At 42.1% G+C, this 121,896-nt stretch overlaps 2 protein-coding genes and 1 pseudogene across 9 annotated transcripts; 1 reads left to right on the top strand and 2 right to left on the bottom strand.

The window, feature by feature from the left end:
• Positions 1–395: 395 nt before the first annotated feature.
• Epb41l5 (erythrocyte membrane protein band 4.1 like 5) lies at positions 396–92,674 on the top strand. 8 transcript variants are annotated; one of them, XM_021633239.2, is made up of 25 exons: positions 396–614; positions 4,650–4,831; positions 13,149–13,253; positions 23,456–23,498; positions 25,388–25,466; positions 26,763–26,807; positions 27,267–27,319; positions 31,621–31,741; positions 31,879–31,966; positions 32,596–32,684; positions 33,655–33,724; positions 37,825–37,994; positions 38,973–39,079; positions 40,208–40,235; positions 44,335–44,374; positions 44,730–44,845; positions 68,017–68,177; positions 72,532–72,629; positions 75,549–75,677; positions 77,999–78,063; positions 81,901–81,991; positions 84,272–84,346; positions 87,805–87,846; positions 88,291–88,421; positions 89,160–92,674. In XM_021633239.2, exons 2-25 carry the CDS (start codon positions 4,652–4,654, stop codon positions 89,224–89,226), a joined length of 2,193 nt encoding a protein of 730 aa, XP_021488914.1. In that variant the 5' UTR covers positions 396–614; positions 4,650–4,651; the 3' UTR covers positions 89,227–92,674. The 8 variants fall into 8 exon arrangements, with proteins under 8 accessions (XP_021488914.1, XP_021488915.1, XP_021488919.1 ...); XM_021633240.2 differs by having other exon boundaries at positions 427–614; positions 4,646–4,831; XM_021633244.2 differs by having other exon boundaries at positions 427–614; positions 4,624–4,831.
• On the bottom strand, positions 50,930–51,438 carry LOC110546413 (large ribosomal subunit protein eL37-like; annotated as a pseudogene).
• Positions 92,675–109,198: 16,524 nt separating the features above from the next.
• On the bottom strand, positions 109,199–111,250 carry Tmem185b (transmembrane protein 185B). Its single transcript, XM_021633219.2, has one exon. It carries the CDS (start codon positions 110,873–110,875, stop codon positions 109,823–109,825), a length of 1,053 nt encoding a protein of 350 aa, XP_021488894.1. The 5' UTR covers positions 110,876–111,250; the 3' UTR covers positions 109,199–109,822.
• Positions 111,251–121,896: the final 10,646 nt, after the last annotated feature.

The following is a 121,896-nucleotide window of genomic DNA, read 5'->3' as shown; positions in this document are numbered from 1 at the left end:
CGTGCCAGCTGCCCTCTGTTGTCTTATAAATGAATCAGGATGGCAGTCACGTTTCCACGCACATACCTTTGGGATAGGACTAAATTTTAGACAAGCGCAGCAGGTACCCTCTTAGACTACAGGTTTTGTGTTTGTTTTGTGTCTCCCCATACCCCAGACAGGTTTTTAGCTCTGCCTGTCTAGGAACTCGCCCTGTAGACCAAGCTGGCCTCGATCTCTTAGATTCATCTGCCTCTGCCTCCCAAGTGCTGGCGTGCCACCAACTCCAGGTTTTAGATGCCAGTTTCTTATTCCTGTTGGTCCCACCTGGCGTTGCCAGCCTAAATTCAGCCTCTGGAGGCCGATTTCCGGGGCGGCGCCATTGCCCCTTTAAGAGCAGAGCACCCCGCCCCTCGGGGGCGGAGCTTGGCTGGGGCTTTAAGGGGCGTGCCCGCGGGCGGCCGGGGTCCTCGGGAGATTAGCGCAGGGTGGGCTCGCGCCTCCCGCCGCCATTTCTCGGCGTCTCTGGAGACCCGTCCTCGCGCCGGGCCGCCTCGGCGTCTTTCTCCAAGAGCCGCGCGCGCCAGTCTTCGCGGTCTCCGCTGGCGCACGGTCCTCACCGCCCCCCAGTCCAGGTGAGAGTGTGGCCGCGGGTGTCCAGGCGGCTCCGCGCCGCGGGCGGGACGCTCGGCCGCGCCGGGTGGGCGGCCCGGCTCCCGAGGCGACGCCGCGGGCTGGGAGAGGAGGGGAGTGGCGGCGGCGGCCAATCGGGCCGCCAGCTGAGTTTCGGTCGAGACCGCGCGGCGGCCGCCGAGGGCCGGGCGCGTCGCCGGGGTCCCGCGCGGCGTGCAGAAACCCGTCGCCGCGGACCTCCGTGGAGCCGTGAGGGTAGGCGAGGTCCCCAGTGTCACCTGGCGGGGTCGCGGGCACACACCCGCTGGGACGAGCTCGCGCGCGGCCCCGGGAAACTTGGGATCGGGTGAGGCAGGTGCGTCCCGGGGAAGAGCCGCGGCCCGGGCGCTCCCCGCCCCCGCGCGTGGCGCGCGGCCGTGACGGTGGGTCCTCGGGTGGGTAGGAGATAATTGTGTCGCTCTCCGTGGCGACTGTAGTGTCCCGGGTCCTGCTGTTAGAGCGAGAAGACTCCAGGCTCCGAAGTTGTTTGGCAGTAAAGTTACTAGTTTTTGTTTTTGTTTTTCTCAATAATTAGAGATAAGTTCACCAATACGTTATTAATGTAACTCACAACTGCGCTAACCCCAGTTGAGCTTAAACTCAACGCTGAGCACCACGCACTGCCGCGGGTTATTTGTATGTGTCTTGCTGAACGCTTCAGGATCGTTTTTTTTTTTTCCCCTCCCCAAATCCACTCCCACTTCGTTCTTTTTTTTTTTTTTTTTTTCCCCTTTCGATACTGGGAACCTAACCCGAGTTCTGGAACGCCCTAGACTGAGCTGAATCCTCAAAGATGGGGTTTTCTTTTGTTTTGTTCTGGTAGCACACTGTGTTTGGGAATAGATGTGCGTAAAAAGTTACATTTTCTTTTGCGGGAGTAACTGGGATGAATGAAAGATACTGATAACTTTAGGAGGTTTTCTATAGTTTTCAGTATTTCTGTTTTAAAAAATCAGTGCCTTAGTTGAAAAGCCCGTACATCGAGTTTGATGCCCTGGGTTTAATTTCCAGCACTGCAACAAGAAGAACCAAACGGGGAGGAGGTGCAGTTGGTCTTCAGTAATGCGTGCACTTGGGGTGGGGGTTAAAGCAGCTATCGGTTAAGTAGGAAATGGATTACTTCAGTTTGCATTTCTGTGATTGAAGAGAAACCTTGTTGAAAACTCAGAACATTTATTTATTTGAAAACTGTAACTCCCAACCCTCATATTTTCAGTTGTTTTTAGAGACAGTCTTTCCCTATGCAGTCCAAGCTAGCTTGGGAATTTGCTATACAGTATATAGGCTTGGATTCTAGGCTTGGAACCTAGAATTCTGCTTCTGCCTTCCAGGGGCTGAGGTTATTTTTCAAGTCTCTTTTAGTATTTGCTTCTTTAGTGCCAGTTTTTAATGTAACATTTACTTTATCGGGTTAATTTTTTATTGATTGTCTAATATGTAGTATGTATTGCGGCAACCCTGCCATAGTAGCAGTTTGATCATTCATCACAGTAAGCAAGTCAGGCTAGGTCCTTGTCCTTGGGGTTGGGATGGGAGGGAGGCTAGCCATAAAAAAAAAAAAAAAAAAAAAAAAGGTCAATTAAATATTTAATTACAGTTTCTTTCCATGTCATAAAGAAAAGCCTGTGTACTGACAGGGACATCTAATCCAGCCTCAGGATCTGAGGGTGCTTTTCTGAAGAAGTAACATTTTATGTGTAAATATAGAGCTAACTATCTGACAAGAAGAATGGGAGATAGAGCCACTAATGAAGAAAGTTCTGGAACCAGAAAGACACTTAAGTGGAGCAAAGCGCTGGAGCAGAGAGAGCAGGCTGCTAGACAGAGAGGCCCAGGAGGAGGAGCCATGGCAGTTAAAGATTTAAAAAGGAATCAGATTTGTGGAGGCCAGTAATCCACTGATCCCTAGCTGTAGCACCCAGAGTGGGATTGAGGGCAGGTGGGATGAGGGAACAGAGGTAGGGCAGGGCACACTTTTTAAATTTCTTTGTCTGATCCTCAATTTTTATTTTTTATTTTTTTTAGTATTTAAAAACTTAAACAATACATATTCTTACGACCTCTGGATTAACTCTCTACAGAGAGAACCTCCCTTAAACCATCTGCACTTTGTAGTTTATATGTACTTGTATATGTATATGGATTATATTTCAAAGTGGAATATTATTTTCAATTTTCTATTTGATTTTTTTTCACTTATTTTTTTATTTAATTTTCACTGTAAGACAGGTTTGGTTTGTTTAAGACAAGGTATCACTATGCAGCATGGCTGACCTGGAACTGTGTGTGTGTACATATACAGCTGATTTATGTGAGTACGTAGGTGTGAGCGTGTCAGAGACAACCCATAGGAGCTGGTTCTCTCGCCACAGTTCAGCCTTTCACGCACTACCGAACAGGCAGACAGGGAGGAGCCACTTTTCTGGACTTTGTGCAGTGCTAGAGGTCTGATGTAAATCTTTGAAACTGTTTGGTGCATCTCACGTATCTATCTTTTTGTTTTTGCTTCTTTTGGAGGTTTATTTGTTTGTGACAGTGTCTCATGTTACCTGGCTTGGCCTACAACTTGCTGTGTGGCCAGGAATGATCTTGATGTTCTGCTTCCATTTCCCCAGTGCTGGGATTACTGGGTGTGTTGCCATGCCTGGCTTTTATCTTATTTTTTAGGTTAGATTTCCTTGGCTGCTATTGGACTCTGTTTCAGTCATGGTGCGGGGTGGGTACACTTGCATGCCAATTGCAGAGTTCTCTCCTTCTGCCTTTATGTGGGTTCTGGGATCAAGTTAGGCTTTGCATCAAGGACCTTTACTCACTAATCCATCTTATCTTTTTTGTGTTTTTGTTGTTATTTGGTTTTGAGACAGGACTTCCATATGTAGCTCACCCTAGCATGCAACTGGCACATTTATAGACCAGGTTAGTCTAGAACTCAGAACTCTCCTGTTTTGGCCTTCTAACTAGAATAACTAGAATTTTTTATGAGGCGTCCTTATTATTCTCACTTGGGATGTCCTTTTCCATGTCACCCATTTTCTTCTATTTGGCTGTTTATCTCTCTGCTGGAATTCTGCTGCCTCCTCTCCCAGGCAGTGCCTTCCTGTGTTCTTAATGCTGCTTTTCACTCTAAGCTGTTTGATAAACTGCTGTGTGGTGATTGAGAACCGCTCTCTTCCGCACTTGTCCTGTCTCTGGCGTAGGTACTGTAGAACTGTGCTGGAGTCTGAGGACAACTTGAGTTATTTGCTGCGGAGCCCGTGTATGCTGTGGCTGTTTTTCATTTTCTACACTTTTTTTCCTGGAATTAATAATTGTCTTTATGTGTACCTCGTTGATGTTTACTTTTCTTGGAGTCTCTTAGTTGTGAAACTAAGGTTTATGAGGGAACCCGGTGTAGCTTTTGCATTGTTTCCATTCTTGTATTTAGTGTTTTTAATCAGAATGTACAATATTTTAAATAACTAGTAGCTATTTTAACTTTAATGTTCTTGGTAGAACATTAAGCAGTAAAACAGTTCAATTGTATTTGTACTTTGCTGAAATAGTAGTTATTTTTATTTTGAATGCTCAGTTTAGAAAAAAAAACAAAGCTCAGAGTCGACCTCAGTGGTGTCTGGCACTGTTATGTAATATGTGTAGGATATCAGCTTCCTTAGGTACCACTTACTGATTCAGAACACTTGGGGAACAGCATGAATTGTTGCTTTCTCCTGCCAGATCAGCTCCTTATAAAATAAGACAGTAAGTTTAACATATTGCAAGCCGTGCTCTATTTTAATGTGTTTTAAATTTTTATGTTAAAAATCTAGCTTTAAAGATGATTTTTGAAATGAAAATTGAATGTATATGCACCATTTTGAATTATGTATAAAAAGCAGTATTTCAGCTTTTTCAAATTAACATCTATAAGCCTTTACTAAATACTACCATTAATTTGACTACAAGTTGTTGGGAGTTTCTTTTCCTTGCTCTCAGTTTCACCACTGGTTTTGTAAAGGCAGAAATGCTGAGTTTCCTGCGGAGAACGCTTGGCCGCCGGTCTATGCGCAAACATGCTGAGAGGGAGCGACTCCGAGAGGCACAACGTGCTGCCACACACATTCCTGCAGCTGGGGATGCCAAGTCCGTTATCACATGCAGGGTGTCCCTTCTGGATGGCACAGACGTTAGTGTGGATTTGCCGGTAAGTACGCCTTCTTCAGCTGCCAGTCTGTACTTCCTGGGCTCAGTGAGGTAGGTGAGTATGGATCACGCACTAGCGTATTTATGAGCATGGACGGGTACGTGTAGGCTGAGCAGACCTGGAATTGATGGCAGCTGCAGGACACGTTGAATGATAGGGCAGTTATTAGTGTGAATTAACTCTGTGTCTTTGCATGTAGACACCAGTGTGTTTGTAGAGGATCACACTGAAGCTTAGGTTGGCCTTGTATTTGTAGTCATCCTGCTTTGACTACAGAGTGTGTGTATGTGCGTGTGTGTGAGTGCGTGCGTGCTGCCATGCCAGGTTTGAGTTTCAGAACATTTTATAGATACCAAAGCTCTTACGTCTTTGTTCTTTTTTAGAAACTTCACAAAACTCTAAATTATGTGATTTTTAACATAAGTTTCATTGGATATTTCTTGATAGCTGCTGTTCCTATAGACATTTTTTATTTTTTATATTAATTAGTTTATTTACTTTATATCCCAGCTATAGCCCCTTCCTTCATTCCCTCCCAATCCCACCCTCCCTCCCTCATCTCCTCCCTGCCCCTCTCTAAGTCCACTTATAGAGCAGGTCCTCCTCCCCTTCCATCTAACCCTAGTTTATCGGGTCTCATCAGAACTGGCTACAATGTCCTCCTCTGTGGCCTACCAAGGCTGCTCATCCCTCAGGGGTTTGGGGAAGCTCAAAGAGCCCGCCACTGAGTTCATGTCAGAGACAGTCTCTGTTCCCCTTACTAGGGAATCCACTTGGATGCTGAGCTGCCATGGGCTACTTCTGAGCAGAGGTTCTAGGTTATATCCATGCATGGTCTTTGGTTGGAGAATCAGTCTCAGAAAAGACCCTTGTGCCCATATTTGGTCCTTGTGGCACTCCCTGTCCTCTCCAGGTCTTACTAACTCCCCCTTCTTTCATGTGATTCCCTGCACTCTGCCTAAGATGTCCCTCAATGGAGGAATGGATACAGAAACTGTGGTACATTTACACAATGGAATACTACTCAGCAATTAAAAACAAGGAAATCATGAAATTTGCAGGCAAATGGTGGGATCTAGAACAGAACATCCTGAGTGAGGTATCCCAGGAGCAGAAAGACACACATGGTATATACTCACTTATAAGTGGGTACTAGACCTATAAGATAGGATAAACATACTAAAATCTGTACACCTAAAGAAGCTAAACAAGAAGGAGGGTAAGATGATCAACCCTCAGTTAGAAAGACAAATGGGATGGACATTGGAAGTAGAAGAAAACAAGAAACAGGATAGGAGTCTACCATAGAGGGCCTCTGAAAGACTCTACATAGCAGTGTATCAAAGCAGATACTAAGACTCCTATAGACATTTTACTAAAATTCAGTTTGAAAAGTATGACAGATTGATAGCTATATGTGATATATAGTTGAATAAATTCTGAAAGGCCTCAAATATATAAGTTTACTCTGAAGAATTGCATGGTTTGTTCAGGCTCAAGTTTTCTTGGTATTTATTGTTGTTGGTGTTTTTTTGTTTGTTTGTTTATTGGTTTTTTTCAAGACAGAGTTTCTCTATCTTTGGCTGTCCTGGAACTCACATTGTAGACCAGGCTGGCCTCATAAAGATTTGCCTGCCTCTGCCTCCCAAATGCTGAGATTAAAGGCCTTCATCACCACCTCCCAGCTTTGTTTTATTATTATTATTTGTTTATTTTTTTGTTTTTTCAAGACAAGGTTTCTTTCTGTAGCCTTGGCTGTCCTGGACTCGCTTTGTAGGCCAGGCTGGCCTCAAACTCACAGCAATCCACCTGCCTCTGTCTCCTCAAGTGCTGGTATTACAGGCTTGCACCACCATGCTCAGCTTTTGTTTTATCTATCTATGTATTTATCTATTTTGAGGTAAAGTCTCAGTATGCATTCCAGGCTTTCATGAAATTTCTGCCTCAACCTCCTGAGTACTGGATAACAGCTGTGTACACCACACCCAACTCTCTAGAAGTGTTTGCAAGTCCTTATTGTGTGTGCTTGTTGTCAGCATGTACATTGGACTGCACATTTTTAGAGTTTTTGATTTTGTAAACTTTAAGGCATCTAGATTTTCTGTAAGGGCTTGTTGAGGGCTTGTAGCTGTTCCAACATGAGATCCTTAGTAAGGATAATTTTCATTTTTATTTTTATTTGATAAGAATCTTGAAGAGTTTTGTGTATTAGTCCAATTAAAATATTATTAGATATGTAGTGAAAAGCATGAGATTTGCTGTTTGAGAGCCTGGAAAATTTTATTACCTAATGTTTGAAGTATGACATCTTAGGTTGTTGATGGGTAGGCTATACTGAGTTTGTAGAGAAGCGCATTTAAAGGGCAGTGTGATATGGAGGAGAAAGGTGTCAGGCGCTGAAACAAGAATAGCAACAAGTATTTAGTGACTGTTCAAAATGGTGCTGCTTTGATCAGGTTCTACATATGTTAGGAAACAGTGCAATAACACAGCACAGTTTTAGATTAACTTTTTGAAACAAAAACTGTGGCCTTTAAAAATGTTTTTTTTTAGATTTATTTATTTTTGTATGGTTGGGTGTTTTGCCTACATTTGTGATCCAGTTGACTCTTGCTAAGGATACCAAGACTATTCAACAGAGAATAGGGTTTTGGTTTTTTTTTTTTTTTTTCCTCTAACACATACCTACATGCAGAAGAATAAATTGGGAGGGGAGTGGAGAAATGGCTCAGAGGTTAAGAGCACTGGCTGCTCTACTAAAGGTCCTGAGTTCAATTTCCAGCAACCACATGGTGGCTCACAACCATCTGTAATATGATCTGATACCATCTTCTGGAGCACTCATGTACATAAAATAAAGAACTTAAAAAAAAAAAAAGAATGAACTTGAGACCTTTCCTCATACTGCATATAAAAATTAAATATAAATAAAATAAATAAATAAAAAATATAAATCAAAGATATAAACATAAGAACTAAAACTATAAAATCTTTAGAAGAAAATGTAGGAATATTTTCTAGGATAATGACATCAATATAATGAACAACAACAAAAAAGAAAAATCAGATAAACTAATCAGAATTAAAAGTGTGTGCCCTTCAAAGGGGACCACTTAGAAAGGTAAAACACTGTACAATATCATAACAAAAAATACTTCAAAATTCTATATCTAATGAAGAATTGTATCTAGAATATATAAAGAACTGTTGCAAACCATAAAAAGACAGCTTGATTTAAAAATAAGCAAAAGATCCAAGTACAAATTGTTTAGTTAGGACATACAAAATAGATGAGGACAAATACATGAGAATTCAGAGTCAGGTTGGTCATAGGTCAAGTGTGTGCCTACATGTGTGAGGCCCTGGCTTTAAAATCCAGCACATACACACACACACACACACACACACACACACCACAATAAAGTATTCCTTCACACTCGTGTAAGAAGGCTGAAAAGTCAGATAATAGCAAGTATTGGAGAGAATGTAGAGAAATCAGGATCATATTAACACTGAGATTGGAATGTAAAACAGCTACTTTGGAAAACAATCTTAGTTATTCAAAGGATAGAACACTGTTAGCTTGTGACTAAGTGTTTCCACTTTTCAAGATTTATCCAAGAAAAACAAAAATATGCTTGCATAAAATGTTCACAGCAGCATTGTTTATAATAGCAGGAAGGTGGGAATGACTGAGGACATCAGGATGTATAGGGAAAGTCAAGTTACTACCCATAAAATAAATTAAACACTGATACCTGTAACACAGATGATGTTAAATATGCTAGTGAAAGAAACCAGTCACTGGGCTGGAGAGATGGCTCAGTGGTTAAGAGCACTGACTGTTCTTCCAGAGAACCCTGCCTGGTTCAATTCCCAGCACCCACATGGTGGCTCATAACTGTCTTAACTTCATTTCTAGGGGATCTCACACCCTCACACAGACATACATGCAGGGAGAACACCAATGCACATTTAAAAAGTAATAAATAAGAAAAAAGAAACCAGTCACAAAGAACCACACATTTTGTTTTGTGAGAGCCTAGAACAAGAAGAGCTGTAGAAATGAAAAATAGATTAGTGATTGCTTAGGGCAGATGCCTGGGAACCTGCAGAGAGGTGGTAAAAAGTAATAGCTAAAGGATACAGAATTTCTTTCAGAGGTAATGAAAATATTCTGAAATCAACTAATGGTTATATATATCTGTTGTGTGCTAGAACCCCTTGAGTTACATTTTTGTGTTGATTTTGAGGCAGTCTCTCACTCTGTAATGCTAGCTGGCTTGAAACCTAGCCTTGAACAGACACTTAATGGGTGAATGGGGTATGAGTTACATTTCAACTGAGCTTTTCTGGTTTGGTTTTGTTTTGTTTTGTTTTTATTTCCACCCCTTAAAAAATGAGCAGAACATTTTTTGTGTGTATATGTCACTTTTGGGGGTTTGTTGTTGGTTGGTTTTGTTTTTGTAGCCAGGGAATATGTTTAAAATGACACTTAGTTGTAGTTATAGATGGCAGACTTGATTTGGAGAAGGGAAAAACCTAAAGCAATGCAGGTGCAAGGGCACGTGAGCGTGCAGAGAAAAATGGCTAGCACCCATGTGGTGAGGGGAAGGAGCAAGGGTGAGTAATGAGCATATAGGCCTAGACTGGGCCATATCATGCTGTGGAACATTATGAAAGAAGAGTTAGCTGTCACAGAGAGGGTAAATAGTGGAAATGGAGGAAGGCATTGTGCTAGGCAAGTATGTTTGGTAGCCAGGTTTTAGAAAGTAAAAGTAATTTTCAGCAGTAGTTAGGTTTTTCTGAATTTTCTGTAGTCCCTTGGACATAGTAGCTGCTTTTAGCATACTAGTTGTCTGAGCAAGTAGGGAAAATGAAAGGTTACCGTGAAGTTTAGAAGAGAAGAAATACCACAACAGCCAGAAAATGGCTGTATAGGGAAACTCTTGAGTTTGTTTCAAGGGGTAGGAAAAATGTTCTTTGGGGATTGGCTCTACATACATAGGCAGAGGAAGAACATTCTGGGAGAGATGCGTTCTGTGAAAAAGAGGGCTTCTTAATCTTCTGGAGTAGAATGTGAAGGAAGGACTGGTCCCACTGAGAGAGTCATCTGGGCTCATTTGTTGGGGGAAAGAAACTAAGTAGTAGGTTAAGGCTTCTGGCAGCTCACATGGGATTTGCCCTGGCTAGAACTGTGGGGGCCTGCGCTTCCTGCCCTTTCTACTTGGTGCTAGCTTAGGTTTCCTATTGCTCTGATAAAACAGCATGACCAAAAGCAGCTTGGAGAGGAAAGGAATTATTTGCCATACACCTTAGAGTCCTTCATCAGGGAAATTCAAGGCCGGAACCTGGAGGCAGAAACTGAAGCAGAGGCCTGCTTACTACTTGCTCCTCCCGGCTTTCTCAGCTTCCTTTCTTACACAAATACAACATACCTGCCCCCAGTATTAACTGGGCCTCCCATATTAACATTAATCTGGAGGATCAGTGCCTTGTTCAGTCCTCATCAGAGAAGCTTCTTTTTTGCAGTAGATAGAAATTAATACAGAGAATCACAACTGGACAGTGTATAGAGAGTGAAACTTTGCAGCCCTCAGTCCTACATGGGATGCCTTCCCCAGACCCCTTCCCCCCACGGCTCAGGGATCTATGCAGGAAAGAGGAGGCGGTGGAAAGAGGGGTAGTAGATGACTCCAAGTAAACAGTATATTCCAGACACACAGGATTGATAGGGATGCATATATGAACTCAGACTGTGGCAGCATGCGTAAGACCTGCACTGGTTCTAGCCAGTCAGGCTCCCAGCGTTGAGAACGGCCAGTGGACATGAGGGCACACCCCTAATCAAAAAGCTATTTGAAACTGGAGACAGCTGACAAAGAGAAAATAAGGTTTTCCAATGGAATGTCATTGGGCATATTCACTACCCTCCAGAGCATATCCTGCGTCCAGGCATAGGGAGCCAACACCAAACAAACTCCACAGGGTTTTGTTTCATTCTGCCTTTTTTTCCCTCCTTGTTTGTTTGTTGACTCAGAGAGAGCTGGGTGAGGAGGGAATATTTTGGTTGGTTGGTTTTGTTTTTTGCAACATGGTTTCTCTGTATAACCCTGGCTGTCCTGGAGCTTACTCTTTAGTGTTAGCCTATCTCTAACTCACAGAGATCAGTCTATCTCCACTCTTCCCCCAATCCTCCCACCAGTGCTGGGATCAAAGGCTTGTGCCATCACTGCCTAGCCATCAAAATATATTGTATGAAAGTTTAAAAAAATAAATAAAATGGAATTAAGGGATTTAAAAGAAAGTCCTGCAGACTTGCCTATAGGGAACATTTTCTCAATCAAGATTCCTCTTCCCAGGTATGTCTAGGTTTGTGTCAGGTTGACAGAAACCAACAGCCAGCATGAATGTATTCATTTCTGAGTAGCCAGAACCAAGAATTGATGAGGTGCAAATAAGACATTGTAAGGAGAAAGAAAGGCATGCTCTGATGTCTCAGTGTTACAGCATACAGGTCAAATTACAGACAACACTTTCTGACAAAGAGACAGTTTTAAGAGTGAGCGAGGTGTACTTAGGAAAGATTTTTTTAATAGAAATTATTTTTATTTGTGTGTGTGTCTGTGTGTACCTGCTTGTCCATGTGTGTATCAAGTTCCCATTGGGGCCAGAAGAGGGTATTGGATCCCTGGAGCTGGAATTTGCCCTGTGAGTGGCCTGATGTGGGTGCTGGAAACCAAGTCCATGACCTCTGCAAGAGTAGCAGGGCTCTTAACCGCTAGGCCATCTCACCAGCCCATGAAAGATTTTTTAAATTCCAGTTTGTACTCTAACCTTAAATAATGACTAGTAAGGTATTTTGAAGAATGCTGATAATTCTATTTAGTAAGTTACATTCCATGGGCAGCTTTGTCACTCGATCTTCTGACTCTTGCTTGTCTCCAGTCTCTTTCTTTCCTCCATACCACCAAAGACTATTATGACCTTCCTCCTATCTTCATTTTGTTTTTACCTAGGCTAGCAGGGCTGCATTTATTCTTTGAGGCTCAAGTTGAAACATAAAGCCAGCTTGTTGGTACTTTCAGGCAGAACTAACAAACTGTAGTCATTTCCTTTATTGCAAAAATAACACTTTGTGGCACATTTATTCTGTTTAAACTAGTGTTCTTGGCTAAGAATCTGATTATTCTTATGAATGAAAGTTTTTAGAATGTCTGTGTTGTTCCAGCAGCCGGATTGTTTTAATAAAGTCTCTTTTAGATGTAGAGATTTAGTTTGGGCATCACTAACTTAAAGAATTTGAAAATGCCATGTGTTCACTTTTGGATGGCTTAGATTGACTTCTTATTAAAGAAGGTAAAATACAATACTTTGAAAAGACTTTTGTTCTATCCATCTTGCAGAAGCCCATTTTCTTCTCTAGAACACAGCTACTATATTTCAGAAGGCTGGGAATGATGCATAGGCAGGAGAAAGTGAATTTCATTGTTAAAAGGCCATGTTTGATTTTGTTTGTTTGTTTGTTTCTGGAACAAATATAGAATGTTGATGGAATGTGAAATTAAATCTAGAAGTGTACTTTAGAATTAATGTAATAGAAGTTGGATACTGGTGCGTTGAAAAGTAGGGAGGGTAATCAGGATGAGTAGTCTGTGTTCCCTTTTTGATGATGACACTTAGCGGAATTATTACTTACCTAGCTAGATTTCCTTCCCTACCGAGCTGGGTGAGTTATAGCTAAAGCAGTATATCCTCTGGGGAGTGAGTATTAATTTCTGTCCTTAGGAATTGTTCAAAGTATTAACTGGTTTTTGGTTCTTGGGCCTCTCTTCTCTAGGATCCTACCCAGCCCCCATGAAGCAGTCATAGACTTTAGAGTTAATTTTTTTCTTGTTATATTTAATCTAGAAAGAGTAACTTACATTCCTAAAATACAAAGACAGAATACAGAAGTATCTCAGAAGTCAAAGTTAATTACAGAGAATACTTGGGCAATGGCAGATGAAATAAAAAATCGGGAAGGTTAACAGTATGAAATGAGAATGATAGCTTGCTTGAAAGGGCCCAGTGGAAACAGGAGGTAGGGAGAGTACAATTAAATAAAAATACAGTGGATAACACTGGGATCACTTAACATCAAGAAGAAATTGGTGAGGACATATTTGGGAATCTTCCCATTGGAGGAAAACAAGCATTAAAGCAAATTTAGAAATGAGCAGAAAACTAAAAGAAATAACTTTTTCTCCCTAAGATCAGAAATTAGAACAGTGACGCTGGTCAAGCCACTTACTAATTCATCTTACTGCTATTTCAGAAAAAAGCCAAAGGACAAGAGCTGTTTGATCAAATTATGTATCACCTGGACTTGATTGAAAGTGACTACTTTGGTCTGAGGTTCATGGATTCAGCCCAAGTTGCAGTGAGTATCTTTTGGAGGTTCTATTATGACTACAGAAATGGCAATGTTCAGATCATGGACTAAGTGAAGGCTAAAATATTCTTAATGCATTCTTTATTTTTTGTCATTTCTTGTGGCCTGAAACACTCCTTATCTTATTTCGCTTGTTGTGGGTTAAAATAGGGTCTGGCTGTAAGCCTGGACTGGCCTGGAGCTGCCAATGTTACCTTCCCTAAACCTTAGGATTGTAGTTGGGTATCACAGTAGTTGGCTGCTCTTTGCTTTACAGTCACCTGAAATACTTTTTAAAAAAATACCCGCTCTTAACCTGAATTACAAAAGTAGCATTTTTAAAAATGGGGTTTGGAAATATGTTTTTAACAAATACTATCTAGGGTATTATGAACCACTGTGTAACAGAAAGAATGCTAATACTAGAGTTTTATGTGCTGTTAGATAAATGATGTTAATTTCTAAAACAAACACTGCCCTTGATCTATCATGCTTATTATTCATTAAATATCAATTTATTTTATTCTGGAACTGAATGTGTCAGCTAAGCAAGTAACTGAAAGTAACTATGCTTACTGTGCTATAAAATCAAATGGAATAAAATTTAAGTTTTAAAGTATTATCTAGAGACATGAAGAGTTCTGGGGTGTGTGTATGTGCGCATGTGTCAGAGGGGGGCCCTCAAGATACAAGGCTTTCTCGCTCTCTGTCTTCTCTCTCTCTCTCTCTCTCTCTCTCTCTCTCTCTCTCTCTCTCTCGCACGTACACATGCACACCCCAGAACTCTTCATGTATACATATTGAGATTTTCCAAAAAATAGAAAAATTATACTGAACTCTAGATAATACTTTAAAGCTTAAATTTTAACCCATGATTTCCTTATGTCCTTGTCATACTTACTGTTTTGACACATCATAATCCAAAGTAGAAGGACAAAATATAAAGGATCCAAGGTATTAACATATTATAGTTCAGTCTTGAAAGTGTGCCATGCACGTATATCTAAAATTAATGTACCAAAGTTTAATTCATTGATCATTATCAAGCAGTTCAAAATGTGTATGATGCTTGTATTTTGTACTCATTATGGAAATAACCAAAATTAATAAGAAAATCAATTAAAATTTTATTTTTCTGTCATATGTACAGATCTTAGTTTGGTCTTACTATTTTTGAGGCAAAGGTTCACCTTGTATCCCTGTCTGTCTTGGAACTCTATGTAGACCAGGCTGGCCTTGAATTCACAGAGATCTACCTACCTCTGCCTCCTGCATGTCAGGATTAAAGGCTTATGTTTTGTATTTCATTCAGTCTTTTTATAGTTGCATACATATGTAGCAATTTCATAGTTGAAACAATCTCATAAGCAAAGAACAGCCATAAGAATGGTACAAATACCTTTCTGAGAGTTAAGATGTCTCATCACTCTTAAACTCTTCAGTGTATGCTTTCTGTAAATAAGCATGGTTCACAATTTTATGCAACCAGCAAACCAGCAAATTAACATTTAGAAATCATCATCATCTAATCTACACACTACTGAAGTCATTTTGACTAGAGTGTCCCTAGAATGCCCTCTATAGCCACCAAGGTCCAGTTCACAATCCTGTTTTACTTAGTTGTCTTGTTTCTTTAGTTGCTTTAATCTGAGACATTGTGGTTCTGTGGTGATTTTATTTTCATGACTTTGAAACTTTTGAAGAAACAGGCCAGTTACTTCGTATGCTGTCCCTTTCTGTGATTTACTGTTACCTCCTGAAATGGCATTTTAAAAAGTAATCCTGTGTTCCATTCTGTTCTACTAGCTGTCAATGTAACTTCATTGTGCCCCTAATTAGCGACACCAACTCTATCACTTAATGACAGTGTGACTTCCAATCCTCATTTCTAAGTTCTCTTTCCCTTTTGTATGTCTTTATATATCCAAACTTACTATGTAGCTGAGCCACCCTTGAATTGGTGATATTGTTGCCTCCACCTCTTAAGTAACCTGCTTTTTACTTTTCCTTATGTAGTTGTTAAGTTTTTCTGAGACTGTTCCCTATCCAGCCATGTATAAATAAATTGGTTCCTGTGTTACTCAGTATGCTGTTACTCTCATTTATTTTGATGCTCACATTTTCCCAAGTTTGGCCAAATGGTAGCTGCTTCAAAATGCTTTCATGTTCATTTAACATGAGTGTATCATTCTTTGTGCTAACTTACTTTCTGCCCAAGTAAATGTTCCAGGTTTGTCTGGTATTTCCATCTTAGTCCTGGAATTAACAAGTTGTTTAGTAAGCTTTGTGATAAGATTTGAGAACTTAAGCTCACAGTTATTTCTATGTATAGATATATAGTAGATGCCATATAACTCCTGTGAAGTTTAATTTGAGTCTGATACTGCAAAGGTTATTATAATGTTTTCAGCCTACCATATTTGTGGTAATAGTTCTCATCCATGGATGTGCCTATCTATTCCTTGACTTTAAGATGTAGTGTATCTGAATAAATTTGTTGTGAATTGTAAATGCTGTGAGTTCAGAATGCATCTATCTCAGCATATCATAGCCGAGCACTACAGTTAATAGTAGAGTCTTGGTTGTTTATCACACAATGAACAATTCTGGGTCTTAATGGAATCCGTGACTCACTGCCACTGTCTCTCATCACAAAAGATAATTATACTTGTATATTAGTTTGAGGAAAAATAAAAATAGAATGATTTCTGTTAAATGTGTGTTGCTTTCACAGTATTATAAACCTAAAACATTGTGGAGATCTAACTATACCTAACCAATCACTCCATTCCTCCTGGGCAAATGCTGACTGTATTTAAGCCACTGAATTATTCTTGGACTTTTTTGGGGGAGGAGGTAGGGCTTATAAACTGTAGTGTTTGATTACCTTATATAGTATACCACAATGTATAGAGAACTCCTTTGAAGTTGTGTAGTCTGCATTATGTGTTCTGACAAGGAGGATTATAGAGCAAAGAGAAGGCATGCTTAAGGAAAACAGTTGACTTCAGCTAGCCTAGCCATAGCATTTTTATTTCTTTGAAAAAAAACCTTTATTTTATTTTCATATGTGTGGGTTCTTTTTGTTTTTTTTAATATTCTTTTAATATAATTTTTTTATTCACTTTGTATCCCAGCTGTAGTCCTCCCTCCCTCCCTCATCTCCTCCCCTGCCCCTTTACCAATCTCCTCCCCTTCATCTGACCCTAGCGTATGCATTTTTATTTCAAAAAGAGACCACTTTGAAAAATCAAGATACATTTTTTTGTACTATAAAATTTGCCATTTTAGATTATGTAATTTGTTTTAGTACATTCGGGATTTTCTAAGTATTTTCACTAATTTCAGAATACTCCATCATTCCTTAAAGAAACCCTGGATATATTACCACTCGGTCCTCATTAACCCTCTCCAACATTATACTCTGACAAGTACTATATTTCTATCCATATTGATTTGCTTATTTTGAAAGTTTTATATAAATGATAATCTAATTACAGCCTTTCTTGTCAGTGTTTTCAAACTTAATATTTATTGTACGTGAATTTTTCAGTATTTGATTCCTTCCTGTGGCTGAATGTGACTGCCACGTTTTGCTTATTCAGCAATTGGTGGGCATTTTGTTTAGTTTTATTTGACTGTTCTTTTTATATAATTAAATTTTTATTTTATTTGACTGTTCTTGATGGTGCTCTGAACATCTTTGAACTTAAGAAAGTTTCAGATCTGGGAGTACCTAGAAAGAGAACAGGGTGATGTAGTGACTGATGAAATTTTGCAGAATGCACAAACTTTTCTATAGCAGATACAGTATCCTCCACCTCACTAGCAGTTCATGAGATTGCAGTGTTCCGTAGTGGCCAGAGTATATCACATTCCCACAACAATGTACAAGGGTTTCTTTCTCCCCCACATTTTCCTCAGCATTTGTTGCTTTTTGTTTTCTTGCTGATAGCCATTCTAAATGGGATGAGACGGTTTCAGTGGTAGCTTTGATGTGTCTTTTCCTGATGAGCCTAAAGAGGGTGGCTTTTCAGTTAATTACTGGCAAGCTGTACTTCATTTGAAAAGTGCATTTTCAGTTTATTTGCTTGTTTACTGTGTAGTCTGTATTCTCTCAGGAGTTCAATCTTTTATGTCCTACATACTGATCCTCTTTAAAATGGATAGTTAGCAAGATTCCCTACCATCATATAGACTGTCTTTTGACTCTGTTGATAGTTTTCTTTCACTTTACAGAAACTTTTTATTTTATTGTTATTATTTTGTTTGTTTGTTTTGTTTTTTGAGACAGGGTTTGTCTATGTAGCCTTGAGCTGTCCTGGATTCACTTTGTAGACCAAGCTGGCCTCAAACTCAAAGAGATCTGCCTGCCTCTGCCTCCTAAGTGCTGGGACTCAGGCCTGTGCCACCGCGCCTGGCTTGGTACATGTGCATGCACGTGACTTGGAGCATGTATAGAGTTCAGTGGACGATTTGGGGAGTTGGTTCTTACCTTCCACCTTGTTGAAGTGGCATCTCTCTCTCTTTTTTTTTTTTTCCTGCCACTGAATCTCAGACATACTTGGAGCTAATTGGTTGGCTTTTAAGTCATCCAGTTTTCTTATCTCCCATCTCCCATTTCCCCATAGAAGTTCTAGTATTACGGATATACACAGTGGCGCACGCCTGTAATCCCTGGGAGGCAGAGATGGGTGGATCTCTGTGAGTTCCAGGCCAGTCTGCTCTACAAAGTGAATTCCAGGACAGCTAAGGCTGTTACACAGAGAAACATTGTCTTTAAAAAAAAAAAAATTCAGAAATCAGAGAGATCAATGACCTAATGGTACGCCTTAAGGTCTTAAAAGACCAAAAACGAAAAGCCCAAACCTAAACTGGGAAGATGAAAATACACAGTACAAACAAAAGCAGAGATTAATGAAATAGTAATCAAAAGAATATGAAATACTGACATATCAAAGAGATTGCTCTTGGAAAGGATAAACAGTGTTGGTGAGCCGTGGACCTAACTGATCATGGTCATGATAGACAAGTTATTTTTATAAAACCAGAGACAGAGAAGTTACAAAAAATAATACACAAGTCCAGATGGTTGTAGGAAACCATTAGGAGAACTTAGAAGTTGGAAAAATAAGAATGAACTCCCAGACAGATAACCTATCGAAATTAAACTAAGAGAACTTAACAAGAAAAATATTGAGGGGCTGGAGAGATGGCTCAGCAGTTTTAAGAGCACTAACTGGGATTAAAGGCATGAGCCACTCCACCCACCTCTTAAACACTTTTTTAAAAGATATATTTCATTTTATGTATCTGAGTACCTGCATTAATGTATGTGCACATGTATGCCTGGAACCCCTGGAATCCAGAAATGGGCATCAGATCTACTGCGAACTGAAGTGTAGTCCTGAACTTGCATGAAGCTGACTCAACACCTGAACCATCTCTCCAGCTCCAATGTTGCTGTGACAAAATATCTTAGAAAAGCACCTTATGGAAGATCTGTACCCTCTTCTGACCTCCACAGGTACCAGGCATGCATACAGTGCATATACATATATACAAGACAAAAACACAAAAAGAATAAATATATTGTTTTTTTTTAATTTAACAGTAATTTACATACTTAGATCGCCTACGTATCAGCCATGAATTTGACTTTTTAAAAAATTTTAACAAAGATACCTTGAAAATATTTTGTGATGGTTGGTCTAAGTCTTCTTTTGAAATTACTGTTAACCTAAGGAAAGCAGTTGCTCATCTAGACTAAACAGAAGTGGTTTTGTTCGATTACAAATCTTGTGTTCTTAGCATATATTTTTTAACAGCTTCTAAAATAGTTTAAAATGTTAAAAATGCCTCTGCCCACAGAGATACTTGGAGAGGCTGTTTTGAAAGATAGTTAGCATTTTTGTGATTTAGGCTCTGCCCTTTGAGCAGTAGGGGTGAGTTTCTTCAGATTCTCGGAGCTGAACTCACTGAAAGGCTGTTTGCACACTATTTGGCTGGAGGGCTTTGGGTGAGGGTGTATGTGTTGTTTTAGAAGCTTCCTAGGTGATTCTTTGTTAGTTATGTCTGTTATGTTTGTGATTATATTTTCTCTGTTAAGATACATGAGCAAATTGTTTTTCCATAACCCCTGTTGGGAGTAAAAGGAAATAACAGCTTTCTGCATTTTGTAAAAAAATATCAACTAAACTTTAAAAATAGGAAGTCAGGGGGAATTTATTTTCTTTTTAAGATACAAACTTTCAGTTTAAGCACCCAAGAATCTGTACCTGCATGCTTTCCATCTTTATCTTCTTAGCAATTTAAACATAACTGTTTGAGACCCTGATTTTAGGAAAGTACATCAGCGCCTGTCTCTGAGCTCTGAATTTTCCAGTCTCTAGTCATGGAATGTGGAGGAGATGAAAGAAAACAGACTTGAGAATTCACAAACATGAGCTCAGACCTTCCTCAAAAGAATGGTGACCCAGGACTCCCCCAGCTCCTAAATTGCACTTTAAGATGTGTTTGTTTGGGTTGTCTTGCTGGAGTGGAGAAACAAGAATGCGTAAAGCAGACTGAACTTCCTGCTTGGTGTGCGCCTCCAACCCCTCCGCCGGGGTAACTTGTTTAATGGCAGGGCATGGCTAAGAGGAGAAAGTGTAAGCGTTCAGGGTTGTTTGTTTGTTTGCTTTTACAGTGTGTGTTTGTGTGTTTGCCTACCTGGGATACATATGTGAGACTTGAGGACAGCTTGGGGGAGTCTGTTCTTTCTTCCACTGTGCTCCCAGAGAGCTGAGTCATCAAACTTGGCTGCAAGTGCCCTCCCCTGCTGAGCCATCTTAATGGTTCCCAAACTAGTCTTGAATAGATCCAACCAGGAAGAGATTTCTTAGAGCTCAGTATGATTTTAGTAAGTACTCTATTTCCTTCTCAAATTTCCTCAAAATTTATAAGTAATTGGCCAAGTGTGGTAGTGTACTCCTTTCATTCCAGCACTCAGGAAGCAGTAGCAGGTGGATCTCTAGGAGATCTAGGACAGCCTGGTCTACATAGCAAGTTCCAGGACAGCCAGGGCTATACAGTGAGATCCTGTTGGAAAACAGAGGGAAGGGTGGGGGCCTATAATTAGCCTATTGATTTTTCAGCCTGCTGTTAAATGTTCTTCAAATATAGACACCTAAGATGATCTTCCATCTGAAGAAAGTTGAGAAGGAATCAAGAGAAAGCATTCATATTTTGGGGAAATGCATGCAGTTTATAAGGAACAGATCTTGGTGGGGTGACACTATTGGCTTTTTGTGTATCTGTGTGTACATGTGTACAGGTGCCCATGGAGGATAGAGAGGGCATTGGATCCCTGGAGCTGGGGATAACAGGTATACCTCCTGACACGGGTGCTGGGAACTGAGTTCAGGTTCTCTGAAGGAGAAACAGGTGCTCATGACTACTGAGTCGTTGCTCTAGCCCCTGCTTGTTAACAGTACTTTTCCCAAAAAACATAACTATGTTATCCACATCAAATACTATAATAAAGGATTCTGTTATTCTCTGCAACAAATTGTATTCGTTGCAGAGGAAGTTAAAAATATAAGAAAAGGTCATTAGTAACCTTCTTTTAAATAGTTTTTGCAGTTCAGTTTTTCTTTTATGGGTCTGAGTATTTTACTTGCATGGATATCCGTGTGCCACATGTTTACAGTGCCTGTGAACCGGAAGAGGAGATCATATCCTCTAGAACTGGAGTTGCATACAGTTGTGAGCTGCTTTGTGGAGACTGGGAGTTGAATCTAGGTCTTGCAGCAACCAGTGCTCTTAACCACTGAGCCATCTCTCCAGCCCCTCACCAGTAATCTCAAGTACTATTTTATTGTTCTCAGTCTAAAAAAATAATACACATTTTCATATGTTCACATTTGTATGTTTTAATGAAACAATTTGTAATACTTTACAGTGTGTCCTTTAAATCAGAGAAGTATGATCAGGCGTCGTGGCACACACCTTCAATCTTTAAGAAGGAAGAGGCATAAAACAATAAATAAATTTCTAAAAAAATGTAAAACAACAGGTACCAAAAGAAATTTGAAAATCTAAGTTATTTTCAGAAAATGCAGAAGTCAAAACAAGAAACAGTACCATGGATGAAGAAGGGAAATATGCCAAGAACCCAAGGGGAAAAAAATTATCTCAGAGAATTAAAGATTTTTCAGATGTTAACATCTTTATAGCTAATAGCACAGTATCAAAGTGTATGTGTCATAACCTGAAAAGCAAAGTAAAAATAAATATATCCATAAATAAATCTTGCAATTAAAAAAAAAAAAGGGAAGAAGCAGAAGTTCAAGGTCAGCCTGATATACAGAGTTTCAGGACAACCAGGGCCACATAGCCCTGTGGCTTTAGACACATACACACATACCCGATGGCAGGATCTGTTTTAGATCTTTAAGCATTTTCTCTCGCTTTTTAATTGCTATATTATGCTTTTGTCATATTTAAATGTTTTGACCAGCCCATTATTGGATAGTTGTCTTGGATTTATCTAATTGAATTCCTTGTAGGAAAATCTTTTTCATTTATTTGAGTGAGACATGAGTTCTTAAGGCACTGGCTACTCTCCACTATAAAGATGCTGCCTAGGAGGAATGTGCTCATTTGTGCTCAGTGCCATGTATACAAGGGCTCCCTGAAACAATACCCAGGTCACCAGATAAAGAGTTTTGGGTTTTGTTTTGGTTGGTTGTTTTTTTTGTTTTTTTTGTTTTTGCATGTGTGTGTGTTTATTTGTTTTGTTTTGGGGTTTTGTTTTTTTTTTTTCTGCTTTTTGCTTTTTTCCCCTAACTATATTAAGAGTTGAAACTTGAGCAACATACAGGTCTGTCTTCTGAGAGCAAACAATCTGGACACAAAAAGTATTTTTATTTCATGTTTAACATGTAATAGTATTAAGTCGTTGCAAGTCTGATTGGGTTTCTGAACCAGGGTAAAAGCACTGCTTACTGTTCCAGGTAGAGGCATTTGGGATTTGTACAACTAAGTGGTTTCCATGCTGAAAAGTATTTAAAAGGGGCATGTCCAACAACTTATTAGATGAAAGATGGCTAAGTAGCCTACACGACTTGGAATCCAGAAGAAACAATTGTATAGACTGGGATGTGACTCTGCTGCCGAACTCTTGTCTGGGTTATTTGAGGCCCTGGGTTCAATTATTACCAGAAACTAGGCAGAAAACTTTGCACAGTTGCTGCCTGACATGTTTACAAAGTATCTTATTGGACAGTAGAAGGGCACTCTGCTGCCACTGAAAGAGCACTGTTAAGTTTTGCTTCTGGGTCTAGGGAAGAAAGGAGAGAAGCCAGGCAAATAATTGGTAGGGAAAGCAGACAGAGCCCCCGTAACAATGCAGCCTTATTCACTCTTTTCTTAGCAGGATTATTGAAACTGCATCCTTGGCTCTGTGGACTAGTTAACACAGAGCCCTCCCTTCTTTTGGTGCTTGGGATTGAAAGCATGCTGACGTGAGCTCACCCATGCGTATTGTGGTTGAACCAGTGCAGCCTGTCGCTGAGAGGAGCTGATGGGTTTGTAAGGCAAGCTGAGCTGGGAATGCTTTGTCAGTGTGAGCATCTGGAACCATTTCAGACTTTTGTGTTACAAGCATTTCCCAGTGAAGAGGCTATAGAAATTAAAAGGTTGTTACTGTTGAAAACAGAACTGTCAGGTGTAAACATTTTTATTTGTAAAATAGGAGAACAGTGACTGCTTCATTTGATAATTTCATAATTTGAGAAAAATCTTACTTTTTAAAACCTTTAGGCTCTTTGAGTGAGTAGTGAATAGCCACTGTTTTGCAATTTTTGGGTGATATTCTCTCCTCCTTGTTAAATTTTGCCAGTGAATCTTATAAAGGAATGACCAAGCCTTGATACTTCTAATTTTCATCTGTTCGTGTGTATATTTATAGAAATACTGGAAAGCTCTCTATAGCTGAGCTATATCTCTAGCCCTTTTCTCTCTCACATTCTTAAGAGAGCCATTTCTTTGGGAACTGGGAAAAATTAAGGTTATAATTTAAGCGGTAAGAGCCACTCTTTCAAATTCAGCCCCCTTGCTTTTTCCTTTGTAAAATACTGCATTGTGGTTGTCAACAACACAATAAATCTTGTTAAACATGAAAGTTCTACCATTTGCATAAGTACTCAACTTTATTTTTCTGTTTACAGCATTGGTTGGATGGTACAAAAAGCATCAAAAAGCAAGTAAAAAGTAAGTGTTGGGAAATCATTTGTGAAAATAGTCCAAATAAGACATATCAAAAACACTGATTTCTTAATAATAAGGACATTAAAAATCATGTTTTCTGTGACTTTCTTTACCAACTGCTCTAGCATGATAGGTGAGTCTCAGTCAAGAGACTCAAGATGTAGCCTAGGCTGGACTCATGCTCAAAAGCCTTCTGAAGGACTCCTGAGTGCTGCTAGGATTTTTGATCTGTTCTACTGTGCCTGGCTAACACATCTACCTTCTAGACTTTGTTTTGTAATACACCAACTCAGTGCCTGGTTTATATAGGTTTAACATTAATCTAGACTCAAGAGTCTTATAATTTGAGTATATAGAAGAAATATTCGCAGCTTACAAATTGGATTGACTTCTTAAAATATTTGACTTTTCTTTAAGTAATTACTTGCGTTAAAGTTTTACAGGGTGGGTAGGTTGGTTGGTTGGTTTTGGGGGGTTTTGTTGTTGTTGTTTTCCCCGAGACAGGTTATCTCCGTGTAGCCCTGCCTGTCCTGGCACTCTGTAGACCAGGCTAGCCTTGAACACAGATCGGCCTGTCTCTGCCTCTGAGTACTGGTATTAAAGGAGTGCACCACCACTGCCCAGCTGTGTTGAAGTTTCCTTGGCCTTTTTTTGTGGTTGGTTGGTTGGTTGGTTGGTTGGTTGGGGGGATGCTACCTGACTCTAGAAAACATTTTTAGACCTTAATGCTGTAATAAGTTTCTCCCCTTGTCTTTCTGGGGATTCATGATATAGACTAGGCACAGTGGACTTTGTTAAGAAATACATGGTAGATTTGCTCTGTCTCCTGTCTCAGTAGTCACCTCACATAGCCTGTGGTAAGCACCAGAGACATGTCATTCTTCTCTAAAATTTTGTTTTTTTGTTTTTGTTTTTTTTTTTAAGTTTATTTATTTCAGGTATATGAGTGTTCTGCTTGCATGTGTATGTATGGCTCATATGTATGCCTAGTGACCTGGAAGGTCAGGAAAGGACATTGGATCTCCAGGAACTGGAGTTAAAGATTCCCACATGGTGCTGGGAATCAAAGCCAGCTTCTTTGCAAGAGCAGCAACTACTCTTAACCACTGAGCTGTCTCTCTAGTTCTTATCTATATATACTTCTTTTAAAAGAGGAGGAATGAAACGGTGCTGTAGATCTGGCTCAGCAGTTAAGAGCACATAATGGTCTTGTAGAAGATCCACCTTGAATTCCTCACACCAGCATCCTCCTCACAGCTTCTTGTAACTCCAACTCAAGGGAATGCGAGCACAAGTAATTAACCACACAAGCACACACACAATTAAAAAATAACGTGTTAGAAATAATGACATGAAGTAAGTCACATAAAATGGAGTATTATTAACTTGGCAGAACTTGGGAAAATACCAGTGTTTATTTGCCCATAGTCCGGCTTGTCAATCTAGGGTCATATTTCAGGACAGTTTAATTGCTGTCTTTATAAAATATTGGGACAGGGTTGCTGAGAATATAGCAGTTAGAATCCACTGGACTGAATTTGAAAGTGTGGGATGCTTGGCCTTGAGCAGTTATTCATGTTGGTGGTCCTTGGTGTTCTCTAGATGAACAGCTCAGCAGGTTTTCCAGGCTGTTTGATTGCACCACTAAGATTATGCATTTGACCCTGCACTGTTGTAATTAATATGTGACAGATGAATATAGTACTGCTGTGTCATGCTTGGTAAACTGTAAAACTCTTCATGTTAAATCTCAGCCTATATTCTACTTTTAAGTAATGACACAATAGTCTGTCTTCTTCTTTTATACTTTAGTCATATTTTCAGCAAATTTTCTGACTGAAAATTATTAGCAAATCAATTAAATTAAAGCTCTTTTCTTTTTTTAATGGCAGTTGGTTCACCCTATTGTCTTCATCTTCGGGTTAAGTTTTATTCTTCGGAACCAAATAATCTTCGTGAGGAGCTAACCCGGTAAGACCACTCCCTATTAAGGATCGTGTCAGAGGCGCTGGGACTCCTAGAAGACCGCTTTTAGGGTTCCTCAAGCCCAGCAGTAAGGTCTCAGATAAGTTTTTATTCTAGAACAGGATGTTTAAGATGTCATATTCTAGCCAGGTAAAATAGCCTGTAATCCCAGCACTCGGAAACTAAGGCAGGAGGATTACTTTGAGTTCAAGGCTAGTTTGGACCCCAAAGTGAATTTCAGGCTAGCTCAGTCTACAATATGAGACTTTGTCTTAAAATATTAAAAATAACTAAAAGTGTAAGATTCTTCATTTGTTGATTTTCATGTATCCAGTAGGGGTGACTAGTGACTCAGTTCATGGATTTTAAATAGAACTGATAATGTCTTAATAAGTTACAATCTTATGCTTATTGACATTCACCATAATTTGTCTTTTGCTACTGATTTCATGTAGGTGGGCTCAAGACTTCTTTATTTCTTGAAATGCCTTTGATTCATGACAGTGTTAGATCCTGATTTGAGTAATTTGAATACAGCTTTGGGGTATATCCATTCTTCATTTTACCCTTCCTCTTTATTGCATATGCATTGCTTTTTGGTGAAGAAGCAGGGTTGCTAATGAATCCAGTGTTCACTAAGTGAAGAAGCTGAGCTGATGGGTATCTTTGGAAGGAGTTCTCTGACCGTGAGGTTGCTGCTGTTAACCTTACACCCCTCATGTAGAAGGTCAAGTTGGATCACAGGGCTCATTTACACAACATGCTTCCGACACTTTCTCTGAAGGTTCCTCTGCTCTCGGGCCTGTTCTTCTCTTAATCTTCAGGCATGCTTCCTGTCTTTCTCCTTTCAGTATTCCTTTTGTCTGTATTATTTTTCCCTTACACATTTTTTTTTTTTGCATTGAGATTCTGTATTCAAGAATGTTCTCTCAGACAGACAATGTTGGCACACACCTTTAATCCCAGCTGTCAAGAGGCAGAGGCAAATAGGTCTCAGAGTTGGAAGCCAGGCTAGTCTATAGAGCAAGTACCAGGACAGCTGGGGCTACATGGAGAGACCCTGTCTTGGATAAAAAGAAAAAGGGGGAAAAAAAAGAGTGTTCTCTCGGTGTGGTTGTGTGCACCTTTAATCCCAGCACTTTGGGGGCAGAGTCAGGAGGATCTCTGAGTTGCTAGGCATCCAGGGCTATATACTGAAATCCTTTCTCACAAAGAGAAGAGTGTTCTTAAGCTAAAATGGTAAGATCTTTTTTTCTGTAGTGAATTGTTTTATTTAGTTAATTTGTGTTTTATTTTTCTTAGGTATTTATTTGTTCTTCAGTTAAAACAAGATATTCTCAGTGGGAAGTGAGTATTAAATTATTTAGTACATAACTGCAAAATTCTTGGGTAACAGAAAAAATAATTTAAAAAATAGGTTTAGTGCAGGGCTGACGAGCCGATGGCTCAACAAGTACAGGACCTGAATTTGCAAATTTGCATCACCAGCACCTTGTGGGACCCAGGAGCAGTGGGAGCATCTGTGGCAACAGGGCTAGAGGCTCACTGGCCAGCACTGAAGCAAAACAATGAACTCCAGGGTCAGTAAGAAATAGTGTGCAAAATAGTACGGTGGAGAGGAACTAAGGAAGATTCTGGATATGGCCCTTGGGCCTCCACATTCACACACAGTCAAGTGTACTTGCACACAAATAAACACAAATAAGTTCAGAGTTGTATAAAATGCTCAGGCTGCAATATGTATGTTGTTGTTATTCATCTTAAAAGATGATGAATTGACTTAGTAAATTTGTATTTTGATCTCAGATTAGAGTGTCCCTTTGAAACAGCAGTTCAGTTGGCAGCTTATAATCTGCAAGGTAAGTGATTTTTGTGCTTGATTGTTAAAGCTAAAAGTCTTTTGTGTGATGCATGTCTATGGAATTTAAAAAAAATCAGATGACAGGCTAGAGAAGATTGGTTTCTTTATAAAACTGTACCAGTGTCCAACTCTTGACTTCTGCTTGATGTTAAAATGCCTCTTCAAAAAGTTATTGTCTTCATACCTTTTCCTCTCTGTTCTTTGCTCTTTTTCTTTTTTAAAAAATTATTTTACTTTGCATGCATAGATATTTTGCCTGCAACTTTGTACACCGTGTTTGTGCCTGGTGTCCCTGGAGAGCAGAAGAGGTCATTGATTCCCTGGAACTAGAGTTACAGACAGGTGTGAGCTGCCACACAGGTGCTGAGAATTAAGCCCACGCCCTGTGGGAGAGCATCATTGCTTTGCATCTGTAGTATTTTAGAACAGTTTGCAGCCTACCTGATAATTGAATAAGTGTTAACATTAGACCCAAAATGGATTTCTTTTCCATAAAGAGAGTGCAGTTAGCATAAAAGTGAGTTATCATAGTTGTTGCATGGCTTGCTTTCTTAGGTCATTGTCTTAAAAATGAGTTAACGAAGAATCAGAGCATGCTTAAACCACATCAAGCCAGTACATAATGAAGAGTCAGAGCATACTTAGACCAGATCAGGCCAGTACATATTTAAAAGTTCCTGCTGGGCACTTTGAAGTACTTTTTAGTAAATCAAAAACTTACCAAATGCTTAAATTGCTTATTGCTACAATTAAGGATTTTCTCATAAAAGTTGACATTTTAAAGGAAAACTATGATTCGAGTCCTTGTTCATCCATTGAAAGGAAGCATTTTTCTGGAACTTATATACTGTGTGTGTGTGTGTGTGTGTGTGTGTGTGTGTGTGTGTGTTGTATATATACATATATGTATTATAACTAAAGTTATATTTAATGATGCTCATGACTTTAGATTTTTGCCTTCCTACTGGTTGTACATATATCCCCGTCATTCTAAGATCAGAACTGTTTCTCACTGTGTAGATAATAAAACTACATTTGCATGTTTTATGGTAAACCTAATTTTTTGCTTATTTTTGATATTCATTATTAAAGCATATTTTCCTGGTGATGAGAATTTTTATCTATGTGATTTTTTTTTTCACTGTTGTAATCTGTCTCCAAATTAAAACATGTTTTCTATCTGTATAATGAGGGGGAAACATTAATTTGAAAATATTATCTGCATTCTGTTTGTACCCATGACAGCCAAAGTATGTGCTTAAAAATAGGGTTTATATGGCACTGGTAGAAAGTAAGTGAGGCTCAGCATCTACTTTGATTCCCTGCTGGGTAGAGTCTTTCAGAGGCCCTCTTTAATAGGCTCCTGTCCTGTTCCCTGTTTTTTCCCCTCTTCCAATATCTGTCCTATTTGCCTTTCAGAGTGAGGGTTGATCGTCTTACCCGGGGTCCTCCTTCTTGCTTAGCTTCTTTAGGTGTACAGATTTTAGTATGAGTATCCTATATTATATGTCTAATATCCACTTATAAGTGAGTTTATACCATGTGTGTTTTTCTGCTTCTGGGATACCTCACTCAGGATGTTCTGTTCTAGATCCCACCATTTGCCTGCAAATTTCATGATTTCCTTGTTTTTAATTGCTGAGTAGTATTCCATTGTGTAAATGTACCACAATTTCTGTATCCATTCCTCAGCTGAGGAACATCTGGGTTTTTTCCAGGTTTTGGCTATTATGAATAAAGCTGCTATGAACATGGTTGAGCAAATGTCCTTGTTGCGTACTCAAGCATATTTTGGATATATGCCTAGGAATGGTATAGCTGGATCTTGAGATAGCACTATTCCCAATTATCTGAGAAAGCGCCAGATTGATTTCCAAAGTAGTTGTACAAGTTTACATTCCCACCAGCAATGGAGGATTCCCTGTTCTCCACATCCTCTCCAGCATGTCCTGTCACTTGAGTTTTTGATCTTAGCCATTTTGATGGGTATAAGGTGAAATCTCAGGGTCGTTTTGATTTGCATTTCCCTGATGACTAAGGACATTGAACATTTCGTTAAGTGTGTCTCTGCCATTTGATATTCCTCTACAGAGAATTCTCTGTTTAGCTCTGTACCCCGTTTTTTAATTGGATTACTTGATTTGTTGCTTTTTGACTTCTTTAGTTCTTTATATATTCTGGATATTAGCCCTCTGTCAGATAGAGGGTTTTGAAGATCCTTTCCCAGTCTGTAGACTGTTGTTTTGTTCTGATGACAGTATTTTTTGCATTTTCAGAAGCTTTTCGGTTTCATGAGTTATCATTTATTGATTGTAGATCTTAGATTGTTGTGCTGTTGGTGTTCTGTTCAGTAAATTGTCTCCTGTGCCAATGAGTTCCCCACTTTTTCTTCTAACAGATTTAGTATGTCTGGTTTTATGATGAGATCTTTGATCCACTTGGACTTTATTTTGTACAGGGTGATAAATGTGGATCTATTTGCATTTTTCTACATGTAGACATCCAGTTAGACCAGCACCATTTGTTGAAGATACTGTCTTTTTTCCATTGTATGGTTTGGGCAGAGTGCAGGGAATCTTATGAAAGAAGGGAGATATAGAAAGACCTGGAGGGGACAGGAGCTCCAAGAAATCTGTGCCAAGGGGTCCTTTTCTGAGACTGATACTCCAACCAAGGACCATGCATGGAGATAACCTAGAACCCCTGCACAGATGTAGCCCATGGCAACTCAGTATCTACGTGGGTTTCCCAGTAAGGGAAACAGGGACTGTCTCTGACATGAACTCAGTGCCTGGCTCTTTGATTACCTCCCCCTGGCACAGGGAGGGTTGGGGCACAGCCTTACCAGGCCACAGTGGAAGACAATGCAGACAGTCCTGATGAGACTTGATAGGCTAGGGTCAGATGGAAGGGGAGAGGACCTCCCCTCTCAGTGGACTTGGAGAGGGGCATGGGAGGAGATGAGGGAGGGAGGGTGGGGTTGGGAGGGAATGAGGGATGGGGCACAGCTGGGATACAAAGTGAATAAACTGTAATTAATACAAAAAATAAAAATTTAAATGAAAAAAAGAAAGTGAGGGTTCTTGAAATATAGTATAAAGATACCAATACATGGTGTCCATATAAAAATCTGGCAAAGTGTTCTAGAGTTTTAGAGCTGAGACAGGGAGATACAAGAACTTGATGGCCATCCAAAATTGTGAGTCACCTGTATTTAAGGTTATAAGTCAGAAAGCAATAAAGAGCCACCTGACATCCTGTTCTGGCCTCTTCATGAGCAGACATAGGTGTGTGCCCTCAACTCACCTCAGACACAACACACTATGCCATGCCCCCACCATACACACACAAATAGGATTTATGAAAATGTTTTGTGTATTTTAACACATTTGACTCACTAATGCTCAAAGCACTAGTCTAGAATAGAAACGCCAAATAGTGGTTACCATTATTATTATGATGGCAAAATAATTTCTCCATGTTTTTTCTCAATTATTTTATATTAATTTAGTATTAATTTAACATTACAGACAAGTAATCTTGTAGTCTTCTACTATGCTATTATTGTCTATTTTGGGTGATTTTTTTTTTTTCTAGAAAGCAGGTGATTGTCTTTTAAGAACTAAGGTCAAAGATTTTTTTTTTCTCTATGGTAACACAGAAATGTGTTTTCAAATGCTAAGCATTAATATGTGAATAAATTAGAAGAAAGGTCTAATTAAAAATACACCACCAACAACAAATGTGATTTATATTGTCTTAGTGTTTTATTGCCATGACAAAGTACCATACCAAGGCAACTTATAAAAGAAAGCATTTAATTTGGCACTCAGAGTTAAAAAAAGATGAGTCTATGAGCATCATGGCAGGGAGCCTGGCGGTAGGTAGGCAAGCATGGCACTGGAGTAGAGCTGAGAGCTCGCATCTGATCCATGAGTATGAGGCAGAGACGGGGCTTACTGGGGCTGGGATGGGAATTTTATACCTCAAAGCCTAGCCTCATTAACCTCTTCCTTCAACACAGACACCTCCTAATCTTTCCCAAACAGTTCCACCAACTTTGGACCAAGCATGCAAGATATATGAGCCTATGGGGCTGTTCTCATTGAAATTACTGCATATGTGTAACAGACCAACCCCTAGATCTAAACTAGATTTATTAGGGGGGAATGGCCTAGGCATTATGAATGGTTTAAAAAAAGAATAAAAATCTTAAATCTTTGTTTACAAAATGTGTTTTTTTTTAAATATTTTCTTAGTATTATTAACCTGTCATAACTGTATTAACTTGTTTTGTAGCTGAACTTGGTGACTATGATCTTGCTGAACATAGTCCTGAACTTGTATCCGAGTTCAGGTTTGTGCCCATTCAGACTGAAGAGATGGAATTGGCTATTTTTGAGAAATGGAAGGAATACAGGTAGCTCATCATTTGATCACACTTTTTAAACATCACCACAGTTGTTATTTTATATTTATTTTCTTTTATTTCTATTGTTTGCTTAAAAAAACCTCTTTATGCTCATTATCTTATAATTACTATTCTTAAATTTTCAGAGGTCAGACACCAGCACAAGCTGAAACCAATTATCTGAATAAAGCCAAATGGCTAGAAATGTATGGGGTTGATATGCATGTGGTCAAGGTAAGCCCCGGGTGTTGTGGTAGTTGTTTTTTTAAAAAAATTATTTCTGTGGCTAGGGGGATGGCTTAGCAGGTATGAGCATGTACTGTTCTTGTTGAAGTCCTGAGTTCAGTTATCAGCACCTGTGTTGAGCTGCATATAAATTCCTGTAACTTCAGCTCCAGGGAATCTGACACCCTCCTCTTCTGGACTCTGTAGGCACATGTACTCAATGTGTATATACATATAATTTTAAAATAATAAAAATAAATCCTTTTTAAAAAATCCATTTCTTTGTGGTTTTTAAGGGAACTATGAATTTTATAATATGAGGGAATGCATAGAGTTTCTATAGAATACCTCTGAGTATTTGTGATGTGTAGTAGGGAAAAAGTAGTTGAAATTAGATATTGAAAGACTGGAATCAGATGCACTTTTATATAACCAAAGCTCAATGTAGATGAGACTTTGCTAAAACATAGTTCAGAAAACAAGGTTAACGCTTTATAACTTGAAGAGGATTATTTGCTGAAAACATCTAAAATATAAATATTAGCCTGTGTATAATATTTATTGTGAAAGAAGAACTAGTATGAAACCTATTTCTTGTATACAAACACAGTGAATTTTACTTTTTCTCCTTAAATTAGGCTAGAGATGGCAATGACTATAGCTTGGGACTAACTCCAACAGGAGTCCTTGTTTTTGAAGGAGAAACCAAAATCGGCTTGTTTTTCTGGTGAGCAGTGTTAATGTCAGAGGTACTCTTGTCTTGTTTTTAATAAGTTAAAACATTTATAGCAGTAATGAATAAAAAGGGTTGGAAATAGAATCACGAGAATTTTGGAAGTGAAAAGTTATTGTTTCCCATTCTTCTGCAATTTATCTGTAATCTCTTCCCCAGATGCAGACTCTAAGTACTGCAAGTCTGCATCCCATCAGCGTCAGAGTGTGTCAGTGCATGTCTTTGTATTCTTAGTTAGCTCCTGCTTGTGTACTTATGACATGTTCTTTACACAGTGAGCCTCCGTGGTTCTATCATCCTAGTGTTTGCCATAGGCGCACAGAAAGGGAGGGAGATGGTAGTGCTATTCCTACTTTCAAGCTTGGCCCCTCCTGTGTCCCAATTACAGTCTTCCATACTTAGAGATGTTGCACGGATTTCATAGCTGTAAACATTGAACTGGGAGATTGTTTACATTATTACATTTTTGTTAGAACTAATACAGAGCTTATGTATATGTTACATACAAGAGCTCAAGATGTAACATACCAAGACTGTTGGCTTTAAGCCTTTCCACCCAAACTCAGATTCACGTTCAGGTGTTACTGGTAGAAATAGAGTTGAAGATCATGACTTTGATACTTTGTTTTATGCCCTTCATAAACACTTACTGGCTTTTGTTATATTTAATTCCTATGCTGTTTAATCCTGAAACATTTTTATGTAGGCTTACAAAATGTATTGTGCCATATTAGGAATGTGATATATTTCTTACTTTCTTCCTGTCTTTAATGTCTGGTACATGGGCTGATGGATTTGTCAGCTGGTTGCTTTTGAAGTGTGTGTCTGCCTCCCTGTAGAGACTTTGACAGGCAGTGCTAGCTGTCTCTACCTTCTTCCTAGTGTTGAGAGTTAGGATGAGGAACCATGCTTGGTAGAGAAAAGGATTTTTGCCCTAATCTGCCTGTTGATCTCATTGTTACAGGCCTAAGATAACCAGATTGGATTTTAAGAAGAATAAATTAACTCTAGTGGTGGTGGAAGATGATGATCAGGTAGGAACTGTACTGTATTACTTGTTTCACAGTAATTGTATGGTAACAAGGGAACTGGATCTCACTGTTCTGGAGAGCCATAGAACAAAACTTAGCATTGATTATCTGTAAATTCCTCATTCAGGCCATATCATCCTAAAAATGCACTTTAAACGTAAAGCTATGTAGATGTTTATCATTTATTGTCTCATTGTTGATAATGTAGCTGTCGTGTACAAAGGTTCCATTTAGGTGGCTCTAGGCCTCTTTTCTCATAGGTGGGTCTCTGAGCTCAAGGCCAGCCTGGTCTACACAGTTCCAGACCAGCTAGTGCTGGCCAGTGCGACCCTGGCTCAAAGAAACAAATAAAAAAGATCTATTTGATGGTATTGTTTACAATAAAGTGTGATTTATTTTGTTTGTTTTTTTTGTAAATTTTCTTCTATAATTTCAGTATACTCTCATTTCAAAATTATTTTATGTATTTTTCTTAGCTTTTATCATATTCAGGCATTATTTCATGTTCCCATTCAGCTCATAATTGACCTTTTGGTTGTACTTCTGTAAGAAATGATAAATAACAGGCCAGAGTTAAGTTGTATCAATTTTCTAAAGTTTTGCAGATATTAGATTTTATAGAATCTTCGTGTTTTAACTTTGACTTTTTCTAACCGTTACAGATGAGGTAAGTAGTATATTGTATTGTTGTTGTAGTCTCCTTTTCCATGTAGTTGTTAAGGATATATGAGGACCTGGTTAAATATAATAAGTAGCCAAAAGAATAACACGATAGCTGAAGGTGAAGGCCTTAGGCTTTACTTTTTTCTAACATTAGACAGATCACTTTTATGAGGACATCTCTGAGTGTTTTATATCAGTGAGGTGAATGAAACGACAGTTTGTCATAACGTTGGCTAATGGGAAGCACTGCTATTCAGTTAGTGCACGTTGGTCTTTTTTATTACAACTCAACATGTTCGTTTATTAAAAACAGTCTTTGTGGCTGATACAGTGTGGTGCTTTTACTTCACTGAACGAATGAGAAACATTCATATTCTCAGGAGATTTTGAGTGTAGTGGGATGGTCCAGTGGAGAGGTTATTTTATTTAATAATATTAGCATAGGAATACATGATATTGGCAAGTCTACAAAGATAGCTAGACATGTATGCTCATGATACTAAAATGATACATAACCAAGAAAAGTATAGAATCAACATGAAAGAACTTTATAATATAGTAGTTGAATGATTGTAGTAGTAATTTTATATTTATATTTGGGTTTTTAAAATAAATTTTGTATTTGAGAATTTCATATCTGCATACAGTGTGTTTCATCTACTCCACACTGCCTCCCTGCTAGTTCTCCCATTTCCCCTTCCCCCATTTTTTTTATTTTTTGCTTGATAGTATTTTACATAGGTGTTCCAAGTTGTTTTTTTATTTTTATTTTTTTATATTAATTACAGTTTATTTACATTGTTTCCTCATTCCCTCCCAATCCCACCTTCCCTCCCTCATCTCCTCCTTGCCCCTCTCTAAGTCCACTGATAGGGGAGGTCCTCCTCCCCTTCCATCTGACACTAGCTTATCAGGTCTCTTCAGGACTGGCTGCAGTGTCCTCCTCTGTGGCCTAGCTAGGCTGCTCCTCCCATGGGGGGTGGGGGTCAAAGAGCTAGCCACAGAGTTCATGCCAGAGATAGTCCCTGTTCCCCTTACTAGGGAAACCAACTTAGCTACTAAGCTGCCAAGTTCTGTTTTTATTTTCCTGTTTTTAATAGTCTTTTAGATTTGTATTTTGCTTGGTTCTTAGAAGTTTACAGAGGTACCTTTTTATCTTAGTGAAGTTTGATCTTTAAGATTTCTTTTTCTTACTTGTTCACAAGCCTAATGACCTGAGTTTGATCCTTGGGACATACATGATAGAAAAGAAAAACCAACTCAGGTTGATCTCCGTCCTCCATGTATGTTTCAGAACTCTATTGAGATTTTTAGGCTACTTTTTAAACTGGGTTCCTTGTTTTTCACTCTTTTTTGAGTTCGTTATATATTCTGGGTACTAATTTCTGTCGGGTATATAGTGGAAAAGGTCATCTCCCACTTTTTGAGCTTCGTCTTCACAATTAGTTATTTTCTTTGATATAGAGAAGCTTTTTAGTTTTATTAGGTCCTACTTGACAGTTGTTGGCTTAACTTACTCAGCAATGGGATCTGGTTCAAAATACTTTCCTACACCTGCATCTTGTAGGTCACTGTCTATGCTTTTTTCTAGTATTCTTGAACTCCCCATTTTCTTGCCTCGGTCTTCTGAATGCTGGCATTATAAGCATATGCCACCATACTCAGCCATAGCTAAAAGAGCTTTTTTAAGAATTACCGTACTTTATGTGTATGGGTATTTTGTCTGAATATATGTCCATGTACCACATGCAATCCTGGTGCCTGTGGAAACCAGAAGGGACCTGGGGGGTCAGGAGGTCAGGTCTCCTGGAAGTGAAGTTATGCTGTTACTGAACCACCATACCGGTGCTGGGAAGTAAACGCAGGTCATCTGGAAACACTGCCAGTGCCCTTAACTAATGAGTCATCTCAGTGGTCTCAAGAGGCAGGTCCTGACTGTGGAAATAGTTGTTTGTATAAGAAAGATGTTTTCTAGTTACTGTTTTATTGCTGTGAAGAGACAGGAGCATGGCAGTTCTTATAAAGGAAAGCATTTCATTGGAGCTGGCTTACAGTTTCAGAAGTTTAGTCCACTATCGTCATGGTGGGAGACGTGGCTGTATGCAGGCTACATAGTGCTGGAAAGGTAGCTGAGAGATCTACATCCTGATCCTTAGGCAGCAGGAGACTGTCACACTGGTCAGACTTAAACTGATAAGACTTAAAGCCTGCCCCACAGTGACACACACCCTCCAACAAGCCCATACCTACACCCGCAAAAACGCAGCTCCTAATAGTGCCACTCCCTATGGGTCAAGCATATACATGAGTGTGTGGAGGCCATTCTTACTCACACCACCACAGATGTGAACAGTCCTTTACAAAAAAGAAGATATAATTATGTGTTTAGGAATATGTGGTCATAATTTAATGATAACCCTTGTTTTTTGTCTCATTGTGGGGTTTTTTTGTTTTGTTTTGGCTTTTTGGGTTTTAGTTTTGAGACAAGGTCTCACACTGTATGTAGTCTTGGATGCCTTGGAACTCAATAAGTATCTCAGGCTGGCCTCTTGTGGAGATCTCCCTCCCTATCTTCTGGGTGCTAGGTGCTGCATTCATGGAACTCAACACCTGGCCTTATCAGGTACTAAAAAGCACATGCTTTTTGGTTTCTAGTTTTTGGTGATAGGGCTCTTTGTAGCTCTGGCTGTCCTGGAACTCACTCTGTAGACCAGGCTGGCCTCTTTCGTTGAATTCCACCTGTTTCTGCCTCCCAAGTCCTGGGACTAAAAGCATGCACACTGGTGACTTAGCACATGTTTTTGTTTGTTTGTTTGTTTGTTTGTTTTGGTGTCTGGGCTTTTCATATGTGTTATATGTACTTGTCCATATGGAATTGCATATAGGTGCCCATGTGTACATGTTCATGGGGGCCAGATAGTGGGTGTCGATTGCTCCCCGCCCTAACCTTTTGCAACAGAGTCTCTCCTGAACCTGGAGCTCACATATTTGACAAGACAAGGTGGCCAGCATCATACTCACCCATCCCCCAAAAACTTTCAGAGAAAAAAGTTTGTTATTTTTTAAGGTTTATTTTATTTTTAATCATGGGGGAGGGGGGCTTTTAGTGAAGATGACCTTGGAGACCCTCAGATGTAGAGCTGTAGTTACAGGCTGTTAGGAGCTGTCTGGCGTGGGTGCTGGGAACCAAGCATGTGTCCTCAAAGAGTGGTGCCTACATTTAACCCCCTGAGCCAACCCTCCAGCATCTTTATCACTTACTTTTCGGCCAGCTGGACTGGCATTTACTTTGTATGATGTGCTGTCCTTGACCTGGTGGCATTCCTTCCGGTAGCTGAGATTATAGGCATGGACCAACCACATGCTTGGCTGCCTTTTGTTACTGCTATGGATGTATTTGTATTGCAGCAACAGAAGACAGTGCTGTTTGTCTTTTTCAGGGCAAAGAACAAGAGCATACCTTTGTCTTTAGGCTGGATCATCCTAAAGCCTGCAAACACTTGTGGAAATGTGCTGTGGAGCACCATGCCTTCTTCCGCCTCCGAGGACCCGTCCAAAAGAGTTCTCATCGATCAGGATTCATTCGACTAGGATCACGATTTAGATATAGGTTAATTTCTCTAAGTTTTGACATCATTCACTCTTGCAAACAGGCCAGAAAAGTTAGTCAAACTCTGATTTTACTGAGCAGAAACCAAGCAGAAATAAAATATGTTGCCAAAGATATCCATTGGCCAAAATTTTTAAAGAATTAATGTATATGGGGAATCAGCTATATTATTGCTATTTATAACACATTTATATATTCTAATCAAGCTGCAATTTAAATGTGTGTAACAAGGTAGAGTCTCCGTCTAACAAGTTGCACTCGTACAGAAAATGTATGGGGTTATAGTACGAATAATACTGTGACTCTGGAAACCTGAGGACTGGGTGCTTTTACTAGCATGAGTTTGAAATACTCAGTTCATGTTACATTTGAGTAGCAGTCAGTTTGAGTCTTCAGCATACCATTCAAATCAGATGGAAAAGGGATGGTAATGCCAGTAAAGCAGCAAGTCAGCCACAGAGAAGTCTTAAGACGGTGTCTCTTCTACCCTCGTCAGAAATACTGAAGGGTTTTCTTAGCTTGAGACCAAAGAAGTACAATAGTAGTTTTTAAAATATTTCTAGAAATTTTTGTGGAAATAATCACAGAAGAAGTAACTGTAGTTGGGGCTGGGGCTGAAGACATTGGTAGAGTTCCTGCCAGGCATGTATAAGGCCTGAAATTGAATCCGCAGGACCACAAAAGAACAAACTAGAGATCTTATTTTGAATTACATGTTTTGCATTGATTCATGTGGATAGAAAAGGAAAGGGTGCTTGCTTCCCTGATAGCATGGGCACTTTTTGCTGGTTTAATATGTCTATATACATGCTTAGGAGAAACCCTATATTTTTAATGTATGTATTTTACCTAAGCCTAGAGAATAAAAAATTTGGATGAAGAGGAAAAAAACAACTGCAGGATAATCTGAATGCAGACATCTTACTCCTGTTGGTTGCCTCACATTGTCTTACTATTGACTTGCCTGATTTATTTTAGTGGAAAAACAGAGTATCAGACCACAAAAACTAATAAAGCAAGAAGATCGACTTCCTTTGAAAGGAGGCCCAGCAAGCGGTACTCCCGACGGACCCTACAGATGAAAGGTGATGTGCAGTTCTGCTCCAGTGGCTTGTCCTTCCTTTTCCTTCATGTCCTGGTACTTCCTGTGTGCTGGAGAGGAAGCTGTCTGACTTGTCAAGTCTATTTTAGTTGACTAAATCTATCCTTGTATGAGTTTTATAACTACATTATATTGGCCCCTGCAAGTAGCTGAGAATGAACTTAATAGTAACCTCAGTCCACATGGCATTCTGGTCGGTGTTTTTGTTTGCACTTAGTTTTTTGTGTGTATACATTGGAGCAGTATTTTCTCTCTTGTCTTTCAAATCCCATGATGAAATGCCTCTTCAACTCCTTGAATATTTTTAATATTATGTAATGAATACATCTTAAACATTTTTTTATTTGTGTATATGTGTGCTTGCGTGCTCAAGGGTTCATGCATATGCATATGTGTGATGTTTTATGCACCCTATGAAGGCCAGTGCCCTGACCTAGTTGGGTACGGAGACTTGAACTAGGTCCTCTGAAGAGCAGCAAGTACTCTTAACCACTGAGCCACCTCTCTAGCCCCAAAGAACTTTTCAGTAAAAATGTTTCCATACTAGGCTGGTGAGATGGTTTAGCGGATAAAGGCACTGTGCTGCCAGGTCTGATGACCTAAGTCAATCCCTGGGACCTACAAAGTGAAAGAAAACAGACTTCACAAATTATCCGTGCACTTGTGCACACACATACACACATTTTTAAATAAAATCAATCTTTAAAAATTGGGTAGGGGGCTGAGGAGATGGCCCAGCATTTCAGAGAGCATACTGCTCTTGCAGAAGACCTGAATTTGCTTCCAGCACCCACATCAAGAACTTGCAGATGCCTATAACTCCAGCTCCAAGGAATCTGATGCTTTCCTCTGAGCTCCAGGGGCACCCACACTCATGTGCACATACCCACACATGCACTCAGGCCCACATAAAAGTAAAATCATAAGAAAGAATAGGTGCTGTTCAGCATCACTGATTGCTGTTCTTGGCCTTACTGGTCTGACCTGCAGCACAGTGTGTGTTTGGGAAGTATGTTTTTACAGAGCAGCTAGTCCAGGTTTTTCTTTGAATAATGCAGCAATTTGTCATTCAGGGTGGACTAATAAGATGTTATCTTTTCTCTTCTGTCAGCAAGCACAACAAAACCTGAAGATCTTGGGTAAGTCATGCCTTGCAACGTAAGAACTGAGAAGATTTATATAGTTGTGCAGTTTATATAGCTACAGTCATTAATTAAACAGATATTTGTTGAAGACCTTGCCAGATGTCAAGTTTTTCACAGGCATTGGGAGGATAGTAGGGAACAAAGAAACACCAGACAGAATTGACAAATGAAGCTGCTTGCAGAAGTAGAATAGGGTAGGAGTCGGTGTGCTACTCAGACTGAGACTGTCAGAGAAAGAGGTGGGTTTGTAGGCGAGCAGTTTTCCGGGCTCTGTCACCCTCAGTTGTTTATGATTTACACTTTTATGTTATTAGATCTGGCTTTCTAATATTTACTTATTTGTTTGTTTAGTGTTTAGTGTGCATGTATCATGGTACTCCTGTGGAGATGATAACAGCTTGTTAGAGCTGCACCATGTTGCCTCTAGGGATTGAACTCCTGCTGAGCTAGCTTCCAGCTTCTGAATTTTCCTATTCAGTTTTGTTCACTTGAGCTAAGTAGAGCTAGGTTGTGCTTAGTGATCCATTACAGAAACACTGCTGTTGTGAACAAGGACTCTTGAAGCTATTAAAACTAAAATGAGTGTGAAGTCAGGAGGAAGTAAGGGTTTTTGCTATAAAACTTTAGATTAAAAAGTAAATTTTTGTGCCTTTCTAGGCTCTCAGCTTTTTATTTCTTTTTATCCTTAACTATTTAGAAGCTGTGCTTATAAGGAAATTGGGACGGAATGTTAGCACTCCGTGCTTTTTAATGGTGTTTATATAGTAGACCATGTCTTGCTTTCCTGACATGTCCTGACTGGGACATGATATTTGACCTTTAAGATATGCCATGAGAGTAGTAGAAGTAGAGAGAAAATATTTAAGCAGTGGTATGGTGTGGAACATTTAAGGTTTTTATTTGCAAAGTAAAAAATCCTTCTCTAAGATGTTATAAAATACATTTTTTAATCAGAGCATAGTGAGAATAAACATGGTCTCTTTGCTAGAACTGAAGTTAAATTTCACTTCAGTGGGTAAATGTTATTATGTCTTCATTTACGATGCTTTTAGCTCTAGAAGAGCATAGAAACAGGCTACTTAAGAAATGATGGCCCTTCGGAGGGAGGAAAGGGAAGGGAGAAAAGATACAATTATAATCTCAAAAACTAAAAAAGAAAGTTGTCCTCCAAGGATTTAGTCACATGTATTTATTCACACATACATGCACATACACATAAATAAATCTTTAAATACACATACATACATACACACACACATATACATACATACAGGCAGGCTTTCAGAAGTTAAGTAATGAGAGACCGCGATTCCTCCTGAAGTAATTTCACATAGTGCTCTGAAAAACCTGAGCTTGGATTGGCATCCATGCCCTTCTCTCTTGCCCTTGCTACTCTGTTTGCACAAATGGTTTTGCTCCAGTGGACCATAAAGAACAGAGCCCTTTTTAACTGGATATAAAATATTTCTTGACCTTGTCCTTTGCTGTTTTATAAAATGTACCAGTTTGAATAGCAGGTCTGTATATTGCTGATGTCTGTCTTTTTCTGGTAATATTTTCTCTTGTGAGCTTGGACTAAAAGTATAGTAAGAAAAGGTAGTGTTTAAAGGATGGTGATGGTTTTGGTTACTAGTACAGTTTTCTCCTACTTGAGCTTCCTTCTCACTGAGTGAGGCTGTAGACATATACCTTTGTACCTGGGTTAGAGGCAGCCTTGAGACAGGAAAGGGAAGGAGATTAAGCAGGAGCTGTCTGTGTGCCAGAAGAGTCAATTACTGCATGTGGTATTATTGTATAGAGGTTCTCTAATATGCCCTGAATACACAGAAACTAAGTTTACTATCAAGTGCCTTAAATTAACTTCAGTTGTCTCTTCTTTAAGAGTTCCTTGTTTTTGTCCTTTTGGAACTAAGCCTCAAACCCAGATCCTCCTGAATGCTAGACAAGCCTTCTGCCAGTGAGCTACATCCCAAGCCCCACTTTTTAACTATTAAGAAATTGTGACAAAAGTAGTGTTTTCTGTATTTCATATTATTCAAATCAGGAAGTTATGATTTAATGAAAATGGCTTATAAGATGTTTTTCTCAAGTTTGAATTCACCTTTTTTCGGGGCTGGGGGTTTACTACTGAAGTTATTCCCAGCTAAAAGAAATATTTCCAAGTAACAAATGAACCATAGACTTACTGAGGCTAGCTTCTGCTTCAACAGGCTTGGTAAGATTTTATGTGCTTACTAGGTCATCACTTTTCACCAAGAGTCTGGAAAGGGCAACCATAACTCTTTAGGTAAAAAGGGAAGAGGGAGGTAGAAATCAAATGTGGATGTCCTGGAAGTCGCCCAGCATCCTTCATTGTCAGGAGGGAATAGCAATTGAGATCACTGGTGAAGAATGCTGGCTGCTTTTCCAGAGGACCTACATTTGATTCATCGCTCTCACATTGGCCAGCTCACAACTACCTGTAACTCCAGTTCCAAGGGATGCAAACCTTTTGGCCTCTTCAGGCACCCACCTATGTGGGTACACAAATGCACACACACATTATAAATAAAAATGGAATGAGTCTTAAAAATGGGGGATGACAAGGTGAGTCACTGGATGAACTGCCGCAGAGCCTGATGTTCTCAGTTCAATCCTCAGGGCTCACATGCTGGAAAGAACCTCTCGTCAGATATCTTGACTTCCAAACATACACACGCAAAGTAAATGTTTAGAAGAGAAAATCAAAACCTTTTAAAATTCATAAGATTTTGAATAAAAGATGTTTTACAAAGGTGTAATGTTTTTGATGAAGCTTAAGTCCCATTGCCGTATTACTTGTACTAATTGAAATAATTCTGCACAAATTACATAAAACTGAATATTTTTAATATAAGTTATAAGTAAAAATAGTTATTAATTTAAAAAAAATAACCAATAACAAATCAGAGATAGGGTGGGAAGGTCAGTTAGGTCAGTGGTTTTCTGCCTGAAAGTTTTTACCCCTTTGGGGAATTAAACAACTCTTTCCTAGGGGTCACATATCAGATATTTACATAACAATCCTAACAGTAACAAAATTGCAGCTATGAATTAAATTGAATTTAATATATATGAAATGAAATAAATTTATGGTTGGGTCAGCAGCATTTGGAAGGTTGAGAACCACTGTTTTAGGTTATGGACATTTTTAAACTTTGCATGGACCTCTGGCAGAAAGAAGTTTGAAGGTTCCAAACATGACTTATCCTGAGATGGAAGTGCTCAGTACCCTGTTTGGCTCAGTGAGAGCCTGTAGTGGGAGATACTGGATATGAGGCACAGCTAAAATGTGTGCACAGAAAATACAAATAGCAATAGAAAAGAAAGCAGCTTCACTGCGACCGAGTGTTAAGATTGTTGGTGCTGCTTTGAATAGCATGCGTGTAACCTTAGGAAGTGAAGCCACTGGGCATGGTGCCACGCGTCTTTAGTCTCAGCACTCTAGAGGTAGTGGCAAGCAGATCTGAGTTTGGGGTCAGAGTAATTACATGGCAAGTTCCATGTCAGCTAGTACCATGTGATGATACTCTGTGTCAAAAAAAAAACAACTAATAACCTGGGATTATGTGCTTTATTTTAGTAGTAATAAAAGAAGAATTATAATTATACAAAATTAAAAGTGAATGTAAAATTGCCAGTAGACTTCATATGTGTATATATATGTCAGACTTACCAAAGGACTATGCAGTTGTGCTCTTGGAGTTTGGAGTTTATTTTCTTAATGATACAGTGATTCAGTTTCAGAGTATAAATTGGTGCCTTAGAGAGATCGAAGATACATATTTTATACAGGTGGTGAACTCATAAACACAAAATGTTACTAATATTGGTTCCATGAAAATATTTTAAACTGTGCTATAAAATAGACCTTTAATATGCAAGTTAGATATGTAATTTTAAATGTTGAACCTATTTTACATTCATTTGAGGAAACATTTTGTAATCACATTTATTCTGATTTGAGTCTATATTCATGTTTGTTAGCATTTTTTGTATTTTTATTAACATTTCTCCCCTTACTCCAAACCCTTGTGTGTAGGTTTTTTAATTGATTTTTTTTCCTTCTTTACAGTGTTCATAATGCTTCAACCCAGAATAATGATTCCCAGCAGGTAAGACAGTAGTTTCTAAAGTACTAGAACACAGTTAATTATAGTGACTGTCCGAATTAATTGGATTTTTGTAGTATGTGATCTTTTACAAGTTGTGTACATTTTTTTACCTCTATTACTTCTTCTGTTTTACTAAGATACTATAAGAAGAGTAAATGACTAATGAAATATTTTCTGTCCCTATAAGTCTGGGACATCAGCAAGTTGTGAATGTTCACTTATTATCTAAAATTAGTGTATAAAATTCAGACATTTGATTATATACTGTATAGATGGCACTCCATTTTAATATTGTTTGTTGATGTTGGTATTTCTCTTTATTAGTATTTGACCTTACTTATAATTTTACCCAAAGGCTTGGGGAGTGAGGTCTCCTGTGCCTGTGGCTTCTTCCTCATCCTCTGGTCCTGTGCTGGTAGAGATAGAGAATCTTCCACAGAACTCTGCAGCAGACCAACACGACAGGAAATGGTTTGTTAACTTCTTGAAGCAAATACTGCTTTCATAATTGTATTCTAAAATTTAAGCTATAATCTTAAGGCACCTTAAATATGATTTAAAACAAATTATTCATATTTGTGAGCTGAAAGGAGCATTTGAAGAGATGGTGAGCATAAGGTGTGTGCATGAAGAGGGGAGGACAGCTGTCTAAAAGCAGAACATGAGACAGCTGCCTTTGATTTCATTGGTGTAGTCTGGGAGTAGCTGACTAAAGTCTTGAAATAATTCCAGTTTGAGGAACTGGAGAAAAAAAGCCAGTGAGAGTAAAGATATAAACAGTAAACACACAAATATGGATACTTTGTGGCTTATTGGATTTAATCAGTTGGGTTCTTGCTTTCCTAGAAAGCTGTGTGGCTTGGGAAGGGGTTCCTTGGAAATTTTGGGGCTGAGTTGTCTTACCGGATATATCATCTGTTCAGGCTTTATGTCTGTTTATGAAATGCACTTGGATGATTCTTGGGATTTTTCTCTTCCTCTTAGTTTGTTAATAGTTGAAATCTAACAAGTTTCTGTGGTGTTCTCAAGGTTTGGGTCAGTTTGTTGTGCATCCTGTTCTTCCTTCATGGTGGTGGGTCAGCAGTGGTTGGTGATCGTTTCTGGTCTGTGCTTTGTACTCTTTCCACAGTATTGTTGGCTTAACTAACTACAGGATGCTTTGCTTGTGGCGGTTGGGTATATTTTATTTCAGTTCCAGATAACTTGCACTTAAGATCAAAGAAAAGTTCCATCCTTGTTTTGTCCTTTTTAAAAATTTCCTTCCCTTTTTTGTCCTTTTGGGAATATGGCACAGGGTACTTATGATGTGTGTTCATATACACCTACCAAAAGAATACCAAAGAGGCCTACAAATGTCACGTTTTAGTCTTTATTTAAAGACATGAGAAGTTTCAATTTTTTGCTGAAGATAACAGTCCCAGTAAGCATTTATGTCCCATCTCCATAATGTGCCACTGAGGCCGATTGTCACACAAAAATAGTGACAAGACTTAGCTGTGAAAAAACTGTCTTAGTGTATGGGTGTCTGAGAATCTGATTAGTAAACATCCTGTGTTGTGCTGCTGTCTTTATTCCATTTTGATGAGTACATGTTTGAATCTGTTTAATTTGATTCTCTAGGCACTGTCAGTTTTCTTGATGTAGCCTTTAGAGAGAATATTGAATTTGAGTTTCAAGAAAAATGAAATATCTTGGAGCTGTGTGTCCTTTCCCTTTAGACGGTTGTGCAGAGACCGCCTTTGCTGAAATGGAGTAGAGATGACCCTAAAAACCTGATGAGCCTCAGAGTACGTCAGCAGGGCATGGAACTGAACCTATGGCTGACATGTCTTAGCGCTGTTAATTCTCTAGCCTTTAATGTGCATTCTGCTCTCATTCTTTGTTTCTGCATGCTTAGATTTCAGAGAATATAAAACAGTCCTCCTGTAGAAAGTGTTAATAAAATTTAGAAACCAATTACTGGATTGAGCAGCACAGAGTCAAACATCTTATTTCTGGCAGATAATTTGGAGCCAATTTAATTTAAACTTGTTTTCTGTTCAAGTCTTTATCTTTTTTTTTTTTTCCTGGCATCCTAAATGAAGCCATTAACTAGGTGAATGATGTGATATGTCAGTAACTTAGAATTTGTACTTCATATCACTTAATTCATAAATTTCTTATTAAAAGAAGCCAGATGACAGTGCTTGAGAGGCTGAGCCCAGAGAATCTACTGAGTCCTGGAACTTGAGTCCAGCCTGAGCAACAAGGAAGGCCTTAGGCCTTATCTCAAAACAGAATAAAGCATGCCTGTAATCTAGTGCTTGGGGAGAAGGCGCAAAGGGATTGTGATTCCAGGCAAAGACAGAAAGAAATAGAACTTAGAAAGTCCTACATCTGTAAACTAGAACATAAGCCTAATTTAATTTCTAAATTTTTAGAGATTCTAAATCAAGGGATGAATTTTGCCTGTTAGGTCTGATAAGTAAGTTGAATTTCAATGAAAATGAAATGAGGCAAATGAAATAAGGCAAACAACATACATTTCATGTATGTTTTGAAAAATCCTTTGCAGTTTCCCTGAGGGGAAAAAAAGGATCAAAAATTAATATTTTTTTTAGTTTGAAAAAGAATAATTTTTTTTTTATCTAGATTTTAGATGTCCTTTGTATTTGGAATGATCTTTCTGGTTATGTGACATATGTGCTGCCCTCGTTGTCAAATCACAAAAGTTTGGTTTTTGAGCCATGCAGTTGTTTTCTTTCTCCGGGAGGACTCTTGCCACTCCACCCAGAACTGCATGTGTGCATGTCTATGCATGTCTGCCTTCTAGTTCTCCTGTGCCTGGGACACTTCTTGTGCTGTATCCGCCTGTTGCATCTCAGTTTGTGTTCCTATGGACTTTGATTGAAGAAGGTACAGTGATTATTCTTAATTTAGTATAAGGTGATGTCTGATTATTGCTTAATTTTGAGCACTGGTATAAACTTGCTTGATGTCTGTGGGCAGTTTTGTTTGTTTGTTTGTTTTTGTTGTTGTTTTTAATGCTTCTGACTCTTGTTTTCTGGGTTACACTTTTTAAAAGTTGTGTAATATTGGAGATCATTTTTTAAAATTCTTTTTCATATATATATATATATATATATATATATATATATATATATTGTCCTTTAGTAGAATTCTTTCAAATATCTGAATAAAGCTCTACTTAGAATTTTTGGGTTTTTTTTATTTGTTTGTTTGTTTTTTGGGTGTTTTTTTTTTCTACTCGAATTCCAGACGTTTCTACGTTAGAGTTCCCCAGAAACATCAGGAATAGATAACAGAGTGTTTTACCTTCTGTGGCTTTCCTTCATTAATTAATTCACTTATCTCTTCTGGTTCCATGTGTTTCCATATTGGTGTTTCCATTGCATGTGCCGTGTAGCTTTGCGGATCCCCTCTGCTGCTCTTGAATGCTGCCCTTGCATGGCGCCTGCTCACTGGTGGTGCTGCTCACATGCCTTTTTCCTTTTCACATCCATGTTCTCTGTTCCTCTTGACTAACTGTACTCCCCACTCCTCAACCATCTAGGCTCTCTGCTACCAGTGACCGCTGTCAACGTGGTGGAGACCAGTGGAACACAAGGGCCTTGCCCCCAGCCCAGACTGCACATAGAAACTACACTGACTTTGTACATGAGCACAATGTGAAGAATGCAGGAGCCCTTCATGATCCTTTTGTTTCTGGCCGTGCAGCCATGACTGAGATATGAGTTGTTACACCTTTTAGGTCGTGGACCTCTGTCATCCAGGTTAATGATGTATTTTGTGGCATTTATAAGGATTGATCCTATTAGGAGTATTGAAGAGAATTACGTCACACTGAGTCACTAGTTACACACTCTGAAATTGACTTCACAGAGTGAAGAGGATCTGGAGAAGCTGTAAGCTGTCACTGATGGTGGCCTATGGTGCTGTGTTGAAAGGCTGTGCATACCACTATGGCCTTGGGAAGGGTTTTCATACTTCTAACATTTAACACATCACTTAGAACATCTCTCAGGAGGTTCGTGTTTATGACAAACTTGTCAGTTGTCATCCACATGCCATCTAATAAGTAGACTGAGTTTTAAAGAACAAGACACAAAAGGTACACTCAAAAGGAACCATGTTTAGTCATGCTGCATCAGCCTTTTGTAATGCTGTGGAAATACTGTTCTCATTTACTACTTTCTAAATGACCAACATGTGCCTTAATTTTGGCTAAGTACCTGCAGTTTAATAAAAACTTACATACTTTGCTTTTTTAATAAACATTTTGTTACGACAGGTGTAGAAATTGCAATAAAATGATTTTGTTCTTGGATGGTTAACTGATAGCTAATTGAATGGTTATATTACTACCAGGAGGTTCTACCAAATGCAAGATGTGAAGCTCTCTTAGCTCATTACTCTTTTCTTATTGAGAATCCTTGATAATCACCTAGGTTTTACCACCCTATAATCTGGCCTATTCAACCTTTGAAATAAAATTCTAAAGTCAAAATGATACCATTTTGAAATGGATTGCCTATATTTTATACTTTTAGTCCCTTTTGAACTTCATAATGTAGTTAACTCATGCTCTTTGGCTTAATTTATGGAGGCAGATTAGCTGGGAAAGCACATGGCGGTGGAAACACTACTAAGGAGAAGCAATATGTCCTTTTTTACATTTATTTTAAATTTTAGAAAAATTTCTAAGCTGTGTAAGGAGATGCATAAAGGTTTATATTTATAACTTGCTGTTTTGAAATAATGAAGCTTTATAAATTATGAATTATGTATCACTTAACCAGTCCTGCTTACCTCAGAGGTCGGCTTCATCCTAAAGGTGCTCTCTGCTGGCCAGTGAAGCAGACTTGGAGCATGGAGTCTGTAGACAAGTCTTGATTTGTTTTGTTTTTTTTATTTTTATGAGGGGATTATTGCCTTAACTTACTATAGATGGATGTGGGATGGATATTCAAAATACTAACATTCTGGATAAGAGAATAAATGTATCTTAAGAGGCCTGACCTTTAAGATAGTCACCATCTAGTGTACTCTAAAACGGCACTAATGTGTGACCCTCTGAAGAATTGGGTTTTGTTTTTTTGTTTTTGTGGGGTTTTTTTTAATATTTGTTTATTTTATTGTGTATACAATGTTTTGCCTGCATGTACACCTGAATGCCAGAAGAGGGCACCAGGTTTCATTATGGATGGTTATGAGCCACCATGTGGTAGCTGGGAATTGAACTCAGGACCTCTGCGAGAACAAGCAGTGCTCTTTTCCTCTGAGCCATCTCTCCAGCCTGGGTTTTGTTTTTTTTTTTTTTTTTTATAGCTCAGATTATAATTACTAAGTATGCTCTATGGTGCTTTTTATTTCTAAGACGCGTTTATTTTATGTGAATGGATATTTGCGTATCTGTCTCTTTATCTGTGTATCAGTGTACCCTATTAGTGTGTTGCCTCTAGAGGCCAGAAGAGGATATTGGATCCCCAGAAACTGTAGTGGATGATTGTTGGCTGACATGTGGATGCAGCGAATTCAACCTTGGTCCTTTGGAAGAGCAACCAGTGCTCGTAATGCTGAACCATCATTCCAGCCTTTTTTTTTTTTCCTTAAAAGTATTTAGATCATAATGTTTTAAACACAGAAACTGCTTTGTGCCATGAAGATTTAGTGGTTATGAATATAATTAAAGGCACAAGTGTGGAGGGCTTGTAACCAAACAGTGGTATCTTCAGTTTATATTGGAAGTGGTAATTTTAGGGTTTGAGGTAACTAATGATTCCCTCAGAATCACATCATGACTTTTTCTAAAGGGGAAAACTGGACTTTAGGTTAGAGACAGTGAAGGACAGAGGGCAGTAGACTCATATCTCATAAATGTCCTATGTGCTTTAGGATCTCATATCCATAAGTTGAGTGACTCTGTGTAAAATCTTAAACCTCCAGATAGCTGATATAACAGTTTCACACTGGCCTCATATGGTACAGGTTGCACTTAAAGGTAACAGCAAACAGACCAAAAGTATTCCATCTAGTTAACCATTGGGCCATGCATATGGAAAACATACATGATTCAGGTTTCATCACATAAATACTTTATCTTTGTGTGTATATGCACGGAAATATTTGAAAGTCTAAACTGAAATGGAAAACATCTCTGGTTCCAAGTATTATAGATAAGGGTTACCTAGTCTGTATTGTAAATATTTGCTCTTGTGACTGGTAGTCTCAAGATGGCAGTACATGTTCTGGAGCACTGAGGAATTTACAGGTAGTTCAGCCTAAGTAAATAAATTGTCTCTGATATGTTTCTGCTCTGATCTTACTTTGTCCATTGGTCAAAGTCCTAGACTTGAAGGTACAGAGTGAGATTACTCAGTAGGTAAAACCACTTCTCACTAAGCCTGATGACCTGAGTTTGATCCCAGGAATGCACGTTAGAGAGAAGGGACTACCCCAAGTTACCCTCTGACATCTGTGTGCGCACATACAAATAAAAGTAATTTTTTTGAGTTTTTGAAACCAGAGCATTTATTTTATGACTGACAGAAATCCTCAAGATGAACTGAATGCTGCAGCAGCTGCCCTCTTCTTGGGTTTAGGTGGTGTTCTTTCACAGAATCCATGTCTGAATCTACAATAGACAATTTCTAGGTGCCTCATCCACCTAGTCCTGGTAGTGATTCATCTCTTAGCCTTGGCACTCCAGTTATACTTCTTTTGCGCTTGGCAGGGTAGCCAGGTTTGGTACAGGTCAACTTCTGAAGGTGGTAGGGCTTAGAGCCACAGTGGTGGCACAACACGTGCATCTTATTGTGACGCTTTCCAAAGGATGACATTCCTTTTCATCTTGTTTCTACCACCAAGGCCAAAGAGACCAGAACAGCAATAAAAGTCTTTAAAAACAAAAACAAAACAAAAAAAACTACAGATTTCAAAGTTTACCTGCATCTAGAATGCTCACTCAAGCCCAGGAGTTTGAACCCAACCTTAGCAACATAGAGAGACCCCTGTCTCAGTGAAAAATAATCTAGACTGGAGAAATACTTTTTCATGAACACCATACTGCGGCACTGTCCTTTGATTAAAAGGATTCCTCAGCACAGACCTTCATGCTAATGTGCTGAGTAGTATTTTGGCTAGTTTTGTTAATATAATTGTAACATTTTAGTTATGTTGGTTGTGTTCTGTTGTGTTTTATAGGCAGGATGGTTGAGAGACAGTGGTCTCCAAAAATGAGCTCTGGTGATCGTTCTTTTTATAGCTAAAAACATTTCTGATGACCAGGCAGTGGTGGCATGCACTTGTAATCTCAGCTGGATCTCTTTCAAAGCCAGCCTGGTCCACAAAGTTCCAGGACAGCCAGAAGTACACAGAGAAAGCCTGCCGCAAAAAACAAAGACAAAACAATTCTGCTGGACGTGTGGTTAATGCGAAGAAGGGGATAAGGCAGAAAATTGCCATGAGTATTAGACCCTCTGAGAAACAAAATTCATAGGTTTGTTTTTTTTAACCTGTCTTTAAGTATGATCTAATTTTTTGATCTTGAAATGGTAATCAAATACTCATTTTAAATGAAGTTATGAAAGAAAACTATTTTGTCTCATGTGCCTCTGCCTTTTTTTTTTTCATTTATGAAATGCTGGTTTATTGTAGAAGAAATTTAAAAATAACCAGTTACATTTTTTCCTGCATGCTACCCATTGCAACCAGGAAGCATTAAATGTTTTGCATCATGAAGAAGATCACAGGCAAGAACACAGAGAGGATGGATTCTCGGGTCTTTTGTAGTCCGCACACAGAGTGCTATCAGGCACCAGGACTGTTAGGCATTGAGGGTACATTAATATGCTTGTTTTTACAGAATGTAATAGGCAGTATAATACTGTATTGGCTTAATTTACATAGTGAATTGAAAATTTCTGCACATTGCCTGTAATCCCAGTACTTAGAGGCAGGAGCTAAAGCATAAGGCAAGTTCCAGGCCAGACAAAACAAGTGACCCACAGACATGTACCCCAGCGTGCACACATATAGTAAAGTGTTAGGCCAGCCGCAAAACTTGTGAGTGGGGATTGTTAATTGGTAATATCGCCTGGGATGCAGACGTTACTATGTAAAATACCAGGATATGAAAGCATAACACATATAGAACATACATGGTATAAAAATACTGTAAGTGAAGGACAGTGAGACAGCTTTTTTATTTTTTATAGTAATTACAGTTTATTCACTTTGTATCCCAGCTTTAGCCCCCTACCTTGTCCCCTCCCAATTGCCCCTTCCTCCCTCATCTCCTCCCATGCCCCTCTCCAAGTCCACTGATAGGGGAGGTCTTCCTCTCCTTCCTTCTGATCCTAGTCTAACAGGTCTCATCAGGAGTGGCTGCATTGTCCTCCTCTGTGGCCTGGTAAGGCTGCTCCCCCCTTGGGGAGGTGATCAAAGAGCCAGCCCCTGTTCCCCTTACTAGGGAACCCACTTGGACACTGAGCTATCATGGGTTACATCTGTGTAGGGGTTCTAGGTTATCTCCATGCATGGTCCTTGATTGGCATGTCAGTCTCATTCTAAGACCCCTGCTTGTTTTTTCAGAGTAATACAGTTAATTTATATGCCCTCCCTCCATGCTAGGGATTGAACCTAGAGCCTTGCAGATGGTAAGTGCTCCATCACTTAGCCACATCCGTAGCTTATTTATTTCTTTGCTTTACTACATTAAGTAGGTATTTGGTAGCTATTTGATTGATGTGGTAATGATTTTGATTTGTTAATGCTGCTACATTACTTTTGTATGTCCCTAAATGAATAATTTAATCTTTCTACTTTGCCAAATCAGTAGCTGGGGGAGGTTGAGAGGAGAGTCCTGAGTCTTGACTTTGAAGAGAAAGAAGAGTACTTACTGTGGAGGAGGCTGGCTTCCCAGGCTCATGACTCATCCTCCAGCTTTGGTTTTGTTCCTGCCCCCTTTGTATTCATAAATGTGAACCGAAGAGGTTGGGAAATGGTCGTTCTGTATTGTCCAGCACTGATGGAGGAGCACAGATGGTGGCATTCTGACCTTGAAATCAGCAAGCTGTTCTTTCTAACCTTGATTCCCAGTGATTTTCGATTTGTTAGACATTAGGTTTGAAAATAATACCACATTGCATAAATTTATTTTATTCTTATTAGAGCTTATATGAATTTGCAGAAATGTTGGTGCCAGTAACTCTTAGTGTCTCTCTACATAATAATTTTATTTATTATTGTGTGTGCATTCCACAGCATGAAGCAGTTAGGATACGTTGTACATCATTTCTCTCCTACTTTTATGTGATTCCTAGAATTGAACTTGGATAATCAGGCTTGCAAGGGAAGTTCCTTTTCATGCTAAGCCATTTTGCCAGTCCTTCTTACATTTTTCTATAAATTATACCACAGACATTATGTCTTCCTTCCAGAATTGTGATAAGCACTCACATGTAAAATGCTTTGACATAAGGACTCAAAACATTAATCTTTAAAACAGAATTTATAACACATGTTCGGCTGGGTGGCGGTGGCGCACCCCTTTGATCCTGGTCCTTGGAAGGCAGAGGCAGGTGATCTCTGTGAGTTTGAGGCCAGCCTGGTCTACAGAGCAAGCCAAGGCTAAACCCTGTCTCGGGGATTGGGGGAGAGAATGTTCTTTTAAAGCAATTTTTCTCATGGTTTGTCATTTGCTTGCTAATTAATTTCCGATGGTTGTGTTACTCCTCAAGTGGGGTACTAAGCTTCTACCTCTCCTTTAAAAATCGCTCAACAGCTATAGTTCTCTCTTCATTGCTGTTGAAAGAAAAAGTTTTGGTTTGGTTTTAACTCATTTTAATAAAAATGTAAATGTATCAATTTGTGGCTAGGATTTGCAACAAATTGCATATTCTTTAATAATATCTTGCTATAGATGCCTAACCAATGTTATACAAGGGTTAAGAGTAGGAAGGGGACTGATAGCCTGCCTCCTCCTTTGGCGTTGCGTTGAGAGAGATTAAGCAATACACCCAGAGCATAATGTGTCACTCAGAAATGGGCCATTTTTATGTAACAGATGCCTGCTTGTGGTTCAGCCATTGAGCCTCGGGGCTTCACATTTAATTGTGAACTCCAGGAGTTTGAAGATCTAGGTTTAACAGATTGCCTTAATCTTTTTGGGGGGTACCATTAGCAGTACTCTGGGGAGTCTTTGGAAAGACCTGAGAAGATGGATAATTATGAGTATCCAGGTTATCAATTAAAGTTCACGATCCTATTGGAGCAGTAACATGAAAATACTGCATGGCCTTAGTGATCCCAGCACCCGGGAGATAGAAGCGGGAAAACCTAGAGTTCCAGGTCATCATCCTCCTGCTACCTACTGAGTGAGTGAGTTCAAGGCTAATCTGAGATACATGAGACCCTACCTCAAAAAACAAAAAAAAAAAAAACAAGTAATTGAGTGAATTGGAAAGGTGGTGACTCTTGACCCAGAGAGAATTCATTTTGTTTCCTTTTAATTGTTTTGTTTTGTTTTTTGTTTTGTTTTTTTTTATTTTTATTTTTATTTTTTTTTTTTGAAGCAGGGTTTCAATGTATATCCCTGACTGTCCTGTATTCACTTTGTAGACCAGGCCTGGAACTCACAGAAATCCACCTGCCTGAAATCCACCTGCCTGTGCCTCGCAAGTGCTGGAATTAGAGGTGTGCACCACCACCGCCTGGCTTCATTGTAAATGAAAGGTTTTTGGAAATTTGTGTGTGTGAGGTGGGGGGGTCTCTGTAGTCTTGGCTGTCCTGGAACACACTGTTGAGCAATAGTTCTCAACCTTTGGGGTCTCATATCAGATATTTATATTACCATTCATAACAGTAGCAGAATTACAGTTACAAAGTAACAATGAAATGATTTTATGGTTGGGGTCACCACAACATGAGGACCTGTTAAAGGCTTGCTGCATTACAAAGGTTGAGAACCAGTGATGTGTACAGCAAGCTGGCTTCAAACTCTCAGACATCTGCCTGCCTCTACCAACCAAGTGTTGAGATTAAAGGCATGTAACAGCAGCCATTGATACCTTTTTAAAAAATATTCTTGTGTGCGAGTGTAGACACAAGAAATACATTCCATAACACACATATGGAGGTCAGGACAACTCTTGGGAGTTGGTTCTCTCCTTATACCTTTGTATAAGTTTGGTCTTTAGATATCAAACTTGGGTCGTCAGGCTTGCAAGGCAAGTGCTTTACCTTTTGAGCCATCTCTGTCCTTACTTAAAGATCAGCCAGAATGCCTCTGATTCTCCCTTCTTTATGCATACTCACTTTTTTTTCCTCTGTTCATATCTGGTTAAATCCAACTGTGCCTCTAGATCAGTGGTTCTTAGGGGTCTCGTGTCAAATATCCTGCATATTAGATATTTACATTATGATTCATAGTGGCAAAATTACAGTTATGAAGTAATAAAAATAATTTTGTGGTTGGGGGTCACCACAGCATGAAGAACTGGATGTGTCTGTGTCTGAACATCTCTGCTTTGCTTTCCTATCAGTGCTGATGAACTATCTGAACTGCATTTTGGTCATCATGTTAACCATTCGACTTTCTCTTCTATATTATCAGATTCTTCTCAGCTGGCATATTCTCATCAGCACAAAAAAAAAAAACCAAAAACTCTGTGGATCACTGAAAAATTAGGAAGTAGCAACAAAAATAATTTCATAGTTAGGGCTTCCACACATGAACTGTATGAAGGGTGGTAGCACTGGGAAGGCTGAGCACCACTGTCTACTGCCCCATTACTCCTTGCCTTCCGAGAATTGTCTGTGCTCAGTGTATTCTCTGAGTCTGCTAAGCCCAGCCAGACCCTGTGTCTAACACAAAAGGACTGAATCTGATTTTATAGGTTGCATATTGCATAAGAGTACAACATTGAGGAAATTTTTGACAGTGGCTTTCCAGTAGATGGCACTGCCTTGATCACCATGTACAAGAGATAGGACCCTATTTTTAGAAAGTTTGTTAAGTCCATATAGTGGTGTTGTGTAGTCTAGTAATAGTAATATTGCCTCTGCTGAATTGGTTTGGTTGGTTCACAGGTGACCTTCACGTTTCTCTATCCACAATTACTTCACAGTGGGTTTATTAGTGTGCACAGCAATTGCTTTCTTCTCCATGAATGCGTTCTTCACCTAGGGACACCACTCCTTTGTCTCCTAATCTCCCTAACATTTTTAGTTCCCTTTGCTACTCCCCCTTCTCTGCCTAACCCTATAAACTGCTGTAGTACCTTTATTGTATCAACTCACTCTGGGTAATTTCATTTAGTGTTTTGGTATTAAAAGCCATCTATCTGGCTAGGGAGATGGTTCAAAGAGAACAGTGCTTGCTGTTCAAACAGGAGAGCCTTAGTTTGGCTCCCCAGATCCACCTGAAGTACTTCCCTAGGCTTGCTGGCCAGGTAACCTAGCCAAAAGGCTAGGCTGCAGGTTAGTGAGAGAGCCTGTGTTAGGAACTGGAAGGTGAACAGTGACTGGGTAAGATGCTGATGTTGACTTCTGGCTTCCACGTGTGCACTCATGCATTCACACGTGTCCATATGCCACACACAAAATGGAAAGGTCATGTGTGTGCTTGCAGTTTCTAATTTACATCATCAACTTGAGCTTTATTTTCTGGTGTAGAAATCCTGCCTACTTGACGTTCTTACTTAATTATCTCTTATAATCGTGTCTTTTTTTTTTTAAGTATTTGGAAGTACTACTAGGCTTACAGAGAGGTTATCAGGATGATGATGAGAGCTCCCACTACCCTCATTTTTTTTTTCTTAATGCTAATATCCCAGCTGACACTTAATACACTAAAAACCAAAATTAGACTTGGGAAAATCAGTTGGTAGTATTTGCCTTGCAAGCATGAAGGCATGAGGCCAATCTCAAGAACCCATGTTTTTTAAAAATCCAGGTGTAGTGGTTTGCAGCTCTAATCCCAGTACTAGAAAGGTGAGGATGAGAGGATTCCTAGTGCTCATTGCCATCTAGTTGAATTTGTCCACTGACCTCTACAGAAATGTGTACACACATGCGCGGAAAACCCCTTAAATTAACATTGCCACTATATAAGCTGGACAGCATTCGGGTTCCGCTAGTCTTTGCCCAAATGTTCCTGGGTCTAATCCAAGGTCCCATGTTTCCATTAGTTCCCTTGTATCAGTGATGCTTTGTGGGTTTTTTTTTTTATTAATTTATTTTTCATTACAATTTATTCACTTTGTATCCCAGCTGTAGCTCCCTCCCTCGTTCCTGCCCAATCCTACCCTCCCTCCATCCCTCTTCTCTTCCCATGCCCCCCCCTCACTAGAACCCCTGCACAGATGTAGCCCATATCGGGTCATTGTCCAGGTGGGTTTCATAGTAAGGGGAACAGGGAGAACAAGGGCTGTCTCTTTGATCACCTCCCCCTGAGGGAGGAGTAGCCTTACCAGGTCACATAGAAAGACAAAGCTTTGTGTTTTTAATGGTACTTGAAAGGCTGCTTGCCAGTACATTACAGGATGCCCCTCCGATGGGCCTTTTGTGGTATTTGTATACAATGAGATTGAAGCTGTGGATTTTAAAGGGAAATGCTGGGCTGATATTGTGGCATCCAGATTTAATAGGTGCCAAATTAAGCAGTTGGTCTCTTGACCTCATTAGTTTTCCTGACTTTACAGATTTTCCTGACTTAATAAGTCACAGTTCTTACTTTCCTATAGTATCCTGGCTAGAGCTTTTGAATCAAACAGTGGAGTGCAGAGGTTCCTGCAGATTCCATGTGTACTAACAGTCACCTTTGCTCCTCTTTGTCTCATACTCATACTGGGAAATTCTGAGTTCTCCAAAATGTGTTCAGAATTCACCACTTCTACTCTACTGCTGCCAACCTGTTTCAGTTTTCTGTCAGCAGTATTCCTGGTCTTCCAACCATTGTTGTTTTATTATTTGATTTTCCCTTCAGGAGTGACAGCAGCCATAACTTAGATCACACTCCACACTGCTCAAACATTCCATATTATCGCTAGTTGTAACAAGTCCTTACTTACATTAGCAAACATTTCGCCCACTTCTGATTTTCTGCCATTTCTGACCTTGGTCATTTGCCGCCTCCTTCTATTACTTCCTGTTTGTACTTCAGTGCTAAACAGCACCCTGACTTCAAGGCTCATATAGTTCATTTGGACACCTTGAGTTTTTTTAATATAATTTTTAATCTTTGAAATTTCCTTATGACCCCATTCCTGGATTCCCTCTTCCCATGTTCCTCTTTTTTTTTTAAATGATAACCTACTGTGTTTAGTTGGGTTTGCTTGCATGAGTTTGTGGGGTTATCTACTGGATAATGGGATAATGGGACAATCAGAGGCTGTATCCTGAAGAGAGTGACTGCCTCCCCCAACAGATACTCAGTACCAGTAGCTTCACAGCTGAAGGAGAGGATGTGCCCTCTCCCATTCATGGTAGAGTGTTGATTACAGGTGATCCCAACTCCTGTGAGTTCATGACTATCAGCTGTGTGGTGTCAGAAAACAGCATTTTACAGAACCCCTCTCCACCCTCTGGTTCTTACTTTCTCTCTGCCCTTTTCCCACAATGATGCTGAGCCTTTTATGGAATGGAAGTTTTATAGATGTTCTGTTTAAGGCCACATACTCAGCACTGATCCATTATGAATCACTAATTTATTTATTTTACAAATCTCTATTCTAACCACTACAAAAAATTAAGTTGTTCTGACTGAGGTTGAAAGCAACCCTGATCTTTGGGTTTAAATAAGCATGAATGTTTAAACGGCAGTTTGTCCATTTAGCAAACTCACAGTAAGTAGGTTCTTGGGATCTGTGATAATGTCAGCTATGGACTTCTGACCAGGTTTGCAGTAGCACTCATGAAATTCTTCTATGGAGCAGGGCTCAAATCAGATCAGAAGGAGGTTGGTTATCCCCCAAACATTCATGCCACTGTTGGGCTAGTGGACATACCTTGTGTAGTGAGTCAGTATTGTAGCTTGCAGGTTCTACACTGGGTAAAACTTTAAATGATTTCATTATGTTTATCCTATCTTTTAGGTCTATATAAGCGAGTATATTCCATGTTTGTCTTTCTCCTTCTGGGATACTTCACTCAGAATGATCTTTTCCAGATCCCACCATTTGCCTGCAAATTTCATGATTTCCTCCTTTTTGAATGCTGAGTAGTATTCCATTGTGTAAAAATACCACAATTTCTGTATCCATTCCTCCGTTGATGGACATCTGGGTTGTTTCCAGGTTCTGGCTATTGCAAATAAAGCTGCTACAAACATGGTTGAGCAAATGTCCGGGGTATGATGATCTATCCTCATTTAGAAAGACAAATGGGATGTGCATTGAACGTATGACAGGAGCCTACCGCAAAAAGCATCTGAAAGACTCTACCTAGCAGTGCTCCAAAGTAGATACTAAGACTCACAACCAAACCTTCAGCAGAGTGCAGGGAATCATATGAAAGAAGGGGAGTTTGATGTGGAAAGGATAGGAGCTCCACAAGGACCAAACGTATCTGGGCACAGGGTCTTTTCTGAGATGGACACTCAACCAAAGTCCATGAGAGGACAAAACCTAGAACCTCTGCTCAGATGTGACCCGTGATAGCGCAGTAATCAATTGGTTTCCCATAGTAAGGGGAACAAGGACTATTTCTAACAGGAACTCAATGACTGGCTCTTTGACCTCCCCACCTCCCAAGGGAGGAGCAGTACTGTTAGGCCACAGAGGAGGACTTTGCAGCCAGTCCTGAAAATACCTGACAAAAGGGAGTCATATGAAAGAGGAGGAGGTCCTCCCCTATTAGTGGACTTGGAAAGGGGCAGGGAGGAGATGAGGGAGGGAGGGTGGGATTAGGGAGGGAATGAGGGATACAGCTGGGATACAGAATTAACAAAATGTAACTAATGAGAAAAATAAAATTATGGAGGAAAAAAAAAACTTTAAATGAAATTTTCTCCCCTAGTGGTGGTGGCTGCATAGCACCTCTGGCACTCTGCAAGCTAGCCAGCAGAGAAGTCCCGAGGTCAGTGTAGTGTCTTCAACAAAGGGGTCTAGTTCTGTTGAACGGCCAAGAGCAATGGCAAAAGCCTATGTTGTTTGGAGGTCTCTGGGATCTCCCTGACCAACACTCAGTAGGGAGACATCTCACACCAAGCACCAAGACTTCCGTTTAACAACCCATGTCATCTTCAGTTTCTTATCAGTAATCTCTCCCGACCACTCTGAAATAATTGTATTCACTTTTTTTTTTTAAATCCTCACTTCATCTTATGCAGTATGTTTATGAATTTGCATTTGCTTGTCATGTGAACATGAACTTTGTACATATTCTTTGAATAAATGAATGAATGCCATGCAGAGTATACTCACTCTGTTGTCCTAGAAATGTACAAGCTGGGGACAGGCAGCTTTACTAATTGCTGATACAAAAACATGCTGTTAGAAAAGCCTTTTAGAAAATTAAGAGCTTGAAGTTAGAAGGCTCTGGAGTCATTGCAGACTGAAATCTATAGTAAGAAAAAATTTCTTACAACTTTGTTTCTCTATCAAAAGAAATTTTAAAGTAGCAAAATACAAGGTGTATATAGTTGAGGAATGAATCTTAGTTAAGTTATCTAAATGGGTATGATGCTTCTGTACTTGCCATTGTTCTGGAGGTATAGCATAAATATTTACTTCATTAAAACATTTAATTTTTTCAGAGTACTATATGATATTTAGGTTGGTGAGAAAATTAAAGTGCGTAACATGTTATTCATTCAAAAGACACCTCAGAGATTTATAATTCTGATAGAGAGCCTAAACAGCTTGTATACCGTTTCATGCCAGTCTTAGTGGGGCCTAGAGTGAAGAGTATTAGAACACAATAGAAGTTCTGCTTTAGAAAGATGGCTATGGAAAGACTGGATGATAAAATATGCTGCTTCCATGTTACATATGACAGGTTAACAAGTAGAGAATGAAGGACATAGCTCCAACATAAAAGCAGCACACAAGCCTGACAGCCTGAATTCCGTTTCTAAAATCACATAAGCCAGAAATGCACCAGGCATGGTGGCGCACGACTGCAATTTCAGCACTTGGGGAGACAGTGGCAGGTGGATCACTGTGAGTTTGAGGCCAGCCTGGTTTACAGAGTGAGTCCAGGACAGCCATGGCTACACAGAGAAATCTGTCTCATAAAACAAAAAGCCAGAAGTGCTAGCATCCATTTGTAATCTCAGCACTTTTTCCGTGAGATGGAAGGCAGAGAAAGGAGAATCAATCGCCTGAAAACTCTAAGGTGGACTATACCACACAGCGGCAGAAACAGGATACACTCCCTCAACAAGGTGAAAGGAAAGAACTGACTCTTCAGAGTTGTTCTCCCTCCTCCTCCTGCTGTCCTCCACCTCTAACAGGCACACACACACACACAAACCCGTGCTCTCAACCATTTAGAAGACAAGGCTTTGTGGCTTATGCTTGTAGTGAGGGAGAAGTAGTCAAGTATCTGAGAAGTTAACCAAGCCATGTATGTTTGTATATAAACTCCTTTAAAACCAAACACGAACAAACAGAAAAACTTAACTATCACCAGCCTAAGACTTGCCAAGAATGGCATGCTGATTCCTATTTTGAAGGACTATCCTATTTAGGGAAAATGGGGTAAAAGTGGATTTCCCTTCCTGAATCTCTTGGCCGTGATTCAAGCTCATGAGCTTTCACATGCAGATTCTTCAGTGGGTATATTTTAGGGTAAACTACAGTAGTCTCTCATACCCATGAGGGCAGTTACTACATAGACTCAGAAAATCAAGGAGCTGGAGAAAGGGCTCAGCAGTTAGAGTGAGGATCAGTCTTGCAGAGGACATGAGCTTGGTTCCTAGCACCCAGGTAAGCTGGGGGGTCACAATTGCCTCTATCTCTAGTTCCAGAGATCTGACACTCAGACCTCAGATGTACATATCCACACAGACATAAATGCACATAATTTAAAGTAATCATAAAAGATGGTAAAAGACAAAAATAAACTATTGTTAGATAATAATCACTTCCACATTCTGATTTATTTTTCCTAGTGCTTTCATTTGTTTCAGCATCTTTGATCCATTCTGGATTATGTTCAGTAGTTTCTTGTGTTCCTTTGATCTATTAATCAATCAATATCTTAACCATACCTGTCATTTTTAATCCTTATGTTTTTTGGTTTGTTTGTTTGTTTTTTTAAGGTGGGGGGGGGGGAGTTGAGACAAGTTTTGTCTGTAACCTCGCCTGTCAACTCACTCTGCAGGACCAGGCTGGCCTCACAGATTCACCAGCCTCTGCCTCACAAATGCTGGGATTAAAGGCGTGTGCTACCAGCCTAAGCAATAGCCCTTGTGTTCTTAAGTAGTATGTTTGTTTGACAGACAGTTTGGATTAACCTGATTGTTTCCTCATGATTCAATCCAAGTTATACATTATTGACAAGAACTGTGATGTCTGTACTCATTAGATCAGAGCAGTAGATTACTTGGTTATAATGGTTGGTTGGTTTTGGTTTATTGTATTTTGTTCTCTGTGTAGTCTTGGCTGTCCTGCAGGGGTTGTTTGTTTGTTTGTTTAAGATTTTATGTAGATGAGTGTTCTGTTTCCATGTGTGTGCACCCTGTGCATGCCTGGTGCCTGAAGTCAGAGTGTCAGATCTCCTAGGACTGGAATTACTGATTAGTGGTTAATGAGCCACCATTTAGGTGCTGGTTTTCCAGATCCTCTGCAAGAGTAGCAAGTGACTTTAACCACTGAGCTGTCCCTCCAGCCCATATATCTATCAAGTTTTATGTTCGCAAGTTTCCGGTGTATGTAATAAACTTACCACATGCGTTTTGTGTTGCTTTTTTAAATATTCTCTCTCCTTCAGAAATATAACCTAGGGCCAGGCGTAGTGGCACATGCCTTTAATTGAAGCACCCTGGGAGGCAGAGGCAGGTAGATTGCTGTGAGTTCAAAGCCAGCAGGGTTTACAAAGGGACTCCAGGATAACCAAGACTGTATAGAGAAACTCTGTTTAGGTGGTGGCATAGGGAGGACAGGAATGAATGAAACCTAGGGGCAGCAAGATCACACAAGTAAAAGCACATGCTGCCAAATTCAACAAACTGAGTTCCATCCCCAGGATCCAAATGGTGGGAGGAGGAAACTGATTCCCATCCCGGTTGTTCTCTGGCCTCCACACTTTCTCCTTGGCACACATAAGAAACTAAAAATTAATTTAAAAGATAAAATTTTTAAATGTAACCTAATGTTAAAACTTAGGTATCATTCGTAATGGTGGCAAATCACACTAGGCCGAGTATCACTCTAAACTGGTAAGTTGGTATTCTATAGTAAGAACTAATTTAAAGTTCTGTCTACGTATACATGGGTTCATAAACTCTTTATTCAACCTATTTGTTTGTCCATGACTTACCATTTTGGCAAACTGTTTAGGTTTGGTCTGTGGGAGCCCTATCAGACTACACCAGTACCACTAAGTTGTCCCCCAGATTTTGTAGTGCTTTCTTATACTGGTACCAGAGTTTCTGCACTTGGCTTTGACGTCAACCATTCTTTTAAGACACCAATTTTGGTGTAATCTTTAGAGCCACAATCTGACCAACAGTAGGTCTTGTTCATTCTTGCTGTAGATTCTAATGCTTCTGGACTCAATCAAAATGATTCTATGTTTGAGTCACAAACTCATGCTGATAAATTTAAAGCCAATACTTGTGATTCTTGGCTTTTCTGGATTTCTTATTCCTAGTTTCCTTCTTTCTTTCTGAGAATCTAGCTCCCAACAGACTCGGCATTCATTAAGCTAGTGCAGGAATCGCATACATTGGATTCTATGTCTGAGCAGTAGAGTCCAGCTTCCCACAGGTCTGAGTATAATCAGATGTTGAGGGTTTGCTGATGTGAGCATTAAGGGATGTTTACTTTTTTTTTTTTTTTTTTTTTTTTTTTGCAGTTTTATTTGGGCTGCACTGAGTGTACCATAAAGTAGTTATTTCACCTGGAAGTGTAGCCCAGCCCTGGGTTCAGCCCCCAAACACAATGACACTAGGAAATTTGACTAAATGAGCCAGGAAATTAACACTGCAGTGAAGATTCAGGGTAGTTAACCTTTAAGTTTCCCTCATGAACCATTGCTATTTGTATAGAAACCATTTGCTTTTTTGCTTGAAAGTTGCCTGTTCCTATCTTATCCCTTTTGAAAAATAATCTGATAGTCTTTTCTTTTTTTCTGTATATATTATTTACAAATATATTTTCAGCTCATTTGTCATAATTTTACTTTTACTGGGTTTTTTTGCGGATAGAAAATTTTCATTTTCATATTAACCTGGTCTTTTTTAATAATTTTGCTCATTTAGTAATTCTCGTTCTTGTTTAATTGTAGAGGACACTAAGCTCTGACTGGCCTCTAATTCCAAATTCACCTGTCTCTACCTCTCAAGTACTGTAATCAGGCATGCACCATCAGGCCTACATGTTTACTTACTTTCTTTTTCCTCCAGTCTCTTGAGGCAGAGTCTTGTTATGTATGTAACCCAAGATGGCCTCTCACTGATCATCTAGCCTTACCCTCCTGAGTACTGAGATTGCAGGTGTATGCCACCACTCTGATTAACTTTTTATGGAATTTGTGGTGTTGAATCAGCTAGACATCCACATAGACTGGGATTGGAGCTGGGAGATAACTCAGTCAAGTCAATAATGTGTAAGTTCATTCCTCAGAACTCACAGCAAAGCTGAATATGTTGATATGCATCTGTTACCCTAGCACTGTCATGTTGGGTATGGCTTTGGGGGGTTGTGTTGGGAGAAGTGGATCCTTAGAGCTCACTGGCTAGCCAGAAGAGCCAAATTAGTTAAGTCCTGGTTTAGTGAGCGACCCTGTCTCAAAAAGACTAGGTGGAAAGAGATAAACATTGATCTCCACAGCTATACAAACATGCATTCACAGACGCATTTACTCTGTAATCCCAGCACTCAATGGTTGAGATGGGAGGCACAGGCAGGAGAATCCCTGGAGGGCACCTGAGCCAGCTAGCCTGGCATTTACACCCAAAGGCCCTGCTACAAGGTAGAAAGTGAAGACTGACACCAGGGATCATCTGTCCTCCACATGAGACTCGTACATGCCTGTGTCTGCTGTTCACAGTTTGGAACATGTCTGCATAGCCTCAAACATGCATATGCACACACTAACTTTTTTAAACCACCAAAATAGTACACTTGTCCAGTTTATTGGGGGGAAAAAAAACTGTCTTTCCTCCCATTGATTTGTCTAGAACCTCAAGTCTTTAGCTGTCTGTCAACTAAGCTTTCCTTTAGCTGGGGTAGTAGTCTTGAAATAACTTAATAAGAAAGATTTGTGGTTTTTTTGTTTTTTTCATGATTTCAGAGGCTTCTGTTCATTGTCCTGGGGAGGGTGTGGTAGAGTAGAACAGTTCACACTATCCACCCCAAGAACAGTAAGCGTCCAAGGCATGATCTGCCCTTCAAGACCAGCCCCAAGTGACCTATTCACTCAGGCCAGGCTCCCTCTTCCATTACTCCGTTCACATTTGTAGTTCATCTCCTAAGTGTTTTGGTAAAATCAACATTAATCTTCACACTCTTTGCACTAATAAATACCATGCTTGGGCTGGAGGGATGGCTCAGAGGTTAAGAGCACTGGCTGTTTTTCCAAAGGTCTTGAGTTCAATTCCAAGCAACCACATGGTGGCTCACAACCATTCTATAATGAGATCTGGTGCCCTCTTCTGGCCTGCTGGCTCACAGGCAGGCAAAATACTGTATAAATAATAAATAAATCTTTCAAAAAATAATAAAAAATTAAATACCATGCTGTCTTGATTATTGTTGCTCTGGAGTAGGTTTTCAATTGGAATAAGTTGTTTATTCTCCTCCGATAGTTTCATCGCTGCTACTTCTCTGTATAGCTGCCACCTACTGAGTAGTTCATCAGTCTTACTTTGTTGCTTACCACATTAAGTCTTCTGAGGTTTGTTTTCACGTGTGTTTTACCTGGTAATAGTCTGAGCCTTTCAGACCTCATTTCTATGGTTAGGTGGGTCTGCCATGCACAGTGCTCTGTGGGTTAGTGCTCCTGAATACTCGGTGCTCTGTCGTAGAAACCGACACGTTGCCTAGCAACGTGACTTTCCTCTAATCTCTTCAAGAGAATCTTTTTTTTTAATTGTTTACTTTTTTTTTATTTATTTACCTTTATTTTTTGTGCATTGGTGTTTTGCCTGCATGTATGTCTGTCTGAGAGTGTCAGATCCTGGAGTTACAGACAGTTGTGAGCTGCTGTGTGGGTGCTGGGATTTGAACCTGGGTCCTCTGGAAGACCCCACTGAGCCATCTATCCAACCTTCCCCTCCATCCTTTCAAGTAATTCTTTCCCAGGCCTTCAGGGTGCTTTTCTAACAAATGTCACCATTATACCTCTCTCATATCTCCAGGCATCTCCAGGACGCTGTATCTTTGCTCCTCTGGCACTTGGCCTTTGATCTTGTATTAGCTACTTTCTGTTTCTGTGACAGAAGCAAGTTAATGGGAGAAGGATTTATTTGGACTTGCAGTTCAAAGGAATGCAGTCCATCCCCTAGTGAAAGCTTGATGGCAGGAGCAATTTGGTCCATGGTGCCGACTAAGAAACATAAATGTGAATGCCAGTGCTCAGCTGGCTTTCTCCATCTTCCTTTTTATTTATTTATATTTTTAATCACTGTGCACATTTGTGTATCACCATGGTAAAAGGACCAATCTTGGTCCTCGTTTTGCATCATCTTTGATAGCATCTCTTGTCGATATTTGTACGAATTCTAGGCTAGCTAACCATTGAGATGCTCCAGTCACTGTTTTGCATCTTTTGGTAGGAGCCCTGGGATTATGTATTTTTGTCTGCTACTGTGTTTGTCCTTAATGGGTTCTGGGACTCCAAACTCAGGCCCTTATGCCTGCAAGGCCAGTACTTTACCCACTAAACCATTTATCCAATCCCCTTTTCTCCCTCTTTATTGATTCTGAGACCACAGCTGGTCCTGGTCAAGTATTCCCTCTTCTGTTAAACTGGTTTGGAAACACTCTCAAGAACACAGCCAAGGGTATGCCTCATTAGTAACCTGGTGTTTGTTTCCAGATATCTGGCTTCCTTGATCTCCCCAGGCTGAGAGAGTTTACTCATCTCATCCTGTTATCTAAGATAGTCCCCTGTTCTGCCACCTGTCCCCATTTCTGCACAGTGGCCTGAACATGTTTTCAAGGCAGCTGTAAGGTTCCCCTCTTGTTTTTTTTGGTTCTCAGGATCATTCTTTTTTGTTATCTCTTGTCATTGTCTAGTGTCTTGAGAATAGCATATTTTTCCCCTTCAGGTTATTTCAGGTAGAAAGCTATCTCATTCCCCTTTACTCCATCTTAACTGGAAAAATTATATGTGAAGATTATGAAAAGTGAATAAAGCCAGTTCAATAAAACTCTTCAATTAATTTTTTCCAACATTGTTTCTTGTTTGTATTTTAATTTACTTAAATGATAAGCTTATTGGTTTAAGTAAACTTTCTGTTACTTTTACAGCTTGCCTCTGAATATTGATTTACTAAATAGCCCAGCCTTACTAGAAACAACCACTGGTGGTGTAACAAGAACTTCAAATACTTCGGAAACATCCCCAGCACCAGATAACATTAATGTAGCCACCAGGTCAAATGAATTAGAGCCCAAAGTTGAATGTGAGAGTAAGTACTTATTCTGTAATTTATCAATGACATGTAAAATGTTTTTATTGCATGTACTTATTTGATGGATTGTGCCATATTGTGCATGTGGAGATCTGCGGCAACTTTGAGGGTCACTTCTCTCCTTCTGCCTCAAACTTAGATTCCCATCCTCAAGCTTCCAGTAAGGTACCTTTACCCAATGAGCTATCAACAACCCCAACACCCTTTGATTACATCTCCTTTTGAATTGAGATATTTAAACCACTTTTCCAAAAATAGTATGTCTAATTATTCCTTTTCATTTAAGAACACTAGAGAAAGTTTAAGGTAGCATGAACTCATAACACTGAGCTATGCTCTGAGCTAAGATAATATAACATTATAAGGTATATAGTATCACAAATGTTTATACATTTATGGTTGTTCATTCTGGATTCTTACTTGTTCTTTGGATATAAATTAAAATTATAGAAGCTCTGACCTTATAGTCTGAAAGGATTAGCTAAATGGTGCTAAAGGAAGGGGTGTGGTAGAGTCAAGTCTCAGGAATGTTTGGCATCTAGAGGTCAGGCAAACAGGCAAGTGTGCAATATTTCACCAGGTGGAGGAGGTTTGTAAAATACTAGCTCTGGCTGTTTAACCATCTTCGAAAGAAAAGACTGCACACGATGTTCTATCTGTGTGTACACCTGAACCCCAGAAAGAGGACACCAGATCTCATTATAGATGTCTGTGAGCCACAGTGTGTTGGCTGGGAATTGAACTTAGAACCTCTGGAAGAGTAGTCAGTACTCTTAACCTCCGAGTCATCTCTCCAGCCCTCACATTTTTTTCAAACCCACCTAGCATACACTGGCTTTCTGAAGTCCCTAGTAACAGTAAGTTATGGTTAAAGCTGACTGGGTCATATTAGTTGAGATCGGTCTGATGAACCTCTGGATGAGGCCCCTAACACACACTAGGAATTTGTTAGCACAGCTTTAGGTGAGCCACCTTCCTGGTGGTGACCCTTGGCCACGAAATTGACCTGGACCAACCTGAATGTGAGGCCAGAGGTTATGTTCTTTGACTAGAAGGTTTCTTTTAATGACCTTTAACTCTTCTAACATTATCCTCTCTGAAAAGGTAATCCTGAACCTCTAGACTTGGCAAAGATGAAGCTACCATGAGACAAGAACATTTTTGGCTTTCAGCCAAGAAACTGGTTACCTTGAGGGAGAGAGATATATTATCACCCTAAACCAACTAGCCAGTTTGCACTTCCTGTTCTCATCATTGTCTCTTCATATTCTGTAAAACTAACTGCCATTATAGAATTGGAACAATGTCCATTTTGGCTTCTTCTGGGTGGTTGGGGCAGTCAAGGGACCACTGCAGTGGGCCCATCTGAACAACGACAAAAGTGCACTAGTAGTTTTATTTAAATAACTGCCGAGTATGGGTAGAAAAGGGTATCCTTAGCTGTTGCCTGGAAATAAATGTGAGGGGAATTAAAGGCAAACATTACTAGCATTTTAAGTCCTATGCCAGGGATTAGGAAAAACCAGAATATAGGATTTTTTTTTTTCAAATATCCAAATCAAAATCTACTAGAATTTCTTGATGCACTCACAAAAGCATTCATCCATTTGGTTCAATCTCCCCATCCCCCTTTGGCCCCTAAGGCTGCTCTTGAGAGGCTCTGTTTTCAGGCACTTTAATAGCTTTTGAAATAGCTAGTGTGACAAGGGAGTTGTCTACATGGAAATTGGTCCAGAATTTCACAAGATGGAATACTGGCCCATGGTGGGCTATTTGTCTCAGATAGAAAAGACTTTTTGCCATGGTAAGAGTAGGTAAAAATAGTGGCTAGTTTTTCTTTGGTTTTGCTTTTTGCTCATTTGTTCCTATCTCAGGATGTTTGTCAGCCAAGCAGCTTTAGTTCAAAAACTAGAGAATACTAGTTTATCAGTACAACGTAAAACATCTGTGGTGTCAGCATTAATATTTTACACAAATATTTTATAGCATAAGAAAGCCAGAAATAGAGAAATAGGAATTAAGTAAATGGATAAAGAAGATTTAGTAAAAACCAGCATTGAAGCTGGGCTCAGTGGTGCATGCCTGTACTACCAGCACTTGGGAAGGCAGAGGCAGGCAGATCTCTGTGAGTTCCAGGACACCCTGGTCTACAAAGTGAGTCCAGGACATCCAAGGTCACATAGAGAAACCGTGTCCCAAAAGAGAAAAAAAACAAAAAACAGCATTGAGTTAGTGACTTTTATCTCTGTGTATTAAGATCCCACGGAGAGTTTAAGGGATATCCAGTATCAGTCTTTCCTCTAGAGCAGCCATTCTCAACCTGTGGGTCATGACTCCTTGGGGGATCCAATGACCCTTCACAAAAGTTGCATATCAGATATTTACATAACAATTTATAACAGTTACAAAATTACAGTTATAAAGTAGCAACGATTATAATTTTATGTGTGATGGTCACCCACAACATGAACTGTATTAAAAGGTCGCAGCATTGTGAAGGTTGAGAACCACTGTTCTAGAGAGTCTGATAAAATTATTCTTTACCAATGAGATAGTTCTGTGGGTAAAAATGTTCACCAAGTAAGCCTGGAGGCCTGAGTTCCATCCGCAGAACCTTTGGTGGCAAGAAAGAATTAAAAGGATACAACCAACATCTCAGAGTTATCCTCTGACCTACACATGTGCACCAGAACAAAAGATTTTTTAAAAGATTCTTAAGACAAGTCCAGGGATTCAGAATTTCTTGATATGGTTCAGCCAGAAAGAGAATCTACTGGATTTATTGACAGGCATTTTTCAGAAGATCCATTTGACCCAAAGGACTCCCTCCCCTAATTGATTATGTAGAAAGGAGAGATATTCAATAGCAATTTTGTCAAGTGACAGTAAAAATTCAAATTCACACTAAATCCTTACAATGTAAGGTTATTCTAGGGCAGTAATAGTAATATCATTATTTACATTGACTTTTTCTCCTCTCCCCCTCCTGCCCCCAAGACAAGATCTCACACTATGTAGTTCTGGCTGTCCTAGAACTCACGATGTAGACCATGTTGTCCACAAACTCATAGAGATCCAACTGCCTCTGCCTCCCAAGTACTGGGATTAAAGATGTGCTCCACTGTGATTGGCAGGAGGGTAGTTATCTTAAATAGGGTTCAATTAATTGTATTTAGGTTTGATGAGATGATTCATCAGATAAAAGTGCTTGCCAACTTCAACCAACTTGTAATATGTTGAATTAGTTAGCAAGTAAGTACATGCCCGTTCGTAGTCTCTCCAGATATGTTTAGTTTGCAGTAGTGTATATATAGTCGAGCAAAAATGAAATAGTAAAGTACTGAGGCTAGACATGAATCTCAGATGAGATTAAAAGAGAAAAGGCCTTACCACAGTGAGCTCTGCCTTATCAGTGTCTTGACTGTGCAAACCCTAAGCATACAGGCAATTAAGAGCCCTTGTGTCCATGTGCTGTTGTACAGGACATCATACCTACTTCTTATTAACTTTTCTTTTGTGTTTTTTGTTTGTTTGTTTGTTTGTTTTGTGTGTGTGTGTGTTTTTGTTGTTGTTGTTTTGTTTTTCGAGACAGTGTTTCTCTGTGCAACAGCCCTCGCTGTCCTGGAACTTGCTTTCTAGATGAGGCTGGCCTCCAACAGAGATCTGCCTCCTGAGTGCTGGGATTAAAGATGTGCACCACCACGACCCAGCTAACTTTTTATTTTGTGTGTATGGGTGTTTTGCCTGCCTGTATGTCTGTACCTTGTGTATGCATTGGCTATAGAAGCCCAAGAGGTCATCGATCCCCTTGGACTGAGTTACAGATGGCTGTGAGCTGCCGAGCTGCTGTGTGGATGTTAGCAATTGAACCTGGTATCCGCATAATAGTGGCCATTGCATTTAATCACTGAGCCATCTCTCCAGTCCCTAGCTAGCCCACCATGGTCAGTAACTCAACCTGTAGACCAGGCTAGGCTGGCCCTGACCTCCTAGAGATCTTCGTGACTCTGCCCAGCAGGTAGAATAAGGCTTGCGAAACCTTGCCCAGCTGTAGGATAGTGCTCTCTCTGTGGTTTTGTCGTTGTTGTTGTTTTGTTTTGTTTTGTTTTTAAGCCAGGGTACATTATGTAGACCAGGATGGCCTCATACTCAAAGATCTGCCTGTCTCTAAAACCATGCACTGCCAAGCCCGGCCCTAAGATTAACTCTTAGAGAGTTGGTGGAAAATATTATATTCATCTGGATATTCTACTTTTAATGGGGGAAAAACAACTTCAGTGTATAGCCTCGTATAGCTGTCATGGTCAGGTAGACTAATGAGAAGCTTCGTTTTTTGTTTTTTTTTTTTCAGCATTAAAAGATGACACCGAAAAGCTCAAACAGCTTGAAATGGAGCAGAATATCTTGCCATGTCCTCGACCTACCATTGACATTAATGTCAACAGCCAGGTATTGGGATCTCTCCTGTGTCTATTTGTTATACAGCAAGATAATTCCCAGAAAGACTTACTTTCCTAGATAGGCTTGCTCAGTCTGCTTCCTTCTATAACCACCTACACAGGGACAGTATAACCCACAATTGGCTGGGCTCTGTTATATCAATCCAGAAACTGCCCATGGGTTGCTGGCAGGCCAGTCTGATGGGGCTGTTTTCTCAGTGGAGACCCCCTGTTTTCAGATAACCTGTGTCAGCCTGACAGGAAAAGGAGGCGGCACAGCAGCTCTGCCTCATTCTTGGTGGGCTCTAATCCCATTTGAAAAGATGAAATGTGTGGATATGTAGGAGGGAAGGAGGAAATTTGCATGACAACATTAAGAAATTAATGGGGCTGAAGAGGGCTGAGCTCAGTGGGTGGTGCTTCTGAAGAGCTGGCTCAGTGGCTAAGAGAGCATTTGTTCCTCTTGCAGAAGGCCCAGGTTCGATTCCATGCACCCACATGGCAGCTAACAACCATCTGTAACTCCAGTTTCAGATACCCTCTTTTGAACTCTGTGGGCGCCATACATGTGGTGCATAAATATACATGCAGGCAAAACACTCATACACATAAAATTAAAATAAATTGCATGAAAAAATGTATATTTCAGTGAGTTCAAGGCTGGCATGGTGTACATACTGAGTTTCAGGCCAGCCAAGGCTACCTAGTAAGGCATTCTCTGAAAAATAAATAAAATTTAAGGTCTCTCATGGTATTTGTTTGCTTGGGGAGGGTTGTTGTTGGTTGTTTGTTTTTGAGGGGGATGGAAGTCCTCCAGACAGGGTTTCTGTATGTAGCCCTGACTGTCCTGGTACTCCATTTATACACTAGGCTGGCCTTGAACTCAGAGATATGCCTGCCTCCCACTCCCTAGTGCTGGGGTTAAAGGCATATGCCCAGCTCATGAGGTTTTGTTTTTTTTTTGGTTTTTTGGGGTTTTTGTTTTGTTTTGTTTTGTTTTGTTTTTTTTTTGTTGTTTTTTTGCTTTTGTTTTTGATTTGTTTTTAAAGACATACTGAGGGGCTGGAGAGATAGATGGTCAGTGGTGAAGAGTACTGGCAGCTCTTCCATAGACCTGAGTTAGATCCCCAGTACCTACATGGAGGCTCACCCAAATAGTAGCTTACAGTCACTTGTTACTGCAGTCCAGGGTATCAGATATTCTCTCCTGACCATTGTGCTTACATGCACATACAGATAAGTACATACACATAATTAAAAAAAAATTAAGACAATTAAAAAGCAGTATTGGGCTGGCTGAAAGTCATAGATTTAAGCGGGGCTTTTTTGGCTTTTTTTTTTTTTTTTTCCATTTTAGTATCTTGTGTTTCTGAGACTTTGAAATGAGGGTTGTTATAATGTGCAAATGATGATTAAGAAGTATTCAAGTCTGCAACATGGAAGTCTTCAGAAAAGTGTGAAAATGTTAGTTTTTTTTCAATGAGCCATCATCGTAAAAGGTCATAGAGAATTACTGTAAGCCAAACCTGGTGATTCAAGGCCATAATCCCAGATATCTGGGAAGCTAAAACAAAAGAATCATAAGATCAAGGCCCACCAATGATTTTAACATCATCCCGGACAACTTAGTGAGATTCTGTTTCTAAATTAAAACTCAGAAGGGAGGTTTGCACAGAATCCTAGGTTCAGTCTCCAGTAACACAGAGACATAGAAACAGACTGACTTCTGCTACTAGGAGCTAGGAGGTTACAGGCAAGGTCAAGGTCAAATCTTTTTTTTTTTTTTCCCAAGACAGAGTTTTTCTGTGCAGCCTTGGCTATCCTGGACTCACTTTATAGACCAGGCTGGCCTCAAATTCACAGAGATCCACTTGCCTCTGCCTTTCTGAGAGCTGGGATTACAGGAGTATGCCACCACACCCGGCGTTCAGGCGTTCAAGGTCAAATCTTAAAAAGTGATTCTCAGAGGGATCGGGACACGGCTGGGATACAGAGTTAATAAAATGTAACTGATAAAAAAAAAAATAAAAAATAAAAAAATTAAAAAAAAGTGATTCTCAGACTTTTTTTTTTAATATCAGAATTACGTAGGAAAGCTTGTTTAAAATTTAGACTTGGTGCCATATCTGCTGGTGATGCCTCTAATCTCAGCCTTTGAGGGCCTTAGGCAAGAGGATTACTAGCTCAAGGCAAGTCTAAGCTACATATGGAGAATCTCTCAAAGAACAAAATTTTTAAGTTCAGATTCTGGAATGCTACCTAGAGGCTGAAATAGAGATTAAAAAAAAAATCAAAATTGGAATAAGGACATCAAATTTGTTCCAACCTGGAAAGTGGTATGGTTTCCAGACCTGTGTCCAGCTGATTTAAGTTAAGCAAAATATTAAATGTAATACAGATGGCTTGTATTCTTTTAAATGTATTACTCTGCCTCCCTTCATTTATTTCTAATAGCTAATTTTTAAGTAGTGTTTTTTTTAGTGGATTTGTGCATTATTTTTATCAGTGTATCTAAGAATGTTTACATATTTGCTACATTAATTGTTACATATAATTTATTACAAAAAGCCACCTCCTTCCCTGGTGACAACTCAGAGTTAGAACCATGCAGGACCTTTACCCATCTCAGGACCTGATGCCCTCTCTTTAAGCAGCTGAGTTACTGAAACCATTCATGAAGAATATGAAATACTTGCTGGCATTTATCCCAGGTGGGTTTTAGATTAGACCCTCTAGAGACCAGTCCCTTTCACTCCAAAGCTCTCTATCTGTAGGTTGATGGTTGCAGGGGTTAAGTTTAAGTTTGTCTTGGACAGGAGACAGCTGCTTGAGGCATGTTATTTCTTGGTTGTCTGAATATGAACTTTGAACATTCCTGTTTCCACATAACTGTGACCTGTCAAGAGTAATTATATTTTTTAACATTCAGGAAGAAGTGATAAAGTTGACTGAGAAGTATCTTAATAATGCCATTGAGAGCCCAGGATTGAATGCAGTGAGGGTTCCTCCTGACTTCAAGAGTAATATTTTGAAGGCTCAAGTAGAAGCTGTACATAAGGTCAGTTTCCTGCAATAGATATGGTTCTCACATATGCTGGCTAGTTTTATGTCAGCTGGACACAAGCTATAGTAATTAGATTAAAAGGAGGGAGGCTCAACTAAGAAAATGCCTCCAAAAGATGGTGGTACATGCCTTTAATCACAGTACTCGGATGGCAAGGGCATCTGAGTCCCGGGCCAACCAAAGCTACATAGTAAGACCATGGCTCAAAAAACAAAACAAAAACCTATGGCCTGACAGTGGCAATCACTGTAACAACTTACGTGACTAACATAAATCTGACTTTTTTAATGCTCTTAGAAGAAGGCCAAGGAACTGGCTTGTCCCCTGTGAGGGCCCGTATCTTGACCTCAGATTTCCCAGGCTCTAGCATAGTGATAAGAGTGCTTATTATTTGCATGCTCTCTGGTTCATGGCATCTTACAGCAGTCAGAATGAACCAAGACAACATGAGCGTACATTTCAATTCTTTCAGATCTTTTTTGATTTGATAAAATGAGAAATAGTTTCTATATTTTTAAATTACTAGGATTTGATTTTATAGTGGCAGGCCTCCTCATAAAAAACTTATAAAAGCAAATGCTTCCATTATAAAAATCTACTCAGATTTTTGTTATATTTATTTATTTTGAGGCATGGTCTCTTTATTGTGTAGCTCTGGCTTTACATGCAGACCAGGCTGGTCTTGAACTCACAGAGTTCTGCCTGCCTCCCAAAAAAGAAGTAATAACAATTCTGTACAAACTCTTTCAGAAAGTAGGACAGAAAGGAGCATTTCCTAATTTATTCGATTCACATTGTCCCTGTACCAAAACCAGGGGAAAGTATTGCAAGAAAAAGATTCCAGACCAGTACTCCTTGCAAACAGGGATGGGATAGTTCTTTGAAAGTGTAATCATGTTGTGATGAACAGTGTATGTGTACAGTCATATACCATGTTCACACAAGGCTGTGTGTCGGGAGAAAATTTGGTTTATTCAAGCCCTATATACTTTAAAATTTAAAAATATGTTCAGCTGCTCTCCATAGCCTTCAAAACCAGCACAAACTGATTGACTCTACGTATTACCAAGTTTGGCTGTCATCATAGGTTGGCCTTAACCCCCTCTGGACTACAACTTCGTGTTGACCCTGAGGACACACTTCCAGAAGATTTCACCTCAGTGATGCTAGTCTCATCTAATCACAGCTGAGTCTTCAGCCCCAGCTGACCAGAACCACAGAGTCTTAATATAGACTAGCATACCAATAGCCTAAGAGTCTTTACTTCCCTCTCAGTAAAGGGATTTCATAAACTAGACCCCCATCAACTGCCTCGTTCTCGGCTGTATCTTCTAAGTTCCCACAACAGCTCATTATGCTGTGAGTGCGAAACAGCTTTTCTAGCCCAAAGTGCTGAAGCCCTTCCACAGTCTGCCTCAAAGAATAGCCAGGCCTATTTCAGTAATTCCCCATGAACCTGGTATAACCTGTCTTAGGCTTCTATTGTTGCTTTTCTCTCAAAAGCAATTTGGAGAGAAAAGGTTTATTTTATCTCACTCTTATAAGCCATAGTCCATCAATAAAAAAGTCAAGACAGTAGGAACTGAAGCAGAAGCCATGAATGGGAGCTGCCTACCGGCTTGGTTATAAAGTAGTCATTATATGATTGCAATTTATGTGAAATTGTATGAATGCTTCTGGGCAAGGGAATAGTGAAACGTTTATCAGAATTCATCAGACATGAAGTGAGTACATTTATTGTGTTAAATATTGCCTCAATGATGTTGGCTAAAATTGAGCTCTTTAGAAAAATTATTGGATTTCCTTTTTAAAATATTCATTTCAGTTAAGAAATAGGATCCAGACATAGAGCCAACCATGTTCTTTTTTGTGTAAATTTGAAAAATGCTGTCTTTGAATCTTTGTGAATTTTGTTTGTATTGGGTAACACTGTAGCTGTGTGGTAAGAAGATGTACCATGTACATTCAGTACTCTGAACTTGAGTCTTAGATTATCGATCTGGCTGTTGGATAGGACCATACTAGAGGTGGCTGGAGAGATGGCTCAGTGGTTCAGAGCACTGTCTGCATGGCAGCTCATAACTGTCTGTAACTCCAGTTCCAAGGGATCTGACACCTTCACACTAATGCACATAAAATTAAATAAATGATTTTTAAAAAGGAACTGTACTAGATATGCTATTGGTAAGATATATTTATCTCTTATTTGAACGAAAGCAAGTTGATTTTTCTAGTTTTACAGGGAAAAAAAGATAAACTTGTTACTTGAGTATCCTTTCAAAGATTCAGTGTTTTTTAATATTTTATTTTCTTAGGTTACAAGAGAAGATAGTTTATTAACTCATAAAAATGCCAGCGCTCAGGATACTGCCACAAACAGGTACAATCCTGGGTAAACTGAATTAAGTTGATTTTTTTTTCCTGCTACCTCTTCTTTGTACACCATCAACGGGTTCATTATATCTATCTGAAAGACAGCTTGAATTCACTCTTTGCTGTCCATCAGAAAGCCAGCTGGTGTCTAGATTTAGATTATTTGAAGATATTCTTAGTCCTTCCACATTCTCATTTTTCTTTAATTGATTCAAACTATAGAGCAAAAAAAAAAAAATCATGTTTAATTAGTATGTACTACTTTTGAGTTTCATAGTTAATCTCAGTTTCATCTTGTTATACCAGTAAACTGACACCAAAGACTCTGCCATTGACTGAGCAAATATCTCTGCTGTCCCCTCCTTCTCTTCTGCCACTTTTCTCCTTAGTATGTTGCCATTTGTCTGTGTTGCTGGGCATTTGTTTATTCCTCATTCTTGCCTCTGTTTGTTCCTAACTGTATCCGATGAACTGGTCCTTTCCCTGCTGTCTCTGTTTTATCAGTTTTTTATCAATTTTTCCAGTGTCTTAAAGGCTTTATTATACAGTACAAGTCTTTAACTTGATTGGTTAGAGTTATCCCAAGATTGAGGCTATTGTAAAAAGTATTGTTTCCCTGTTTTCTTTCTGTCTTTCATTTGAATATAGGAAGGCTACTGATTATTGTGTGTTAAATTTCTATCCAGCTATTTTGCTGATAGTGTTTATCAGCTGAAGAAGTTTCTAGGTGGAGTTTTTAGGGTCGTTTATGTATACTGTCATATCATCTTCATTTTCAAACAAAGATACTTTGACTTCTTTTCCTTTTTTCATCCCCTGATCTGTCTTATTGCTCTACCTAAGAAATCAAGTACTAAATTGAGTAGGTATGGAGAGAGTGAATAATCTTGTTTTGTTCCTGATTTTAGTGGAAATGCTTTGAGTTTCTCTTCATTTATGTTGGGTAGGGGCTTGCAGTATTATCTCCTTTATCATATTGGGATATGTTCTTTGTATCGCTGGTCTCTAGGACTTTTATCATGAGGGGCGTTAGATTTTGTCAAAGGCTCTTTCTCCATCTAGTGAGATGATTATGTGAGATGATTAGTCTTTCAGTCTCTTACATGGTAGGTTATAGTTATCAACTTACATTTGTTGAACCATCCCTGTATCTTTGGGATGAAGTGTACTTGGCCATGGCAAATAATCTTGTTCTTTTTTTTTTTTCTTTATTACTTATTACAGTTTATTCACTTTGTATCCCCGCTGTAGCCCTCCCTCATCTCCTCCCAGTCTTATCTTCCCTCCCTGTTGTGTTCTTATATTCAGTTTGCAAGTATTTTGTTGAGATTCTTTGCATTTATGTTCATAAGGGATATTTGTCTGTAATTTTCTTCGTTTTTTTAATTTTTGCTCTTGGTTCTTTGTGTGGTTTAAATATCAGGGAACTTTAGCCTTATAATTGAATTTGGAAATGTTTCTTCAGTTTCTGTTTTGTAAGATAATTTGAGGAATATTGGTATTAAGTCTTCTTTCAAGTAGAATTCTGTACTGAATCCAACTGACCTTGGACTTTGTTTTTGTTTTTTAGGTTGGGAGACTTTTAACTACTGTTCTATTTCACTAAGGGTTATGGGTTTAAGTTGCTTCTCTGATTTTGGTTTAACTTTGGTAGGTCATATATATCCAGAAATTTATCTATTTCCTTTTAGTTTTCTTGTTTGTTGAGCTGTTGGCCCACTGCAGTTGTGTTTTCTGAGCTTCTGCTGCATTATTTCTGCTTGTGAATGAGCCGCAGGCTGTCATTTCATTTGAAAAGCGGACATATTGATCTTGTTGGTGTACTTGTCAAAGCAGAGTCTTCTCTCTCAGGCTGTCTTGGCTCTGCCTGCTGTGTGGTTATAGAATAGTTCATAACTATTCAAAGTAACATTTTGAGATGTCCTTGTTATCTGTGGTCTCCGATGCATGCTGCCCTAGTTTAGAACTCAGCTAATGATTTGACAGATACTTTATATGACTGAAGACAAGACCTTAAAAAAAAAAAGAAAAGAAAAGAAAAACTGAGGAAAATGGGGGTGGAGAGCTGGCTCATCAGTTAAGAACACTCTGTTTTGTTTTGTTGTTTGTTTTTGTTTTTTTCAGAGAGCCTGGGTTCATTCCCAGCACCCACAAGGCAGCTCACAACCATCTGTAACTGTAGTTTCAAGAGATCCAGCACCCTTTTCTGGCCTGTGTGGGCACCAGGCACATATATGATGTACATATACATATGCAGGCAAAGATAGTAATACACATAAAATAAGGATGAGTAAGTCTTTAGGGGCCGGGGAAGTGACTCAGTGAGGAAGTGCTTGTTGCCAAGCCTGACAAGCTGAGTTTAATCCATGGACCCACGTGGTAGGAGGAGAGAACTGACTCCCACAGTTTGTGTTATATAGTAAGACACGCCTTACACAATAGTGCTCACACAGACACACACACGTAAAAAAATATATATGTATATATATACATATATATATACACACACTAATGCAATAAGGTGGTTTTTAATAGAGAAAATGTTCTTTATAGTTGGCTTTGTGTTCTGACATATTTTGCAACATTTAGAAGGTTGTCTGGTTGGGGGGCGGGGACTGGAGAAATGGCTCAGAGGTTAAGAGCACTGGTTGTTCTTCCAAAGGTCCTCGGTTCAGTTCCCAGCAACCACATGGTGGCTCACAACCACCTATAATGAGATCTGAGGCCCTCTTCTGGCCTTCTGGTAGAATACTGTATAAATAATAAATCTTTGCTTAAAAAAGAAGAAGAAGAAGAAGAAGGTTGTCAGGGCTGGGGCTGCAGGTTAGTGGTGGCATGCTGACTTGCATGCTCAGGACTTTGAATTCTAGTCTGCTCTCAGGAGGAAACCCAAAATTCCACTCATTTTCATGTCTGGGTTTTGCAGTCTAGGCCTTATCCTTTGTTTTTTCTTGATCTTGTGGGAAACGTGTGCAGATACTGATGTTTATCCACACTTTTCAGTGATAGTGAAGATTGGATTTCCAGCCTGTGCTGATGACTTGATGGGTAATAAGCTGTAGACCTCCCTTTTCTTTCCTGGCACTGAAGCCACGTATAGAAAAATCTTGTTCTTATCAGGAGATAAAGACCCCATCATATGCCAGGTCTGAAAGTCACAGGAGCTTCAGCCTCCTCTCATCTATTGCAGAATCTGGAACGTCTTCAGTGTCGCTTCTACTTGCCTGTGCCCCGCCATGCCTCCTTCTATGTCTTTATTCTTCTCTTCTGTCTTGGCTATGTATCAAATTTGATCCACTGAGCTTTCTCATCCATATAGTACATCACATATTAAAAAAAGAAAAAAGAAAAGAAGCCAGCGGAATTAGACATGGTAGTCTCACATATTTAGTGCTAGCATTTAGGAGGCAGACGCAGGTGAATCTCTGTGAGTTCAAGGCCAGTTGGTCTACATAGTGAGTTACAGAAAGCCAGAGCAAATAGGGAGACCCTGTCTCAAAAAACAAATAATTATCTTCCTCACAGCTCATCTCCTTTGGATTTGAAGCTGTGACTATTCTTTTCTAAAGTGAATCATTTTGAATTTTCTGAAGGGTTTTAACTATATTGGCAACCCTTCATTTTTAGGTCCTATGACTTTTTTTTTCTCTAAAGAGAAATCTTTTCTATCATTTTAGTATGGTTTTGGGAAGGAAGCAAGGCAATGTCCTATTTTACCCAGTAGCAAAGGCGTCTGACTTGGATATCAAAGTTGAGTGTTCCCCTCCAGCTGCCCTTTCTTTCTGGAGGTTTCTCCAGTAATGCCACCTCTATGCAAGTCTGCATGGTCTTATTTTTTTTCCAGTACTGTATTAAATGAAAATAACATGGGCCTCTGCAAAGATTCCCTCACGATGGTGCATGCAACAGCTGCTGACAGTGGATCTGTACTAAAGGTAAGAAGACAATATTGAAGACAACATCGAATTGAACCTGTAATGTGACCAGGGACATCTGGCATTGGGATTTGAGGTGGAAGGAACAGCTGAACCTCATTTCTAGGGAAGACAGTGCTTCCCAAGAGTAGCTAGAATCTGCTTCCCAGTTTCTATGCTGCTGTGTCTGCTTTAGTCTGGGATAGTCTGGGTGCTGGCTGTGCCCTCACTTGTTTTTCTCTAAGGCACATTGTTCTATGCAGACAGACAGGTTGAAAGTGCTTATTAGACGAAGGAGTTAAGGCTGTGCATGTCCAGCATGTCTATGATTTTACTGACATTTATAGTCCGGTTTTCCTACGAAAACATAAGCTGTGTGAGTAAACCAATTTTGTTGAGTCACAACCTTGCTGTGTAGCCCAGGCTGGCCTTGATGCTTAGTCCCTCTGCCTCACTTTCCCTAGGCTAGGCTTACAGTAGTATGCCAACATTCCTGGATGATCTTTTTTTCTTCAGTCCTGTATTCCTGCTGTCTCAAATGATACATGACAAGTAATAAGCACTAAGTAAATAAGTGCAGTACTGGACACCTCTCACTGATGTATTATAGTATAACCATCTCATTCCAACTTCTGCCCATGCATGTACATTTCCTATACCCTAACCAGTTCAGAAATCACAGAAACCCAGGCTCTTTTCAATTTAACACATGCAGTTATTTTATTGCATAATGTAAGTTGTTGTAGAAATTTACCAGATACCTCACAAAAGGGAAAACTGTAAATCACCCTTAATCCTACTATGCAAAGACAGTATGTAGTTGATGTTTATATATATATATATATATATATTATATTTTAGTTAGGGCTTATTCTTAGTTTGAGTTCATAGTACAGTGATAAAACATCATAACCAGAAGCAACTTGAGCTTACATTTCCACATCCTAGTCCATTGCAGAGTTAAGTCAGGGCAGGAACTGAAGAAATGATGCTTACTGCCTTGCTCCTTCTGGTTTGCTCAGGCTTGTTTCTTACAGAACCCGACCACCAGCCCAGGGGTGGCATCACCCACAGTGAGCTGGACTCTCTAGTTTGACCATGTGTTTAAAAAAATATTTTTAAGTATTAAAACCAAACACATATTTAAACTTCATCAGATTGAAAAATAATTGTTTTGTTTATGCAAAGATGGTGTAATTATAGCCCACAGCTTCATCTAGAATTGAACAAATAGCACTTTGCTAAACATCAGTATTTTTAGTAGATGCTGCATAACAAAAAGTATGTTTTCCTCGAGCTCTCTTGTTGTAGGTAACGATTAATATTTACTATTGATATATCTTCTGATAATGCTGCTGTTAATCCTAAAGAACTGTATAACCAAATCAATACACAGAGAGACTGGGACTTATTTAATTAACCTAGAACACAATGCTGGACAATAGTTACTCCATTCTAAACCTCCAAGCCCTCATAGTTTCCTAACTATGATTTCCCACATTATACTTGCTTTTAGTGATATAATAGATCCAGTCCATCTCTCCACATCGGTCCAAGATCTCTTTTCTCCTGCCTCTGTTCTCCTAGCTCTGCCCCCTACCTTTTGCCTCCCACTCTTTCCTGTCCTCTGGCTCCTACCCTTTTTCCTGTCCTCTGGCCCCTCCCCTCTCCCGCCTACTCCTTCTTCTCTATTGCTCAACTTTGTGGCTGTTTGTTTTATTTTGGATGTTTACACAAAGTTGAGACAGGTGATGCTTAGAGTAAGTATCACAATGCAATATCTGGATTGAAACGGGGTGTGTGTGTGTGTGAAAAATCAGCATTTGAATGAACAAGGGTAAGGTGTATACCTTTCAAAAGAACATTATACCAAGTGCAAACTTCCTTCCTTACATGATTCAGCAGTAGAATGTGAATTCTACTGCTGAATAGGCATTAGCTTCCTGCTCCTCCATGTGTCACCACCACCTGGATGTCCTTTCCCTCTTATCTTAGAAAACTTCAGCTGGGGCACCATTGCTGTCCTATCCAAACCTGCCAGCTGCTGTCTTGACTCTGCCAGGTTTTGTGTGTGTAAATGGAATAGCTACATGGATATTTACAGAGCACTTCTTTTTCCAGCTCTCATTATCGTATAGATCCTCCTTGAAGTGGACTTGTTGATAGCTCATTTCTAAAAATCCATTTTTGCTTAAAGGAACAATACTAGCTAGGTAGGACACTATTAGAAATGCAGAGATATGAAAGAGCTAGGTGCAGTGGTGATTGTTCATGGGTTCTTTGGTGCCTTGTCTTCTGCAGGAGGCTACGGATGAACTCGATGCCTTACTTCTTTCTCTAACTGAGAATCTGATGGAGCACACAGCCACACCCCAGGTAAATATATCTCACAACAGCAAAGTCAAAAGAGATTTGTTTTGAAAATGTTCCTGCTAGGTTCCAATTTTTTCTTATTTAATAATTTAGTAAAAGTTTTCCTTTAATACGAGTTTTTAGGACTGGGAAGGTGGCTCAGTGGGTAAAGTACTTGCTACACAATCAAGAGGACCTGAGTTTGGGTCCCCAAAACTCACATAAAGCTGGACACAGCAATATACATAAAGTGAGGCAGAAATAGAATTTGCAGAAGTGCTCAGACCAGTAGCCAGGTGTCCACCCTGGAGCACCAGAACCCTGCCTCCAGCAACCTGCCTCCAGCAACTTGCCTTGCCTCCAGAACCCTGCCTCCAGCAAAGAGACTGATGCCTACAGCCTCCACCTGTGCCTATGCCCCCCCCCCCCCAAACACAGAGAGCCTGTATTTGCTTCTTTAGCATCGCCTTCTGTACTCTATGGAAATCACATCACTATAAACCATTGGTAATTCTATACCACATTGAATAACATGAGGGAAAACCTAGGGCCTGTACCAGTGTAAAGAGCTAAAACAAGGAGCTCTGTGGTTAAGAGCTCTTGCTGCTCCTGCAGAGGACCTACAGGACCTTCCTGGCACCCATGTAGTGGCTCACAACACCATTTAACGCCAGTTCCAGAGGATCCATTGCCCGCGTCTGGTCTCTGCATTCATTGAACAACTGTAACATACTTACATACATATAGGTAAAACATTCATAGACATAAGATAAATATATATATTTTTTTATAAAATGTTAAGACAATAATCTGGGCTTGGTGGCTTATGTCTGTATTCCCAGTATTCAGGAAGATTGCTGTAAGTCCAAGGCCAACCTGATCCACAAAATAGCCCAGCCAGAGCTATGGCAAAAGCTATATAAGGACATGTTGTTTTTCTTTACAGAATGGTGGGAGCATAATTAACGATTAGTATTGAAAATCTCAGCCCTGTTTAACCTGGAAGGTAGCAGTACTCAGAACTACCACCATAATGCAAATAAGGCGCACAGTTCATTTCCTCAGCTGGTTAGAGAGACACAAAACAAATTCAGTGACTGTAGGACAAGAGCTGCTGCAGGATCAGGGCCCTCTCTGAGGATTCAGGGGTGCAGGTGGTACTATGTGTGGTATAGGGTACATGTGTAAATCATTAATGAACTAACATATCAGAATTACCTCAGAATGTGTACTAAACAGACTGTTGGGCCTCACCTCCGAGTTTCAAATGTGTATATCCTGGAAAGACCCCCAAAATTTGCATGTGCCCAGGTGATAGGTGATACGTAGTGATACAGACTACCAGCTTAGATCAGTAAACAAGACATTACTGAAAGACAAGTAATCCCAAATCTGATTTTGAACCATAATGAATCTTTAAATACGCATAGTCTCTAAAATTAGTGCCAAAATAACCTGAAGCCCAAAGAGACAGAGTCCCTGAGAGTATAACTGAAAACTTACAGCATGCTTGCTCTTTCTCTTCATGGGTGGGGAGCCTTACAAAACCAAAACAGTGACCCAGACAGAGGCAGGTGGATCTGTCACTCTTGTCTAGACTTTATGGGTTTCTGCACACATGTGGTGCACAGAAAGTCACTTGGACATGCACAAAAATAACACCAAAATAGAGGGCTGTGGCTTGGGTTAGCAGTGACATGCAGCCTTGAGTAAGGTTCTTATTTTGTTTTGTCTGCATTACAGCTCCTACTCTTAGGCATTTCTAGGGAGGGTGTGTGTACTGAGTTCGGTGTTTCCCCGCAGCATAAGCTAGCCTAGAAGTAACTTATGATTACTGCCTGCGCTTTCCAAGTGTGGAGATTACAGGTGTGAGTCTCACCACTCGTGAACTGTCCAACTCTCTTTGTATGTGGGGTCAGAGAACGACTTGCAGGAGTTATTCTTTCCGTGGATCATGTGTGTCCCACACATCCAACTCAGGTGATCAGGCTTACCCCAAAGTGGCTTTGCCCCGTAAGCTATCTATCTCCTTGTCTGACTTCCTAATTTTGTCCAGTTTAATGAGTTTGTCTCAGTGTTTCAATTATATAAGTTAAAGTGGTTTTCACCCTCAGTATTGATACTAATTTAGGTTTCTTCTTCTGTAAGGCACCAGGGGTAGTGTTTGCCTGTTTTGTTTGGTCCTCCTTTTTCATACTTCCTTCCAGAGCTGTAATTTAGATATCAACCTGAGGTTATCCACCCCACTGGGTGGACTCCAGCCACTATACAAAGCAGACGGTCAGCACAGAGGGGAAATATCCTCCATGCTTCTAAGCTTCTAAGCAAAGCTCTGGTCAGGAAAGGCCTTTGACTTACCTCAGATAAATGGCACAACTAGCCAAAGGAGCCCCAAACCTGGTGACCTCTCAGGACCAGACCCTCAACTGGCCTTAACAGGTTTTTGTTTGTTTGTTTGTTTTAATGTGATTGATTTTGGCTACCTGCATGGTCTCAAGCACCCTTTGTGAAAATATAACCAAAATTAAAATAATCGATAACATAAAGCAAACAACGGGCCATGCTTTACAGGTCTCTATGAGAGTGACTGGCACGCTAGGTCAGCAAACAGCCAACCAAGAAGTAAACAAGTTTAAAGGACTCTAATCCTCCTCCTCCTCCTGCTCTTTGTATATTCCTGATTATTCTGCTAATATCTTTGCTTTATAATGTCTGTAAAATCAGACTAAGACCTTGCCAGATATCACCATCTGTTGGTGAACAGCTCTAGACCTGGATCTCTGATCCTCAGGGTAAAACTGGGTTGAATCTGTTAGGGTTTTAATAATGGTGCTACTGATCTCTGGGCCTTCTGTATCCAATGCCATCTTAATGCTCCATTCATTTACAGTCGAGCCACATTCAAGTGTTCCTATGATAACTTAACTCCAGTGCCTGGAAGTCAGCAAGAGTGGAGATAATAAATCCTTCTAATGCCCTAGTGTTGGCCTGCAGCTTCTATGCTGTGTGTGTGCACACTCACAGACACAAATAAATTTTAATAGATTTTACAAATAGTAAATGAGCCAGGCAGTGGTGGAACACGCCTTTAATCGCAGCAGAGGCAGGAGCATCTTTTGAGTTCAAGTCCAGCCCGGTCTGCTGAGCCAGTTTCAGGACAGCCAGCGCTACTCAGAAAAAAACCTGTCTCAGGAAAAAGAGAAGGGTGGGGGTCGGGGGGGGGGGGAGAATAACAAATGAACTAACGGTGGCAGTAGCGTTCTTGAATTCAAGTTTTTTCTGTTAAGATTCTCAAAGTCCTGACAGTCTGTTGAGTAGTGTGAGTGTAGTGAAAGCCTAGGTTGAAAGTTAATGTTAGCTCAAGAGGCTCATTGAGAATTGCATTCCCTAAAGTGCATTCTACGATAGAAAAACATCATACATGTAATTATGAAAATAAGTCAGTCTTTTCTAAAAGTAAGTGGCTGTGAAATGTGTTTTAGGTGTCTTCATCATCCATGATCACACCCCGGTGGATTATTCCAGTAAGTTCATATTTATGATGGGGGGGAGTTATAATTTCAGAATACTAAAGGATTCTCAAATTCTTGTTTTTCCTACAAATATTGGGGCCATTATCAAGGCTCTATTACTTTAATGACCTCAGATTTGTGACTTAACTTTTCTATAAATGTTAAATGATTCAGACAGAATAAAAGTGAAAAGCTGAGGTGAAAGGGACTGAAAAGCTGACTCAGTGGTTAATAGCACTTACTTTTATTGTAGAGGGTTTCAGTTTGATTTCCAGTCCCAGGGGATATGACTCCCTTTTCTGGACTCCACAGGCAGGCACCAGGCACACAGGTGTCACACAAACATAGATGCAGGCAACACACCCATGCACGGAAACAGTCAGTGAAGTTGATGTGAAGCTGTTGATGGGGCAAGTTGTCACCTCTTAGTGAAGACATGTTGTGCCTCTCCCACAGCACAGTACTGCCATCTCCAATGGGCTCGCAGGACGTGGAACAGCCTTGGCAGGGACAGAAGGATGTGGTGACAAAGTTGGATTCTCACTGATTTCCCCCCCAGCACCATTCTTGGTAGATGCTGTGACCAGGTGAGGAAGTTACTTCTCAGTTGCAGTTTGGAGAGCACCTGAGAAAAATTAGGTTGATTATATTTAAAACAATAGTGTTCTTTAAGGTCTTAATTCAGCCTGACTGAAAGTCTTTTCTATAAATACTGTTTAACATGTTTTTTTTTTCTTGCTATTGGTAATTTTCCATAAAATTATTAGGATTTCTTTGTGAAGTCTTTGCTAGATAAAAATACAGTAGACTTATCTTTAAATCTCTGTTTGTTTTAAAATCAATTTCTTATTCATCCTTTCCTGCTTTATTCCTGCAATTGTATCTGATCTCTTAGTGATGAATGGTGATACATGTGACAATGTGCGGGGCGGAGTGGGGGACATGGCAACATTCCCAAGGTGAGGACCCTGATGTAGCTTTTACTAGATAAGCGTGTGAGCGTGGGTGAAATGAGTCCTTTGTGGCCATCCTGAAGTCTCCTCACCATAGAGGATAAGCAAAATCAGGTTCAAGGAGAAGCAGAAAGTCTGCTATTATGCTTAGTACAGTACTGTCCTACTATTCATAAGCTTGTCTCATGAAGAAAGGATTAAATGCGTGTTGTAGCCAGGGAACCAGGAGCATCAACTATGTAGAAAATGTGTCCTGCAGAACATCTCATTGCTTGTGTGATGGCCCTGCATCGCTCTCTTCTCACATGGGCATCTCCACATGGGCACTGGAGACCTGCGTCGTCACTGACTAGGCTTCTCTCTTCCCTGCAGCTCTGCCCCTCCCTTGGTTGAAGACTCAGCCTTGAAGCAGAAGTGCTTGCTGACTACTGAGCTCTGAGGGCTGCCATGCCCGCCTGTAACTGGAATGCCCCGGCCATCCTAGTCAGCCCTGGATCCAGCTGAGTGTGTCCTTCTCTTGGGTAAAACCTTCTACCCGGATTTGACTTTAACTCCATAAAGAAGGTAGCTACATTTTCCGTCCAACTGGAAGTCTACCCCACAAAGCTGTTTAACTGAAAATACCTCCTCCTCTTCCTTTAATTTTATTCACATTGCCAATTCCTAAGTCAATGAGATTCACTGGTTTCCTTAAAACTCTTGGCTCCATCTAGTGGTTGCAACTGTAAATAACTTAGGGCAAGGCTTGCTGTCCGGAGCCTTTCCCTTTCTGGTTCCCTGTACTGCCAGGGTGAGCACACCTGACCTGCTGGAAAAACGAATGCCACTTTACTGTGTGTTACCTGGAAATCAGAATTTAGGATATGGATAGAAACACTGTAGGTAGATCCCAAGCCAGCTCTCACATTCTAGGATTCTTAGAGAAGCTAAGAACACAGAGGGTTGAAGATGTCAGCCACACTTTAAATTCTGTGCAGTAATGATCTCACTGCTCCAAATTTGCATCAAAGACAAATTTTAGGAACTACAGAGAGATCAGTTTCTATGGAAATGGACTTTTCAGACCCATTTCCTATAGGAAGCCTCTCCATCACTCACCAGTGTGTAACTCTGCAGCCTGAGCCAGTGGGAAACTCAGCCTTAATAAGCTTACCAGTCGTGAAGGTCAGTGCGGCAGTGCTCCAGTCAGTACCTGTTCAGGCAGAGCCTCCATTTCCTTTCAGTATACACTAAATTTATGGCTTTCAAGCTGACAAGAAAAGAAAAGCATCTGGCAAGCCTGGGGAATGGTGGCCGAGGGATTAGGTTCTTGAATGAGTATCACTGAGGAAGCTTGCACAGTATAACGAGTGAAGTCAACTTACATTAGGGGCTTTCTTTGTATTCATTTTTAGAGTTCTCTAGAATTCCCCATTCTCTTAGCCTCTAGCAACAGAAGTTCTGATGTTAAAGTAGTACACACTCACCATATAAAAGTAAATATGTATGCACCTTTAATCCCAGCACACAGAAATGACATTAAAGTAGCTTTAACTGCTTGGGCTGAAAGATGGGGACCTCAGTTGCCATAGGGAATGAGGATGATATACAGGCATTGGTAAAACCATTGGTGTTCCTTGTTACCAAGCTATATCTCCCGGAGTTGAGCACGCATTCTTCTCAGCTAGGAGCACATCTGGCTCTGTGGTCTTTAAAAAGCTGTGATTTAGACTACCCTGGCTTTCCTGTAACATACCATGTACTCAGGCAAACACGGGTGTCTGTCTGGGAAGCTCAGGGGGGTTACAGTTTCCAGGGGAACTGGACAGTTTAGAAGCCACTTTTGCTAAAAGAGACAAGAGTTGCCCTTCTTGCCCACTATCTCCCCTTGGCCAGCAGCACAGCTTGTGCGATCATTGGCAGTGTTTTTGACAGTACTCAGTGATAATCATTTCTAACGGTATGACACCTGGAACCAGGGCCTTGACCCAGGACACACAGGACTTGGTGTCAGATTTCCAATGTCTAGAAGTCTTGGATGACCTACAAGATTAGCTGTTCTGCTAACACACACAGCTAAAGCATGGTGGCTTAGAAGTCCTAAATGTCCTATACTGTTTAGGAGCGAGCACTGTCCCTTCAAGATTGAATAGCTGAAAGTACCCCGTAGCATTTATGTCTCCAGGTACCTGAATTCTTGCCAGTCAAAATGTTTGCTAGGGACTTAGTGAGGATTCGCTTGGCTCTCCACTAAAAAGAAATACTATGTCTTAGTGTCAGGTAGTAAGCGTAGACGCTAATACTTAAATGATGAGTTTGCCCAAATGGGTTAAACACTTGTCAGATGTTTCCTGTTCGATTACAGCAAGCAGTACTCTGCTCCTCTGAGAATGGTAGTGGTCTAGTGAGACAGGCCCGAGGGCACCTGTAGGTTAGGGGTGGGAGAAGTACTTGCTGATGGTGAAGCTGGAGGTGGCAACTGGCAGTGTAAGGCTGCCTTCGGGGCAGGGGAGGGAGTGTCTGGACAAGGTTCACATGTGTCCCTGGCTGGGGTAGGGACTTGGCATGGCAGTTTCCAGTAAGATGTGAAGGTATCAGTTAGGAATCCTAGGCTCCACCTCAGCACTTGGAAAGGAGTGTACCTCTGAGGGAGGATCTGGAAGCTGACAGCTTGTGTGTAGCAATCCTTTCCGCACCGGCGGCACTTTCGGTTATTTCATTGCTGTCCTCAGGAGGCCGCTGAAGAGAGCAGCACACAGACTGCTTAGCCTTCTATCTGACAGTCCTGCTGACTGTGCCCAGGCTTTGCACAGGCTCATCTGGGGGTGAGATCTCTGAGCTATTAGTAGGATCCACTGCTTGTTCTTCTCAGTTCTGGCTAAAACTTGGATCTCTCTACTCTTAACTGAGCCCCAGAAAGTTCTGCTGTCCCTTGCTAGATTATTTGCTAGTTGCTAAACTGGCAAAAAAAAAAAGGGGGGGGGTGTCTTTCCTTTCTTCTTCTTCTTTTTTTTTTTTTTTTTTTTTTTTTGAGACAGGGTTTCTTTGTGTAGCCTTGGCTGTACTGTAGACCAGGCTGATCTCGAACTCAGAGATCCTCCTGCCTCTGCCTCCCAAGTGCTAAGTTTAAAGACATGCCTGGCAACTTGGGTGTTTTCTAAGTAATGGTCTTGTCTTCTCCTTCAGCAAATATATACTCATTTGTTACTTTACTTTGTTTTGAGACAGGGTCTCACCATGTAACCCAGTATGGTCTTGAAATCCTAGCAGTCCTCCTGCCTCAGCTTTCCAGACGCTGAGTTGTCAGTCATGAACCACCAAGCCTAGCATATACTTGTTCTGACAAGTTTTTTGTTTGATTGGCTTTGGTTTTGAGTTATTAGGGATCAGAGCCAGTACCTTGAGCTAGGAATGGTGGCAGGTGCCTTTAATCCCAGCACTCAGCAGGCAGAAGCAGGTAGATCTCTGTGAGTTGCAGGCAGCCAAGGCTACATAGTGAGGCCCTTGTCTCACTCTGCCACCAAGCCATGTCACCAGACCCAGTAAGTTTGTTCTATGGAGAGCCAGAGATAGAAAATACTTGACCGCTCAGTTCTGCTGGTGTTGTACTGCAGCATCAGAGGGCAGACTCCCATCACTGTTCGCTAGAGCTCATCCACAGCGAAGCTCTAAGTGCCGGTTCCCAGCTCTGAACACAGTGGAGTGCTGCCTGGAGTTGATGCCCTGCGCACCAGCAGCCACTCGAGGCAGGCAGCACTCCAGGACTCTGCTTGTCCACGAGCTGCAAGATGAGATGGTGGGTCTCAGCTATGGAGTCTTGGTGAGATACTATTATGTACTCTGTCTCTTGGCCATTCAGTTGACTGGAAACTTGCTTACACCTGTGTAATAAAGAATGTGTGTTTATAGATTGTTTGTGCTTTTTTACTGAAAAAAAAAAAAAAAAAAAACTAAACCTGGGTTTATGGATGGTCAGGATGGACTGGAAACATTCCTGTGCTACCAGGATGAGGAACTTGGTTTGCACTATGGACACTTGTCCTAAGCTGTGTTCTGCTCTGTGAACTTGCTGGTGAGGCTGCTTTTCTTCCTTTTGTATTGCATTGTTGGGGGTGATATCCACTAATTCTCAGGATTTCTCTTTATCAGAGAGGTGAGGGTGTGAGTGTATGTGTTGTGCATTTGCGTATGTGTGTGTATGTCTTTTCATGGAACCCTTACTCTTTCTGTTTTTCACATCTAGATACAGTAGATGCTTATGTATTATGCTTATGTAAACACAACTATTTTGTGTTTACTCTTTCTACATGGTAATCTGTGCAGTAGCTATGAAACTAATTTATTTTTGTATCAAATGCATTATCTTCAGCGAGTTCCCACTGTATATGGCTTGTGTTAGAAGAACTACACTGAACTATGAGTTGTCTGTACACTGAACAAGAACTCTAGATATGGCCCATTCAAATAAAGCTTCCGTGAGACATTCCTGTCATCTGAGCTGTTTCTTGAGCATGAATGGCCCTGGCTGAATGTTAAGCCAGAGTCACCATTAACAGTAACCAGGTGGAGTGAATTGCAGCACTGATACAGTGTTCAGGACTTGTGTCAGTGTGGGTGTGGGAGATTGGGAACGGAGAGGTTTCCAGAGGCCAGAGCCTTTATTGGTGGCTGGGGAGATGATTCAGGGCATAAAGCAGTTGCCACACGGGCATGAAGACCTGAGCTCAGAGCCCACATAAAAGCAAAAGATGTCGATAATCCCAGCATTCACGCACTGAGATGGGACTCAAAGACAAGAGGACCACCTGAAACTCACAGGCCCCTTGCCTGGCATATGCACCCTGAATACGCAGAGATGAACGAGAGACCCTGCTTCAAGGTGGATGGCCAGGGTCTACATGTGAGGTTGTCCTCTGACCTCCACATGCATACTTCCTGCACTTATATTAACACACATACAACACAGAGTCCAAAAAAAATAGTTACTGGTCAGTGAGCATGATGGCACATAGCTGTAATCCCAATGTGAGGTTGTCCTCTGACCTCCACATGCATACTTCCTGCACTTATATTAACACACATACAACACAGAGTCCAAAAAATATAGTTACTGGTCAGTGAGCATGATGGCACATAGCTGTAATCCCAGCATGAGGGGCTAGTGCTAGACAGTGAGTGTCAGCATAGACTATATAACAACACTGTATGAAAACAACCTCTCCTTAGTCATACACAGCTTACTCTGGAAGGCCACAGTGTCATTCCAGGGGACACAGGGCAGTCTATCCACAGGTATAGAGTCAGTCATCTCAGACCATTGTCTCAGTGCTGTTACCGGAAAGGACACGTGCAGTGGGACTCATGGCCTCATGCTGACAATAGCCAGGCCTCATCCTTTTGTTCCTCAGTCTCTTTGATGTGGTTTTCTGTGAACAGCTTGACTGTCCAGGTCATTTGGCAGGCTTCTTCTGAGCCAGGACACAGCAGCACACAAAGTAACAAGGCTTCTGGGAAAGTCACACTGCCTTCCCATCCCCTCCTTTCCCTGGAGAAAGGCAGACTTCATTAGGCCCTTCAATTGTGCCTGGAGAGCAGGAACCTGGGCTCGCTCACCTGTGATGGAAACTCTAAAGAAAATGCCTGACAGTAACAAAAGCTTTGCCGACTTACACAGGACAATCCCTGGGAAAAGTGGATTGTGCTCCATAGCCACAGGAAGCTGTCATGGACAGAAACAAAGTGGGTGTTGGTCGACAGGTTTCTAGCCGCTGTGAGTCAGAGGGTGGGGCTCCTGCCCAGGCTGTCTTTCTCTGAAAGAAAAGGGACTGGGTGCTTAGCTGTAAACCACCCAGGTGCCAGATGGGCTTCTGTGGCCTGCACTGAATGCAGGTGCTGCGGGGGCCGTGGGTCAGTTATGGTCAGGGGCCCTGGTGGTCAGACTGAGGGAGCAGAGTGGTCTATTCAGCAAGCACCCATCTCCCCATGCTGAGGTTCCATAACTCCATTCTGAGGGTGAGCAGAGAGGGGAGAGTATTGCCCACCCTCCACAGCCAGGAACAGGTTGAACTACACTGCTAGCTGTCTAGCTCATGGTCCCAGGCTAGCAAGATGTCAGGGAGAAAGAGACTGTGAGGTTGCCTGCCCTGGCTCCTCAGGCCTGAGACTAGCTGAAGGAGTTGAGGACTTACCTAACACAAAGTCCGGAATTCCATGCCCAGCAGCACAGAAATCCGGCAATGGTAGTGCGTGTGGTATTAAACTTAATCAGGAACTCAAGCCACCTTTGACTGCATAATGACTTTAAGGCCAGCCTAGGCTACATGAGAGTGATGATAATAAAAAAAGAAGATGATGCTGCTGACCTGTCCTGGACCCTCAGTGTATAGCTAGGAAACAACTCCAAAGAGGGGACTGGGACTTGTCTCAGGCTTATGGCCCAGATCTTGAGTCTCTGGGACATCGATTCACTGCTCTCTTGTCTACTTCCATGTACTGCTTGTTGCCTTGAAGCAGACATGCAGCAAAGAGTCATGCTGCTCAGTTGCTCCTCTACACAGTCCCTTCCTATGGATCCAGAATCCACATGAGGAGCTTATTGTCAGAGCAATCCCTTTCCAAAGCAAACATCCACATAACAGATCTGGAGGGTGTGTGTCCTTGTGCCTTCCTTTTCGATTCCTCCTTTCCCCTCCCTGGGATGCAGCCTGCACTCCCCACCATGCTATGTCCTGTCTATTCCTGTCATATACTCCCAAATCCCCAAATGTGTTGTTTCTTTAAGAGCTCTGGGTAGCCAAGCCTGGGTAGCCCAGTGCTTTAATTCCAGCACTCAGGAGGCAGAGGCAGGTCGGGTGTCTGAGTTTGAGGCCAGCCTGGTCTGCATAACAAGTTCCAGAGCAGTCAGAACTATACAGAGAACCTATATAAAAAAACAGGGGCGGGGGGAGGTGTGGACAGAGAGAGAGAGACCCAGTTTATTGAAAAGCCCCACGCTCTCCTTAGAACTTTTCTTGATTTGAAGCTAGCTATTCTGTTCTGTTTTGGACACAGGGTCTCATGTTCAAGGCCAGCCAGGAACTCAATGGCTCACTGTGATGATCTTGACTTCCTGATTGCCCTGTCTCCCATCTCTCAAGCACTGGGATTATAGGCAGGCACTTTCTTGCCCATTTTATATAGTGCCTGGGATCTAACCCAGGGTTTCACATATGCTAGGCAAGCACTCTACCAACAGCCTGTTCCTGACTAGAAATCTTGTTTCAGGTCACAGACCTGCAAATCTGGACGTACGGGAGATTTACAGATTATTTTACACACTTACTGAGCTCTAAGGGACCTCAAGTGGGCAGCTTTGTTCATTGGGTAGAACTGACAGGCAGGCCAGAGAACCAGTGGGCAGAGGGGTCTGATCAGGGAAATCCAGAATAAAAAACCTGGCTTCCACTGGCAGAAAGCACTGAGAGGCTGAAGAAATGCAGGCAGATGCAGGGTTACAGGGTGTAATTTTATTTGAGCTCTCAGAAACCTGGCCCAGAGCGGCAACTGGACCAGTGGATCCCTAAAACTCAAGTCAGAGGAAGGAGCTGGAATGTACCCAGTTTATCTCCAGCTTGTATCAAGGGTTCCAGGCACATTCCTGATGCCTTCAACACTGGAGTCTGGTTAGAGTTACACTTACCACTTCAAGGGATTTATCTATAGCAGTGGTCTTAACTCATGGGTCATGGCCCCTTTGCAGGTCGCATATCTGATATCCTGCATACCAGATACTTAAGATTCATAACAGTAGCAAAGTGACAGTTTTGAAGTAGCAGTGAAGTGATTTTATGGTTGGTGGTCATTAGAAAGGTTGAGAATCACTGCTCTATAGTATGCTGAGAGACTACAGGGAGGAGGGGACCACAGGATAACTCAGAAGCCAGCCTGACATTTCACCATGGCTGCAGTCGGGTCCAACACGGTTTTCAGAGTATTAAGATCCACGGCCAAGGGCAGTTTGTCCTCTCTGAAGACAGGGAACTCAGCTGCTGGACCAGCAGTCAAACGGGCCTTGCTCTCTTAAGATCAAGCAGTTTCTGGAGTGTGCTATTGTTGATTTTGGTTGGTTGGTTGGTTTTGTTTGTTTTTCAAGACAGGGTTTCCCTGTGTGGCCTTGGGTGTCCTGGACTCATTTTGTAGACCAGGCTGGCCTCAAACTCACAGAGATCTGCCTCCCTGAGTGCTGGGATTAAAAGCATGCGCTACCATGCCCAGCTGGTCATGGCGTCTTAATACATCAGCAGAAGTTGGTACCTGAGACTGGGCTGCTGCTGTAACAGACCCGTCTATGCTGGGTTGTTTTGTTTTGTTTTGTTTTGTTTTTGAGAAATGTAGAAAGGTTTTGGACCTTGGAACTGAAAAGTGGCAGTACTCTGAAAGCAGTGCTTAAAGGGCCATGTGAACAGGCGCTTGGGAGACAGTGCTGAGAGCAACATGAACCTGCTGCCAGGATGCCCTTATTTTTCTGGAACTGTGAGCTCAAATAAACCCTGAAGGGCTCTCGCAGGCCTGGGTTTGGCAAACATGGTTCTGACAGGCCTTGCCCTTCTCCCCCATTCCCTTTGCCTTGCTAAAAACTGTTAGATTAGATTCCTAAGTCTAGTCACCTAGGTTTACTTCTTGGTTGGTCCCTGCCTCTTCCTGAGGCTGACTATCAAGGTCCAGCTGTCAAAGCATTCAAGTCCAGTAATCAAAAGCCCCTTTGAATCACTTAATTAACATGCCCAATTAAATACCTCATTCTAACACAGGGTTTCCCCCTTTTACCTTTATAAACTGCCATTTTCCTATGGGTAGCATCTGTCTCCTTTCCATCCTTTGTCTCCCCCAAGGACAAATACCCTTTCTCTCTCTCCCTTGTTCCTTTCCCCTTCCCCTCATCCCTTCTCTCTCTCCTGTCTTTGTCTCTTATTCCTTGCCCTCTGACTCTCTGAGCCAAATAAATCTCCTTTGTGCTAAGAACTTGATCTTGGGGGTGCTAGGCCTTTCAAGCACTTCCTTCTCTAAGTTGCCTTGATTTTGCTTTATCACAGCAGTAGAAAAGTAACTAATATACACATAATTATACAGTAAATACTTTTATGTTAATTACATTTCTTTACAGGAGGTGGAGACATGTCCTATGACATTCATATGTCAGCTCTCGCCATCCATCATGTATCCCAAAGCTCAAACTCAGGTCAAGCATGGTGGCTAGTGCTTTTACCTACAGAGCCATTGCATGGCTTTCCCTAGCCTGCCTTCATTCCCCTACTCATCCCAATAATTTGGTGAGTTCCATATTATTGGATGGATCCATGAGGGCCTGACCTCACCTGCAGAGAACTGGCTGAGCCACCTCACCTGTACATTCCTGACTCTCCCCTCGGGGGTTCCTTACTCTGAGTACATGATTTCATACCTCTGTGAAAAAAGCAGAGTGTCTCAGTCAGGAGCCTCCTCAGCAGTCCTTCCCGTAGCCATGCCTGCTGTTCCTTCCTGTTGAAACAGCAGTGGAGTGCTGACGTCCGTCCTGCCGTCCTGCCGTCCTGCCTTCTCCATACTTCTCTCAATACTGTTTCTCTTTGGCACTGAAGCCCTTCCATCTGTTTCAGATGTAATATGCACAAGCCGAGCTCTTCCCGCCATGTCTTCCAGCTCTCCATCATACACACAGCTCTTGAGAGAACTGCCCTCTGCGTCCTGACTCCAGCAGCCCGGCCCGCCTTGCCTACCCTCATGGTAGCATTTGTTGTTCTCTGCCTTCCTTCTGAGGAGCAGTGCTTGGGCTTGTCCCATATCTGCCTGAAAGTGACACCCATCCCTGCTGCTGTGCAGAACGAATCACAAAGGTGTGTCTGTGTTCAGAAAGGTGGGGCAAGGGCAGAGCCCCAGCTGACTGCGCTGTGTGCCTCACCAGCTCCACGGCACTCCGCCCCTGTTCTCCTGTCTGCCTGGTGCTATTCGGCTTCCTTCCTTAACTCCCTCCTCCAAGACAAGGGCCTAAACCCTGTGGTCCTGAGGCGTGATAGGCATCTCACATAGCTACACAGTCTCCAGTCTGCATCTCCCCCTGTCCTGCCTCTGGTGCTTGTTTGGGTTTTACATGAACAAGTCAGTGTCAAGAGGCGCCGTCTTCTGCTCTGTGGTGATTGTCAGTTGCTTTAGATCGGAACATTGAGTTCCCACCAATGAGATGAGACTCAGTCACCATCTCCATTGGGGATATAAAACAGAGGCCGTTTTAAATGGTGAGTATGCTTGATAGTCTTGGCTTGGGTGCCTTGACAAACTGCTTTCACTTTGTTCATGCGTTCCTTAGTGCAACACCATGATGATTCTTTTGCCAGTGGTGTGTCTTAAGCAAATCCCAGGACAACACAAAAACAGCTCTCACGTCTGTGAACAGTTCCCCAGGAGCTGCACCTTCTGCTGGACCTTCTGCAGGCTTCGAAGGTTTGCAATGCTACACATCCAAAGCCCAGTTACAGTTTAACATGGGCTGTATTTTTTAGTCACCTAAATAGCTATCCCTTGCCCACCTCTTTTCTGGGCCTAACATCCTGCAACAGATAACACACCTTTAATCCCAGCTCTGTGGAGGCAGAGCAAGTGGATCTCAAGTTCAAGGCCAGCCTAGTCTACATTGTGAGCTCCAGGCTGGCCAGGGCTACATGGAGACCTTGTCCCAGTAAAAGGGGGTGAGGAGGATTTGCCTCAGTGGTAGAATGGAAAGAAGGAAAACAACAAAACTTCTGAGATACATTAACAAAACCATAGTTTTCGTTAACCCAAAGGCTAAGGGTCATGAGCCAGCAGCTGAGACCTGCAGCTGAGCATCCTCCACTTTTGCTGAAATGGCCTGCCTAGTGTTTCCACCAGTGTATGTGAGAAGTGTTTGATCATAAGACTTTCTTTGTTCTGTTGCCCTAAAATCTTCACAAAACTGATTCCATAAAGGAACATGGAATTAATAAGGTTGGCCTTATTAATCCATGTTCCTGGGCATGGTCACTCATATTTGGCTCTAAAATAAACTGTTCCTTTGAGGTAAGGGTTGAAGTTTTGTGTCAACACTTCAAAGAGAATGAGAACTGATGCTTCAGTGAAACATGAGAGACCGTGGCCTGCGAACACAGACTCATGATACCCCCAAATACCATGTCCCAACATGGTAACAGTTCTGTGGACTTTTACAGTAACAGAGCAAAGTTTAAAAATCAAGGCATTTTTGAAAATCATGTTTCTACCAGGCAGATGGGTTATAGCAAAGGGAGAGGTCTCTGCTGTCGGTGTCAGATGCTACCAGCTGACATTCTTAGGCTTTGGGTTGATGAAAGCAAGGGATTTGTACATTCCAAAGGATTTACCTAATAAGCACAAGGATTTTAGGTCAGACACGGAGGTGGACAATGAACAGCTATTGGAGCCTAACACTAGCACAAGAGAAGAGCTCCCAGTTGCAGTCCAGTTCTCGACAACATACCATTCAGCTTTGTTGAACATCTAACAGGCTTTGCTACTCCCCAGAGCTTCAGGTAGCATTGCTTTTGCTCTGTCCACCAGAGAAGACTGCTTGGACATGGGTTCAAGACAATAGAAGGTCTTTATTAGATGCCAGCATAAACACTGGGCGTTCAGGATCACGGTGTAGCCCCTGGCCTTTCTCAGGGTGAGCTTTTAAGCATGCAAGCTATGTTCTGAATAGACATACTTCAATTAACAAGATTGGTTGGCATGTTTGTAGCAGCTTTATTCATAATAGCCAGAACCTGGAAACAACCCAGATGTCCCTCAACGGAGGAATGGATACAGAAATTGTAGTACATTTGCACAATGGAATACTACTCAGCAATTAAAAACAAGGAAATCATGAAATCTGCAAGCAAATGGTGGGATCTAGAAAATATCATCCTGAGTGAGGTATCCCAGAAGCAGAAAGACACACATGGTATATACTCACTTATAAATGGATACTAGACCCAAAAGATAGGATAAATATAATAAAATCTGTACACCTAAGGAAGATAAACAAGAAAGAAGACCCAGGGTAAGATGATCAGTCCTCACTTAGAAAGACAAATGGGATGGACATTGGAAGTAGGAGAAAACAAGTCACAGGACAATAGCCTACCACAGAGGGCCTCTGAAAGACTCTACCTAGCAGTGTATCAAAGCAGATACTGACACTCATAACCAAACCTTCAGCAGAGTGCAGGAAATCATATGAAAGAAGGGGGAGTTAGTATGACCTGGAGAGGACAGGAGCTCCACAAGGACCTAATATATCTGGGCACAGGGGTCTTTTATGAGACTGTATCTCCAACCAAGGACCATGTATGGATATAACCTAGAACCCCTGCTCAGATGTAGCCCATGGCAGCTCAGTATCCAAGTGGGTGCCCTAGTAAAGGAAACAGGTACTATTTCTGACATGAACTCAATGGCTGGCTCTTTGACCTCCCCTCCTCCCCCGAGGGAGGAGCAGCCTTGCTAGGCCACAGAGGTGGACATTGCAACCAGTCCTAAAGAAACCTCATAAGCTAGGGTCAAATGGAAGAGAAAGAGACCTCCCCTATCTGACTTGGAAAGGGGCAGGGAGGAGATAAGGGAGGGAAGGTGGGATTGGGAGGGAATGAGGGAGCAGGCTACAGCTGGGATGCAAAGTTAATAAACTAATATTTAAAAAACAAACAAACAAGGTCGGTTGGCTAGAAGCAGAACTACAGAGGCCAAAAAGCAAGGTTAGAACAGTTAGAGACTTTCCCATAATTATGGGCCTTGATGGATTAAGCCTTTGTTTTAGTTTTGGCAGGTGGTGCTGTCTACGTACTGAGTTTTACAGCCTAAATGGTACTTTCATCATGGACTCAGTTGGGCTAAGGTCTGGGGTCCTGTTATAGATTAGTCATAATTCTCGTTTCTCCTCCTCTGCCTATCGGTCTTCATTGCCTGCTACAGCTCCCCAAAATCCTTTTAAATTACTCTCATGTAATGTGCACTGTATGGAGTTTTAGGTGCATACACAAGTGCATGCCACCGCACGCAAGAAGGTCACGGGACAAGTTGCTGGAGCTGGTTCTTTCCTTCTACGATGTGGGTCCCAAGAATCAGGTCATCAGCCCTCTGAAGTCTGCTCTACCTAAATGGGTGCCAATGACAGACTAAAATACAGTTTTTACTGAAGTCTACCTTGGTGAGACCAGTGAGTTTATTGGGCTTGCTTACAGAGCACAGGGAACCCCAGAACAGCTTCATCATACCATTAGTCCCACCTCATCATGGGTACTGAGGGGCTCTAGCAGCCAGGCACAGCAAACAGACCAGAGCATGGCAAACATGGCCAACAGGTTTTGCCTTTTCCCCTTCTCCTTACTAAAAACCTTTAGATGGCATTCCTAAAGCCAGCCCCCAAGGTCCATTCCCTTATTTTGCCACTGACTCATTATTTGGCTAACATGTCCAATCAGGATTTACCAACTCACCCGAGCACAGACTCCCCCTTTTTCTCCTTAAAAACGCACTCCTGAAAACAAACAAAAACTGCTTGGTCCTGCTGCTGCTGCTGTCTGCCTTTGCAACCTCCAGCCCCTGCCCCTCTGGGGTAATAAATCTCTTCTGTGCTGTGTCTGGGTGTGTTCTGTACCTATTGAGGTAGGGGACAGGACCTCCCTTACAAGTAGTGGCCTCATTGTTAAAGGTTTTTTTCTTTCAATGCTCATATTTTCTTTTATTTGAGGATTTCATATGTGAGTACACTGTATAATTTCACCTCCTGGAATTTCTTAATTAACCTTTTAACGTAGCCTCTCAGGGTCACTGACATGGGGTGGTGAAGACCAGTCTCAGGTGAGGATCTTCCTCCTTTATTTATTAAGGGGTGTTAATAGTTTGTAACCATTACCATGGGTCTCTGTCTTAGTCTGCTCTTTTATTGCTGTGATAAGCACCACCAAAGGCAGCTTAGGGAGGAGAGATTTGATGTCACCTTATAGTTTGTAACCCTTCATTAGGGGACGTCAAGGCCAGAATCTGGAGGCAGGAGCTGAAGCAGAGGCCATGGAGGGCTGCCGCTTGCTGGCTTGCTCCCATGGCTTCCTTAGCCTGCTTTCCTATACACCCCAGCCTCACCGCCTGGGATGGGCAGCACTGCTTACAATGGGGTAGGCCCTCACACATCAGTCATTCAGCAAGAGAAAGCGGTACAGACTTGCCAGCGGGCCCATCTCATGGAGGTATTTCCCAATTGAAGTTTCTCTTCCAAATGACTCTAGCCAAGGTAACCACGACAGTTATCAGGGTACAGCCAGAGGAAGAGTTGCTAGACACACCAAAAGTAACATTACCAGGACTTTTAGTTACTCATTGATCCAGTGAAATGAGTACCTCACATTGAACCGCTATATATATTTGGGGATGGTGCAAGACAATTCTCTGTGTAGCCCTGGCTGTCCTGGACTAGGTTTGTAGGCCAGTCTGGTCTTGAATTTATAGAGATCCGCCTGCCTCTGCCTCCCCCAGTGCTGGGATTACAGGCATGCACCGCAATGCCCAGCTCAATCACCACATTTTTTTAATACTAAAATTTTATTTAATGCATATGAGTGTTTTGCCTACATGGAAGTCTTCATACCACATGTCTTCCTGGTGCCCAAGGAGGCCAGAAGAGAGACTCACATTCCCTAGAACTGGAATTATTGCCAAAAATTGAACCTAGGTTCTCTAGAAGAGCAGCCAGTGCTCTTAACAGCTGAGCCATCTCTCTGGCCTCCAACTTTGCCATACTTTTGGTATGCTTACAAAGAGCCAGCAAGTGTCAGTGGTAGGAGGGTTGGGCCAGGATTTGTTTCAGTTGCTGTGTTTTGAAGCAAACTGTCATGTAGCCCAAGTTTATTTCAGACTCATTAAATAGCAGATGACCTTGAATGTCTGCTCCACCTGTCTTCCCCTCCCTGATGCTAGGATTACAGGTGTGTGCCACCACATCTGGTTTCCCCAGTGCTAGGGACGGAAGCCAAAGGCTTTGGGCATGCTAGGCAAGCACTCAGTCAATTCAGCTACATCCCCAGAGTGCATGTGGGATTTCTAACCCAGTTGGTATTTTCATTAACAAAATTTTTTTAATTCTGGGGTGGTGGTGACGAGGGGAGGAGGGGAAGAAGGGATGAGGGCAGACTGCCAGAGGTTAGGTCTTCTGGAGACAAAACACTGTCTAAGCCCAGCCAGATTGAGTCAAAACACACTGTGAGAAATGGAGGAGTGCTGCCAGGAAAATGGCAGAGGTTTTGGAGCTCCGCAGACATCTGAAGAGAAGCAGAAAAGGAGATGCTGTAGATGTGGCTCAGCTGGAGGGGCGCTGGCCTGGCACACACAGAGCCCTGGGTTCCAGCACTATAGAAGCCGAGTGTGGCGTGCATACCTGCATCCTAGCATTCTGGAGGTGGCTGCAAAAGGATCAAAGTTCAAGGTTATCCTGAGCTACATAGGGAGCTCAAGGCCAGCCTGAGCTAAATGAGACTGTCGGAAGAGCCTGAGGGAGAGGAAGTTGTCAAAAAGGAAAACAGAAGGAGAGCCGGCAGAACTTTGCAGGCTAGGGCAGTGTACTTAGCCTGTGACAAAATGCCTGACAAGAAACAGCTTAGAGGAGAAAGGGGTTGTTCTAGCTAACAGCTCCAGACTGCAGATCCATGGTGGCAGGAACAGGAGATGGCTGAGAACACACACTCTCTCAGGAGGAAGCTGGCTTTCTCCTTTTCGTTCATTTGGGGACCCCAGCCCATAGAAGGGTGCTGTCCGAACTGGGACAAGTCCTCCCGCTCGCTCAGATTAACCTAATCAAGTGTGCCCAGAGCTTCACCCCCTATGAAAACTGACATGACTTCCCTGGCAGGAGGGTGAGGCCAGTCAGCCTCTCCAGTCTCAGGAAGCAGAGGGAGCGGCCCTGTGAGGACCTCAGGACTTCCTGCCCAGGCTTGTTCACTAGGGCACGCACCTTTTCTTTATCAAAATGCCCAGCACCATTCATCTGGTCTGCAAGTGCTCTTTGGAGCTTGGCTTTTCTGAGTCTTCTGGGCAGCTCTGTTCCCATTGCTTACGTGGACAGGTGGGGCCTAGTGAATCCAGTCAGTTTTATGGACTTCCTGAAGCTATTTTGAGTTATTTACTTTCCTGTTTAAGGAGCTTCCCTGCAGGATAGAATGTTTCAATCTCAGAGAACACTGCTACACAACAGCAGTTGAGGAATTTCTCTGGCCAGAGTAACAAACACTAGTAATCCCTTCTGGTGGCAGTCAGGTAGCCGGTGGTGGCAGCGGTTCCACTCACCTCCTGCTTCCCTCAAGTACCCTTGACTAGGTTCCCAGATGTGGCTTCCAGGGACCCAGCATGTACTTCCTGCTGCCTGCTACCTGAGAGCTACTTTCTCCCAGCAGCTTCCTGTCCTAACTCTAAGCCCTGGACACAGTGAGCCACTGTCCTCGCTGGCTTCCACATTTCCCAGTACCTTCTACCTGGCTGGCCTCCCTGTACCATCCTGACTCTCCTAAAATAACCCTCCCGGGAAGGCCCTGGACTCTTCCAGTTTTTTTTAATGCATGTATGCATGAATAAGTATTTGTGCATGAGTGTGCGTGCATGCGCGCAGTGGAGGCAGGAGGACTCCCTTGATGTCATCCTCAAGGACATAGCCTTTGAAAAAGGGTCTTTGGAGCCTGCCAGTTAGGCCAGGTTGCTGGCAAGCCCAGGGACCATCCTTTCCCCTCCCTCACAGCTGGAGTGACAAGGCCATACCACCAAGCTCAGCGTTTTCACACGGTTTCTGGGGCTTGATTTCAGATCCTATTAAAGACTAGTGCGTGACCATGGCACCACTCCAGCACTTTGTAAATGTTTGTTATTTTGATTTGATTTTTGTTCCTAAGGCAAGATCTAATCCAAGACTAGCCTTAAACTGATCCTGTTTCTGCATGAGGAGAGCTGGGATTGGCACCTCCTAGCTGCTGGGGTCTTTCCTCTGTTCACAAAGGATCGACACCAGCTCTTCTCATGTCAGATCGAAGCAGGTTCCTTCCAACGGCCACAACTTTGGAAAACTACAGAACATTTGTAAGCGAGGAAAATCACTCATGAGCTACAATTTTTTTTTCCTTTAGAGCCACCCTGTAATGCTGTCAGTTCAGACTGATGGCTGCCTGTGCAGATTGCATGGTTGTCCCTTGGACACATACTGCCTCACTGACAGGCTTGACTGTGTGCTCACGTGAGTGGACATCTGTCACATGAGCAGGAACTGTTTGTGCTTTCGGGCTTTGGCTTGGCCTCCTCGTTTCTACCGTAACAGGTAAAGGACAAGATTGCTGCTCCTTCAACCTGTCATCCTGAATAGGACATATCAGATAGGCTGGGATTAGACCCCAGTCTTGAGTCCTCAACCAACATGCAGCTCAAGGGAGATTTAGTTATAAGTCATTGAGATTGTATGTGAGCAAATTCATGTGCAACAAATTACTACTGTTTGTGCAAGTACAGACATGCAGGAATGCTACAGAAAGGTGGTGGACTTTCTACCCTGCCCCTCCACCACAGATCCGGGGAGCCAACGCAGGTCCTTAGGCTTGTGCACTGTTTTTCTTGCCGAGCCATCTTTCTAGTCCTTGTTTGAAAACAGTCTATCACTGGCACAGAGCTCACCAGTTTGGCTAGGCGGGCTAACCCCTGGAGCATCCTCGTCTTTGCCTACCGCACACTGGAAGTACAAGCTCACACCCCTCCCCCCCAGCTTTTGTGGGGTTCTGAGGATCAACCTTGGGTCCTCAAGCTCACACAGCCACACTCACTAAACCAGATGGCCAGCCCAGCCACTGAGGGCTTGGAAGTCGTTGAGCAAAAGCTGAGACATTGTTTTGCAGACGCCATCATGACAAAACTGACCAAACTGGAATCACTGCATCGTGTGGCCATCACAACAAACAACAGGGCTTTTCAGCTTCAGGAATTCAACAACTGACCACAGCCCTCCACCAGTACCTAACGGTCTTGATGTAAGCAAGGCCTGACTGGGGACAGCGGATTTGCGTGGGATATTTGTAGCATGGTCCTGACAGTGTCTAACACTATTCCCATTGCTGGGAGTAGTGTTTTCTCCTCAAGTCAGTTTCTCTGTATGGCCTTGGCTGTCTTGGACTTGCTCTGTAGACCAGGCTGGCCTCAAACTCACAGAGATCCACCTGCATGCGCCACCAGGCCCAGCTCTCCATGAACACTTTTAACCAGCCCTTCATTTGCTTCAGAAACACCGGCTCTTCCATCCCTAAATATTTTCTTAAATGACTTTGTGCATGGTGTTCTGCCTACAAATATGTCTGTGTACCACTTATGTGCCTCGTGCCTGCAAAGCCCAGAAGAGGGAGTTGGATTTCCTAGATTTCCTGGAGTTACAGACAGCTGTGAGCAACCACCTGCACATTAAGAACTGAACCCAGGACCTCGGGCAGAGCAGTCAGTGCTCTCACCTCTGAGCGCTCTCTCCAGGCTCCACCTTTACGTCTCACCAGGGCAGAAGCTGTTCTTTTCTGATACTTTGGTGATGGCGCAGAGGTGAGGGGAGTGGGTATAGAGGAGCTGCCTGAAGCTCAGGTGAAGTTTGCCCAGAAGCCAGCAGCGTTTTTTCATGCTTTTTCCTATCTGGCTTTCTCAGCTACCTCCCTCACATGGGCACCTGCTACAAGGATTCCCTGTGTAACCCACTGCTACTCAATACTGCCTCTCCCATTCAGCCAGTTGGTGCAAAGCAACTATGTTGCAGGCACACAGAGGCCCCGGCAGCTTTTCAATGTTGTTAGCTAGCATGTAGACAGATGTTTTCACATGGTTTTGAATGATGCTAAACTAGTCAGTTCATCTTGTTTGTACATATACGTAAACCAGAGGTCAACATCAGGCATCTTCCTTTATTGCTCTCTCCCTTAAAAAAATTTAATTTTATGTGTATGGGCGTTCTTTACATGCATATCTGTGTATCACCCACACACCTGTTGCCTGCACAGACCAGCAGAGGGCACTGGAGCTCCTCAGAGTTATATTTGTGAACCACCCTGAGTGCTGGGAATCAATGTGTGGGTCCTCTGGAAGAACAGCCAGTGCTCCCAACCACTGAGCCATCTTCCCAGCCCCTCCACTTTATTATTATTATTTTAAGATTCACTTCTTTATTGTTTATACAGTATCTTGCATGTATGTATGTCTACATGTCAGAAGAGGGCCTCAGACCTCATTATAAATGGTTGTGAGCCACCATGTGGTTGCTGGGAATTGAAGGCAGGATTTTTGGAAGAACAGCCAGTGCTCTTAAAACTCTGAGCCATTTCTCCAGCCCCCACTTTATTTTCAAATTTGTTTTGTGTGTGATAGCTAGAAGGCAACTTGAGAGAGTTGGTTCTCTTTCACCATGTGTGTCCTAGAGAGCAAACTTGGTCATCAGGCTTTATGGCACACACACCTACGGAGCCATCCTATGGATGTCCAGCTTGTATGTTGAGACAGGGTCTCTCAGAACCTGGAACTTAAGTGTTTTAGAACGGCTAGCTGAAAGCCTCAGGGACCTGCCTCCACTGCAGCACTGGACTTCATTCTACATGGCTGCTGAGGACCTCGGCACACAGCACACACTTAATGACTCCATCTCCCCAGCACCAGGTTTATCTTTCTTCAAACAGGACAAGTCTGCCTCATGGCCAGAGTGAAGGGGGCAGTTATGTACATGGAACTCGACACAGGTAATTCTTAGTAAGCTGCTAATAAAAAGACACCCTCCCCCACCCGCCAGTCTTCTCCTTGGGGATATGAGCACTCCATTTTACTTGAAATTCCATTTCCAAGTATTTCTTTCTTTCCAGTTAGAACCTTATTCTTAGAAGGTCTAGCTTTTGTCCTGATTTTGATTTTCTTGTGTGACTCCAGTACCTGAAAAAACTTAGTAGTCTTTTAAAATGTCCTAAACATTTGTTTCCTTGTTACTGCCAAAAACACTGGCCCCTAAGACTCATCCTGTTGGCCACTCTCAGGTTCCCACAGTACTGCTCTACACTGCAAAAGACCTTAGGCATGGCCACAGCATGGGCTGCAGAATTTGGTTGTTCCTCAGATGGTACCACCTGTAAGGAAGAAGCCAAGGAGGCGAATGCCAGTGTTAGTCTACAGCCTGCCACCATACTGGAGTGTGCCCCTGCTCTGAGTGGTGTCCCTTCGGGGGTGCTATGACACACTTCAGAAATGTGCGGCGCACTTACTGTGTGCCCCCTAACTGCCCTGGCATGCCAGGCCTTCACTCCTAGTTCCCCGACAGCTCCCCTCAGCGATGTAGCAGATCCTACGCACTCTTTAAGGATAGTTGCAATAAATATGTATCTACACAGAGAAACTTTAAAAAATACTTTAACACAATACATTGGTCCTCCAACAACTACAATTCAACACAGATAACAATGCCAACACATTCATATAAATACTAACATATTCACTCCATTAAAAACTCCTAAAGACCTATATCAGCAAAGCCCCAAGAAAACCACGTGACCAGTAGGCGCACTATAACACCAGTTACGAGGGCTACGGAACAGTGGCGGCGGGGAATTTGGTACATTTGCCATTATGTCACAACGGGCACAGTCTAAAATACAATTTTTGACTAGCAGTGTATAAAAATACTTTTTAAACAATACTTTTGGTAGGCGTAAGTAGCACTTAAAAACAAACAGCTGTGGAGTTCTCAGGTCTTCCAGAAACAATTCCGTTTCCCGCCTTTGGCTAGTTTGTAAGACACAGACCTGCAAGTTCTCTCCAACACTATGCACACACACCCAAGAACACTACGGCCTCCTTCCTCTGCGACAGTCCACACGGACCACGGCAAGGGCGTCCATCTCACGGAGGGCGTAAAATAAGGAAGGCCCGTTTCCAATTCCAGGGCTGGATGAACACAGAAAAAAAGCGAAGTGGAATTCATCAGGGTATGATTTCTATTTCAGGCCCGGCCTGTGAGTTTAGTCTGGCATGTCAATGTTTAACTTGGGAGGTGGAGGGACGTATTTCCCAGGGCTCTGCGTTATAACTACCCGGGCCTTCTTTCCAAACATTGGAGCAATTTTTGGAGCTTCAGGCACCGAAGAGTCTTCGGCATCTTCACTGTCTTCATGATGGAGATCGTAAGAAATATTCCCGTATTCTCTTAAAAATGGGAAAACTTCGAGTAGAAACTGACAGAAATCCCTACGAATACCAAACCACCAATGATTGCCCCCTTTCCGCCTAAACGTCGTGGCCATCAAAGTCAGTAATGAGAGCCAAAGGGGGATGAAAATGGAAATGTACGAGAATGTATTGTGGCCATCCAGTCTGTGAACTAGCAGGACCTCAAAGGTGAGCAGGGGCACGACAATCGTGATCCAGCTGATGGCCATGGTCACGTGTGTTCTCCGCTGCTCAGCAACCACATCCAGGGAGCGCAGGAACAGGAGGGACCACACGATGTAGTAGAGGACCACCAGGCAGAGGAACGACATGAGGATCCACAGGGGCACGGACACCACCAGCCACGGCCAGTGGATAATCCTGTCCAGCCTCAGGGCGATGAAGATGAACTGCAGAATGTTGACCGAGCACAGGATCTCCAGTTCCAATGACCTGTCGTGTCGGAAGCCCCACACGCAGGCGGCCACCGACACCGGGGAAACGAAGAAGAGCGGCATGAAGACCAGCAGCCAGAAGTGGGTGCCCCTCTCCACCCGGTCGCAGACCAGTATCTCAAACATGAGCAGCAGCAGGTGGATGCCCACGGCGATCAGCATGGCTTTGAACTCCACGCAGGCCTCCCCTTCAGTACGGTAGCGAGGGTTTCGGGCCCACACGCCTGCACCCACTGAGGCGCCCACGATGACCAGGAGCTTCCACAGCCAGATGGGGGCGAAGACCGCCCAATAGCTCCACTGGATGATGCCGTCCAGGCGCAGGGGCAGCAGCACAGAGAAGAGCAGCAAGCAGGCATAGATGAGAAACTTACTGGGGTTGAAGTCCTGGAACAGGCCCCTGGGGTTCATGGCGAAGCTTGCACTGCCTCTAGATGGGCATCCGCCCGCTGTGCGGAGGAGGCACCCGACCACGGCTCCGAGAGGCCGGAACACGTGCGCGCAATCTCGTGGCCCGGCCGGAAGCGGGCTAAGGGCACAGCGCGCGCCAGCCGGGAACGGTGCTGTGCCTACGCCGGAGGCGCTGCCCGGGCCCGGTGGCTCAGGCTTGGGTGGGTGCCCACGCCGCCGGCCTTCATCCCGCACCCACGAGGCCGACGCCTCGCTGCGAGCGGCGTCAGATGGGACCTGGCACGCTGCGGACTCCGCAAGCCGCGGGCCGCTGGCTGAGCGGGCCGAGACCTCTGGAGGACGCTTCCTGGAGGAGGCCGGAACATGGAGGAGGGAATGAGCTCACATCCTCCCGGCAGGCTAGGGGGCGGGGCCCAGGGTGGGGCGGGGTCGGAGAACGGAGCGAGCGGAGCTGGAGGGCTGGACCGGCCTGGCACCGCCGGGGCGCGGAGCGGGCGCAGGGTTCCCCTCCCACCCCCGGCGAGGGGAGCAGCGGGTTGTCTGATCTGATGCGGGAACCTGGGAGTGCACGGGTAAAGGCGGGTGGCTGGCGGGCGTGGGAGAGCGCCGTAACTGTGACGGCCCCCGCACTCATGGAGTTGCTCACGAGGAGCCGTGGCTTTGACCCTGGGGCCGGTGCGAAGATCGGGGGGGTGCAGGCAGTCTACCTGTTAGGGCCGTGCCCAGGGCAAAACTCCACCTTGGCAGAGCGACTAGCGAATCTCTGGCTGCTCCCAAAAGGTTGTGCGGAGCGCCTAGGCGCTTAGGAGTGCTCTTCTGTGTTACCCGGGAGGTGGAGGCTGGGCACCTTGGGAGAGGGTTAGGGAGCCGGTGAAAAAACGACCCGGAAAATGTTTGGTTAGCGACAGAATTAGGCCTTAGATTCAGGACTCCCAACCTTGAGCTGTTTATTAATTTGTTTGGCCTTGTGTGAGTCTGATTCTTTGAAAACTCTGTTAGGAAAATGCCCAAGGGTCAGGATATGTTGGCTGTACCCAGGCTCTGCCACCCACCGACTGGGAAAGGAAGCAAATCCATCCTCCCCATCCCCTCGGATAAGCTGCAGTGGGTCTGTAGTTCGGAGTACCTTTTTTGTCCTGACCTGCTGGGCAGAATTAGAGCATTCTTTCCTCCCTCCTCCTCTGGTCCCTGCTCAGGAGAGCCCTCGTTGCTAGACCTCCTTGCCTCTCTGTCCCGGGCCTCGTCCTCAGGTTCCCTGAAGTGGGTACAGTGCACTGATGTGGAAATCTAGGTCGTTAGATGAAAACATGAGGCTGAGGGGACGGCCGCCAATCTATGCAGTTAGGAGGAAGGGCTCCAGGGTGCCTGAGGACCTCTGCTGCCTCTGCGCCCAGCCTCCCAGAGCAAAGTGGGGACCACCGTTCAGGCCCAGACTTTCCTCAGGCATGGTGGCATCAAGGAATTGCGCATAGGTTGCTGGAGGAGACCCGTGCCAAACGGTGGAGATCTCCCCAAGCCCAGGAACCTCGAGTGAACCAGTGTGCAGGTTCAACTGAACAGATACATCTTCAAGGCCCCTTGTTTCCATGGAGCCCACAGGAGTAATGGCCTGTCCTGGGAGTGCTGGAGTCTGGTTGTTTATTGGTTGTTTGGTTGGTTGGTTTTGGCACTCTTCCCTCTCAGAAAGGATGCTAATATATGAAACAGGTCTTTGTGTGTGTGTGGTGTACATGTGTTTGCACCTTCAAGTTCTGTGTATGTGTGTATAGGTACACCGGAAATTCATGTCAGGTGTTCACCAGTTTGCGCAGGGATCCTTTGTGTGCGAAGCTGCACACCTGATAAGCTTCCCATGGGTTCCGGGAATCCAAGCTCACCCTCACACTGCCGAGCAAGCAGTTTCTCCACTGAACCTCTCAGCACACCTACCCTGAGGCTAGCACACAAACTGAAGCTTAAAAATCCCCCATTTCAGGGCTGGAGATGGCTCAGTGGTTAAGAGCACGGTCTGCTCTTCCAGAGGTCCTTTGTTCAATTCCCAGCAACCACAAGGTGGCTCACAACCATCTCTACTGGGATCTGATGCCCTCTTCTGGCCTGCAGGTGTACATGCAGATAGAGCATTTGCACATAAATAAAATCTTTTTAAAAAATCGTCCGTTTCCTGGACTGTATGGGGTAAAATGCTCCAGGCCAACAACACAGGCCTGCCCTTTCTGAGGGTGCATGGCTGTGGGGGTGCTGGGAGCCCAGAGGGCAGGGACTAGTGTATTCTAAAGGTTGGGGAGGCCCTGAGGTGTGTCCTGCCTGGCTGTCCTCCTGCCACCAGCCCTGCTGAGCAGCCTCAGTCTGAATCCTCCATCTAACTTGAGTCTGTCCTGCTGACGCCCAGTGTGGAGGAGAGGACGTCAGACGTCCTGTCCTGCCACTCTCCACCTTATTCCCTTGAAACAATCTCTCTGTGAAGCGGGAGGCAGGTTGGCCAACAAGCCCCAGCATTTGAGTCCACCCCACCCCTGACCTCCAGCACTGCACTCACAGGAAGCCAAGTCCAGCCTCCTACGGAGCTGTGTGGGATTTGCCCTCAGGTCCTCATACTCCAAAGGGCAAGCACTTTAAGCAGGAAGCCCTCTTCCCAGCCCCACCCCCCAGGTGACACCTGGCCATGCCTCCAGCCCTGGGCTGGAGTCTGGATCATTCCAAGGCCTCTAGACCTTGCTGAACATGCTCTGGGGTGATACTGCAAACCTAGGACGTTCCTTCTCAGACTCAAATGGTTCAGTCATATCTCAGAGAAGCCACGGTCCACCGGGTGCTTCCTGCCAGCGCTTGTCCCTAAACCAAGCACAGCCCCTCCTGTGCTTACGACAGCAGGTCCAGCTGCCTGCACCCCCTCCACATACTGTGGAGACGGAGGAGGCCCCGTGCTACAGCGAGCTACCAAGCCTCCTCCTGCCCTATCTCTGACAGTGATAACCTCCTCAAAGTGAGGACAAAGGAAACAGTGTACGAAAACCCCATGTGAGCTTCCCAGCACTGGTGGCTATTGTCACTGGCTGTCTCTGCATCAAATGAGATGTCCCCAAGGATAGGAGCCACTGTCCTGGGGCTTCCATGGCAGTCCTGTTGTGACCTTGCCATCTGCCATCCTAATATCCATGCAAGCCTGTGTGAGGAAACAGTGGAAAGCACTAGACAGGCTGAGGTGGCTGTCCTCCCCCCGCCCCCCGGGACTGAGCATCAGAGCTTGGCCACACACAAGTGTAAAGTCACCGGCCTGGGGTTCATTCAGACCAGGGGCTGGCGGGGTACATCATCTCAAAATACGGGGTCTCCTATAGCCAACCTGAAAGGCTCTGCTCGACCTGAGGCTGTAGGCTTCCTCAGCTCTTTCGCTGGTGTGCCCCAGCCTCTGAGTATGTCCCCAGGCACAGACTCAAGAGACTGCTGCCCCAGGGAGCCAAGCCTCATCACAACCTTTGACACTTAGTCTGGGGCCCTTGAAACCTTTCCTGTGTGCATTCATTCCTTAGCTTGTGTATTAACTAGACAAATACAACCAAGCATCTGCCCCGTGACCCAGCCCTGTCCTGGACTTGGTGCAGTATGAGGCTCCTCCCAAGCTTCTCCTGGGCTGGCCCCTTCCCAGTTCTAATGTATGTCGCCTCCTTGAAGAAGCCCTGCCTGGCTGTGCCACCTGAAGTTGTCACAACGCACATAGCACGCCATGTTGTTTTTCCTGTTTCTCCTGTGGATATGTGTGAGTGCCAGCACACAAGTGCCACATCATGTTTGTGGTCAGAGGACACCTTCAGGTGTGTGTCCTCACCCTCCAGCTTGTTTGAGGTGAGGTCTCCTGCTGGCTGCAGGTATACCAGGCGAGATAGCACTGGAGTTTCCTGGGTCTCATGTCTCTACTGTCTCTCCCTGTAGGAGTCCTGGGATTCTAGCTGTGGGCTACCGTCTAGCTTTATGTGGTCATCAGGCTTGTGTAAGGTCCTTTACCCACTGAGACATTTCTCCAGCTCTCCTCCTCCCATCTCTTACCTGCTCACTAGTCACTCCAGAAGAAGTGGGAAGTAGAGAGCGCTTGAAGAAGGGTGAGGGTTTCTAGCTTTGCCGCCTACAGAAGACCACGTAGGCATTTGACTGTTTTTCCTTCCTTTGGGCCCTGAAAGGGAAGACCGCCATCCATGTGCTTTTCCTGTTGTCATAGCATTGACATGACAGCTCACTTATTTTTGTTTGGCCTCTCTGAATCTTTCAACAGACAGTGAAGGGAGGACAGGCATGTTTGCTTTGACTGTTTCCTAGGTACTCCACCAACTGAAGCTGGCTATGTTTTTTTTTGTTTTTTTTTTTTTTTTTTTTTTTTTTTTTTTTTTTTTTTTTTACATAATCCTATGCATCCCAGGCTGGCCTAGAACTAAGTATGTCGCTCAGGACGACCTTGAACTTCTGCTCTTCCTGCCCCTGGGATTAGGTGTATACACTCCACTCAATTTACACAAAGCATGGGGTAGAAGCCAGGGATTTGTATGTGCTAGACAAGCAGGGTTCCAGCCAGGGGACGGAGGGACAGAGGCCCACCTGAGGCATCTTTAAGTTAAACTCACTGACAGAATTGGCTTGAGGTGTTTCCAGTACCTGGGACACAGAGGCAAGCTGTGCGCTGGCTCGGAGCACTGCTTGGGCAGGTCTGTCCACTCCCCCCAGTGATAGTCCAGACTGTGCCCTTCTTGTCTTTCTGTCTCCGTGATGAGGCAGAGCATTGTTCTACACCAAAGATGCCGTCTTTGGGCCCTGCTCCTCTTAGGAGCCATTTTTGAATGATCCAGCTTAGGCAGCATTTTCTTTCTTTCACAGTATGTGACACGTAAGTGGAATTTCCCCCGAGAATGAAGAGCCACACCTGCTAAGGATCCCACAAGGCCAGATGACTGAACTCACCGCTGACGGACAGTCAGAACATTGCAGACCTGAGCCAAATGAGCCTGGCTCTTTTCCTCTCTCTTTGCATACTCCCGTGTGTGTGACCCGTGACTGTCAAAGTCCTTTGCAGTATGCTCTTAGCAGATGGCTAGCTCCGCCAACCCTGAGCGTCGCCAGAGCGCAGCTTCAGCCTTTGCTGGAACCGCTTGCCTGTGGTTCCCAGCAGTGTATTTGATAAATGGTTTGATTTCTTTGTTCTGTACCTAATAAAATCTCATGTGACCACTTCCACAGTAGAGCACCCCGATCTGCAGGGCCATGGGCACTCAGCACATGAGCTTGTCTCTTTGCCCCCTTGAGGTGAGAGCTGTGTTCTGCGTCAGCACACGGCGTTGTGTCTAACTTCCACCCGTGGCCTAAATGTGATGCAGTCCCACAGTGGGGAACAGTTTTCCGGAGGACCTGGGTTCAATTCCCAGCACCCACCCGGTGGCTCACAACCATCTATACCCTCTACTGCCCCTTCTGGCATGCAGGTGCACATGCAGATACAACACTCATACACATAAGTAAATTCTTAAAATACATATATGTATGTACGTATATATACATACATATATATGTATATATATGTATGTACGAATATATACATATATATATTAGAGCAGGTGAGCAAGCAGGTGGGAAAGGCCTGGGTCCCACAGTTGAGGGAGTAAGCTGACTCCTCCAAGCTGTCCCGTAACTTTGACACACTTCCTCCATGACACGTGCCTGTACTCATGCACAGTACAATAAAAACTAGGGTGTGGGGACAGGACCCCCTGGCATGACAGGAATTAAACCCAGGTCCTCCGGAGGAGCGGTGCTCATGCGCTTAACTGCTGAATGATCCAGCTTAGGCAGCATTTTCCTTCTTTCACAGTATGTGATACGTAAGTGGAATTTCCCCTGAGAATGAAGAGCCACACCTGCTAAGGATCCCACAAGGCCAGATGACTGAACTCACCGCTGACGGACCATTTCTCCAGCCCTGCTCTAAAGTAGCTTAATAATCTCCACTGTTCTTTTCCTGGAATTCTTCTTAGTGAAGGCATGCATGCTAGTTTTCCCTAAGTGGAGGTCCCCAGAGCTAAGCGCGGGGATGCAGGGATGATCCGCGGCTGCGCCTCTGTCCCTCACAGTAGCAACAGGATCCCGAAGTTCCGAGCTTTTTAGACTGTGGATCTCAATCCCAGATGTACACGTCACTGAGTGTGGGAGCTGAGAAAATAATTTAGTAGTAGCAAAAGGTTTTTGAACTTTGAAATCAAACAGGTAATGAATCCCAGGTATTTCTAGTGGAGCCCCACCCCCGTTCCCAGCCCCCATGTTGCAACCTGTGACGTCATTACAGCCTTGGTTCTGACCAGGCGGCATAAATGCCTCCCACTGCGCATGCGCCAGGGCACAGCAGCTCCAGCCAATGTTGCCTGAAACTGTGAACTAGATTTGAGATTGGTGCATGTTAGGAACTGCAGGGCTTTACCATTCCAACATACCAAGTTTTCTGCTCTTCGAGAGACCTGATGGTTCAGTTGTGGAAAGCAGCAGCCTGTTTTCCCCACTGCCGCCCTCAGCATCAAGTAGGATGTCAGCACATTGCGCTAACATGTTTGGCTTTTAAAACTGCTGTTTGAGTTGTTGACTTAGGTTTTAGAAAACATCCCTCAGTGAGTTTGGGCTTGTGCAGAGAGCAGAATGTCTGTTTCTAAAATGAACCCACAAATGCTTCTGCCATTTGCCTGGTTCTCGGCACTCATGGTTATGAAGTATCTCTCAGCTTTGAAAAACACTCTCTGAAGATGCTCTGCATCCTGCACTATCAAATATTATCAAATACCCAGGTAGGATCTAACCTTTTTTGTAAAAATAAGCACTTTCGACTCACTGGTATATAAATTTGCTTTCATCCTTAACTGTAACATTATGTTTCCAAAGAATTGTTTTAAAATAAATTTCGTTATGATTTCTTATCAGTGAATGTTTGATTTGTGTGTCTACTCTATGTACCTGGAGCCCTGTAATATTCTCTGGTGAAATGGAATCAAAAGTGGGGAAGTTGTGCTTCCTGTGGCCTGAGCTCTCTCAGACTGCAGAGCCTGGTGCTGAGATGTGCAGTTAGGGGAAGGCGGAGGACCCCTCAGCATGCTGAGCACAGGGGAGCTGCAGGAGAGCTTTGCCCGGTGGTTAGAGTGTGAAATGCCTCCCACTGACTCCTGGGTGTGAAAACCGACGCAGTGAGAGTGGCGCTGTTCCAGGGAGGTTGTAGAACCAAGAGGTGGAGCACCGCAAGAGGAAGTGGGTCCCTCGGGAGGTCTGCTTCTTGGTCTGTAAACAAAGAATTCCACCATGCCCTCTCCCCTGTGACAGCATCGAACACGGACTCACTTGCCAGCTTTTTGATCATTTTCCCCTGGCGGCATTGTCTTGCCAGGCCGCAGGGGAAGAGAACATAGCTCCAGTCCTGTTGCAGGTTGATGAAAAGGAAGGGTAAGGGAGCTCCCCTGAGGAAAAGGGGAGGGGGAGAGGCAGGAAGGTGGGGTTGGGAGGAGGGATGGGACCTCAACAAGGATGTAAAGTGGAACACAAAAAAAATTTTTTTGAGGGGAGAAAAAAGAATCTGCCCAAGGCTCAACTGAAGAGTTTTGGACTAATTTCATTGGCTGAAGAGATTTCCAAACAGCCTAATATTGACTCTGTCCTGTGGTTATTAATGATCACTCTTTTCTTTTCTTTTCTTTTCTTTTTTTTAAGTTTTCAAGACAGAGTTTCTGTGTAGCCTTGGCTGCCCTGCTGTCCTTTAATCCCAGCACTTGGGAAGCAGAGGCAGGCATTTCTGTGTGAGTTTGAGGCCTTCTTGGTTTACAGAGTGACAGCCAGGGCTACACAGAGAAACCCTGTCTAGAAACCACCCCAAAAAAGAAGAAAGAAAGAAAGAAAGAAAGAAAGAAAGAAAGAAAGAAAGAGAAAAGAAAGAAAGAAAGAGAAAGATTGCCTGGTTTGAAATGGAATAAAGAGTGCTGTCCACAGGAGGGCAAAACTCCACGAAGATAAGCTTCCACCCTCTAGAAAGCAAATGCCCGAGGAATCTTCTGCTCCTAAAGCAAAGGAAAGCTTATTCTACAAAGGAAACCATCAATAAATCAAAGCTTATGCAGATGTAATTCAAGGAGACGCCCAGGTCCCCAGCAAGCAGAATTTAGCAGCTTCAGCCGCTCGGATCTGGCCTTGGAATCATGAAGGATTCAGGAGTCAGGGTTGTGGGATCTTCCCCGAAGCTGAGGCCGCTGAGGCCGGGTGTGCGGCAAAAGGAGTCCTGGAATGGAAGTCTGGAGGCTGTGAAACAGAGGCCTGGATTGGAGAGCCCAGGGACTGGGTCTGCCCCAGCTGTGGGATGTCAGCCAGGGAGAGCTGCAGACGTCCCACAGGGAATGAAAACAGCCCAAGGGAGAGGAACGTGTTGCAGTGAGTGTTGGAATTGATAGGCATTCTCCACTGATGAAATGCGCCAATTCAAGCCAAGCTAAAGTATATAAAGGCAGGTTTACTGGGGCATCCACTCATGGGTGGGAGGGATGTGGGGTAAGAGGTAAGAGTGGGGGCCTGGCAGCACCTGGAGCTGCCTGTGCTCAGCATGCAGTGAAGGAGGGGGAGGAGATAGGACCAAAAAATCCTGGACTCATGGAGTTCAGACTGAAGTTGTCCATGCAAGATCTGAGACAAACCCAATTTGAACACATGTTGCAGCAGACATCCCCAGAGTGTCTAGCAATTGAGGTTTGGACTTGGTGGTGTCTATGTCTCCAGCTTTTGATGGTGACCCCAACATTCAGTGGGCACAGGAGCCTAGGAGTTGTACATTGTGGGGTAAGGTAGCCCCAGGTCAGAGGTCCCTGAATCTTAAGGCTCCCTGGAATAAAGACGTCCGGAGCGGCTTGCCCTGTGCAGCTGTGACTCTTGGCAGGGGATGGTAGGGGAGAGTCTTGAGACCTGGAAAGAGGCACCTGGTACCTCTTGGCAATGACTGGGAAAGGATTACTTACAGAGTCCAAAGTTGACAGAAAGATAGGGGAAAGGAGTGGCCCCCATGTAGTCAGCTTGGGACAGTCCGCCCATCTGAGAGGGCTCAACTCATAAGTCACGACACCAGATGACGGATATTCTCTGCCAGCAAAATGAGCTAATTCAAGCCAAATAAATATAAAGGAAGTTTATTGGGGCAGCTCTCGGGTGGGTTCACCAGCTCCAAAGGATTGGGGCCGGGGACACATTTCCAGTGTCAATAAGAGTCATTGTTCTCCCTATATACATGTGCTAACCCGCTTCATAAAGCCAGGGCCTTTGTGGCCTGTCCTCTTTCTCCTCTACTCTCCCCACCCCAATAAATCTCCTGTGAGAAGCCCACTGCATGGTGCGACTTTGTGGCATGCCTTGCCCCAATCCCCTTTCTTCCGTGTGAAAACTTAACAGTCAAACAAGCTAGAAGCAAAGAAACATTGTTGAGGACTAAAGTTATGTTTAAAGTTTAAATTACCCTGTTTAAGAGATTTATAAAGGCAGCGCACGCCTTTAATCCCAGCACTTGGGAGGCAGAGGCAGGCAGATCTCTGTGAGTTTGAGGCCAGCCTGGTCTACAGTGTGAGTTCTAGGATGGCCAGAACTACACAGAGAAACCCTGCCTCCAAAAAAACAAAACAACAACAGCAAAAGATTTATAAAGCAAACATGCCTCTAACCTGTAAGCCCCACTTGCCCTAGGACAGATACCCTCCTGGAATGCTAGGAGATGTTGTTTGTGTAAGATAACAAGCCACGTGTTTTCACTTCTGCAGACAAGGTTGGTTGCTCCAACTGTGCAGGATGTGCCTGGTGGGAAGTATAAAGCCTCCTGGCTTAAGCCTTCATAAGCACCCAACTAGTGTCATCTGAGACCATTCTCTGGGAATCTCAGGTATGGACCTGGCCAGCGTCCACCCTCTGGCCAGTATTTAATAAAGCTTGCTTCAAATTTGGCTGAAAAATTGTGGGCAATGGTCTTATTTTCTCCTGGTGGGCTCAACAACATCTAAGCTCTTGGACATCAGTCACAGAGTTACAGGACTTGGAGTTTGCCCCGTTGGGCTTTAGTGTTGCTTTGGGTCAGTATTTCCTCACTATGCCCCAGTCCTTCCTCTTGGAGTTGCAGCATATACTCTGTGTCATTTCATGTTGGAAACTGTTAGACTATGAAACACTACTTAGAGACACAGAAGGTGGAAAGAAAGAGAAGCCTGATGGGACCATGCTTATTCACAGGCATTTTTGTCACCCACGTGTTCAGATGGCCAAAATGCCTACAGAGGAAGGTGGGAGCCAGGTCCTTTATAAGGGCAAAAATGACTTCCGTAGTCTGCAAGGGAAGCTGGGACATGTAGTCTTTCATCAGAAGACTGTCAGAATATGTAATTTGCTTTTCTTATTTTACAGGGGACTATAATTAAGGGATTGGGTTTCAGAAGAGACTTTGGATTTTTAAACAGTCTCGAAACAAAAAAATCTTGGCAGACTTTTCCAGTTTGACTAAATATATTTTGCATTATGACATGGCCATGAGACTATGGGGGCAGGGAGTGTCAGGGGGGTGGTTTGAGTGAGAATGACCCCCATAAACTTAGGTATTTGAAGGCTTGGTCTCAAGTTGGTGGTACTGGTTGGGAAGGATTAAAATGTACTGGAGCAGGTGTGTCACCAGGCGATAGGCTTTGAGGTTTCAAAAGCCCATCCTGTTCTCGTTCTCTCTGTGTGTCTGTCTCTGTCTCTGTCTCTGTCTCTGTCTCTGTCTCTGTCTCTCTGCTCCTTGCTTGTGGATCAGATGTAAGCTCTCACCTACTGCTCCAGTGCTATACCTGCCTGCCTGCTGTTGTGCTCCGGCCATGCTGTTCATAGACAAGCCCTTGGGCACTGGGAGCCCCAAATGAAATATTTTCCTTTATAATTGTCTTGGTTCTGGTATTTAGCCATAGCAATTAGAAAGTAGCTAAGACATCCATGTTAGGGGAGGAGACTAAGCC

Source organism: Meriones unguiculatus, chromosome 18 (assembly GCF_030254825.1).
Source record: "Meriones unguiculatus strain TT.TT164.6M chromosome 18, Bangor_MerUng_6.1, whole genome shotgun sequence".
Lineage (NCBI taxonomy): Eukaryota > Metazoa > Chordata > Mammalia > Rodentia > Muridae > Meriones > Meriones unguiculatus.
This window is presented reverse-complemented; position numbering and strand designations above follow the sequence as displayed.

What these genes read in the sequence shown, in the direction of transcription:
- Epb41l5 (XM_021633239.2), top strand. Translation starts at nt 4,652, where the DNA reads ATGCTGAGTTTCCTGCGGAGAACGCTTGGCCGCCGGTCTATGCGCAAA. An exon ending in GCCCAAAGTTGAATGTGAGA is followed by an intron (nt 68,178 to 72,531) that starts GTAAGTACTTAT and finishes TTTTTTTTTCAG; the next exon opens with CATTAAAAGATGACACCGAA. An exon ending in TTGGTAGATGCTGTGACCAG is followed by an intron (nt 88,422 to 89,159) that starts GTGAGGAAGTTA and finishes TCTTCCCTGCAG; the next exon opens with CTCTGCCCCTCCCTTGGTTG.
- Tmem185b (XM_021633219.2), bottom strand. Translation starts at nt 110,875, where the DNA reads ATGAACCCCAGGGGCCTGTTCCAGGACTTCAACCCCAGTAAGTTTCTC.